Consider the following 136,033-nt stretch of genomic DNA (forward strand, 5'->3'; position numbering starts at 1 on the left):
GCATTAACCCCACCACGGGGCCCCCTCATGAGCTCATCTCATCGGATTCACCTCCTAAAGGCCCCACCTCCTAACACCATCCCCCCTTGAGGGCTGCAGTGGCTACTTTGTGTGGACTTTGTGGGGACAGGCATTCAGCCCATGAGCAGGGAAGTAGCACAGGTTGACCACCACCTGTCACAGGACATTTATTCTATTCAGATTATTAGCTAGGCTCAGGCCTGGTGCAGATCTGAAGACGCTGGATGTATACTGACAGTAGAGCCAGTGGCGCTGGGCTGGGTGTGCGCTGAGAGAGAGAAGGGGAGCCCACCCCAAGAGCCTCAGGGTCTGCATCTGTCCAGTGGGGAAGTCACAGAGCCTTCCTGGCAGGTTTGGGAGGCTCCCCGGGGCAGCAAAGGGCATGGCTCCTGGTGAGTTGCACCACCTGTTGCAATTTATTATAGAGAGAGGGCTGCTAAGGTCCTGGGGGTGCTATTTGTCAGGCGGGCTGCTGAGGGCGTGCATTTGGGCTGGGCCTAGGGCACATTCCTGGTGTTGGGGACCCACCTCTTCCCTCCCTGTATTTTTCTAATTGGATGTGAGCCATTGTAGCTGCTGGGAGATGTACGGGCTTTTGAAGCGTGAAAGGCCCCCTCCGTTTCCAGGGCGTGCTGGACTCCTGCCCTGTCCTGGCCCTGGTGCTGCGGGCTGTCCCCTGATGATGTGCCTCCTTTCATCCTACGCATGGCACTGGGCTGAGCACTAGAAAGTATGCACGGGGCCTTAGGCTCCTTCCCCTTCTATGAATCGGACAGGCTTTACAAACGTGCCCCGTGGATGTTTGCGTACTTGAGATCCTCTGATGTACAAGAGCGCTTCTGAAACGCAAGGTGCCCTCACATGGAGCTTGAGGGATGCTGGAAGCCGCTGGGGTTTGGTGAACCCAGAGATGACCTAATGCCCCAAAGTCACCATGAGTTCAGAAACATCCCTGACTTGGGGGCTCATGGGGGTTATAATTGCCTCTTAGGTGGGAGGTCCAGAAGCCTGGGGTTGGTTTTCCAAGTCTCTATTTTGGGGACCTGGGACCCAGCGCTGTCATACTCTGGCAGTGTGACGCTGGCTGTCGCTGATCTCTGTGAGCCATGGTCTCCTCATCCGAAATGAAGGCTGGGGATACTGTCCTCACGGACTGTGGTGAGGCCCTAACAGGACGAGCGTGAAAGTGTGTATTTAATTGCAGAATTAATGTTGAAACACACTATTTAAGGACATATTAAATGTATTATTTTAAAAACTGTGATTAACACCAATTTTGGAGCATTTTGGAAGACTAATTAAATGATGGAAAACCACGTTATGGCATTGCCATGTTTGCTCAACAAAAGCATTTGTGGAAATTAGGTGTAATTCAACCACCTCTTTCTACGGTTAGTTGCTGAGTCTGTCTCCAGGCATCTGAGGTCACAGTTAGCATGAAGTCGCGGCGTTCAGAGCGTGGCAGGGCCCTAGGCTTCTCCACTCTTTGGAGTGCCGTCTTCTTCTGCCAGCTGTGGCCCCCTCCACCGCTCTCCCGTCACTCTGATCTCCCCCTGAGCCCCTGCACCAGGCTCCTCTCCATCTCCCTGGGTTGGTGCTTTTCTCTGCCTGTGTGGCCATCATTACTGCTGCTCACCAACGTGTTTTGGTTCATCTCACAAGCATGTGGCAGATTGCGCTCCACTCCCCCCACCCCCGGAAGTTAGGCAGCTCTGGTAACTTGCTTTCCCTAAAGAAACGTGGGCAGAGGGACACGCGTTTCTAGGGAGAAGCTTTCAGAACATGCATGGAATTTACCCCCTTTCCTTTCCCTTTGCCATGGCAACTGGAGATTTTCCAGACAGTGGTTTTCTGTCAACTTTGAGTCTTGAAGTGGGAAGGATGCTTCAGCCTCCCTGCTTTCGGACACAGAATAAATCAGAAATAACCATGGTTTGATGCCACCGAGACAGGGGGCTTGTTTTGTTCTGCTGTGTAGTCTTGCTTCTTCTGCAGGTACAGTCGGGGATGCATCTCCTGGGTCCTCCTTTGGCTGATGTCTTCTTTTTCAGACTTTTCCCAAAGAGCCTGTCCTCAGAAAGGTTCTCTTTGTCCATCTCCCTCCAGCTACTCTTGATCCTTTCCACCTGTTTCATTTTCTTCACAGGACTGAAGGCCCCAAGCATTGTTTTGCTCATCTGTCCACTTACTGCATTTCACTATTTCTAAGGTGAACTTTTTTTCACACATCTGTATTTCTCATGTCAGGATCTTGCTGTCCACGGTGTGTTAGGAAGGCTACGACACATTCAAGTGCCTGTGCATGTGTGAATATCACAATGATCAGCATTCAAGCCGGAATTTCCCTTCTGCAGTGAACACGTGTAGCTAACGTGCAACTGGCTGGTGTCTGTCAGCACACAGGGGGACAATCCTGGCTGGGGCAGGAGCCCTCTTTTAACTTCCATGGATGTCGTGATTATGGGGATGAGCCAGAGGGTTGGATTGAATGATACGTATTTAGTGACATTACTGAAGTGGGAACCGAAGCAGAAAAACTGTCTAAGTCTGAAGTCTGCCAGCGAGTCCAGCACCCATGACTTTTAATCCTTGTATGGATTCTTTAAAGCAATGCTCCTCATCAAGGCTCTGGGTGAATGTGCAGAGGACGAGGGAGTGTGGAAAAACCCAGACACTGATGAGTCTGAGTTGAAAAATGATTCAGAAGAGTTGAACTCAGTAGAAAGAAGTTTGAGGGATAACAACCAATTTATTTCATTTGTATTTTCATTTTTATGTATGCACAATAGTAATATGTGATAAAATATATCTAATTAAGTCTCAAAGAACTCTCTCAATAAGTAAAATTAAAAAGCACTAAGCAATAATAAAGCATTGTGTCATGGTTTAATTGGCAGCGTATTTTACTTTCATAATGAAACAAAAATAATGGCGCTTCTTGCAGTTGTGTGCTTAGAGTCAATGAAATGTGGTGTTTCATCACTTAAGAGGCTGCCCTTACCACAGAGACATCTGCTGTGCCTGTTCAGTTTCAGTGAGTTTAAACAAGGCCTCTGGCCATTCAGAAAAGTTGGCCCATTTGGACTCGCCAGTCACTGTGATTTAAAATTTCACCAGCACAGAGCTGGCAAAGAGCCAGAGTCTTGCTTATCACACCCATTGGGTGTCTGAGGCTCAGGTGCTCACAGGTGCCACCCCCAGGTGGGTCAAGGCCCCTCAGCACTAGAGGAACATTCATGCCCAGAGCTCAGGCATGTCTTGTGACAGCATCACAATTTTTCTGCTGAATGCATGTATGACCTGTACTCTTATTTAATTCATATTTTTCTCTTTTGGAAACTTTTATTTTTTCAATACTTATAGACTCAGAAACAGTTCAGAGAAGTGCTGCTGGTCCTTCAATCAGTTTTGTGGTAAGATCTTAATGATGATATAATAGGACTTCCAAAGTGGGAAATCGACATTGGTACAACTAGGTATGCTGCAGACCTTATTCGGATCTCAGCAGTTTTTGCACACACTCATTCATGTGTGTGCGTATGTGTGGGTAGGTCTGTGCAATTTTATCATGTGTGGACACTATCAAAGTGCTGCCCCTTCATGTCCCCAACCCCCACTCTCTGCCCCCAACACTCTGGCACAAACAACCATCTGTTCTCCATCTCCATCATTTTGCCATTTTGACAGTTTTATATAAATTGAATCACACAGTATGATTGTTTCTTTTTCACTCAGCATAATGCCCTTGAGATTCATTCAAGTTGTTGAATGTGTCAAGAGCTTATTTTTAATGGCTTAATAGTTGTTCCATGGTATAGATGCACCACAGTTTTTTAAATCACTTAACCTGTTGAAGGACATTTGGTTGTTTCTAGTTACTGGTTATTGCAAATTAAGTACCTAGAAACATGCATACATGGGTTTGTTGTGAAAATCAATTTTCATTTCTCTGGGAGAAACGCCCCAAAGTGCAATTGTTGAATCATGCCCAATTAGTACATGTATAATTTCATAAGAAACTGCCAAAATGTTTTGCAGACTGATTATCCCATTTCTTGTTCACAGCAGCCAAGTGTGGGTGACCAGTTTATCCACATCTTTGCCAGTATTTGACATTGCTAGTGTTTTTTATTGTAGCCGTTCTGGTAGGTGTGCAGGGATAATTCCTCATGGTTGTAGTCTGCATTCTCCGATGGCTGGTGACACTGGGCATCTTCTCCTGTGCTTCCTGGCCACCTGTTTGTCCTCTTGGTGGGGTGTCTGCTCATGAAGGTTGCCCATTTTCAAATAGTATTTCTTTTTCTGCTTAGTTTTGAGAGTTCTTTATTTGTTTTGGATGCCAGTCTTTTATCAGATATGTGGTTTGTAAATCTTTTTTCAAACCACATATTTTTTAGAGCAGTTAGGGTTCGCATCAAAATCGAGAGGGAAGTTCAGAGCTCCCATGTACCAGCCTCTGTGTCGGTAGAACCTCCCCCACCATCAGTACCCCTGAGAGCTGTACCTTTGTTACAGCTGATGAGCTCACACTGATACATCGTTATTACTCCAAGTGCGCAGCTTTCATTAGGGTCACTCTGGGTGCTGTGCATCCTGTGGGTTTGGACAAGAGTATGATGACACGTGTCTGTCATTGTAATGTACAGACTGTTTTCACTACCCTAACAACCCCCTGTTCTCCAGCTATTCATCTCTCCTTCCCCCTAATTTCTGGCAACCACTGATGTTTTCACAGAGGCATACAGGCTGTAGCCTTTCCAGATGGGCTGCTTTCACTTGGTAATATGCATTTAAGGTTCCTCTGTGTCTTTTCCTGGAGTGGTAGCTTATTTCTTGGTAGCACTGAATAATATTCTGTTGTCTGGATGTACCAAAGGTTATTTATTCATTCACTTAGTGAAGGACATCTTTGGCTGCTTCCAAGTTTTAGCAATGACGAATAAAGCTGCTATATAAACATCCATGTTTTTTTGTGAAGGTTTTCATGTGGGCTTCTGTTTTCAGCTCCTCTGGGTAAATACCAAGGATCGTGGTTGCTGGATCATGTGCTAAGAGAGTGTTTAATTTCATAAGAAATTGTCTTCCACAGTGGCTGGGCCACTTTGCATTCCCGCCAGCAAAGAGCGGGAGCTCCACATCCTCACCGGCAGTTGGTGCTGTCAGGGTTCCACGTTTTGCCATTCTAACAGGTGTGCAGTAGTGTCTCCTTGTCGTTTCAATTCACGATTATCTGGTGCCCTATGACGTGGAGCACCTTGTCACATGCCAGCTTACCGTCTGTATGTCTTCTCTGGTGAGGTGTGTGTGAAGGTCTGTGGCTCATTTTTTCAGCCAGGTTGGTTGTTTTCTTCTTGTTGAGTTTTAAAAATTCTTTTTGTGTTTTGGGTAACACTCCTTGATCAGATGTGTCCTTTGCAAATATTTCCTCCCATTCTGTAGCGTTTCTTCTTATTTTCTTGGCATTGTTTATTGAAGAGCGGAAGTTTTTCATTGTAACAAAATCTGCCTTAGTGGACATTTCTTTCATGGATTGTGCCTTTGGTATCATATTTAAAAAGTCATCTCCATACCTGAGGTCATCTATGCTCTTTTCTAGGAGTTCTTATGATTTTGTATGTTGCATCTAGAGCTATGATCCATGTTGAGTTAATTTTTGTGATGAGTGTAAGGTTTGTCTTTAGATTCTTTTTATTTTTGCATATGAATGTCCAGTTGTTCCAACACCAGTTGTTCAATAAAGCTTCTTTTTTATCCTCTTAACAAGGTCTTTTGAGGAACAAAAGATTTAATTTTAATGAAGTCTAATTTATTGATTTGTTTTTCTCTTATGGATTATAATTTTGGTGTCATGTCTAACACTTTTTGCCTTAACTGTAGGTCTCAAAGTTTTTCCCTATGTTTTCTTCAAAAAGTTTTATGGTTTTGCATTTAAATTTAGAACACCTTGTGAGTTACTTTTTGTATAAGGCATGAGGTTTAGCTTAGGTTTTTCTCCTCTTTTTTGCCCAGGAAGTCCAATTGCTCCAGCACCATTTGTTGGAAAGATTAACCCTCCTCCATTAAACTGCTTTTACGCTGTTGTCAAAAATCAGTGAAGCCCATTTGTGTGTGTTACCTCTGCGTTCTTTATTCTGTTCTATTGATCTACAGTTTATCCATCAATATCATCCTGTCTTGAGAGTGGTAGCTACACAGTAAGTCTTAAAATGAGATAGTGTGATTCCTTCAACTTTATTCTTTTTCTTAAGAATCATTCTAGCTATACTAGTTCCTTTAGATTTCCACATAAGTCTTTGAACAAAATTAATATTTTTAAATTGACTAAAATCTATTTAAAAGGGAAGCACATGAGTTTTATCTTTTAGTTAGAACTGTATTCATTCACATTAAAATAAAAATATAACTACTACAATTTAAAAAATTTATTTACTAAGCATGTGAAATGATCTCATGAACCCCCAGAGTGGTCCAGATGTGTCATCCCCAAGCTCCCGCTGGGATGCTGGCTGTGCCCTTTGGGGAAACTTACATGGCTCTGTCCCTCGTCTAGGGCTGGCTGACTCCATGGCGGCCATCGAGAGGATGGCTTGACCCAGAGGGCAAGCTCTGACCAGCTGCAAGGCCCTATATGCACTAAGCGAACCAATGAGCTCCTCCTTTGGCACTTTTGAGTGTCGGGCAAGAGTCAGGAGTGGCAGTGAGAACAGGCTGGAAGTCCTGGAGAAGCAGAGACACGAGCGAGGCCTGCAGAAGGCAGCAGACACTAGCGCGGAGAGTGAGTGACCGAGTCCCCTGGGCGGGAAACATCTGCAGGTCTCTCTGCCCTGGCAGTGCCCCCAGGAGGGTGGGGATCTAGACAGGAGGCACTCGGGAGCTGTCCTAGGTTCTGAACAGCCTTCCCTCTGTGAGACCTCAAGCCAGCGTCTGGGATGGTTGGGGTCCTCTTCTCAGACAGCTCCTCCGTGTGTTGGGTGATGTTTCCACAGCTTGGGGTTCGCAGCGATTGTGGAGCACAGGACAGCCTTAGGAGGCTCAGAGCTTGGGGGTGAATAATGAGGCCGAATGGGAAGCTACTCCCTTTCCCACTACCTGTGCCTGGATCAGCAGGTCCTTCCCATGGGGCCCCTCTTAGCCCCTTCTAACAAAGAGCGGGGGCCTCAACTTCACAGCTTTTGATGCGATATATTGTCCAGCTAGAGTTTCATAACATTGTTCTGTTTTGATAGTAATTTGCTAACACATTTTTTTTCTCCACGAATAGTGCCTAGTATAAAATAGAAGTTCAAAATCTCAGCCAACGAATGATTGAATGAATTGGATGTGGGTTTTTTTCATTATTCTTTGATTTCTGTCTTTTCACTCCAACCGACTATGAACCCTGTGGAGGCAGGGACTGCTGTTGCCTTTCCATCAGCATTTGGTTCCCGGGGCCAAGCGAAGTGCTGGCGTAGGAAGCTCTCAGATGCTTGTCCCGGTTGGTGGTTGGAAGCGTGGATGGTGAAGCCACAGGGAGGTCAAGACTAACAGGCTGGCCGTGTTCCGTCGGGGCGTCTGGAGGAAGCTGATGCAACTGGCTAGTGTGGGTTACACTAGTGTGACTCCGTGTCCACATCAGGACCCTGGCCGCTCGGCATCTCTTCCTCGAAAGCCTCTGCCAGAGCGTCCGTCTGCCCATGCCCTCGGCCCGCCCTGCCTGCGCCCGTCCTTCCCTTCTGGGGGTCAGTGCAGGCCTGGCCACGCCTTTTCTCCCAACCTGGCCACCCATTTGCGACCTCGCCACCACCAGGGGAAAACCGTTCCCAGGCTCTGGACCCTGAGTCCTGCCCTGGGGTCCTAGGGGAACGGAGGTGCAGAGCGACACATGGCCAAAATTTCTTCTCTGAGGCTGGCAGCCAGCTGGAACATGAGTCTGAAGTTTAGTTTCACTTTCTCTTTGTGTCGGCTTCTCACAATGTGCTGTGTGCTGCGGACCACATTGCCAGCCGGGCTGAAGATTTCTTTAAAAGAAACCCCCCCCACCCAGGCCGGAAGCATTAATGCTGTCAGCATGACTGTTCCCCTCCTTCAGAGGAAAGGTCAACAAATAACTTCAGCTTTGTTTAAAACCTTTAATGGATTCTATAAAATGCTCTAATTACCAATGATTATCTGTCCAAGTGCTTGTAAGCTTTTTAAAGCTTTTCTGCACCATTTTACTTTGTTCATACAGATTTCAAGTTCTATGATGCACTTACCCAAGAGGAGGCATTTCTTTTCTTTCCTTTGCTTATTATTTTTTTTTTAAATCATGGAATTTGGAGTGTTCATAAGGCAGGCGGGCTTTCTGTCTTGGAGTGCAGCACAGGGCTTTTACTCTACTTCCATCTGTTTCCATCTTGTCATCCAACAGGAAATTAAATGCCATCCAGATGACATGGAAGCCTCTGTCTTACCAAAAACATAACATAATCGCCTTCCAGTTTACTCAGAATCCTCACATGCATTGTGTCATTGGAGCCCCCCCCAGGAGCCTGGGGGGTCCACCTGGACAGGGTTCCAGACTTCTGCAACATGCTGATGTTTGGCTGGGGGTGCTCTGCTGCTTCACAGGGCACTTAGCAGCACCCGTGGACCCCAACCGCTCTTTGCAATAACACAGCCCCCTAATTGTGACAACCCAAAATGTCCCCAGATGTTGCCAAGTGCTCCCTGGGGGACAAAGTCACCCTGAGTTGGAAACGGTTTTCAGAGAGGAGGCTGAGGCTCAGAGGCTGGCGTCTGATGGCCCCGATGGCCGCCAGGAGCCCCCGCATCCCGCAGCGTGCACCAGCTCTTCCTGCGCTCTCTTCTGCTCCACCTCCTGCTGCAATCCTTTCCAACATGAACACCTTCTAGTCGGCAGGTTTATCTCTCAGACTTTAGCTGTTTCACGCTTCTGTTCTTCAGCCTCCTAGTATCACGTGACACGTCATCCCATTCTTCTGTCCAGCAGAGGTTTGCGGGCAGGGCCCTGTAACACATTCCTCCAGTGACTCTGCCCCACGGTGGCCCTGTAAGCTTGGGTCAGCTCCCAGCCAAAGGCAGCCCCTCCCTGGGCTGGGGCGTGAGGAGGGGACTAATGGAGTGGGCGAGAAGACACCCTGAGAGCCCCTGTGGCCCCGAGGAATTGTTCACATCCCTCATGGGCCTGTCCAGCCAGAACCACAATCTCAGCTTCTTAGTAACCGTGTGGGGCACCTGTGTGCCAAGTGGAGAGTGTCTTGAGATGGGGAACTCTGACCTGCTTGGTCCCCAGTATCTGCTTTGCCTGCCCTCTTTTGCTCTCTGGCTGGAAGAATGGATCTGGGTCCGGCCACCTCTGTTGGGTGCAGGTATGAATGCGTGGATGTGCGTGTGCGTGCTGCCATTGGGGTGGTGTTGTTCGTGGAGAGGGGCTTCTATGGTCTCAGGTCTTACACATTTTGGACGTGCTGGGTGTCACAAGGCCACGCAGGATTCTTAATTGCAGGACTTTTCAGGGCCTTCCCTGCTGGTGTGCTCTGTGACCATCCCATAGCAGTTTTGCATGCAACATTTCCCAAAATAATTTGACTGTAGGACCCATTTTCTTTTCAGTGGAGTACTTTGTGCCCCTGTTCACAAAGTATGCCTTGGGAAAAGCGTCACCCAGCTATGAGGGTGTCCCTCACACCCCTTGTTGGCCGGTTCTAAGGTACCTTTGAAACTGGCAGGATCGGACGTGGCCTGACACGGAGCCTGAGCTCTCCTTGGGTCTGGTGGCTCCCCGTGGCCGGATTCTGAGCAAGACCCCGGAAAGGAGAAATCTTTTCATCTGCAAGTATCAGGCCATCCCCAAAGCTGTGGGGGAAGTCTTGATGCTCCGACCTGCCTGTCCATGTCAGTGGCCACAGGAATGGGTGGCGGGCGGCAGAGGTGGGGCCAGGCAGCCCACCCTCACCCTTCTCCTCCAAAACCCGGGAGGAGAGGCGAAGGGGACAGAGTGCCGGAAGAGAAAGGAAAGCAGAAGTTTCCATTTGTGCCGGATGGTTTTGTTTTTTTATCTGTTTGCAAATGTTCAGTGTAATGGTTTGAAACCCAGCCGTGGAGCTGCCGCCGCCCACACACAGAGCTGCCGTGGCACCGAGCTTCTGCCGGCGCACCAGAGCCCCGGCGCCGGCCACTAAACCCGAGCCCGCACCGGGGCGGGCAGCACCCCCACCCCCCGGGGCCCCTCTGCCACCCCCAACACCCACCACCCTCCACACACACAATTTTAAAAAAATTTTCCAGCACTCGGTTTTCTCTAGAGAAGGCATAAAAAGAAGCAAAGGCAGAGATGGGACGAGCAGGGAGAAAGCTCCTGCCTCATCGGAGCCACCGGTTGTCGGGAGAGCGCGGCAGCCCCACCTGCCTGTGGACTGGCCACTGAAAGGTGAGAGAGGTCTTTGTGATTTCTTTGTGCACCTGGAGGTCTGGGAGGCAAGGCCAGATGAAGGGACCCTGTCGTTGAGCCTTGTCTGTTGCCTCCCCAGTGATTCTATCAGGCAAGCATGATGGATGCTTCCTTCCAAGCACAAGCAGTTAAATCTCCGACACAAGCCCCCACTCAGGTCCCCGTGAGCGCTTTTGAACCAGTGGGCTTCTAATCCCCCCTCCTCCACCTCTCAGCACAGCCTCTTAAGCCTGAGAGGTGGATTACGCTCAGATCCTGCCTTGGGCTTGACCTGTTGATTTCCAGCCGAGGCTGCTGCCCCCTCCCCCCTGGAGTAAGCACCGGCCCACTCTTCTGGGGCCACATGCAATGGTTCTCCATCCAGGGGCTTTGGGAAACCTATTTCCCCAGTGGCCTGAAGCCCAGTAATCAGAAGCAATCAAACCCAGCTGTCCAGCTAATCTGTATGAAATAGGCTTCCTTCCCAGTCGAAATCAACAAAGTTTAAAATAGAAGGGACTGTAATCGGAAACGAAGCTATAGAGTTCTGTGTGTGATGCAACAGGCAGAAACATCCGCATGGAAAATATTAAGTACAAATGACATAGCTCACAACCATGTGAGCCAGGAAAAGAAATGATTTCCTTGCTTATTAAGCATGTCTGTGGGTCAGAGGGTAGCCAGGTGGGGACATCTCTTCTCGAAGGTTTAAACCTTTCAACAAGAAGGAGAGAAATAAAAGAACAACAACAAACATGGAGGGAAAGAAAAAAGGCCATAATGTAACGTACATGCTGACAAGAAGCAGATTAAAAAGCTCCAGATTCTGTGCAGTCAGGGGATGAATCAGTAGGCATAGGTCTATTTTTAGTTTCCAGGATCTGCTGTTGCATTTGCCTGGCATTAATTAATGTCACAGGCATGTTTCATCCACAGGTTTGGAAGGGCCTTAGCATGTCATTCAAACTAGGGGGTGCCGGCCCTCATGCACTCGCACCCTCCAGTCCTTCAGGTCTGGTCTTCGGCACACACGTGTGTCCAGAATATTCTGCCCTCTGACCCTGCCCTCTCCGGGTGTATCCGTTGATCTCCTGGCTGCAGCTTTCGGATGTCTGGCCACTGGCCAAGGAGAATTGTGATTATCATACTTTGTTTTTCAAAAAGGAAAGGCCATACAAGCTCAAACGGAGGGGGGGCAGGGGGAAAGATTTCGGATCATGGCTTGCAATTTTAAAAAATGGCCTTGGGGTCAACTCTACCACCGCAAAGGACAAGGCCCCCAGTCTCCAAACAAGGCTGATTTTGACCAAGTAGCTCTGACACCCAGAAACACCTGCCCATGTATACTTCCCATGAAGTATAATATTTTTGCAGGAACTAATTATGGGGCTGGGGTTGATGGGATGTGGGATGTTGGCTGAGATTGTGTGTGAGGTTAATTAGCCCCCAAAGCCTGTTCATACTCCAGAGCCAAGGTTGAACTTTGAAGAGCAGTTTAAATGCGGGAGTTACCATGAGCACGGTGCCTTGTTTTCTAAGGTGATAACAGGATAACAGCCGGCTTGAGCAAGAGACAAGAATGACAAACAGAAGGCCAAGTGGTCGTCAACTGTTGGGACAATGGTTTTGGTACATTTGCAACAATTATTAGGTCAATAAGAGCATGTGGAAACATCACGGCCCCTAATTAGAAGAGACACCCTTATACTCTCTTAAATTATTCAGAATATTCCCCTACTATCCTAGAGTCAGACCAAGTCATTGCATACCAACTGTTCAGCACCATTGTCAAGGCCACGTGTAGTCTTCATGCAATTCATGAGTCATTTATGGTTGGATCAGCCAGGACGGGGTGGGGGGGGGGCACGGATCATCTCTTAGAGGGCTCCCGTGGCACACAGCTGGCCTCGCTGTTGAGGGGAGAAATACAAAGAATGTAGATGGTCACTGATGACCACTGGACAATTTTAGGTCCCAAAGAAGCATTACCACCACTGGATTTTTGAAGTTCTTAAGAGGAAGGATCCGAGGGTGTGAGCTAGCGAGGCACTGACCTTGGGTGTCATGCCATAATGCTCCATTCCATCCTTCTACCCAGACAGCTGATTCAGGGATGCCGAGATCTGTAGGTCTCCGTGCTGTGTGTCTGCCCTCCTGACCACATGATGCTCCTTGAACTCTGCTGATCATGTCCTTCACCAGGGCATCTGCAGCCAGGCACAGTTGGATTATTCTGGGCTGAGAATGCCTGCTTTCACCTTGGCAAGAGGCCATAGGTGGGGCCATAGATGGTCTCTCCATTGGTAATAAGAATCTCTGGCCATCTCGGCATGTCAGAAGCAGGGGGCTTTCAGGTTCTTGTCCTGTGTTTAAGACCTTTCCAGAGGATGGCATTAGAAAGTCAAGGGAAATCTTCCTAAAGGACCTATAGAGTCCTTTGGCTGAGTCGTGATTTCTCTGTGCATGGGGAGGTCTGATATGCAAGACCAGGTGAAGGGTCTTGTCACTGAGCCTGGCTTGGAGGTGAGGAAAGTTCCACGTAGAGAGGTCCTTCTTGCCTGGTTCCATGCTGGGGAAGGGCTCCACCTGCATTGATTTTATTCAGTCCTTGCAATGGCCCCGTGAGGCTGGTGGTGTCCCCATCACCACTTTTTGGAAAAGGAAACGAAAACCTTTACATCTCATTTTGTGTTGATCTTAAAAAGATGAAAATTTTGCATTGCACTCCTAGCATATCCACTGACCTTACTATAAAACACTTCCTCTAAAAAAAATCTTGAGGGGAAATTGTCACTCTTGGGTGGTGCACATGTTTATCTGTAGAGTCACTGGGTGGTACTCCTGGGGCACCTCAGCTGGTAGAGGCCGAGTGTAGTGGTGGGGGGATGGACTGCACAGCCTGACAGACAGCCCACAACACGTTTCATGTCTGAACCTCCCGCCTTGATGGTGGCTCCAGGTGAAGGGCAGGCCCCTGAGCTCAGCACACTAGGCCCACCAGCAAAGTAAAGAATGGGGCTCATCACCACCTCCACCCTCTGCAGAGGGCCACTGACTGATGCATGATGGAGAAGCTGGACGAAGGGCTGGAGCGGGGCTCATATCCACACGGGGCTCCTCCAAGACCCTCCAGAGCTAGCGCCTCCCACCCAAGCAGTCCCTGGCCACAGGCCCTCTCTGCCCGCCTCTCCTCTCCTCTCCCTCTGTGACCCGCTGAGGGCCTCACATCCTGAGACGAGCCCTAGAAACGGACCTGTTGATGCAAACACTCGTACCCTTCACCACAGGAAATGTGGCCCCACGTTCTCAGTGATAACCGGTCGGCTCCTCACAGAAACCAAAGAGGAACAGATTTTAGATTTTTAAATAAATTTGTAAACACATGTCCATCCCCCCACACCAAGCAAGCAATTCTTAGTTTACCTCACATGCGACCTCCGCCCTCTCTTCCTAACCTACATCAGGAAGCTGGACTTTTAGGAAGTAAATTCCGCGTTCTCTGGGCTGAGGTAAAAGTGGTGAGAAAACAGGATATTAGTAATAGTAGAGGTCAATGGACCTTGGGTCCCAGGTAGGGTGCTCAGATCAAATACAGGACTTCCAGTTAAAAATCTGAATTCCAGTTATGCAACAGACAGTTTTTAGGATAAGCATATGCCAAATATTGCACAGGACATGCTTATACTCCCATTAAGTCTCATTGTTCTTAGAAATTCAAGTTTAACTAGGCATCCTGTCTGTTTATATCTGCCACAACAAGTAACCGGAGCACAGGGGAGACTGAGACACTTCAAGGGGACACTGCCCCATCCTCGCGTGTCCCAGGCCTGCTGGTAATAACGAGCAGCCTACTGTGCCCCAGCAGGGGGGCCCAGCTCCCAGCACCTGCTCCCACGGTAGGTGCAGGGAGGCCCCCTCTGTCTGCCCAGTGGAGGCGTGCTGTTATTTGTTGTCCAGAGAAGAAACTGTGACCCAGGGGGGCGGGTGGGGCTTGTCTGGTGCTCAGAGGCAGCTCCGGTACTTCCTGGCTGTGGGCGGGAAGCTGAGAGGGCTGAGGAAAACCAGGCTTTGGGGGAGCAGTAATAACAGGTTAGCTTGGAGGTGCTCTTTGCAGAGATGGGAGCGCTGTGTCAACACATGCAAATTATATGCAAATACACTTGGCCTGCCTCGTATGTAGGCTCACCTACCTGGATGCCAGCCCTATGAGCACAGTCCCTCGTCTGCCCTGGGTTTCCGGCAGGTGTGGGCCCCCCGAGAGGTCCACGTTCCTGGGGTGCATGTGGACTGGGGCAGAAGGCTCGTGTGTGCATGAACGAGTGCACACATGTGTTCTCTCGGCACAGATGAGGATGCAAGGGGGCTGGTGTGGAGGAGGACGCGTGAGGCTGGGGGAGCATGTTGACATGTACGTGACTTGCAACCTTGATCTGTGCCCGCCAGCAAGCTACATGGCTCCTGTCTCCCAGGATGACCTCTCCCAAGTTTCTCTGGCATCTCTCTCTGGAGAGGAAGAGGCAGCCCCCTTCCCTGGGCATCCTCCTGCTGAGATGCCCAGGACTGGGGATAGTTGCCAAGAAGAATTTTATAATAATGCTAATGCTGACTTTTACTGCCTGGCGGTGAGCACCTTGCACTTAATTCTCATGAGTGGCTGTGTTACTGATCCTGCTTGACACATGAATGCATGGATGCTTTGAGGTCAAGTACTTGCCCACGAGTAGAGAGGCACTGAGCCAGGGCGTAAGCCCGGGTGCTCTAACGGCCCTTCTGCGATTCAGCCAGGTGAATCACTGCCGGGTGATGAAAGAGAATATTAAAGCCTGGATCCTGGGTATGGACTTTCTCAAGGGGGAACACTGTTTCGAAAAGTACTTTATGGAGATTTGCAAGTTGGAACTGAGATGCTTTGGGATTTGTGCCATTGGAGTTCATTGCGTTGGCCTCAAACATCGGGGACAGCTGAACCCCGTGTGCTGGGAGGTGTTCCCCAAGACAGGAGCACAGGCCAGGGAACACTGATGGGCGCAGGCTGCCCCTGCCCCTCTCTCCTCTCTTCTGAGGGAAGCAGCTTGGCTTAAGGGCTGAGGGGCTGGCGGGGCACTGGTAGCCTGGGTCCACACGGCGCCTTTGCCAGTTCCTGGCTGAGTGGTCACGGGCAGGCGGCCTCCTTCTCTGTAAAGTGGTCCATGTAGGGACCCCCTCCCTCACATCACAGCTCAGAGGTTTGGCTGGCCTCCTGCCCAGTGCGTTTGGCTGTCATTGGTCATTGCTGTGTCACAGAAGCTTCAGTGATACGGAAGGCGTGATCTCACCTTTGAAGATCTTGCAATCCAGGAAGCCGGGCTAAGTCCATTGCAGTGTGAGGGCCCAGAAGCGCCACAGAGAGTGTGCTCTGATGTTCAGGACGGGCGTTCGCTTCTAGCTGGGGAGACCCCAGAAGCCGTTGCTGAGGAGGCAAGGTGGAGACCTACCTAGGGACGGTAGGCTTTGGGGGTGTGAACCTCAAGCAGGAAAGGAGCTTGGGGCTGAGGGGACAGTGTGAGCACGTAGAGGGCATCTGGGAGCAGCTCCGTTTGGGCAGAGGGCTTGTCTGTGCTGGGCTGTGAGCTCTGAGCCCGTGACAAGGCTTATGGGGTCTGCACCGTGAAGCAAGTAAGGATACATTTAATTGCTCCATTATGACTGTGGTGAGTACAGGTGGATCTGGCTGGCCAGGGAGTGGGCATCCAACCAGGCTTCCTGGGGGGTCAGAGCACCAAGCTGGGCTGTGGAGGGTTAGTGGGGGGCAGTGGAGAGGAGTGGGCAGAAAGAGGACTTTAGGCCATGGGGGCCCCACGTGGGCAGGAGTGGGAGGACACAGCAGTGGGTGTGAGGCTGGGACACACAAATGAAACATGGGGCCTGGGAGGGGGCTGAGGAGGTGACAGAGGCCAGGCCCACAGGGTCTAGCCGGCAGATATCACTTCATCGTAAGAGAAACGGGGCCTCCGGGGGGTTGTAGCTAGAGTAAGAGTGTGTGGGTGTAATTCTGGGTTTGAAAAACATCTCTCTCGTTACAGTATGGGGAATGGATTTGGGCGGTGCCAGGGGGAAGGTGGGTACCTGGCCTTTTGCCAGCTGTGGCCCGTAAAGTTCAATCCAAATCCCACCTGGCTGAGTGGCTCACGTTCAGCACCTGGAACAGTGTCTGTGCAACCCCGGTTCCTGAGTTCACCCCTCAATTGGCGTCCCCACCACTTCCTTCAGAGAACACGCCCTTTGGGCTCCCAGCCCTCAGGCCTGAGCTCTTCCCCTCTGAGCCAAATTCTGTGCAACTGGACCCAAAGAGAACAGAAAAGAGTCAACAAGATATGCAGCCTGCTTACGACCCACTGTCTGACTTTGGAGGTCAGCGCTGGTCTCTGTGGGGTCGTCCTCCCTGGGTTGGGTGCATCTTCACGGGCATCCCAGGGGGCCCGGAGGCTTGGCAGGAGGAGCAGGTCGCTTCCCCGGGAAGGAGCCAAGGCCCAGGAGGTGAGGTGCTTGATGGTGCTGCTGAGACCTGGTTCTCAAAGGCCCCCAGCACACCCTGTGCAGGGCGAGTCCGAGGTGGAGGGCACCGCCATACTGAGGCACAGAGAAAAGGCGCTTGAGCAGCATGGCCTTGGGAGGGAATTACTTCCCGGCTGCTTTGTGCTGTAGTGAACTCTTTCTTCAAAAAAGCCACAAGCACCTTTTGCTCCCCCAACATAGCACTTCCAACATAGCTTGTTCAACAGCCGCTTCCCAAGGACCCACCTGGAGCTAGGCTAAAGAAATTAAATTTGCCCATATTTTCAAGGAGTGCATAGTCTAGTGAGAAACTGATGTAGAAACCAGTCACCCTCTGTTGCATGAGGAAGGATGTGCAGGCTGCTGCTGGGCCCTGGAGGTGCGGGAGGCCCCTCTGGGCCCTGCCTCAGAGCAGGTGGAACATTCCAACTGCAGCAGCTTTTCCCACTTAGGGAAAAGGAACCAGCACCCAGAGCAGTGGTTTCTCCAAGGATACACACAGGCACATGCACGCGTCGGGCAGTCCTACAGAACACACCTCTGACCCTTCAGAACAGGGACCCACGTAGCTCAGTCTCAGAGTAGCTTTACGAGCCCAAGATTCAGGGCAGCAAGCAGGCGATTTGACGACGCATGCTCTCCGCTCGGAGTTCTCCGGCCCTGGGAAGCAGAAGCATGATCCACAGCAATTCCTGTGAAATTTCCTCTCTTTTTCCATCCACATTCTCTCATCCAGAGTTCCTCTTCTTCACACTGTGCAAAATTCCTTCCTCTGTTCTTATCCTGACATGTCTGTCCACTGTCTTCCCACATCTGTGCCTCATCTTAGGCTATTTAGAATAAACATCTCCTGTGGCTAAAAAAGCTCTGCCTGGTCTGTCCCTGCGCCCCCGGGCCCTGGCCTCCGGCTCTCTCCTCTCTGCCACCGCTCCGCACACCCTGCCTTCCGCTGGCTTTCACTAGCCGAGGGAGTGCTCACCCCAGGGCCTTTGCACTCTGCGCTCCCTCTGTCCGGAACCCCTAGCCCTCGGCTTCCTCAGGGCTGAATCTTTGTCATATTTCAGCCCCTCCTCTGGGCTGCCTCTCCGTCCCTCTCCCTTCTCACTTGCCATACCCTGCCATTTTTCTTTCTTCAAGTCACTCATCTCTGTCCGAAATTACCTCCCTCATTCATGTGTTTCTGGTTTCTGATTCTCTCTCCCACTAGACTGTCAGCCCCGTCAGGACAAGAACTCATCTGTCTTATGATCCTTTGACCTAAAACAGAGTTTGGTTGGTACTCACGAAATATTTGATGAATGAGTGAGTTAGTGTTGAACACAGTTTTCCAGACACCTGGAAGGGATAAAGCCATCTTCTTTCAACGCTTTTTTTTGGTTAGTATCTGTTTGTTTGGATTTTGTCCTTATTTTCTCCTCAATTATCCTGATTATGTATCACATGAAAGAGGAACAGGCAGTCTGGTGAAGACAAAACCCTGTCGAGCTGTGGGAAGCAAAGGAAGAGATTTGCATAATAAAGCCAGAACACCTTCCAGTGGGCAGGAGGACAGGCGCAGCGGGCACTCAGTTGCATGTACGTGCATGTAACACCGCGACGCAAACAGTGGCAGCCGGAGTTTGGTGTGGGCTCTGGTCCTCCCTCTGTGATTTCTACAGCGAGGGGCCGGCAAGCTGGCTTTAGCTCAGGTGCTTGACCTCTCTGGCAATGATTTTTCTGGAGGCCCAGGGAAGCTGCTGCTGAGCAGAAGTCTTCCTCCGCAGGGAGGGTCACTCACCTAGGATGTCGGAAGGGGAGAGACACGGGCACCTACATTTGATGTTGCTGGTTAGGTGATCCCTGAAGAGCCTCTAGCTCTAAATTCCAGGAGCCCTTGTCCTCCTGGAGCACTAAGAGAGGAGCTGGGGACCCTGAGCAGAGGCGAATTCTCCCACGTTAGGAAGACGTCATCTTCAGTGTCTGAAGTCACACTGCCGGGAGAGTGACACCCAGTGGTGCCAGCTCTCCCCTCTGGGTGCTGATGGGATGCCGGACTCTGGCTTTGGAGGAAAATCGGATGGCTTACAAGTGGAGCTCTGTTTCCTTCCAACAGGGATTTGGGGGAACTTACAGTAAGAACACACCCAGGGGACAGGACAGCGAGAAAAGAAGCTGGAACATGAGGCCAGAGGCCGCTAAGAGGAAGAGAAAACCCCATCTTTGGGAGGGGCCTGGGTCTCTCAGGCCAGGACTTGGATTCGAGGAACAATCATCATTTGGTTTCACAAGGACAAAAGTATTCTTGGCTTGGAGAACCAGCTGGCAGAGACTAACATACAAATCTGTGTTTTAATCTGTTTATTGAAATGTTTAAACACATTGTTTTGGTAAATACATCCGAAAGACGCTAAGTAGCCAGCCTCCCCAAGTGGTGGGGTGGGGTGGGGTCTTGGCCCTGCCACCCGGTTCCCCATCTGGACCACTGAACTCTTCCCCTTAAAGAAAATAAGAAAACAAACTCCTTACATAAGAAACTTTTTGGAGTTGGTTGGGGGTGGGGTGGGGGTTAGGGGTGTGTGTTTTTCTTGTTAGAGCTGAAATGTAAGGCTTTTTTCTTTCTGGCCTAAAAACTTAATCTACCAAAACAGTGGGAGGCACCAACGAAACCAGTTCAGGTGCTGGAAATGGTTTCATTTTCACACTCTGTGATTAAAATCTGATATCCCGGTGCTCAGGAGCCACGTCATGCCTTCCTGAAGAGGGGTACAATTTGTAGGGAAGCAGAGCGCCCTGCCTTCCCCTCGCCTCTCGGCCGTCACTCAGGCGCTTTCATTATGCGCGACTCCACGGGTGCAGCCAGGGCCGGTGGTTGGGGGAAATGAACTGCGGAGGCAATTACTGCCGGAGAACACGGGCTAATGGGCCCTGGGAGGCTCTGTCCCTTCCCGCCGGCTTGATGGAGCCGTTTCCACCACGTGCTGTGTGCTGCTGTCGACAGGCTCGGGCACGGGGCATGTATCCCCAGACAGCCTTCGCTGAGCAGGGAGAGGGGCCAGCACACGTGGGGGACACTTTCTTGTGACTCAGCAGGATGTCATCTTGGCCAGATTCTGTCCTGTGCCCCTGCTGAGCCACTGGCTCTAGGACGCTTTCTGGCTCCTCACTCAGCCCTTCCTGGAGGGCATTTGGGCCTCAGAAAGCACCCCTCGCCTGGCCCATCCCAGGTATCAGAAAATGCGGAGACGGAAGGGCCAGTGAAGTACCTGGCCCCATGTTTCCCAAAGACCCCTTGGGGTGCTTCAATGTTTTAACTTCAACTTTGAGTGGATCCATTTGTTGTTGTTATTAATAAGCTTTTCATTTGGAATCATTTTAGGTTTACAGAAAAGCTGCCAAGTTAGCACAAAGTTTGTCTCTTGCCCCAACCCTCATGGCGAGCATCTGACGTGAGTGTGGGGCGTTTGTCACTACGTGGCCGGTAACTCGGTTCCAGCCTGCGCATGGACGGCACCAGGCTTTCCGTGACTGTCCTCTTCCTGCTCTAGGATCCAAGCCAGGGCCAGGCGGTCTCTTTTGACACAGCCTTTAAAAAACTGTAATACTTAGGGAGTTATCTTAATGGATATTATAAAAATATATTATGGCCACATCAATTATTATTACAAAGGTAATAACAGTACTTGGGACAAATTATATGATAAAAGCAAGTCCATTGGAAGAAATAGGTTATGAATATCAATGAAGCTGATATGCAGCCTTGGGAGGAGGAGCAGGGCACGCCACGGTCCGGCCCCTCCCATCACAGCCCCGTGGAAGGGAAGGGCGCTGTGCCCCCGAAAGCCAGGCACAATCTAGGCATGGCTGGAACAGAGCTTCCAGCCCAGGGCCCCTTCCGTGATGGGACAGCGCCTCTCTCCTCGCGGAAGGAAGGAGGTGGGGGACGGAAACCCTCGATGGGAATAAAGTTTCCATTTCAATTATTCAGCTGATCCTTGACCCCCATTACCATGGATAATCAGAAACTGGCTGGATGCAACATGTTTTAAATAAAAGTATTGTTTAAGTGGCCCTGAGGACGCGCAGACAGATAATTGCGAGGGCACTCATGCAATCACACGGCAGGGGGAGGCACTTTGCTCTCTGCACAGAAATGCCAATGGCAGCCGTCAGCACAATGGCACACACCTGTGGAGGGCTCCTTTCTAAAGGCACTCGACAGGCATACCTCGTTTCTCATCACACACAGATGATGATTACAAACCTCTTTTGACACTAAGGAGAGCGTACGGGGGACGCTAAGGGCAGTGGAACCCAAATTGGGATCAAGCTTAAATGACAATCCGAGAGTGTGTGTCCCCAAGGCACAGCTCTGCAGAGACCCAGAGTGGCTGGGATCCGTGGGCTCCCTTGAATGACAGCCCTCTGCCTTTGATTAGAGGCCACCGTTGGGAGCTTCTGAGATTTTCCAGGTCAGGCAGGTCCCACCTGGTTTATGAGTTGGTAGGTCTTTCAATGCACGGTCTGGGTGTGGCTCAGGGAGTGAGGGATTTGATAGAGTGTGTCATTCAGCAGATGTTGACCGAGGACAGACTCTGTGCCCAGCACCGTGCCAGGTGTGCAGTAGAGTGTGTACGATGGCCTGGCAGGGGAACAGAGAGGAGTGCCCAATCACTATGACACGTGGGACAGATGACCTGGAAGGGTGGACAGTGTCCAGAGAAGAGGGGATGGCAGTCCGTCCTGACTGGTCTTGTCTGGGACACATATAGTGTTCCACAGTATGCACAGTGTTGAAACAAACACATCCATCCATTCTCACTCATTCATCTAACACATACTTTCGGGATGCTGCTCCTGTGTTAGGCACTGTTTTTGGCCTGGTTCAGGGCTTTGAAGGGGGCCCTGGAGGCGGGGTAGAGAGAGGCAGGCGGCAGGATGTGGGAAGGGACAGCACCTGGGGATGAGCGCCAACCGGCTGTCTTGTGGTCACTACCGATCTGACTCACACAGGCACTGAAATGCTGCTTTATCTCTGCCTGCCGGGGAGGCTGGGCCGGGTCCCCTGCCCCAGCTCCTGCTCAGACTTATCCACATGCTTCACCCTGGGGGAGCCAGGCAGCCGTGCTCGAAGTTGCAAGGGGCCCGCTGTGGGACTCCCCCTTTCACTTTCTGGAGGCTGGGGACATTCCAGGACCAAACCCCGAAGGCCGGGGTAGTTCTGCTCTCCTGACCACGGCTTCTGGACACGCACGTGTGTCGGTGGGGCTGAGGTGCCACATGGCATCATCCCTGTGCATGCGACTCTGCCTGGTCTGGTCTCTCTCCTGGACACCTGACATCCTCTCCGGCTGTGCTGTTTCCTTTTAGCTGAACCAGCCAGCTTTGTTTTGAAGAACAGCCATCACTGAAGACGGCAATTTTGCCAAATGAGCCTTGTTCTTGGCAAGGGAGTGATAGATCTTCTTTGTTTGTTTCCTTGGGAAAAACAGACTTGAGAAAGCAAGTTCACCGTTCTGTGGAATTATTTTTCCTTTTCTTTGGTGGCTATCACCACGTGCTTAGCTCACTGGGTATCTCTTGCACTGTCTGGAGGGTTAAATTATATCATGGGGTTGAGAAAAATTGGAAAGGGAGTGATTGTTTATTATATTGAGAGAGAACTCATGTGCCGCAAAATTCACCCTCCTAAAGTGTACCATTTAGCGGTTTTTAGTATATTTGCTAAGGTGCACAGCCATCACTCTTATCTCATTCCAGAACATTCTCAACACCCCAAAACAAACTCTGTACCCATTAGCAGTCACTCCCTCCCTCCCTCCCTCCTCCTCCAGCCCTGTGCAGCCGCGGATCCATTTCCTGTCTCTATGGGTTTACTTATTCTGGTGGATGTTTCATATGAACAGAATCATACACTGTGTGGCCTTCGTGTTTGGCTTCTTTCACTCAGTGTAACGTTTTCAAGGTCCACCCACATGGGAGCAGGTGTTGGGACTCGGTTCCTTTTTCATCACCTAATACTATTCTATCACGTGGATGTGTCAAATTTTGTTTATCTTTTCATCTGTTGCTATATTTATTTTCAATCAACTCCAAAAGTTTTTTTTTTTAAAGTACCTCCTGTACAGGAAAGCTTTACATTAATTATCTTCATGAAGTGCATTCAAATGGTAACTTAGGAGAAAAAAGACCAATCGAAGTCCTTTTAGGATATAGAGACAAAGTTGTCCCCAAGGACTCCCTCCGCTAAGGCTGGGGGACATCTGGCCCCAGGCCCCCGAGGGAGGAGCTGGGGATGCCCAGCGGGCCACCTTGACCCTCTGCTCCAGCCTCTCTTCTTTTTCTTTTTTCTTTTTTATTAAGGTATGATTGATATACACTCTTATGAAGGTTTCACATGAAAAAACAATGTGGTTCCTACATTTACCTGTATTATCAAGTCCCCACCCTACCCCACTGCAGTCACTGTCCATCAGTGCAGCAAGTTGCCAGAGATCCACTATGTCCCTTCTCTCTGCTACCCTGTTCTCCCCGTGACCCCCCTCACCATGTGTCCTAAACATAACACCCCTCAGTCCCCTTCTCCCTCCCTCCCCACCCACCCTCCCACACCCCTCCCCTTTGGTAACCACCAGTCCCTTCTTGGAGTCTGTGAGTCTGCTGCCATTTTGTTCCTTCAGTTTTGCCTCATTGTTTTACTCCCCAAATGAGGGAAATCATTTGGCACTTGTCTTTCTCTGCCTGTCTAGCCTCTCCTTTTCTTTCCTGCCCTCTGGCTTGTGGGGCTCTCTCTTGCTCCGAGGGGGGACCCAGCTCTTCAGCAGAAGAGGTGGGTGTTTGGTTGGCTGGCATCAGCTCACGTTTCCAATTTCTTCCTCTTGCTGCCACATCTGTGGCTGCCCCCAGGCCCTCTCTCCTTTGGAGCAGGTTGTGCTCACAAATCTCGGACCTTCATGCATTTTCAGGCCTTCCCAGCTTGTCTCTTGCTGCCCCTTCTTGTGCATCAAACTACATACCCTACAGTGTCCACTCGTCTGCCACTTCCTCCAGGAAGCCTCCCCGATCCTCTTCCCCAGAAGGCCTCATTTATGTCTGTTGTAGCCAGGGGTGGTTCTTACCATATTTAACAACAGGGAAGGTGCAAGTACCAATAAATCAGAACAGCTGCTGCTGGTGTCAGTGCTGGGCAGGGATTTGCTCCTCGGTTGCTGGGTTCCCAGGATGTCAGGGGCCTGGGGGAGGGCATGGGCCGCTGGAGTTGTGGCCGTGCCTCACTCACCAGCTGCACAGAGTTACAGCTGGCTCTGCATCCGCCTTTTTCCCATTCTCAGCTCCATCCTCCCTGCGGCCTCTTGCACACGTGGTGCTCACATGGCCAGTGAGGTGCCCACTGATGCTGGAGGTATGGGGAGTGGAAGCCACGTGATTTTGTAGGATTTGGTTCTTCAAAGCCCAGCTCCCACAACCATGACCAGAAATTCCCCCTGAAACCCAATCTGGCTACACATGAGGCTTAGGTATGTGACCAACTGGGCATCATTGATGGCAAAGTGGGGCAAGGAGCATCCCTCTCCCTAGTGGAAATATGGCCCATTTCAAAGCAGCAGGAGCCACCTGCGGGAGGTGACACCACCACTCTGCAGGCCGCTCTTGCATCTGGTCTGCTCCGCTTACCCCCTACGGTCTTGCCATTAGCTTGTTTTCTGGCCTAGACGCCCATTTGCTCTCAGCCTCCACTATTTGGAGTCATTGTATTCTTCACTGTCCCTCACTCCCGAGCCTGCTCCTTCCAAAGTCAAAGAGAGCAGGGCAGGGGGTAGGGTGGGGAGAGAGAAGAGCTCACTGGGGGTGCAAAATTTAAGGGGCACTCAAAACTCAGTTATCAGGGTAATATTTTAGTGCAATAGCTTAAAAATAAAAATGAATGCGAACAATCCCATATTGAGCAAAACAGCACAGTTTTGAACAAGGGAGCCCCACAGAGACCCTGTGAGTCTCCCGGCCATGGTCACCTGCTGTGGAAATGCTCGTTCTGGGCCCTCGGGGGCCTCCAGGCTTACACACCAGGGCTCTGCAGATGCTTCCTCCAAACCCACGTCAGGAAGATGACCACATGGGCTCTTCTCTCCAGCCTGTGTGGAATCACCCCATCTTCAGTGTGGCGGGGAGCACACCTCTGCTTCGAATCAGGGTCTCTGTTATGGGTAGTTAGGTCAATAGTCACAGTTAGTAAAGACGTGAGCTGTCGCTCTGTTTTTTCCCTCTCTGTGTCTATCTCTTCCTGTTTTCTAAGGGTTGCTAGTGTGACATTAAGTAATATATAGAAAATAGCTTACTTCCTATTTCTGAGCCAAACCAAGTTTCATCTCCATTTGAGTCCCTTCCAGGTGGCTCAAAATGGGGCTTTTCTCAGTTAATCATGGAGTCAACTCAAAGGCCAAGCCATGGGAGGTCATTCTCTTTTATTTTATTTTCTAAGGGGCAGGGAGCATCTCTCTGTCCCCTGAGATGCTGCCTGCAGAGAGGGGACCAGTGGAGGACTCCATGACGTTTTCTCAACAAAGTCCAAACTCTGTCTGCAGAGGGGATGGAGGCGCAGGGGGCTCCTCTGCCCTCTGGTTGGCCAATTGGAATGACGGGCATCTTCTCAGTTTCAGGCCAGGTCATTTGTGTTTGAATTGGAGCGTCATTGCCTGAAAATAGATCATTCTTCGCAAAGGTATGTAACATGCTCCATAAGATAAGCATATAGAGGATGTCTGCTTTTTTTTTTTTTTAAACAGCTCTTTTTTACCCTGTGTTTTTAATGATATAGTTATCTTCAAGCATGCAGTTAAAAAGAAAATGCTATGTAAAACTGGGTTTGACCCAGTTTAGGAATTCTCTAGTGTGCTTAACACCACTGTTGCTTTTGTCAAAATATTTACTGTGATTCATAATGGCTGTCAGAAACCAGGTCCACATTCCATGTTCTACTAAACATAAAAACAGCCTCTAAGGAAAGTTGTTGCTTTGTAAGCAGGTTTTTTTTTTCCTCCAGCGACAGACCTAATTAAACCAAAGGTGTGAATTGGTTAGAAATATCAGTTCCATTAGCCCAAGAGTTTGAAAAACAAAATGTACAGTATAATCTAAATATCAAGGTATTTGATAGAGATACTATTTATAGCAGTTCTACTGATCAGCCACCCAAGGGTAACATTTTTCAATGAGATTTATAAGGGACCCTGGACCCTGGACTATGTATTTATACATTTATTTGGCTTCCCAATATCCAAAATAGCTAAGAGCTGGAGGGGGTGTCAGATAAGTCACAGAGCCCACGTTCTGAGATGTAAGATGCTTCTCCATTCCCGCAGCAAATCTTTCTGTAAGAATTAAACCAGAGATGTTATCTGCCAAAAATGCAACAGGGGACAGGATGCAATTTAAGAAAAATGATAACATCAGCTGACTGGGAAAAGCAGAATAAACGTCAGAGCCAGTTTAAAATAACAGGCCTTTTAACCACCTTTATTCTGCTGCCTGAGGGAGCAGCCAGTGTCTAGGGTCATGAGCTAACGATGATTAGAGCAAGTGTTCAGGCCTGCAGCAATCTTGGGGGTCGTGGGGACATTCTGAGAAGCCAAGGGGTGAAGATTTGCTTCCGTAGTTGCACTTCGACTGGGAAGCTGGGAGAGCAGGGTGGACATGGGGCTCTGCTAAATGATGTCTGAGTAGCTGCTTGGGGGAAATGAGGCCACCACCAGGGGCGAGCGGGTACCAGCCAGAGACCTTTCTCCGGGTAGAGACCATAAACATGTATGCAGAGAACCAAGGCTGTAGAAGGGAGGGGGAGAGGTCTATGCTTGACTGAGGGGGAAAAGCAAACCCTTGGAGTCTGTCCTGTGCCCACACAAAGCGCATCTGCTGTGGTACCCAGTCCTTTGAACAAGTGGACACGAGCCCCACTTTGTAGGTTAGGAACACGTGACTTGGAGAGGGTAGGTGACGCATTCAGAGTTACAGCGCTCATAGGTAGCAGGGCAAAGGTTGTAAAGAGAAGACCTCTTGTCTCCGAGGTCTCCGGGCTGAGCTGCCCTTCCGGGGTGGCACAGCTGAGCTACCCTGGCCCGTCGTGTTCAGGGTTTCTGCAGGCCCATCTGGGCGTCTGTGGGAGACTTCTCTCTGCATTGGTGTGCAGCCAAGATGTCTTTACAGGGATGTGCAGTTTCATCACGATCACCTTGCATTCACAGCACTGGGGCTTTTCCATTACGGTAGGGGTGTCAAATGTCCTTTGGCTACAAAGGTGCAGAAGGAAAAGTGAGTTGACACAAAGAAAACTCTGTCAAGGAAAATGATGGGTGCTGAGTTGATGCCTCTCTGAGTGGAGCTTTGCAGCCCTCGGGCCTGTAGCTCAGGGCCACATTCAGGTAAACTATAGGTGCCACATTAAAAAGTGTGGGCTCGTGTGCTGGGAAGGTTGTTCCTGCCTCAATTCTCTTCTTCTTTATTTTCTATTTATCATTTTAAATGAACCTTTTTTGGCTTGAGATAATTGTAGATTTGCACACAGTTGTAAGAAATAATACAAAGAGATTCATGCACCATTTACCCAGTTTCCCCCAAGATAATGATGTTGAGACAGTCATGATACAGACCACATTCCTCACCCAGGGATCCCTCGTGGCTATACTCACTTCCCTCCCACCCCCCTCTGAACCCCTAATAACCACCGATCTATTCTCCAGTTCCCTAATTTGTCATTTCAAGAACGTTACATAAAAGGAATCACATGGAGTGTGGCCGCTGGGGACTGACTTTTCTCACTCAGCATAATTCTCTGGAGATTCATCCAAATTATTCCACATGTTGGTAGTTCACTCCTTTTTATTGCTGAGTAATATTTTATGACATGGAAGTATGACCACTGGAGGGCATCTGGGTTGATGCCAGTGGTTGGCTCTTACAAATACAGCTGCTATGAACATTTGTGTATCAGCTGGTGTGAACATAAGTTTTCATTTCTCTGGGAGAAATACCCAGGAGTGCAATTCCTGGGTTGCATTTTTTTTTTTAAAGAAACTGTCAAACTCTTTTCCAGAATGACTGCCCCCTTCACGTTCACACCACGTCCATATCCTCTCCAGCTTTGGTGCTGCGTGACTTTTTTATTCTTGCCGTTCTGGTGGGTGTGCAGTGACACCTCACTGTGGTTGAAGGTGCATTTCTCTGATGGCTAATGACATTGAGCATCTTTCTGTGTGTTTGTTCCCATCTGTATATTTTCTTTGGCAACATGTCTCTTAACGTCTTTTGCCCATTTTCTTATTGGATTGTTCTTGTTTTTTTGCGTTTTTTACTGTTATGTTTTCATAGTTCTTTATATAGTCTAGATAGAAGTCCTTTGTCAGATGAGTGGTTTTCAAGTGTTTTTCTCCTGGTGTCTAGGTATTGTTTTTATCCTCTTACAAGCAGGGGCTTTCATAGAGCAAATATTTTTAATGTTGATGAGATCCCATTGATCCATTTTCCCTTTTAGGGTGCACACTTCTGGTGTCAAGTCTAAGAGCCCTTTCCTGCACCCTAGACCCCGAAGAAAAATCTTCTATTTTTTTTCCCTATAGTTTTACATTTTTAGTTAAATTTTGTATAAGGTGTGAGGTGTAGGTCAAGGTTTATTTTCTTGCCTATGTATATCAATTGCTCCAGCCTCATTTGTTGAAAAAGTTATACTCCTTGCACTAAACTGTTTTTTGAACCTTTGCTGAGCACCAGTTTTTTTATTATTCTGTTCTGTTGATCTGTGTATCTCTTTCCCCATAAATGCAATGGTCTTGTTCCTGGAGCTGTATAATAAGTTTTCAAATCAGGTAGACAAATTCTTCCCATTTTATTATTCTTTTTCAAAATTGAGTTATTCTAGCTCCTTACCTTTCTATATAAATTTTAGAATAAACTCCTCTGTGCCCACAAAAAAACTTACTGAGGTTTTGGTAGGAATTAAGCCCATATATCAATTTGGGGAGAGCAGCTATCTCCACTATGTTCAGTCTTCCAGTCCCTGCACACGATATGTTGCTTTATTTAGATTTTTTTCAAGTTCTTTCATAAGTGATTTATAGTTTTCAGCATAGAAGTCCTGCACAGGTTTTGTTAGATATACACCTAAGTATTTCCATTTCTTGAGTGGCTATAAATAGGATTGTATTTCATATTTTGGTTTCCAATTGTTCATTGCTAGTCTATACAAGAAAAATTGATTTTTGTATGTTGACCTTATACCCTGTGACTTTGCTGAACTGATGTATTAGTTCTAGGAAGTTTTTTTGGTAGATTTCTTGGCATTTTCTACAGAGACAATCAGTTTGATTTCTTCCTTTCCTGCTTCCTGAAGCTAACGTTGCAGAGGGGTGCGTTGGGGCCTCAGTAGCCGAGGCTCGGGCAGACGACCTCACCGCGGACCTGCTCCTGGCCCCTGAGGGCAGTGGCAGGACCCTCCTTCCTCAGCATTGTGCCTACTTGACAGGACAAAGACATAGAGGGATCGCCTTGTTCATCATACAGCACATGTTGAAGCCTGCATTCAGAGGTGAAAGGCAATAAATCAGTAACTGGCTCATTGTATCCCTTTGTCTGCTCAGCTGTCACATGCACCATTTATACACATTGGAATTTCCTTAAAACAACAAAGCAACTCTGTATTTCTCCCCAGCAAGATACAATGACCCTTCTTACAAGTGAAGAAGTGCTCACTCTCCTTCAGCATGAGCAGACCCAGGCATTGTATCCATCACGGGCTCTGTGAATTAACTCTTCAGATTCAGTCAAGGGCTCACTGAATAGTCTGTTCCCTAAAGGCTAACTTGGAAAGTTAACCTCCAATTACTCATGCATACAATTTAAAAATGTGGAGGAAGAACTAGAGGATTATAATTTTATGTAAAGAAGCTCTTTCACATTCTATGCACAGAGATCATACACAAAAGTACTCTATCTGCATTTCTGTAACAGGTCCTGCAGTTGTGGTTCATATGTATGACTTTCTCCTCCAACTGTTCACTCCATATTTCCCTTGCCCTCTGGGTAGGACCTTAGCTGCTGTAAGTTCTTTACCTCTTGGACTACCAGTAATCCCTGAAAAGTCTGAGGATGGACTTTCTTCCCACATCATAGTCACTCTTGGTCGTGGCCACTGGTGCCTTGGGGTAAGGTGAGGAGGAAAATCGACAGCGTACCTTTCTGGCAATGGTACAGGGTCCTCTTTTAAGGGAACCTGGGCTCCCCTTCAATCCAGGGCCCCTGGGCCTGTGAACTGTTTCTTGCCACAGAGATCCCTCAGTATACTCACAGGCTGACCACGTATTTCACTCTTAGGGCCCCTATGCTCGATCAGCCACTGCTCAAGGTCTCTGTGACCCAAAGAATCCTGAGCACGGACACACCCCTGCTGCTCCACGGCTTTGCCTTTGACAACTAAGTGCTTCTTCTTGGCCTCTGCTATTCTGGGATTCTGTCATCCCATGGAAAACAGAGAGCCCATCTCAAGGGTGGCATTCCTATAATAGTCAGACTTGGACTGAAAAAAAAGTAACCATGGAGATTTTCAGGGATGCAAGTGCCCCTCATCTATGTGTTTCTGAAGCTCCCTAGTGTAGAGAGAGACTTGTGGGTCTTTCTGAGGGCCAGTTGGCAGGGGGATGGGGATGGGGATGGGAGGGAGGGTTTGAAGGTTGTACATGACATACCCGTTCCAGTGTTCCTAGTTACATAGCCTTCAGATTCCCATCACATTATGCCAGGAAGCGCCGGCATCGCAGCCTCACGTGTGGGCCACTGTGGTGTCTAGGCTTTGGTCAGCCGACCAAGCAAGCCGCTAAAGCCACATGGGTGTGGCTTCACAATGAGTTCATTCAGTTGAGAATTTCTAGTAAGTATTCCAGTGTCAATGAATTTGGCCCAATTGCTGGTGTTACTTTTCTGCCCTTCTTGGTACAACGCTCTTAGAATCCAATCCCATACACGTGTCGCCCAGGTTTCTGCTGATGTGTGTTAGCAAGGCCTCGAACGCTTTTGGCGTATAAGGTATTTCCTTCTGAGTCATGGGGTAACCTGCCCCCCGGATCATGCTGAGACTCGACTCTGGTTAAGGGTCTACTGGCAACAGGGGCGGCGGCGATGGGTTCTGAGAAGAACTGAGCATTGACCCCACGTAAGGGTGTCACAGGGTTTTCTACCTGAGAAAGACTAGCCTTCTTGGACACTGGAGGGAAAGCTAGTGTTACTGGGAAGAGAAGCTCAGAATGACCCGAGGTTAGCATTGTTAGCTTTCCAGCTCCAATAAGATGTCCTTATTCCAGGCTTCAGGATCTCATTATTTCCTGATTAATGCCCTGATTTTCACAGGAGAAACTTGGTGAGACTGTGAATTCAGTTGCCATTTTAATTCAGCAACTTGCACCATTAAATTTTGATTTTCAGCAGTGACAGCCCCGGGGCTGCAAGAAATCAGAGATCCTTTTAGGGCCATCATGGCAGTGGTCTGATCCTCAGACCATGACTCGAGGTAGGAGTTCATGGACCGGAGCTTGGCATTTTCTCTCTGTAAGCACTCGAGGGCACTCAACAATACTCATCCCACACCTCGGCCCTCATAGCCGCAATGACTGCCATGTGCCAAGAGCGGAAGCCACTTGAGCTCCCAAGGCACACGCTCCAATTGGCACTTTGGTGCCATCAACCACAGGTGGCAACTTGATCAACCAATGCCACTGTGTGTCAGGGGTTATGGGCATCACACTGCTCTTTGGCAAGGAGCTCAGCATCACACTCCAGTCCAAGGCACGGCCACATCGATTCCCAGACCGCATCTTTAGGGCCCTGTCTCTTGGGACACTCCCAGTACCAACTCTGCAGTATTCTGTGTGTTATCAGGAGAGGTAGACACCACAGTAGGTTCCACCGGGGAAGTTTAACGTAGGAGTGATGAACTACAATAAAAGAGTAACTCTAAGATATCAGGAAACCACATGGCTCCCCAGGATTGAGAGAGAGTGCCCAGGAAAGAGCAGACCTGGAAGTGGCTCAGACCTCACTGGGGAAGCTGTGGTTTCACCATCAAATGGCAGAGAAGTTGGCTGGTTTAGCCAAACTGGAGTTTGCCTGGAGTTGCTGGGCAGACAATAGGTGACACTCTGGACAGCAGGCAGGACAGCAGGAGGTAGGCGATGGATGACAGGAGATGTGGGTGTCACTGGGAGTCTGGTCAGAGGAAACAGGGGCCTTTGGAGCTCATGGGCTGCATGGAGCAGCCACGCTGTGTGACCCCCTGGCCACCACCAGTGAGCTGTGCTCTGGCCACATAGGGCCCTAGTTTTGCTGTCAAGAAGGCTGTGGACACATTTTCTCTAATCAGAGGCTGTATAGTGGCAGAGGGATCACATTTGTGGCCTGTGGTTCAGGCAGACCCCATTGGTTACCCTCATATTGATTACGTGGTTGCTCTAAATAGTACATTTTAGATACATAATTCACCACGGTCTGAGGGGATTTCTACTTTACCAGCTGAAGTGAAGTGTAGAAACTTTACCTCCCTTTACTGACTTTACCCTCTTCCACTTATAATTGTTGCTTATATTTCCTACATATATTCAGAACCATATCAGACACTGTTATTTTTGTTTCAACCATCAAACAGCACTTAGAAAATCCAAAAGGAAATGTGGCGTTTATCTATATTTTTACTCTGTCCATTGTTCTTTTTCCTCGATGTTCCACATTTCCTTCTTTTATTGTTTCCTTTCTGTTTAGAGAATTTCCCTTAGCTATTTCTTTAGGGTAGGGCTGCGGGTGACAAATTCTCTTGGTTTTCCTTTATTTGAGAATGTCTTGCTTTCCCCTTCATTCAAGGATTTTTTTTTTGCTGGATATAGAATTTTGGGTTGACAGTTCTTTTATTTCAGCCCTTGAGAAATGGCGTGCCACTTCCTCTGGCCTCCTAGTTTCTGATGAGAGACCTGCTGTCATTAGAATTATTTTTCCCCTATAGGCACGGTGTCACTTCTCTCTCATTGTTTTCAAGACTTTTTTCTCTGTCTTTAGAGTTCAGAAGTTTGACTATGATGTGTTTTGGTGAGGAATTCTTTGGCTTTATCCTGTTTGTGGTTTACTAGCTTCCTGCATATGTAGTGTTATGCTTTTCGCCAAAAGGAAGTTTTCAGCCATTATTTCTTTAAGTATGGTTTTGGCCCAGTCTCCTTCCAGGACTCTGCTGACATGAACGCTGGGTCTTTTGTTAGTCCCACAAGATCCTGAAGCCCCATTCATTTTTTTCAGCCTCTTCTCTCTCTGTTTTCCAGTTGGGAAACTTTTGTTGTCCTGTCTCCAAGTTCACCAACCCCTTTTCTGTCCGCCATTCTCCCGTTGAGCCCATCCACTGGGTTTTTTTAAGTTTTCGTATTTTTCAGTTCTAAAATGTCCATTTGGTTGTTCTTTTGTTTTCTATTTCTTTGCTGAGACTTTCTGTTTTTTATTTGTTTCAAGCATGTTTGTAAGTGTTCACCGAGACCTTTTTACGATGGCTGCTCTAAAATCTGTGTCAGATCACTCCCAAGTCACCTGCATCCTGGTGAGGCCCCTCTGGCTTGTTTTTCATTCGGTTTGAGATCTTCCTGTTCCTTCATATGACAGGGAGTTTGGGTTGAAACTCGAACATTATGAGAGTCTGAACTGGTGAAACCCTCTGTTTTAGCTTGCCTGATTGGATACTGCTTGGCAGGGGAAGAGGGTGGACGGACGTTCGCGCTGCCTGCCTCGGAGGGCGAGCTCCTCTTCACTGCCTGGAGAGGGTGGTAGTCCGGGCTCCCCACGAGGCCACCACAGATACCTCCCTGGGAGGCCTTGTTGTCATTCCCTCTGTGGCCTCCACTGACACCATAGGCAAGGCCGGCCTCTTTGCTGTCGGGTGGTGGTGCGCATCCTAAATCTCTGTGCAGGCCTCCTCAAACACCACCCAGCAGGGAGGGGACGTGGATAAACAAACTGTCGCACACCCACATACCAGAATACTACTCAGCGATAAAATGGATGAAACAGGCAAAAACTTGGATGGATCTCAAAGGAATTATGCTAAGAACAGAAACCAAACTGAAGAAGCCACATAGTCCATGAGTCCATTTACATGACATCCTGGAAAGGAAAAACTATAGGGGCAGAAATAGATCTGCGGTTGCCAGGGGCTGGGGGTGGAGGAAGGGCCAGACCAAATGAGGCATGCGGCAATTTGAGGCGGGGGGAAAGGTGTCTTTCTGTATCTCTATTCTGTTGGTGGTTCTATGACTGTATCTGTTTATCAAAATTCATAGAACTATACTCTAAGAAAGGGTGCCTAGCACTGTACGTAAATCGCACCTTAATTAACAAAACAAAATTCAGTGCAGGATGGTGCTGCTGAAGCCAAACAATCATCTTTGCATCCTAATCGACATACCTTTTATGAGTAAAACCCACAGGCGCCCAGTACTGCATATCTGTGCATTGCATTTAGTGTGCACTTGGTATATATTTACAGAGCATGCCTATTTATACAGTGTCTTTTCAAAGGGGGCAGTTTAATACATACAGGTTCACTCCCATAATCCTCTGAATCCCATCAATATTTAGGATCCTTTGTCTTATCCTGCCTTGGATTCAGCATTGCATCTGTTTGTTATTTTCCTGGCTGCATCACATAATTATATAAAACAATAACCACCACCAATACAATATTCTAACTCATGTTATTTCACACCATAGGCAAACAAATCTCTTTACAGCATGCCTGGCAATCCCAAATTGCAGTGTTATGCGCCATTTTATTGTATGTGTTCTAAGCTGCAAGGGTTCATGATAAACCTCCAGTGTGGACAGGCCTGGAGCAGAGAAGCTGCTCTTGGGGTGCATGTCAGCTAGCAAAGGTTATCTTCAAAGTTGTGTTCTGCAGAGGAAGGGGGGTGTGGTCCTAGATGATGGTTCCCACCTTTGTGTTACCCTATCAGTCAGCCAACAATAAAGCTTTAAGCTGTGCTTTCTCCATCTGCTATCAAGGAAAGGAGTAGTCACAACAATAATGAAGACAGGCCTGTTACTTGCCACTTAACGTAGAGCTGTGCCTCTATATCTATGATAACAGGTCTTGTACTCAGACAATTTTCTCCCATTTTGCAGCTGAAACAAAGCAGTTGTTTCCCAGGGAAATGAAAAATTTGCCTAAAAGGATTGCAAAAATATTGCTGGGCAGCTGACATCTATGAGCTGGCATTTCCTTTACATTTAGTACGTCGTGTCTCAGGCCTGCCAAGCACATCCCCACCTTGGGGTCTTTGCACTGGCTATTCCCTCTACCAGAAACACTCTTCCCCAAGGCAGCAGCATGGCTCACTCCATCACTAGCTTCATAGGCTTGTTCAGACCTCACGTTCCAGGCGAGGCTCACCTGACCTATCCCATTTAAAGTGGCAGCCCACCCTTCCTTCCTAGTCCATCCCACTCCCTTTCCACACTCCTATCCATCCTTACTATCCTCCATTTTATCCCATAACACTTACCATTTTTTGATACATTATGTAATTTATTTAAAAAATTTCTTACCTCTCTCCCTAAGTGGATTGTAAGATCCATTATACAGGCTGTTCACTGGTCTACCCTGCTGGGCACAGGCGTGCATACGAGCACATGGTGCAGAGGGGATGTTGCGTGAACACGGAATGGAGGAAAGGATGAGTTTGCAACCAGAGGCCACCAGGCCGGAATGGTCACATCCTTCCTTTAATGCAGGGGACTGCAGAGTGCGGCTCCATTCTGCTGCTCTTGGTTTGCAATATTTCACTAAGCGAATGTAGTGCTTTGTTAACTCGAGCGTTGCTATCATTCTTGTGTGGCTCCTGGTGGATGACCCGGTGCAGCAGACGGTACCGTGTTCTCCAGGCTAGGGGAGTGGAGTGGGGCCGGGCTCGTGGACCATCCAGTTAGTGCTCATGCTTCTCTATGGCGGAGGTGTTACTATTTCCCCATTTCCCAGATAAGGAACTGAGTCACAGGGATCTCGCGAGGCCATCTGAGGTCATAGCACTTGTAAGGACGGGGTGGGATTCGGATCTGCCACAGAACCCTCTGCAGAGCAAGTTAAATAAACGCCCAGGCCCCTTAGAATTCCCTTCTTTCATGTCCTTCTGCCTGCCCACCCCCAGTGTGTTCAAGAGGGCATCTAGCAGTCACTGGGCCCCCCTTGGGGGCTCCCACTGCAGGGCTGTTCTTCCTAGTGAATGCCTCCTTCCCAGTGCTCTCTGAGCTCCAAGCTGACCCCGAGCCGCCCACGGGAGCCCAGTGCGGCTCAGGGCAGCTCAGGCCCGGGGGGCCTCCCCCAGCGCGGCCTTGCCTGCTTCGGCCACCTCCTCACGGGGTCCTCTAGTGGGGAGATGGGGCTCGCCTGCTGTCTCCCTGGCTTACACCTCCGCTCTGGGCTGAAACCTGACTCTTGGCTGCCTTCCTCATCTGGCCCCCGCCTCACCGGCGTCCAGGGCCGGGAAAATGGCAGCATTTTCTTCTGTTTCCAGGTAGTGTCCTGCGGGTGCTGTAACAAAGGCCGCACATCAGAAGGCTTAAAACAACAAAACGTGTCCTTCCTCCCCCAGTCTGGAGGCTGGACACCCAAATCAAGGTGTGGGCAGGGCTGAGCGCCCTCTGCAGGCTCTGGGGAGGCCCTTCCTGCCTCTCCCGGCTCCGGAGGGCTCTGCGGTTCCCAGGCTCGCGCCGCGTCCCTTACCCTGCCGCTGTGGTCACAAGGGTCCTTCTCCTGGCCTTTTCTGTTGTACCCCTGCACCCTCGCTCTTCTTGTAAGGCCACCAGTCATTGCAGTTAGGGCCACCCCAGCTTCGGGCGCGGGGCCTCTCACTCTGGAGGCTGAAACGTCAACGAGAGTTTCACTTTTAAGAGCATCGGCTCAAGATGACTGTCTCACCAGAAGTCCGACGTGCACGCCGAAGGCCGAAGCTTACCTTGCTGTTTCTGTCTGTCTGTCTCCTTTAGGAAGGAACAGACCCCCCAACCGCTTGTCCTTGCGCAGTTCTGTCCTCTCCCCTCTCCTGTCTTTGCCTCCTTGCCCTCGCTGGGACAGCCATGCTGGAATAATCCTGGGGGACTGCCTGCCACGTGACTGGACAACTTCGTACATGTAAAGCCCTGGGGCCAGCGGCTGGCACACGGTCGGCAGGTGGGCTGAGCTACACCTGCTTCAGGTCTGCGCAGATTCTCAGCCATCTCCAGGCAGACAGGTGCCTCAGGCCCATCAAGGTGAGGCCAACTGACTTGGAAAAGGAAAACGGGAGAAATATGTTAACAATTGTCAGCAGACAGCCCTCATTCTGCACTTAGGGTGCGATGAGAGCTTGTAGACACTATCTGTTTAAACCTCTCTGTTTCTGCCCACCTTACAAACAAGAATCTTGACATTAGAGGAATTTGCTGAAGCCACACGGTGGGTAAATGGCAAAACTGGAACCTGCACCTAGGAGGGGGGTTCCTTCTTCAAGCGAGGCACACCAGGCCCCGGGGAGCAGCTGGCCAGAGATGCCACCTGGCAAGAGTGTGGCCTTCAGGTGAAGGACAGGGCAACCTCGGAACCAGCCCTGGTTGACTCTCCGCCCTCCTGGCTCTGACCTGGACACCTGAGGGCCGGGGAGCAGCGACTGCAACGCCATGGCACAGGCCGAGGGCAGATGGGATCTATCCGTAGCGTCTAGCCTGAGGGTGTGCCAGGCCATGATGCTAAATTAGAGACACGTTCCCCAAAGTAGGGACCACACCTCTAGAGTGTGCAAGATCATATTAGCGGCCCACAGATACACATTTTAAAAGATTAATAGTATGTATTTATTTTAGTCGTTCTTAGAAAATATAATCAAAGTCCCTTTTTGGTACTGAGGCAGTCCTCTCCCCTTTTTCCTCCAGCTATTAAAAGTATTTATTTGTTGGCCTTTTTTTAAAAACTCCTTTAGGCAAAATATGGCATGCTGGTATACACCTTGCTTGCATTCCTTGGCTGGTTAGGATAAGCCTCTTTTTTAATTATTTAGATTTTCTTAGTTTTTGAAATTAATAGCTTGCATTTTTTTAGAGCAGTTTTAGGTTTATAGGCCAATGAGGGGAGAGGCCCATATCCTGCTTCACCCCCACCCCGTGCAGGGTCCTCTGTTATCACTGTGGGGCATTAGCATGGTGCGTATAGCACAGCTGATGAGCCACCATGAAACGTTATTAGTAAGTCCATAGCTGACCCTCAGGTTCACTCTGGGCGCTGTGCACTCTATGGGTCTGCACCGGTGTATGATGACATGCATCGATTGGAATAGGACCACACAGAATAGTTTCGCTGCCCTAAAACTCCTCTGTGCTCCACTTGTTCATCCCTCTACTCTCAAACCCCTGCAACCACTGATCTTTTTACTGGCTCCATAGTTTTGCCTTTTCCAGGATGTCATGTGCTTGGAATTGTACAGTAGGTAGCCTTTCAGATGGGCTTTTTGACCTAGTTGTATGCATTGACGGTTCCCCCATGTCTTTTCATGGGCTGACAGTTCATTTCTTTTTAATGCTGAGTAATATTCCCCTGTCTGGATGGACTGCAGCTGATTTATCCATTACCTGCTGAAGAACATCTTGGTTGCTACCAAGTTAGAGCAATTATAATAAAGCTGCTGTAAACATCCTGGGCTGGATTTTGTGTAAGTTTTTGGCTCTTTGGTAATGAGGTAGTTTTCTTCTCTTCTCCTGGTGCCTTTTTATTTTACTTCTTAAAAATTGTAAAATATACATAACATAAGATTTAGCATTTTAGCCATTTTTAAGTGTGTAGATCAGTGGCACTAAGCACATTCACATGATTGTGCACATGGCTCCTTTCAAAGCAGTGCTGTTCTAGCCAAACAGCCCCCGGGTACCCAGGGATGGGAGGCAGTGTGACCTAAGGGGTCTCTACTCATGACACAGCAGGTGATAGACTAGAGTCTGGGACACTTGTCCCAAAAAGACAGGCTGGGCACCCAGGTTCCTCTGGAAAAGTTAAACTTGTTCAGCACATTTAGGGTGTGTCTCCAAGGCTTTCTCTTTCAGGGCCCCAAAAGAGAATTCTTTAGACTTTAGAATTTCTGGAATGTCCATGCTTTTTCTTTGCCCAGGACCCTCATTTCTGAGAAAGGGGGCTTTGGAAACAGTGACTTCTTTCTCTTGAGACTCTCCCGTATCTCTGCTCACCTCCCCATAAGGCCGCACACCTGCATCACAGAATGTCACCAGCTTGGGGGCCTCCAGGGAGGTGGGCAGCCACACACGTGGCGGGCCTTTGGGATGGCAAGAGGGCCAGCAATGGACAGTGAGTCCAGCTGACCGGGTGGCCTTCCGGAGCCTCCTCTGTCACACCTGCCTTCCAACCCCATCCCCCGTCAGTCCAGTGGGGATGACATGGCCTGCCACCTCCTTGATCCAGAATGAGAAAAATAAGCAGCGGCCCTTCGAAGTTTTCCTGAGAAAAGTTTCCCCCGAGGAAGGTGTTAGCTGGCTCATTATCGGGCCAGCAGGGATCAGCTGCTACTAAAAGGTGCCGGTTTTGCTGTGATCACAGGACAGGCTGCAGGGAGAGCAAGGAATAACCGTGGCAGGTGTGTCAGAGACGTAGCACTCTTTTTCTGGAATTTCTATCTTAAAGCCCCGTGCCTCCCACCCCGAGGTAGTCAGCTCTGGGCTGCTTTTCCCTTCCCCCCAGGCAGGGCCTGTTTTGGGGGGCATGTGGCACTCATCCCATGCAGGCCCCCACTGGGGCCCCTTGGAGCACACCGCCCTCCATCTGACCCATTTTCCTGGGCCCCTCTTAGGTGCTCTGGAATTCACGCTGGGGCCGCACAGCTGCAGGCACAGCAGCCGTGGGCTTCCTCCGCCCTTCCTGCCTAGGGGAGGGCCACGGGCGCTTGCTGCTGTTCTGGGGCCTTCCCTGATTGCTCCACAAAGGCAGGCCAGGTCACCCCGCCACCCAAGTCCCCACTGAAGCCAAAGCTGGAGGGTCTCCTCCCCACTGTCCTGGCTCCCCTCTCTTGCACCCCCTCCCAGGGGCGCTACCCTAACCTGAGGATTGGGAAAAATGGATTTCTGGGGCCACTAGGGCCAGCCTTGTGTGTGCACTGAGCCAGCTGGCCGTGCAAGCGTGTCACTGCTCCCTGACCAATGCTCGATGGGCAACAGCCCCTTGCCCCAGTGGGGGTAACTGAGGTGCGTATTCTGTATGATCTCAGGGCTCCCCAGCTGGATTGGGTCCCAGCTGCCCAGGGTGGGGACTTGCCCAGTGACACACTTTATAGAGTCTCCTTCACCCTGGCTTTTCCCTCCCCTCCATGTGTTTTCTGGGTCACCTCCTAAATAAAATCCTTGTAATGACATCCCTCTTTTGGGAAGCCACCTGAGACAACACTCCTTCCCAGAGGCATGAATAGAGCCCACCAAGATGACTGACGGGGAAGAGACAAGAGTAGGAGAGAGGGTGGGGGAGGAATCACAGCCTAGTAGCTCAAAACAGGACGGTGTGGCACTGTGAGCGCCTACCCCACGCCTGGTGCCACGTACACTATTCCACCTGATCGCCCAGGAGCTCTGCCCCAGTGACCCGTTCTCAGCCGAGGGATCTGGGTCTCGGAGATCTTGGTCAGCAAACCAGTTCTCAGGGACAGGAACTCAGGTCTGATGGTTCCCCAGCAAGCACCTTGACATTCCTCAGCTAGTAGAGAGAATGCAGGGCCTACGAGGAGGATTTCCAGTAGCCTCTTCTAAGCACTAAAGATGTCTGTCTTTAAATCTTCCCTTAAAAAAGCATAAGATCTCAACTATTTTGAGGCAGATGGCATGGTGCATGCAGTGAGATCCACATCAGATAGGTTAGAAGGAACAGAGAATAGAAGAGTAGGATTAAAAAAACAAAAGTCTGACTTGTAACATTTGCCAGCCAGTTCCAAACCATGAACATGACGTGACTGAACCCAGAGCTGGGAAGAGATGAGATGTGGAGTCTCACGCTGTTACGTAGCATTTCCACTACCCGGGTGCAATTAACATAAATAACCTCAAGATCATTGATAACGGTAACATAATAAAACCATTAGTAAGTGGTGAGATTTGACTATTTGAGTACCTTTTTTATGGAGGTGAAATTCACATTAAACTAAACTCACCATTTTAACTATTTTTAAGTGTACGATTCAGTGGCATTTATTACATTCCTAATGTTGGACGACCACCTCTATCGAGTTCCAGCACAATTTTCCTCACTGCCAAAGGAAACCTAATCAATCAGTCATTCCTCATTCTCCCTCTCCACCCCTGGCAACCACTCTTGTCTGTTTTCTGTGTCTATGAATTTGCCTATTCTGAGCTTTTCATATAAATGGCGTCATTCAATATGTGACCTTTTGCTTCTGGCTTCTTTTACTTAACATAATGTTTTCAAGGTTCATTCATGTTGTGGCATGTGTCGGTGCTTCATTCCTTCTTATGGCTGCATATAATCCCACTGTGTGGAGACTGCATCTTGTCTATCCATTTATCAGTTGATAGACATTTGCGTTGTTTCCACAGTTCTGCTATTCTGAATTGCGCTGCTACAAACATTCATACATAAGTTTTTATTTGAATATTTTCAGTTCTTTTGAGTATATACCTAGAAGTGGAATTGCTGATTGACACGGTAGTTCTATGTCTAACTTTTTGAGGAACTGCCAAACTGTTTTCCACAGTGGCTGCATCATTTTAAATCCCCACCATCAGTGATTAAGTGTTGCAACGTCTCTACATCCTCACACTTGTTATTTCCAGTTTATTATTATTACAGTTATGCTAGTTCATGTGAAATTATATCTCATTATGTGGTTAATTTACCTTTTCTAATGACTAATAATAGAGCATCTTTATATCTGCATTTGGCCATTTGTATATCTTGGAGAAATATCTGTTCAAGTCTTTTGCTCATTTTTGAATTGTATTGTTTGTATTTTTGTCATTGAGTTGTAAGAATTCTTTATATATTCTGGGTATATCAGACACATGATTTGCAAATATTTTCTCCCATTCTGTGGAATGTCCTTGCACTTTCTTGATGCACAGAAGTTTTTACTTTTGAAGAAGTCCAATTAGTCTTTTTGAAAATTGCTTGTGCTTCTGGTGTCATATGTTCTAAGAATTCATTGCCAAATCCATGGTCGTAAGGATTTACTCTTATATCTGCTTCTAAGACTTTTGTAGTTTTAGCTCTTTCATTTATGACTTTGATCAAGTTTAAGTTAATTTTTGTATATAGTGTGCAGTAGGGGCTCAACTTCATTCTTTTGCATGTGATTATCAGTTGTAGTACCTTTGTTTTTAATACAATGTCAGTTTCAAGTTTATATAATTTTACTTTTAATTGTGGGCATGTTTGACAACTGGCATACAAAACTCCTTAAAACTTAACTCTCAGCTCTCATAAGCCAGTGTGAGTTGGTATGAGCCCATATGAGCCCGTGTGAGCTGGCTCTAGCATGCCACTGCTTTCACCTTACCCTGCTTGAACAATCTTGCTGCTGAAAGTTGGAATTTGGATTTCTTTTTCGTAAGCAGCTGAATTGTGAGATGCTTATGGAGCTCCTGGGGGATAGGTGCTTGAAGAAGGATCTAGGGACCCCAGTTCCATAGCCATGATCCTGTCTGACATTTTCCCGTTGCATCTGGCTTTCTCTCCCATGGTTTAAAAAGCATAGGTCCATCTCTCTGAAGAGCATATCTCGGTCTCTCTAGCTTCATTTCCTAACTAAAGAGCATACTGTGTCCGGCTGGATCTGGAGGGGCTTTGGAAGCCCCACGTTTGAGCAAAGACCCAAGCCTAATCCTGAGGTTGAGGAAGCACCCCTTTTCCTGGTGGGGTGGCCAGATGAAAAACAGGATGCTGAGTTACATTTAGATTTCAGATCAATTATGAACAATTGTGTACTATAAGCATGACCCATGCAAGATACTTATACTAAGTAATTATGCTTTATTGTCTGAAATTCAAATTAAGCTGAGGTGCCTGTATTTTCATTTGTTAAATTTGGTAAGATTCCCCTCAGGTCAGTTTTCATCTATTGCCCTCATCCAACAGCACAGATTCAAAATTCCAGAGTGGGAGGGGTCTTAAGGAGATACTGATTCTCTGCCCATTTTACAGATCTGGAAGGTGAGTCCCAGATGAGGAAAGGGACTTGCCCCACTACATGGGATCACAGTGGATTTTGAGGATCTTGTTGAGCTACACAACCTTTCTTTTTCACGAAGTCAGAGTATTTGCTGAGTGTCTCTTCTGCAAGTGGCATTGTGCTGGGTGTGGGGGTAGGACAGTGACAAGCCTGCCACAGACCTGTGTAGAGGGTAGGGATCAAGAGTTCCCCTTGGACATGTTAAATAAGGGACAGGATTCAGACAGACCTGGGTCCAAATACTGCTTTGCCATGTTTCAGCTGCACAGGTCTCTTCTGCCCCGTGAGTCTCAGGTTCCCCTTTCCTAACCTGAGGCTAAGAGTACTTTCCTTGCGGGGCTGCCCTCAGGCTTCAGGGGGGTGATGAAATGCCTGGTGGGGGCAGGAAGGATGAGAGAAGGGAGGCTCCCCTGGTAAATTTCGGCTGTTGCCCACAGGTTACCTGGCTTCTTGGGCCACCCAGATGATGTGGGATGGAGGTGCCAGAACTCATGTGCCCTGCCTCACCTGCCAGGGACCAGCCAGCTCCTGCTCAGGGAGCCCCAGGGGTCCCCGGACGTCAGGCCTCCCCTCACCTGACCCTGGGCCCCGTCATTCTGCCGCGGGAGCAGGGCCTAGCCCCAGCCCTGTTCCTGAAGGCCCTGCCCATCTCTCTGTGCCACACAGTGCCTCCTGGGGTCCTCCGGCCACACGCCCCCCTGGTGACTGGCAGCCTGGACAGGGGCGGTGTGCCCTTCATCCTCAGCCCCCTGCTGCAGCCTGAAGGACCAGGCCCGACCCAGGTGGGGAAGCCAGCGGCCCCCACACTCACCGTGAACATCGTGGGTGCTCTGCCCGTCCTGTCGCCGGGCCTGGGGCCCGCGCTGGGCAGCCCGGGCAAGGTGCGGAGCGCCGGCAAGCACCTGTGCCCGCACTGTGGCCGCGACTGCCTGAAGCCCAGCGTGCTGGAGAAGCACATCCGCTCGCACACCGGCGAGAGGCCCTTCCCGTGCGCCACGTGCGGCATCGCCTTCAAGACGCAGAGCAACCTGTACAAGCACAGGCGCACCCAGACCCACCGCAGCAACTCGCGGCTGTCCGCGGGGGGCGACGGCGCGGGCGGCCTCCCGGCGGAGGGCGACGCGGCCGCGGGGCTCGCCTCTCACGGGCCCCCCTCGCCGGGGAGCCCCGCCCCCAGCACGAGTCGGGCTCCCTCCGCCGGCGACCTGGGCCTGAGCGCCGAGGCCGGACCTCCGCCTGCCGACGGCGCGGCCCCTGCGGCCGCGGGCCCCGGGCTGCCCCTGGCCGGCGCGCAGCCCCCGCGCAGGCCGCTCGAGCAGAGGTCCCCGGGCGGCAGGCCCGGCCCCCCGCCGCAGCCCGCGACGCCCTCGGAGAAGCCGTGGGCCGCCCGCGCCGCGGAGGGCCGGCTGCGGCAGTGCGAGAGCACCGACTCGGGCTACCTGTCCCGCTCGGACAGCGCCGAGCCGCCGCCGGCGCCCGCCAGCCCCCTGCACGGCCCGTCCGAGCACGGCGCCGGGTCCGAGGGCGAGGCGGCGCCGGGGCCGCGCCTGGAGCTGGAGAAGCAGCGGCTGGAGGAGCGCATCTCGCGGCTCATCTCCCACAACCAGGCCGTGGTGAACGACCCGCAGCTGGACAACGTGCGGCCGCGCAAGACGGTCCTGTCCAAGCAGGGCAGCATCGACCTGCCCATGCCCTACACCTACAAGGACTCCTTCCACTTCGACCTCCGGGCGCTGGAGCCGGGCCGCAGGAGGCCTGCCGCCCTCTGCCCTGCCCGCTCCACCCTCCTGGACAGGGCGCGGCCCCGCTTCTGCCACTCCGTGCCCACGCAGCTCTCCTCCACCGTGGGGTGCATCCCCGTCACCAGGAGCAACTCGCTGCCCGTCGTCGAGGGCACCAGGACGTGGCAGGGGCCGCCCGAGCCCTGGGACGCCTGGCCCAGGAGGCAGAAGCCGCCGAGCCCCAGGCCCATGCCCACCCGGCTGTCGAACGTCCCCAGCGGCCACCCCCGGGCCCTGGTCAGACAAGCGGCAGTGGAAGATCTGCCGTGTCTCCCCAGTGGAGATACCCCGGCCCCTGCAGAGGACGCGGCTGGAGGGAGGCCTGCTGCCGGGGAGCGGGCGGCTGGCAAGGGCAGAGGGGCCGGGAAAAAAGGCAGCCAGAGGAAGCTGAAGATGTTTTCCCAGGAGAAGTGGCAAATGTACGGGAATGAGACGTTCCAGAGAATCTACCAGAAAATGAACACCAGCCACCATGGGGCCAAGAAGGTGAGGGAGGTGAGAGCAGGCAGTGGGACAGAGCTGGACCCTGCCCTCCAGGAAGAGGCAGCAGGGGGCAAGGCCGCAGTCCCCTCCCAGGATGGGGGGAGCCCTGACTGTGGGGACATCTCTGTAGGGGCCAAGCTGGGGCCTTGGGGAAGTTCACCAGCCCCCGAGCAGAGGGAGACGGTGGCCAGAGCAGGAGGCGGCAACCAGCCCAGGGCACACAGCGCCACCTCCCCTGCCACCCTCAGCTGCACAGAATCCACCTGTTTGGACAGCCTGGAGCTGGAGGGACAGCTGCTCCCAGCACCTGATTCCTTGAAAGGAAGTGACCTACGTGCCCCCAGGATGGTTTCCACAGACCCCAAGCCGGAAAGCAGCACGTGCACAGGGGGCGGCGCAAAGGAGGCCTGTGAGCGAGCCCACACTGTCCCCAGGTGGCCCAGCAGTTGCTCTGGGGAGCCTCAGCCTGCAGAGGGCAAGCTCCCCTCTGAGAGGAAGAAGCTGAAGGTGCAGGAGCTGAGCTCCCAGGAGCAGTCGGAGCCTCCGGGGACGGTAGGAGAGACCCCAGAGGGCCCCACGCAAGCCACCTCCCTGCCATCTCAGAACCAGGACAGTGAACCCAGGACTACGCCAGGGGGTCTGCACACGAGTGCCCACTGCACCGTGAGTGGAAGGGCTAGGCAGCCGGGCGAGCCCCCGGAGGCCACCTGTGCCTGCTCCGTTGCTTCTTCTGCAGCCCTGAGGCAGGTGGGGCTGAGGGACCAGGAGCCTCTGCCGTGTCCTGCAGCTGCAGCCCCCGGGTGCCCCTCCCAGCTGGCTGCCCAGCTTCAGGCTCCCGGCGTCCTCACTGCTGTGGCAGACACTACCTTCCCCCCCAAGTACCTCCTCAGGTCCCCTCAGGGAGTGACCCACTCATCACCACCACCACCGTCTGTTGCCCAGGGGCCGGGACACAGCCAGGACGCTGTCTGCAGGACAGGGTGGCCTGAGGATCAGGCTTCCTTCACGGCGTCTGGGCTGCAGACGTTCCTGCCTCCTGGCCCAGCCTCAGGCCTGGCCCCAGGTGACACAGAGGGCTGCAAGGAGGACCCCAGCTGGTCCAAGCAAGGAGTGGGGGAAGACTTGGACACTAGCACCTCAGCCCCCAGGAAGTCTCACGGCCTGGCCTCCGGGGCCCCCAGGGAAATGGCCTCTTTCCCACCCACCTCAACACATGCCTCCCAGAGGAGTGAGACCCACGGCACCCAGCACTGCGGCACGGGCAGCACTCTGGAGAGGATCAGGCTTTCTGGGAGTGTCCTAAACCCCTGTGCACCTGACAGGAAGTTGGGGGTGCCTCCTGAGAATGCCCCGGAAGGCCCTCCATCAGGGCCCCTGACCAGGCTCAGTTCCTGCTGCTCCTGCCAGTACAGCTCCTTCCTTACAACCCTCACACCCTCCAGCTGGTCTGAGCCGACCACGTGTGTCCACTCACAGTCTCCCGGGAGCTGTGGGACCCAGGGCCCTTTCCCCTCACTGACGGCTGAGCCCCGGCTCACATGGTGTTGCTTGAGCCGCAGCCTGCCTCTGCCCAGGGAGCAGGAGAAGGCTGCCTCTGTGCGCCTTGCACTGCACTTCCCCCGTGGCAGTCCCCCGGATGAGGGTCTAGACGCCTGGCTGGTGAGCAGGACAGTGTCGGGTGGATGCACCAGGACAAGCCCAGGAGAAGGGCAGGCGCAGACATCCAAGGTAACAGCCGGCTTTGCTCCAGGGCCCCAAGGGTGGGGAGAGCACCCTGATGAGGCAGGACTAGTCATGATGAAGAGAAAGCATGAAGCCACCCTTGTAGCATCTGCTGTCTACCATAATGCTTCTCATCCTGCTCCCCAGGGAAGCTGGGGCAACCACATATAGGGCAGGAGAGAATAAAGGCCAAAAATGCAAGACAAAACAAAAGAAAATCATGAAAAAAAAATTTCAAAGGAAAGAATTAATGTACCCAAGATTGTGGGTCAGATATTTTTCATAACTAGGCATAAAATTTAACTCTGAGCCTCCTGGTAACAGAGACAAAAAGGGAAAGAAATGCTGCCTGGGAGAGTTCTCTGGGTAATCTAAGATTACAACACAAAAACTCTTATGGCAAGATAGACTCCAGGCAAAACACCATCTCTTAAAAGGAGAGAGTTATGGTACCAGGGACTCTGGAGGAATAATTATTGTGATCCAATTCAATTTACCTCCGAGCTTCCTGGGAGCAGTGATGAAAAGGGAAAGTTGCCAGGTACTCTGCAGAGTTCTCACTTGGTAATTAAATGATAAGTTTATGGTCCCACTGTGAGAGCGAGTCCATGCATCTAGGTTTCATAATTGAGGGCAATGCCCTGCTATGGGATGTCTTGACCCAGGGCAAGTAAAGGGGGTCCTGGAGCCTCTGTTCTAATTTAACATGGAACCATGACAGGGCCTGGACTCTTGAGCCTGGCAGGCTTTCCTCTTAGATGGAGCCTGAGGGGGTGGTGGCATCCTTTATCCTGAGAGTAGTGGGTTAGTAAAGAATGTGTTAGGCATGGGGGTTCCTGGACAGGCAGAGTTGGGGGAGGAACACAAGCTGGCTGTGGCATTCCCTAAGCCATCAGCACTGAGGGTCTGGGCTTTTCTCTGTGGATCCAGCCGGGTAGGTTTCTGGCCAGGAATGCTCTGACCATTTGGTGATGTGGCATTTCTGTACCTTGATTTCCTCAGACAGGTATTCTGTCTGCAAAAAGAGAACCTTTCTGTGTATTCCCACTATGACGCTTTGAACAATGTGATGCCAACATGCCTGGTATTTTCAGCTCTCCTACCCAATAGCTCCAAGGATGGTGTCCTGGGACCAGGTGTCTGAGCCAGAATGGAAGAAAGGAGTGCCTTGTAGGAAGGTGAAGATGCCACGTGGCAGCAGCAAGCAGAGAAAGCTGAGCATCAACTCCAAAAGGTAGGGTGTGGGGCCACCTCTGTCACTTCCACATGTGCCCATAGTGTCAGGAATTGCAGGTTGCAATTTCTCTGAACCCCAGGGAAAACCTCATATGGGATTCCAAAGGCACCTCTGTGAACCCCAGGGAAAACCTCATATGGGATTCCAAAGGCACCTCTGTGCTCCAGAAAAAGAGCTCCTGTCTAGAGTCTAGAGTTCCATGGTTAAAGGATTTGGGCTGTTCCGCACCTCTCTACCACTCTGACCCACTGACTGTGTACTTTTCAATGGTGCCTTTCTAAGGCCAGGAATCCAGCAAATATTTGAAATAACAGTTGAAAACACATCCTTCTGGTTTAAGTCCTGAAGATAGAGCGTGTTAATTATTTACAGCTTTTATTGCTTTTTTAATTATGCAAGCGATGCGTGTCCTTTGCAGAAAAGTTAGAAAATGCGCAAAGAGAAAACAGTGAAACATCCTAGGAATCCCATCGCGCAGAGAGAATTGCCCTTAGCTCTCAGGTGTATGCCCCTCCTGGCTTTTCTCTGTGATATGTGCCCGCGCATAATCTGCTGATGATGCATGCAGGGGACGTGGATTTTAACACCACTCCTTCTACATGTCATTCTTTGATTTTCTTGCTCCTTTGCTCAAACCCTTCAGGCAATCCAATGTGTACAAGTTAAAAAGAAAATTCTTCAACCAACCCCCACCTCTCCTGCCCTGAAGGAAGCTTCTCAATCTCATTTTCCCACGGTCTCCTCCACTCCTGCTCTGTGACCTCATACTGTCCTATCCTTTCCCATCCTCTGGCACTCCAAACCTAGACCCCTGATGCGGTCCTGCACCTGACTCCACCCCCAACATCCTGCCCTTCCTGGAATGCTCTAGCCTTCCCCTGCTACTGTCAATATTTAATCCAAAGCCTGGGTATTCTTCAACAGGTAATGCAAAGTCTCAGTTCTTCCCTACGGCTGCTCAGACCCTCAGTGGCTGGCGGTGACATGCCCTCTGGCTGTGTCTGTGGGTGAGGCCCCTGCTTCCATTTCAGTTGTCTGCCAGGACCATGTGTCCATGGCGAACATTGCTGGGGGCCCCGCACAGTGACTCCTCAGTTTTCTCCTCATGAGGAAACTGCGACCCAGAGAGACCAGGTGAACACCTCCAGGACCCCGACTGAACCAGCAGGTCCCACTCCAGAGCCTGCGGGCCCAGCTGCCTGCCCCAGTGCTCCGCGGTGTGCAGCAAGCCCGAGAATCACCCGGAGTTTTCTCGTGAGGCTCGGTTGAATTCAGAGGATCTGGGCAGGGCCCCAGATTCTGCATTTCTAATGTGCTCCCAGGTGAGGCTGACGATGGCCCCTGCCCCAAGGGAAAGTTTGGGTGCTGTTCTCAGAGCGGGGGAAGGAATGCCAGGCAGAGCAAAGAGCAGCTGCCCATGCCTGCTGGGAGCACAGGAATGTTGGCATGTGGCCTTGCCCTCTTTCTTAGTGTCTCACACGTGGATTGACATGGAGGAGGCACTAAATTACATCTGAATGGCAGCTGACATGCCTGTGGTTTTCAGGCATCATCAGGGTCCCAGGAGATGTGGGGAGAGGGGGAAGGGTGGCGTGCCCCGTGAGCAGCAACCATCTTCAATTTAATGAAGTCAGCTCTCTCTAACTATCCATCCATCTATCATCTATCTATCCATTTTTCTATTCATCTATCATCATCTATCCATCTTTCTATCATGTATCATCTATCAATTATCATCTGTCTATATGGTTTTCTGCTGTTGCTATAAAAAATTACCAACTTGGTATGCTGTTTTACAGAACGTAAGTGTATTATTTTATAATTCCGTAGGTTAGAAATCAGTACAGGTCTTCCCGGACTAAAGTCATCCCAGTGTTGCAGGCTGTGATCCCTTGAGGAGGCTCCAGGGGAGAATCAGTTTCCTGCTCACGTGGGTTGTTGGCAGAACCTCTGCTCCCGCTCTTGGCCTCCTTCCTTCATCTCCTGAAACAGCAAGGATGGGTTGAGCTCTTCCTATACTTCAAACCTCTCCTCCTTCTCAGTCTCATGTCTCCGACCCAGTCCTCTGCTGCTTCTTTCACTCTGAGGGGCTCATGTGGTTAGACTGGGCTCATCCAGGTGCTCTCATCATTTTGAGGTCTGTACCCGTAGGTGCATTTGCAAAGTCCCTTTTGCCGTGGAAGATGACATATCCACAGGTTCTGGGGATTAGCGTGTGGACATCTTTGGGGGCCATTATTCTGGTGCCACACTGCCTATCTACCTGTCTATCCACAATGTACGCATGACTATATGCATGCATGTGTGTATCAAGGTACATGGCTGCTTGCCCACTCACATGTGCATGTGGGCACAGATCTCTAGCTGTCTATGATTTTATCAGCTCGTGTGTTCTCTCCTCAAGAATGAAACTTATTTTTTAATTCACATCCCCATTTTCACTTCAGTTGTCTTAATGTTCTGCAGAAAATTAAATACTGTAGTGGTGATTCCCCTGTAGGCCTTAGCTCACAGAGGGTGGTGAAATTCATGTCTCAGACTATCTATTCTCTTTCTCTTCTTTTTTGAAAAAGAAAATTTAGAAGTACAGGGAAGTTCAGAAAATATATAAGCAGATTCCTTGGTAATGAGCCAGAATTAACAGACATTAACATTTTGTCATATTTCTTTCTGAGCCTTAAAAAAAACAAATAAAATACTACTTTATATGTCATATAAAATTAAATATAAGTAAAACAAGAAAGGTAATTATGGCAGTTTTATGTATTTGGTACTGATGGTTTCAATCCATGTTTTTATACTTAGAAATCAGTATCTCCACTAATAATGTTGTTTTGTTTTTAAAATATGTGTATAAATATTATACTGAATGTGTCATTCTTCAGTTTGATTTTTAAACTCCGTACCGTGGCTTTGAAGCTCTAGCCATGTTGGTACTTACAGATCAAATTCATTCATCTTAATTGCTGTAGAATGTTATCATGAGTTCAACACATTTCATTTTTCATTCTCCTATTTATGGACATTTAAATTGTTTCCAGAATTTTTTGGCTGACTTTGCAATGAACATGCATGTACATGCTTGCTTAAACACAATGCAAGAGGTTTTCTAAGAAATCTACGTAGCAGGGGAGTTGCAGGTTATAAGACAATCACATTTTCAACCTTACAAGTTACTGCCAAGTCACTTGCCAGCACGGTGATTGTTTTACATTTTCTCCAGTTGTGAGTGAGAGTTTGTCCCATTCCCATGGTCTTGCTGTTTGTTATTAGCAAATTTTTAATATTTTGTCCACCTAGAATTTGTAGAATTCAGTAGATATTCTAGATTTGTATATGTTCTTTGCCTGTTATATATACCTCCAGTATTTTTCCAAGTCTGTTTTTTTTTGTCTTTTCATGTCCATTCATTTCTATTTACGTGCTAATTGCAAATATCTTTCTTGTCTTTTCCTTCTTTTCGGCATACCAGGTTTTTCTTCTAGGGCTGTTTTCTTCAGGTCTGAAGCACATTCTTTAGAAATGCCTTCAGGGAAGAAAAATCTGTTTTTATTAGTCTGAAAGTAAACTTATTTCATCCTTGTTAAAAATTAGTTTTGCTGGGTATACAGTGTTAGGTTGGCGGTGTTCCCTCTCAGCAGGTCACAATTATTACTGCATTGCCATTTGGCTTCCATTCTTCGGTGGGGAAGTCAGCTATTGGTCTGCTCATCCGTCTTTGGAAGGTCTTTTAACTCTTGCTACCTTTAAAATCTTCTTTTCATTTTTAGTGTTCTGTAGTTTTGCTTTGACATATATGGGCATATATTACTTTCATTTATTCCATTAGGAATCCATTGGTCTTTTATGATTTGTGGATCGATGTCTACCGAGAAAATCCCCAGCCATTATTCTTCAAATGTGACCTCTGCCCCATTTGCTGTTCATTCTTTCTGCAGCAGGGAAATAATGTGTCGTAGATCTTTTTGTCTCTTAACTTCTATTTTCAATAACTGTCTCTCTGTGCTACAATTTAGGTACTTTGTTCAGATTTATCTTTAACATTTTATTGATTTTTCTTCAGCCACTGAGTTATTTTTCTGAAAAGCTCTATTGAGATATCTTTAATTTTAGTATATGCATATTTTAGTGTATAATTTAATGTTTTGATATATGTACACACCTGTGAAACCAATAGCACAATTAAGATAATGAAAATATACATAATCTCCCAAGTTTCCATGTGTCCCTTTGTAATCCCTCCCTCCTACCCACCCTGATGCCCTTCCATCCCCAGGTAACCACTGATGTGTTTTCTGTCATGGTGGAGTAGTTCACTTTTTCTATAAGTTTATAGAAATAGAATAGCACAATATATACTCTTTTTGGGGGTCCTGGCTTTTTTTCACTCAGCATGATTATTTTGAGATTTGTCTATGTTGTTATGTGTATCAATAATTTATTCATTTTTATTGCTAAGTAGTAAGACATTGAGTAGATATGTCACAATTTGTTTATTCATTCACTTGTTGGTTTCAGTTTTGGGGTGTTACAAATAAAAACTATAAATATTCATATGCAAGCCTTTGTATAGATATATAATCTAAATTCTCTTGGATAAATACCCAAGAGTGGAATGTTTACATCATATCATAGATGCACGATTAATTTTTAAGAAGCTGCCCAACTATTTTCTAAAGTGGTTGTATCATTTTACATCTCCACTAGCAGTGTATGAGAGTTCCAGTTTCTCTACATCTTCTCCAACACTTAGTATGGCCATTCTTTTTAATTTTAGTCATTCTAATGTATGTGGAATAGAATATTATTACTGAGAATTTGTATTTCCCTAATGATATTGAGCATCTTTTCATATACTTCCTTGTCATGTATCTTGTTTGGGGAACTGTCTGTTAAAATTTTTTGCCCATTATAAAAATGGGTTGTTTGCTTTCTTCTTACTGAGTTTTGAGAGTTCTTTATATATTCTGGTAATAAGGCTTTTATCAGATATGTGAATTGTAAACATCTTCTTCCAATCTGTGTCTTGGGGTTTTATTCTTCTAAACAGTGTCTTTCAAAGAGCAGACATAAAATTTTGATGAAGTCCAATTATCATTCTTTTCTTTGTATTGTGCTCTTGCTATCATAACTAAAAATTCTTTGCCTAACTCATTGCCACAGAAACGGTCTTCTAAATTTTTGTACTTTTAGGTTTAACATTCATGTTGTTGATTTTCACTTGATTTTTGTATGTGATATGGTACATAGATCAAAGTCCTTATTTGTGCCTGCGGATATATAATTGTTCCAGCACTATTCATTCACCTATTTGTCCATTTTGATGCAAACACCACAGCCTGTTTTGATTATACTATCTGAGTTTAAGACTATAAAGCAAACATATTCAAGGCAGTGTGGTATTTGCATCAAAACAGACAAATAGATCAATGGAAGAGAACAGAGAGTACAGAAACAGAACACCTAAATATGGCCAATTGACATTTGATGAGGCTTCCAAGGAAATTCAGTGGACAAAATAGTCTTTTCAACAAATGGGACTGGATCTGGAAAATTGCTCTACCAGTCCGTGGAGGCAATCATAAAGTTTACCTCATTTGTTTCTCTTCTCTCAGGGATCACTGCTTTCAGAAATTTCTAGATGTCCAATGTCCTGAAAAACCATCATTTTGTACACTTGTCCAGTCTTAGGTTTTTATTTGGGAGGATAAATCCAGAACACCATGTTGGTCAGAAGAAGTCCCTGGATTATTTCACTGGCCTCTGAATTGGTCCCCCTGCTTTTATTGATCTGTTGAGTTTTAAATTTAATCATTAATGTGTATTACATTTTATTTCCAAAAAGTTCCATTTAATTATTTTTCAAATCTTCTTGATCATTTTTATAATGTCTTGCTCTTTGTTTTTTTTAACTGAGGTATGATTGACATACATAAAAGCTATACATATTTAATGTATATATCTTGATGAGCATACACTTGTGAAACCATCACCACAATGTCCTAAACTTACCTATTATCTCTAAAAGTTTCTTACCTTCCTTTTTTTTTCATAAGAACATTTGACATAACATCTACCTGCTTACAATGTTAAGTATGTAATATGGTATTGCTAACCATGTGCACCGTGGTGTATAGTAGATCTCTAGGATTTATTCACTTTGCAGAAGTGAAACTGTACCCTTTAAGCAATACCTCCTTGGTTCCCCCTCCCTCCAGCCCCTGGTAACCACCATCTACTCTGTCAGGTTTATTCCTGATATAAGTGGGATTGTGAATTTGTTCTTCTGCATCTGGCTTATTTCACTTAGCATAATGTCTTCCAAGTTCATCCATATTGTAGCCCATGGAAGATGTCCTTCTTTTTTAAGGCTAAGTAATATTGTGTTGTGTATTTACCACATTCTCTTTGTCCATTCATCTGTGGGTAAACATTAGGATTGTTTCTGTATCTGGGCTATTGTAAATAATCCTGCAGTGAACATAGGTGTGCAGATAACTCTTCGAGAACCTGATTTCAGTTTATTTGATGTTTACCCAGAAGTGGGATTATTGGATCAAATGCTAGTTCTAGCTTTTTGAAGACCTTTCATACTCTAAAGTGGATATACCAATTTACATTCCCACCAACAGAGTATAGGACTCCCTTTTCTTTACATCCTTGCCAACACTTGTCTTTTTTGTGTGTGTGTCTGTGATGACAACCGTCCTAACAGGTGTGAGGTGATATCTCACTGTGATTTTGATCTGCATTTCTCTGATTATTAGTGACGTTGAGCACCTTTTCACATACCTTTTGGTCAGTTGTATATCACATATGGAGAAATGTACATTAAAAAAAATTGGGTTATTTGTATTGTTGCTGTTGAGTTGTATGAGCTCCTTATGTATTTTGGGTATTAACCTCTTATTGGATATATTGTTTGCAAATATTTTCTGCCATTCTCTATGTTGCCTTTTCATGTTGCTGATTGTTTCCTTTGCTGTGCAGAAGCTTTTTAGTTTGAAGTAGTCCCATTGTTTATTTTTGTTTTTGTTGCCTGTGTTTTGGTGTCATATCCAAGAAAACATTGCCAAGGCCGCCATCAAGAAGGTTTTCCTCTATGTTTTCTTCTAAGAGTTATACAGTTTCAGGTCTTATGTTTAAGTCTTTAGTCCATTCTGAGTTAGATTTTTGTGCATGGTGTTAAGCAAGGGTCCAATTTCATTGTTTTGCATGTAGAAATCCAGTTTTCCCAGCACGATTTATTGAAGTTACTATTGTGTATTCTTGCCCCCCTTGTTGAAGCTCAGTTTACTATAAATGTGCGGGTTATTTCTGGGCTTTCTATTCTGTTCTATTGGTTGATGGGTCTGTTTTTATTACTGTAGCTTTGCAAAGTACTTTAAAATCTGTTTTGTTCTTGCTCAAGATTACTTTGGCTATTCAGAGTCTTTTCTGGTTCCATATGAATTTTAGGATTGTTTTTTCTATTTCTGTAATATTTGCTCTAACTTTCAATCTTTAAAAATAACACACTTAATTTTGCATCTGATAATGCCAGCATAGGAGTCTTGGCATGTTGGACTCTGTTTTATGTGTTAGCTCTTACTTACGGTAACTTGTTTCCTTGTTTTTGGTGAGCTGAGATTTTTTTAGAGCTTTGAGACTTGGGTTGGAGGTGGGTTTCTCGGTAATGATTTGATTTTTTTTCCGCTAGGTGCCTGGAGGCTTCCACTGGACACTACTTTAAATAAAAATCTTGGTTTTAGGTGTTTTCATGTCACTGGGTAGTGTGAATTCAGATGGCAAACCCATGAGAAGACTGTCTTGTTGTTATGAAATTAGCAAGAGAAAACTGCCCCCTTCAGCCATTGGCAAGATTGGAGTTTTTTAATTCCTCTAGGCAGGTAGCCGTGGTGTGGGTAGGGTGTAATATTTGTAATTCACCCGTATATTGAAGGCATGATCCTCTAAGGTCTCAGCTTCTGCAGGAGTAGAGGCTGGGTCTTCCACTTGACTCTCACCTAGGGTAGATTCTGGGTTTGAATCCTGATCCTTCCAGACCATAGAAACAGAAGATCAAGTTCACCTGGTTTGGCAAATGCCCTCAAAATGAAAGTTCTCTTACCTTTTTAGCTTTCAGTTTTTGCTTGGTTTTTGACTTTTAAATATATCTTACATTCTAGTCAGAACACTAATACATTCAAATATAAGTTTTAAACATTTTTACATTTCAATCTGCATTTTAGTTTTCTCAATATAAAAGTGAATATAGTGGTAGTCAGAGTAGCTAGCCCTCTGTACTGTTGGAAATGGACATCTTATTTTTTTAACTTAGGATTCTTTTATCATCAAGAAGTATATTTTGATGTAGTCAAATGAAGCTATCTTTTCCTTTCTGATTATTACTTTCTGTTCTTGTCTGAGAAATCTTTCCTTACTCTCAATCTTCCAATGTCACACATAGAAAAAATATATACTCTTTCTACATGGTAGAAAATGTAAGGGAGGATTTATTTTTATTTTTGTTCATGTAGAAAACTATGGGCCATGGATTACATTTGACTTTTGTTTTTGCATGCCTTCATGGGCTAGGCATGGTTTTTGCATTTTTAAAACGTTACTTAGCATATATTTAAAAACACTATGTATAAAAATAATGTAATAGTGTATGTGAATAAATATATGTATCATATATATGTAACCTTCGAAATTGGAAGAAACATATGTAGTAGAGATTGTATGTGGCCTGCAAAATCTAAAATGTTTATCCTCTGAACCTTTACATAAAAAGCTTGCAGACCCCTGGAATAATCCACTTTTTTTCTCACCTATCTGCTACATTTTAACATCCCGTTTATACCTGGCGTTCATTTCAGGGCCCTCCATTCTGTTTCATTCGTCTCTTTGTTGCCTGTCCCAAATACCACACTGTAACGAAAATGGCTGTTTTAGTTAATGAAAGTACATGAGTTAGTTAATGAAAGTACATGAGTTAAAGGACAGGGATTAGAAAACGTAGGATCCATTTTCAGAGTGGAAATGGGAAGATGGTGAAAATTCATACTTGGATGCCTGATTGCCCTGACATTAAGTAGAGGCACAGAGAGTCAGAGAGCTGGCAGAATACGTTTCTGCTGAGCCCAACACAAGCGCTGGGCCGTGGAATTGGGTTTTACTGATCAATCTGTAACTGTGTGCAGTGCCGCACGAAGCGTGAAACACTCAGAGACGTGTGCTGGGAAGCTTCTGCCAGATGGAACGATGGGTTGTGAGGTCCCAAGTGCATCAGCTGAGCCAGCAGGAGGTTTGGGGTCATGCAGAGGAAGGGCTTGCTATGAACCCTAAAATATACATCCGTGGTGGGGGACGTGAGCAAAAGAGAGAAAATGGACACTGGAGAGTGAAATCCCAGTAATCGGTGGTGTTTTTCCTGGCGAAGCAGATGGTTCTCTGTCTGCGGCGTGTGCTCGCTCACTGGAGGCATGACACCACTTACTTATTCAGCGTGACGGCACTCTCGGTAACGAGAGCGCAATGTCGGAAGGGAGATGGAGACACAAGCCCAGTGGCGTGGTGGCTACCCATGGCTGAGATCCTTTGTCACATTCACTAGGATGCCGGAAGCTTTGGCCACAGCCCCAAGTCCTGCTTAACGGGGTACTGAGGGTCTGCCATACTTCAGTCCCACTTCTCTTTGCTTTGTTACCCTCTTGGGCTCGATGAGAGGAGTAATATGACAGAACTTATCCTTTTAGCAGGCCGAGCGTGCGTGAGTGGGGCTGTGTGTACCTCCTCGGGTCTACCCTCATTGACAAAAGGGGTAGTGGGTGTCGAGAGGGTGCAGTTGGAGTAGGCAGGGTGTCAGTGGCCGTCAGCCAGCACCATGATACATGACAGTCACCCTGACTACTTTCAGGAGCTTCCCATTGGTCTCCAGTGAAGACTGGTGTCGCCTGAGCCCTCAGCATTGGCCAACCAGCTGTCAATGTCTCTGCTGGAGCTGACACGGGGTAACAAGGCTATTCTCTGATTCGTCTTCCAAGACACTGTGTTGATCTTATGTAAATATCTATAACGTAGGCTCTTGAAGGAAGACCCACAGAGAGAGACCAAGAGAGCAAAGAGTGTGCTGAATGTAAGAGCTGGATTCGAAATCTGGACCTTAAATGGCAGGTTAAAAGAAAAAAAAAGTAAACCACTGTCCAGGTCAGCTAAAAGCAACTTAGACATGACCATGGGGGTCTAGATGAATCTTAAAAACATAGCCTTGAGTCTAAATAAAGCGAGAAAAAGCATGGCTCCGTGGTACAGCGTCATGCACAAAAGCGACACTTTATAGGATTCATGCATATTTAAGGATGTTTGTCAAACATCCCGAGTGAGTATCTCTGAGGGAAGTAGTTGAATGGGAACAGGGAGAGGGGAAGAAGGGAAAACACTTGAATCCTGTGTCTGAAGTTGGGCTTCAGGGGAGAGACAGGGATTCTTGTAGTAGTGATTTAGGGAGGAGGGCTCTAAGGAGTTAGACAAGCAGTTCAGGGCAAGGGGAGAACCGAACAAGGGTGTCGTAGTGAGTGCAGGCTCCTGCAGGCTTTGCAGCCAAAAAGGCTCCCAGCAGCAAGGGCTGCCCTCCTGAGAAGGGGTAAGTGGGGGTCATTACCAGCCAGCACTGCATCAGAGGGACACGTATGTGCAGCTGGGCGAAGGCGCCCAAGACCAGCCTTGCTAAACTGGCATCTGCTGAGCTGTGAGAGGCCTCGCGTTACTGGGGATGGTGCCGAGCTCCAGCCCCTGCCTCACCTGGTGCTCCTTCCCAGGATGATGCTGGTACAGGAGTGGCTGCCTGCAGAATGTTCTGGGAGAGCCCAGGAGAGAAACAGACCCTGCCCATGACTAAACAAAACACTGCTTTAAAGTCAATGTCACTATCCACTTGGGCTTCCCCAGTGGCGAAAGAGTCCAAATTCCACCTTCGTGAGACCCAGATTCAGGGGCGGGACTCCTTCCGCCTTCTCCTGGTATTTCCACCCATTCTCCAGAGCACAGCCTGTCTGCAGTTCAAACTGTGCCATTCTAAACACCTGCGAGCTTGTGGCAGTCACCCACTGACTGGGGCCAAAGGTGACCTGCAGCCCAAAGAAGAATAATTCTCCCCGTGTTCCTCTACTTCCTCTCTTCCTTTGTCTCTGCACTTTGAAACCACTCTGCCTGGGGCCCAGCAGGAGCTGCACCAGTTTAGGACTGTGATTAGCAAAACGCAGCCCTGTGGCTCACCAGCCCAGCTCAGATAGCTCTTCTGGGAACCCATGGTCTTGACAAGCAGGGATGGACTGTTTCAAAGCACAAAGCAGGCGCCCCTGGAGAAAGACAGCTTCTGCCTGAGGCCAGGAGGCAACAGAGCCCTGTAAGAGGGGCCTCTCCCAAACACGGACGCCAGACAAGATGAAGCAAAGTCACTTTCTTATTGTTGCTGCCATAAAAGTCAGTGCCCAAGAGGCTGCTGCATTCAGCAGATCTTATTTAACATTCTGGCAACAGCTCTGGTGATGGGGGACTGTGGCTGGATCACTGCGGTGGCTCAGAAAATGAGAAAGGAAAACGGCCAAGCAGGTTGCTTACCTTCCTTCCCCAGCCAGGTGGTTGTGAAGAGCATCGTGGGAGTAGAATTCTTGTAAACTGAGGCTTAGAAAGGGAAAGAGGCCTTGTGGCTTGACCAGGCCGCTGGACACAGTAGAAAGATCTTTTAAAATTGCTGGCCATTGATGGTGGCCTGTAGCAAAAGGGTGCCGAGCACTGGGTCAAGAGTTTCATTCCCACATGGCCACCAGGTTTGCATGTCTCAGGGCTCAGTGTAGCTGCTCCACATTATAGTTGCTTCACCTGATGGCGAATGGGGGTGCTAGACTAGGTTATGGTCTGTTTTTGACTGCACATCCTTATCAGTAAAAAATTTTGAGCTTGCACCCTAATAAATGCATCAGTGTTCACTTACAAATTATACATATGTTCTACTTTACTAATACATTATGTATATTCTAAAGGGCATGCAACAATAGACATAAAGTCTTGATGAAAATATAAATGAAAGCTGCATTATTTTTTTCTTTACCCTTGTTCTGCCTTCCCACTGGGCTGTGAATACTCCGTTTTGAAGATTAGACCAGATGATCTGGTCTCCAGATGGATAGTCTACAATGCCCAGTTTTTCAAAAGAGCCCCAGTAGATCTACACTATCCAATACAGTAGCCACTAGTCACAGGTGGCTATTTAAATCATTAAAATGAAATAAAACTTAAGACTCAGTTCCTCAGACATACTAACTACATTTCAAATGCTCGGTAGCTGCCTGTGGTCAGTGGCTCCCATATTAGTTGATTCCAGTTACAGAACAACTCAGGCATTGCAGGAAGCTCTACTGGACATCTGCATTTATTAAGTAGTCAGGTGAGTATCATTCAGTATTTAACTTCAGCAGCTGACCTTTGTTAAGCACTTGCAAGGTGCTAAACAGCATGATTATCTCCGTGTCCTGGAGGGGAAATGGGGAGGGGAGGGGGGAATACGGAGTTTCTGAAGGCTGGCAAACCGCTTAGTAGGTGAGCTCCTTGTTCTTCTAGGTACCCCGCCGGGACTTGCCTTTTTTTGGATTTTCATGTGAGTAAGCTCCTGGGGACACACTTTCAAGGCTGGTCACTGCACCTGTGCCTCTCTGTTCCACAGGCACAAAGGGACTTTCTTGCCGAGCCGTGTTCAGCTGAGAGGCAGCAGACCGCGCAAGCCACTCTGGGTGCTGAGGAGAGACTGTCACCCTCCCCCTCTTGAAGGGGCAGGCCCACGCAGGACCAGGCTGGCTTCTTCAGAAACGGCAGGTAACGGTCTCCTTGGAGGTGAATCCAAACTGGCCCTTCAAAGGCGTCTGGCCCCTCAGGGGGCCAGCAGGGGGACAGATGCATGAGGGGTGATGACAGAGGTGTGACTCCCGTGGCACAGGCGATATGACCCTAAACTGGTGGAGAGAATACGGGGCAAGGAAGCTGAGCATCCAGTGTTGAGAGGTCAGCAGCCGTGCCTGTGTGCTGGCCACGTGTGCTGGGCCCCGGCCTAGGTGCAGCTCCCCCTGAGCCTACAGGGCATAACTGAGAGCCCTTGGTGCCCACCTTCCACCATCTTTAAAAAGGAAGCTCAGTCGCCTCTTCCCACGGGGCCGTTGTGCGGCCTGCCTGTCGCTGTGAAGTGGAGCCCGTGGTGATGGCGTGCGGGAGCTGCAGGGCACACCACTCACGTGTGAAGCGGTCAGAGGCACATGCTTCCTCACGCTGGGAAATAAGTAAAGGGTGCACTCATGGAGACTGCTTCCTGGAAAAAGGGCCATTTTAAGCCATGATTGCTGGGCAACCAGAGCAACTCGCTTAACTTCTCTGGGCCTCAGTTTCCCCTCCCGCTTCCCTCTCCCACAGTAAGGAACCCAGCCTTAGCCTTGCTTGCAGGGTGTTAGCTACAAAAAATGAAGGCCATCTGTGGAAGGGCTGCAGGGTCCCATGTGGCCCACGTGACTGAATTACCATCCTTTGTGGCTGATTGCTGTCTGTCTGTCTCCAGGGCCCACCCGGGCCCTGATGGCGGAGGTTTTGGTCCCTGGGGACAGGTGGCTGGTGGGGGCCCCCTTGTGTACCTCCAGTGCCCCCTGCAGGCAGATGGCACCTTTGCTCTCCCCTCTGTCCCTGCCCCCAAAGCCCTCCTGTAGGCAAGGACAGGGTTAGGCTCTTGTTTCTCAGGGAGATTAAATCAAGGTAGGAATTTGCTCAACCAGATGGCCAGTTGTGGAAGGAAAAGCATTGTGTTTGCTGTGGAACATCAAGGGTTAAGATGGTGTGGGAGAGGCCGCCTGAGGCAGGGTGGGGTGGGCAGAGGTGCTGTCAGGGAAGCCGGCTTTACCCTTCTTCATTTTCTGTGGCCCGCATCCTCAGCTCCATTGCTTTCCTCCTTCTCAAGTAGATACAGCCAGCGGATTGTGTGTTGGGGCGATGCCACCCCCACAGAGCCACCCAGAGCTCTGCCAGTTGTTTTAGCCGAATCAGGCTGCCCCCAGAAAGCCCCATCAGGCTCCGAGCTTATGTACCTAAGCTCTGTGCTATGCGCTGAAGGAGAGAAAAAAGTCCTCTTCTCCGTGAACAGTAAAGGGTCAGGACAGACAGGCTGACTAGCTGCTCACCCTTTGCTCAGGTCACATTGGGAATGACGCTGGCGGTCACTTAGCCCCCTGCTCAGGATCTTCTGTCCGTGCCACTGGGCTGCTGCTGTGGGTCTTTCCCACCCAGGGGCTCAGCATGCGGCTCAAGGCACTGCTGTGTGTGGCAAGCTTTGCAGATGCTGAAGCACATGCTGAATGTCGACTGTCGTTGTCTACTAGGACTAGAAGCCTCCATAAAACTGAGCATATGCCCAGCTCCAAATAAGCGTGGAACACAGGACAGAAAGTGTTTTGTTGTTTAGTGGAGAACACGGTCAGTGTTGGGGGAGGAAACTGAACGGGGAGTTTTCTTGGGAGAGAGAGGGCTTCGTTTAGACATTCAGAGGCAGGGAGAACAGGACAGAAGCTTTGTGGACGGGGGTGTGGTGAGCAAAGGGTCAGGAGCAGGAACAGGGCATCTGGACAGGGCATATGGGTGGGGTGGGCCGGCGTGCGCAGTCGCTGAAGGCAGAGCCCCCTGGGCCTCCCCTGGGCCAGCTTCCCAGAGCTGCTGAAGAAATCACAGCAGATCCAGTGTCTGTATTTTCTCACGGCCCGGGGCCAGCAATGCTGCTCTCAGTCCAGAGCTCCGCGCAGGAGCCTTCCTGCTTCTTCGGCACCTGTGGCTCGCGGCGGTCCTCGGCCTGTGCCTGCATCACCCCCAAGTCTCCCTCTGCTTTCACACGGCCTCTCCCCTGTATTGCTGTGGATCACATCTCCCTGTCTTTCTCTAACAAGGCCACCTGCTATCAGATTAGGATGACACTCACCCCAAGATGATCTTATCTTGAGATCCTTAATGATATCTGCAAAAAATCTCCTTTTCCAAGGAAGGTCCCAGTCACTGATTCTGTGGCTTAGGATGTGGACATACCCTTTCGGGGGTCACAACTCAACCGCTACACCACTTGCACAGTTGTCCTTCTCTCTTGCCAGCAATAGAAGTGACCTTTTAACATGTGTTTCTCGGTGGAAAAGGCAGCAGCGCACACAGACGCCCTAGTGAGGTGGCGCACCTCGTCTGGGCAGGAAAGTTCTGTTATAAACCTAAACCCACACATGATCATGAAAACCCAGTCACCCAGCCCCCCCTCCAGCCGGGCATGTTCCACACATGGGGAAAGCTGTCCAAGTGGCTGCAGGTGGTTTCTGTACCAAGTTGGCTGTGTTGGGCGTGGGACCCATTAGCTTCTCTTCAGGAAAAGGCCCGGGGACAGGCTGCACAGTGGGTGGGCAGGGTCTCTGTGGGTGGCTGTGTGGATCATGTCAATAGGGGCTGAAATCCGGCCACTGTGTGCTGTGTCTGGCCTTACACCCCGACTATGGGCTGTCAGCCCCAAGCCAGGAGCCCTGCCCCTCTCTTCTCTTCCCCCAGGGGGCACCTTTCCACACGTCCTCCCCTGGAAGTGGGTGCCTCTTCTTTCTTCGCACATGTACCCAGAACACTCGTGGTGACCCAGGGGCACCAGTGCCAGCAGAGAGACCCGCGGAAAGCCCCTGACCTGTCATTGTCCCTTCCACATCTCTTCTTTCTAAGGGCTTCTCTCGGCCTCGGGGAGGGGCCCTGCTCCCACCCACATGGACTAACAGAGGCCATCTTGAGACTGCCACACAGGCAGAAATCTCACCTCTATGCACTTTGTATCTCAGCATCAGCTTTTCACACCGAAATCCTGACAGCAAACTGGGGCTGCCAATGAATGGTGGATAAAACCAGACCCAAACAGAACATAAAAATCAGAAACAAACTCTGAATGTAGAGCTAAGAGATGGGAGGCCATGTATAGTTCAAAATCCCCCAGGAATGCTGCCCCTCACATAGGTAATAATGTCCCAACAATGGCCCAGAGTGACGGATGTCTGTGCTTTCATGTTTATTATCTGAGCACCAAGTTGAGCTAGAGGCCTGGGTCACTGGGGCCCTTTTTGAAAGGACACCTTCTCCCACAATCAGGAAGAACATGAAAGATGTCCACAAAGGGCAGGTGTGGCCTGCGGGATGTGGCCTAACCATTGGCCCAGGGGCTATTAATCACCCCCTGTTCCCTATTGAAGTGTCAGAGTGGGACAGGGATGGCTGGCTGGGTAAACCAGCAAGCCCAGGGTGGATTTTATCATGATGGACACCATCGAGTTGCAGGGTGGTGGAATGCATTCAAATAAATACCTCCTGGAAGTCAAAGGGGCTTGGGGATGTCACTGCCACAGCTTGCCCACACCAATATTTCACAGTGAAGTGACAGGCACTCCGAGATTGTTGGATGTTTGAAGACAAAGTGCTGTAACTTCAAAGAAACCTTAAGATGGGCCTTGGTGGTCTGTCATCCACAAACAGCTTTCTCGACTCCTTTGACCTGGCAGGTCCTGGCTGGGAGATCAGAGCTGGCTGCTCAGTGAGGGAGCTGACCTCACCATGTCTGTGTGTGTGTGTGTGCATGTGCATGCATGTGCATGTGTGTGCTTGTGAGTGCAAACAAGTGTCTAAGTATATATTTTTTAGGGATAAGGGAATCTGTCTTCCATGCCAGGACAATGATAGCGTGATCTGTTTGGGGTGATCTGAAGGGCTGTAAGTTGGGGGAATTTGATGAAATTGAACAAAGAAATTTAGAATGACCTTTGGGGAGAATACCTCAGTCAAAAAGTAAGGGAAACATTTGGTCTTGATCCTTGGAGGCCAACTAGAACCAGTAAAACCTTTTAAAATGAGTAGTCAAGAATACTCCAGGGGTAAAATAGAATGGTATAACTGATTCCTTAACCTCTTTATTTTTGAAGACAATCTGTCAATAATTTATGAAGATCAGAGAGAGGATATTTTCGAAAAATATTTTTTAAAAGGATGCTTTATTTCTCTCTCCTTTAAACTATTCTGATAGCTTGGTACTAATCATTCAGATTAACAGATGGCTTGGCAGTGAAGTCATCTTCAAGCAGAAGGCCAGGGGGGTGATGAGGAACAGAGACCTAATTCATAAGATGCTGTAGTGATGGGAGTCTTGGAGGCTGTCCTGAGAAGTGAGTCTCTTTTTTAAACCTCAATTCAATGGTGCGTCCCATCTGACTTTCAACAAGGGGGTGAGGGAAGCTGGACATTTCTTTTTAGATGTTAAGTAGCGTCCAGATACACAGCTTAAATGTGACCACAAATGGGCAGGAGAGAATGGCTGTTTCAAAGAACGTCCTTCCTCACCCATGCGCACCTCAGGGTCAGGGCTGAGGTAGGGTGTTAGGTGCTTTAATCTCTGAAACCCAAGCTGCCTCACTGAAGGGATTGGTAAAAAGATGATCCTTAGACATCAAGTCTTTGACTCTCCCAAGGAAAGCCAACAACTACTTGAGAGAAGACCTTGTAATGCAGACATTCTTTACAGGACAGCCCAGCCAGCAGCTGGCTGGGGAGACAATGACCATCACAGGATCAGAACGGTCCCTAATAAATGGACTGCTGATGGATTTAGACCCCGTTCAAACACCTGTCTCTTTATTTCTCTTTCTCTCCTTACCATTAACATCGATCCCTGCCCTTCAGATTAATTTTCACAATATAATATAAATTAATTGCCAAGTGAAACCACAAATCATGCACAAAACAGAGAATTTCATGAAGTCGATGGGAGTGCTCATCAGGTTAATTCATATTCACTGGCAGGATCAAAGGGACAAATGAGGAAGAAAGAATGGATAAAGGTAACTCCAAAGACCGATGTGAGCGTCACATACTTAAGAGAAGCTCTTGGCAAATGTGAGCAAGTCCTATAATATTTTTCTTGTTTTGGTGGGGGAGTCCCTCTTGATGAGTTTCTTAGGCTTTTCATATCTTCTTATGATGTAAAGCGAAGAATAACCCATTGATCTACCTGCAATTTTGTGTAAATGTGTGCTCTACCCTCCTTGACACTTGAATAACCTTTGTTGATTTTAACAGTTAGTTCATAGTTTGCTATTATAACCCACACATTGAAAGTTTATTTTTATTTTATCTTTGTAGGTGTATCAGCTTATTTTCACATGTTTTGGTTTCAAGATAAATTCTCTAAGTCCTTTATTCTCTATCATTTTCTGCGAAATTTTGGTGCCTGTTGTGAATGAGTTCATTTGAGTGGCTTTTTTTCCAGTGGCAACGAGCTCAGTTAATAAGGACCCTGTTTTACTAAGCTAGTAGGTCATCCTCACCTTTGCATCTGGCGTCTAGCCTGGTAACAGGTCCTTCATGAGTGTTTGTTAATGAACTAAACAAGCAGAACAATGAAGCGCCTTACCTTGAGCGTCCCTGAAGCTCAGCCTCAGCTGAAGGAACATGAAAACCAGTCCCCGGATCTTTGAGAAGGAAGGAAGGGCATGCAACCTGGAGATTTCATTTCTGATTGCATTTTGGAGATGTGTCAGTCACAGAAGAGTCCAGTGGGCATCTAGTTTGGATGGCGGTGGGCTAACCAGCATAAAAGAAACTTCACCTTTCTTTTCTTTATGAAAGAAATGTTTTCATTTAAAAAAATTCAAGAAACCTTCCAGCTTCCCCTGCCCCCTTGCAGGATTCAATTTTGCAGAATCGCTATTTTCTTTAGGGATCACCTATCGAATACCACCTCAGTTTTACAGATAAAAGCTCTGCAGAGATAAAAATGGTGACTTTGAGCCTGAAGATGTCCACTCAGATGTCTTTAACCTGGGCTCCTCTCTTCCACTGTAGTGGCACCAAATCTTAACTGGTTTCCAAAGCCAACACTTTAGTCAAAACCACCCATAGTCAAAACTATCTTGAAAAATTATACAAGTCAATCATCAGAGTATGATAGTATGTCCACAACTCTGAACAAAATTCTCACACACAGTATGGTTGGGGACCACTGAGGTAAAGGAAGGGAAGAAAAAAGGCAATCTGTTCATCCAAGCTGCTTTGAAGACCAACAGCGAATCTTCCCACAAAGAAATGAGGAATTCTCAAGTGCCCCCTCTTTGCCTCGTGGTGTACGCCATTTGATTTTAGCGTTAAGCCTCTAAGACTGTTAGGAAATCTTAATGGATCAGTTTGTTGTGTGGGGATTAGCCAAGACACTGGAGTTGTGTCTTGTGGGCAGTGTGAAAGGCAGTGAGTTTCAGAAGCCAGAGTTTAGGTTATGTGTGTGATGGGTCACTGCAGTTTCTCATCTCACCTGAAGACCTGTCTTTCTGCTGCTAGTTTAGGAATTTGGGGGGGGGCAGTTCTCTGCTTGGCAATTACTCTGTGCCAGGTTGAGCAGCTGGTATAGGTCCGCAACACCATCTCTTTAAGCTAAGGGGAAGTTCAACACCAAACCTTGTCATGAAAGTGTCTCCACTGTTTACTTCCCAAGTGAGGGTCACACTTAACAGAAGCTTTGCATGTGTATGTGTGTGCGTGCGCACTCACATGTGAGCATGTGCCTTCACTGAGTGTTATTTTTCCATTAGAGAAAGGAATTGAGAAAACCACATGTCCATACAAGGTGGGTGACAGACACCGTCCGACAAAAACTGCTACTGATTCTCTTTTGTTGTGGCTGCCCGATTCCTGGTTCACTTTACTGATAAGGTCACCACCCCAAAATGAATACTTTTCTTCTCAGAATGTGGGGCGCAGTGGGGATGAGCGCAACATTGTTGAATTCTGTTTGCATTTCAAGTGGGACCTTCTAGTCTCTGGGAGCTTAAAACCCATCCGCACACAGCCTTATTAGAGTTCTTCTAACATCCCAGTTATTGACCCTGGGCTGCGAAAAAGAATCTCATAATTAGGTTTGCCCTGTTTTTTTTGTGTTCATATGCACATCTCTTTCTCTCTAACTGATGACATATCAGCTTTTATTTTTTTATTATTGAAATCCTTTGTGTTAAAAGGACCTGCTCCATTAACTGAGACCCATTCCATGTACTCTGATGCTGGGATACATTAAAACATTCCATGGTATAAAGAGTGCTCTTATATATTTCCTTAGAAACACATTTTACGGAACTGGATGGAGAACACTGATGTGGTTGAGGTTAATCCTTTGGGCTTTTGTGGGCATGTTGGCAGTCATGCCATTTCTGCTGGTACACAGACTAAAATTGAAACACTGAGGAGGAGCTGAGCGTGGCCCTGTGCCCGGATGACACGTCTGAAGTCATATTGATTGAGGGAGATGTTTTATTGAACCATAAGAACTACACCGAGTTTATGGTTTTGCAATTTCCTGCAGCTGGCATGGCCTATAGCAGTAAACACACTGAAATTTGGGACTGCATTTCAAAGTGAGATTTTAGAAAACTTTCTCAATAACTAAACTTGGAAGGCACTTTCCGTGTAGGCAGCTCACCCACATTTAATCTCCCTAAGAACTTGTAATGAGTGACTCTTACTCTCATTTTGTAGATGGAGAAGCAGAGACTGAGAGAAGCATTCAGTGACTCACCCAGGGCCACTCCGGTGGTAAATCTGGTGGCTGGCAACATTCCCTAAATTCAAATAATTTGTGTACCACCTTCAGAATGTTGTTGCATGTGCATGTCACCTATATGATTATTCATAAGTTCTCCTTTAAGCTCACTTATAGAAAACATACATTTATTTTAAAGAGAAACCATCTATTGCCACAGAAAATGGAAAGCCAATACCACATGTCATTAAGACAATGTTGCAGAATAAAAACATGATGAACAGAGCTTTTTGGTAAATAGACTCTAGCTGGACTGTCTTGTGGGCAGAAGGCCATGGGCCCTAGATATAGTCCCTTTGCTAAAAAGAGGTCTGGGCATGTTAGGGAGGGCTAGAGAGGTATTAGCACCCAGTAGAGACTTCATTTTTTAATCAGGGGGATTACAGAAGAGTAACTTTCCTACTGTATAATTCAGTTTTATTTAACTCTCGGCTGGTGAATCATGCCCGTTGGGGGTGTCTGAGCCCTTCCCAGGGGTGCCATTGAGCTGCCATAGCCCCCTTTCTCTGTCAGTGGGATGCCCATTGGCTCATACTGTTGAATCTGGCATTTCTTCACCTTCTGTAAGGCCTTAACCCAAGTAGATTTAAACCATGTTCCACAGAGTTGGCTGCAGAGGCCCTGGGATGACTCTCTGCAAAGACCCTCCTTAAGACCCTAGCCCCTCCGTGTCACTGGGGTTGGGGGCTGAGGGTTGCAGGGCCTCCTTGGCAGCTTCAAAGTCCGCACTTCTAAGATCCTTAGAGCCCGCTGTGGGTGCGCCGTCTGCAGCAGAAGGGTGGGGAGAAATGCCCACTGAGCTCAGGGGCAGTGATGGGGGGGGACCCGGCGCCACAGCAGGGCTGTGTAGACGTTAGTGAGGGGTGGTCTTCCCTCAGGGAAAAATGGTGAGCCCCTGAAGGACATGGGTGCAGGGGAGGAGGGCAGTGGGGAGGCCATCCGATGTATGTTTAAAAAGATCACTCCAGGCGCAGAGTGGACAAAGACTGGGGGGCAGAGAGTGGACGCTGCGAGGCTCCCGAGAAAGGCCAGGCGCAGTCGTGTTTAAAAAGAACCTGGACAAAGTGATGCTCCACCTTGAGGAATAAACAAGTTAATTATTCATTCTTATTTACATGGGTAATCTTGAACCATACTTCTTTTAACACATTAAAATTAGGCAGATGAAGCAAACATTCACTTTGACCGACCCCCACCCCGTTCCCAGTGCTCCCCCTCAGATAAAAGCACCTGTTCCCAGTGCCCTCCTGGGGTAATACCAGAGCTCGGAGCTCCGAGTGCCGCTGTGTGTGAGGGTCACACGAGCGGCACCACACTGCGTATCTCATTGTGCACCTTGCTGTGTTCGACGCAACAGCGTTTCCTAGTTCTCCACTCTGTTAATACATGTAGACCTGTCTCAACCTTGTAAAAACGGACAGGCTCTCTCTGGACAGGAATATCCTAACACCTGTAGCCATTCTCCCAATAATGGACCGTGTGGCCATCACTAGTATTTCCTGTTGCGTCACGCTTCTTGGACGCACTGTTTCTAACTTCTTGGCCCAAGCAGAGGGTTCCTCCAGGCAAGACCTGAGAGGAGGGATTTCCAGGCCTTTGCCTGTTTACCTGGCACGTTTGCAGCAGGCATTTCCACGTTGTCCTCCAATTGACACCCCCACTAGTAACACACTAGAAAACCTCTCCTTTCCTTGATCTTACCAAATGTAAAAAAAATAAAATCCCTAAGATGGGTAAAGATATTACATTTAATGCCTGTGGACAAGAGGCCCTTTCTGCCCAACTTGCATGCCACTGGGGGGGACCCACTGCTCGGATGGATCGTGCTGAAGGCTGGCACCATCCAGTGGAAAAAAACATGGAGGGGTGATAACTGTTTTGTTTTGTTTTTTTAATCACAGAGAAGTGAGTATCTCTGGACCAAACTTTAAGTCCACTGGGTACAATTTGATGTTCTTCCCAAATATTAGTAGATGTGTTCCTCGGCCGAGGCGCGATGTCTCAGCCTGCTCCGAGAGAGCTCTGTCACTGCTAAGGACACAAAGCCACACAGGACTTCCTCTGTGCCTAGCCAATTCATTAGAGCCAGTTAGCAACTTACAGAAGAGATTAATTGATTTGCAGGCCGCTGAGCCCTCAGTGTTAGTCAGCTTCCTCCCAGAAAGCTCAGGCCGCCCGGGAGCTCCACAGAACAAGCAGTCATATGTGAGGCTTTTCAAAGACGGAGCGGTGTCTTCAATCCTCATTATAAACAGAAGCCAGAGAGATGAATTTCTCAGCCCTTTCTGGTTTAGTGTGGGATTTGGGGCCACAGTCCAGACTCCCAGGATAAAATAAGAAGGCTTATAGAGCTGCGGCTGCCAATATGATAGCAGTGTTTCTCTTTGCAAGATTTTATTATCCCCAAGCAGACATCCTGGCTGTCTTATTCGGAAATGCTGCTCCTGGAGGTGGAAATCGAAACTGCACAACTGTATTAGGAAGATATCTTTTGGGTTGTGAAGAAAAGAGACCTCATTCATATTAGCCTAGACAAAAAAGTTCATTGTCTTGTGAAACAGAGACAATGGCTTCAGGCTTGGCTGGATCTAGAGGCATCCGTGATGTCATCAGGACTTAGTTTCTCTCCATGTCTTGGCTCCTCTTTCTACTAGCTCATCATCACCAGTTCCTCTGGTACCTACCCAGCCTGCCCACACTCATGTTGGCTTGACTCCTTTTCATAACCTGAGCCCCCAGACTGAATCTCATCAGCCTGGCTGGAGCTGTGTGTTTTTCCTGGACCAGTCACTGGGGATTTGAGTGGCCAGGTCTGGGACATGCACCTGTCCTTGTACAGAGGGATGGGTTGGGGTCACCTCTACTATAACATTTGAGAGCAAAGGAGAGACGTTTCCCAAAAGAACAGGGGGCCAGGCAGGTACAAATGTTCTACCCAGCTCTTAGTTTAATGTAACTCAGTGTGTGTTTGTGAACAACTGAGCCCCTGTATGCCCCCTGAGAGGCAAGCAGCGGGAGGTGGCATAAGGCTTCTTCTCAAGGAGCTTGGGGACTGGCTGGTGGACTGAGACACCTTTATGCAATGGATTAGAGCACACAGCCTGAGGTTGCTATGCAATTCCTGGGGCCTCCTCTGTGCCAGGCAGTGTGTGGGAGCAGGAAGAGAGGCAAAAAAGAACATGACACGGCCCTTGTCCTTAGGGAGAGCCCAGTCTGGCAGAGGGAGCCGGCACAGACTGGTAAACAAGTCATTACAAATGCAATGCGGTGAGCTTGCTGATATGATTAAGCTTCCAAATGAGGGATCCTGACAGGGCCGGCTGGAGCCGGAGAAGGGAGAGTGGGCCAGCATAGACAGGGACATAACAAGGGGCGGGGGGCTACCGAGCTTCCCATGCACCCCCCCTCCGGGCCCCATCAGCAGGGAGCAATGCCAGCATGCAGGAGACCCAAAGGCTGTCACTACCATCCCCTTTTCCCTCCTTGGATCATAAAGAATTTTTGCCATACACACTAAACTGTTGGAAGTGGAGGCACACACACTTAACTACTATTTACTTACTATCTAAAATGCTAAGTGTTTCCCTTGGCAATCACTAATAGATTCCTGTGGAAACGGAGAGACATGTTCTGAATTCTGATTTCAGCGCCCACAGAAGGTGGGAAGGCCGAAACGGCTAGTGCACTAATGGCTGCTTGAGTTGGAGAGGTGAGAGGACAGGTCAGGAGAGTCATTTAAAGAGAACTTGAAATGTGGGTATTTGAAAGATGAATGCGTGTTTATGTTGAGTTAAAATTAAAAAAAAAAAAAAAGGAGGTACCTACCTTCCATCCTAAACCTGAAATGGAGACGATTCTGCTTCTGAAGGACTTTCTGAAAACCATCCTTGCCTTTGAGGTGGGAGAGCCCCTTCTCAGCAGAGAGCGCAAAAGGAGCCCAAATCTTTTCTTTTCTTTTTTTTTTTTAATTAATTAATTAATTAATTTTTTTTTCCCAAATCTTGTTCTAGAATTTTACACATGAAGTTCTGGTGCCAGAGGCCAAGTGGTTTCGGAGGATGAGGCAGGATGAGAAATGATAGTCTCAGGCATAGTGCTCGGGAGACGTGCAGATCTACAGAACCACAAAGGGGTCAGGGCTTCCCCCCACCTCCCCCTGGCACCTGGTCCTTGGGAGGGACAAGGCCTCTTCGTCTTTGGAGATAGGTGAGCCATTCGGATTAATTCTAACGGAGGTGTTAGTGGCAAAGTGAGGCCGAATGGTGCCCCCAGTGGTGAGCCCAGAGGAGATAGAACTGTAAGTGGTACACAGACGGATGTTAAGGTACATTGAATCGTAAGGAGAACGTGATTCTCTTCTCAAGCTTCTTTTTAGCTTCTTGATTACATCATGGAGAAAGTCTCATTTTGATGCCGATATGTCTTTAACACCTGCCTAACTAATTCTTTACTAATCTCTTTTTTAAACAGAGAGGTTAAGCCAACGTCTAGCTAGAATCTGAGAACAGAGTTCTGCTTTTATGATGTTTATTTTTACAGTATCTTCTTGTGCCAGACCCCTCATCTTACCCAGCTGCCTTACAATAGGCCTCAGAGAGCCGGCCCTCTGCCCCCAGCCTCCTTTAGGCCGAGAGTGGTCCAAGGGAGGGAATTTTGTTTTTGGATCTAGAAGCATTTGTCTGAGCCCCGCCTTTTCCTCTTGCTGCTTCCTTGGACAAGGGTCTTCCCTTCTCTTTGCCTCAGATACTCACCTACAAAATGGGGGTGCAGTTTCTGAGTCCTTGGTTTTCAGAGACCTTCACCAGCGCTGATTCATTTAACTTGGCCCTTGAAAACCCCAGGAAGCCAGTCTAGGAATCTGCCCGTGGGGCTGTTGAGAGGCCCAAGCCACATGAGGTGGCGAGTGGCAAGGTGCCGAGTCACCTGTAAAGGACTTTGTAGGTGTGGCTGCTGTCATGACTGACAGTGGGGGACTGTGTGCTAACTTTCCACCCCACTTCTGGAGAACCCATCTTTGAGCCAAAGGGGTGAGTCAATGACTGCTGAATTTCAGATGGGGAGCTACTTGGTACTGGCAGGCTAATTGGTGTTACATGGATGGATATGGGGCTCTCCCTGCCCGGGTGAGATGGCCCTGAAGGTAGAGAACACAACAGGAGCTGCTAAGCCTCCGTGCCCCACGCCATCTCTGGCCTCCCTTGCCAACCGGGAGCTCTGCTTAGGCACACTGCCTTCCTCTAAGTGCATTCACACTGGCCTTCACCCCACATTGGATGCTGGCAGGGAGCCTGGAGAATCTGCTCCAAACAACAAACACTGCTTCCTGCTTGAGCATTTGGAGAGTTTCCTCCAAACATTCTTCCTCCTCTGATTTTCAATGTGGCCCTGTGGGGTCAGCAGGGGGACGCTGTGGCCATTCTCCATCCTAATGAGGACTCTTGCCCAAGTTTGTATATTTAAAAAAAGAAAAGAAAGTTCAATTCCAAGGTTTGTCCTTTGCTGAAACTTTGTAATTTTGGCTTATTTCCTTAACTTACAGAGACACGAGAAAGTAAATTTTGTACCCCTCCACATAGACATTAGTGATCATTTTCAGTCATTTTCAGCCTCCCTTTTTGCTACGAGGTACCTGGGGTGTGGGGAATGGACAAAAACCATTTTTCTAAGTATGAGCATTTGAAATTATTAAGTGTTCATTAAGCATCCCTGGGTGCAAAACACTTTCAGAGATGTTTGTTTCTCAATTTTCTATAATTTCCTTATTTTTTTCTTCTAGCTAAAGGCAGACTGAAAAATGAACCCAGTGCATTTGAGTCTCTGAATCATAGTTAATGTGCGACGCCCCCTCTTAGCCACGCTGTTTCCCTCCTGTCTCCTCTTGTCTTTTTTCTTATCAATCCGATAAAGTTCTTACTCTTTTTAACCCCTCTTCGGGGACGGCAACTTCTGCCCTATTCCTGACTACCTGCCAAGAAGAAAGGCGTGCCAGACAGAGCCTCGGACAGCCCTCGCCGGGGCTGCGGGTGAGAGCCAGGGACAGGTCGGGGGGCGGGGGGCAGCTCCGGGGCAGAGCCGGGCACCGGGTCTCCGCCCCCGCCCCTGGCCGCTCCGGGGGCTGCAGGAGCCCGTGGCTGCGTGGACGCCCCCCGCCCCCAGCCCGCCTCCCATCCGCCCTCAACGCCCCGAGATTCTGGCTCTCCCAAGAGCAGAGAGAAAGCCTCGGCTTTTTCCTCTTTTTTTTTTTTTTTTTTGACAGCCACCTCACATAACCTCAAAAGTTAGCCATGAATTTACCAAAACTTTTATGAAACAATTTTAACCTCTGGTGGCGGTTAAAAAACAAGCCTGTGAATTTATTACCCGGAAAAAGCAAAGCACGACTTGGATCCGCTGTGAAATCGCCTTGCAAACTTCAAGGGGGCCCCCTAGCGCTGGCCGACCAGACGCAGGCGCCCCCGGCTCCGCCAGCCTTCCGCAGCCCGGGCCCTGCGGGGGCTCTGCCTGGGCGGACCTGGCCCCCGCCGGTCTGCACCGGGGCGCCCCGGATCCCCTCGGGGGATCCCCTGCCCTGCGGGGAGCCTGCTCTCAGTACCCCTCAGCACACATTCATTTTCTGCTCCTAGGAGGTCAGGGGTCTGAGCTAACCCGCAGGGCTGCAGCCAAAGACAGGGGTCGGGGGTCGGGGCTGATGCCGGGGCCTGGGTTTTTGTTGGGATAGGCTGGACCCAGCTGACCAAGGGACCCTTGCCATTGTCTCAGCTTGCCAGTGACCCTGGCTTTTTTATGTCGTTTCATTGCACTCCCATAAACGCCGCCCAGATGTGCAAGAATAACAATGATGATGAGAAAGGAGGCAGCAGCCCCAGCTGAGAATAGGAGGGAGGGAGTGGGGAAGAGAGAAGAGGACAAGATGGGGACAAGAGGAAGCAGGACAGAGCGGGGTGCCGCAGAGCCTTCTCGGGCCCCTCTCCAGGGCATGGCACTCAGAAGCCAGGCTCTGCTGCAGACACAGGCTGCCAGCTTTTGCACACAAACAGGACCGCTCCGTCCTTCCATGCCGACCATGGGAGATGCTTCTATCCTCCCCAACTTGGAAACACACTGGGTCCCTTTCAGAACAAGCCGTGTTCATGAAAAGCACGTGTGAACACATTAAAAAGCAAATGAGCTGGAATGGAGATGCCGGAGAGCCGAGAGCCCGCAGCAGCCTGCCCAGCAGGGGCGACCGTGGCCTCCCGATCACCAGGACAGGCTCCAAGGGGAGACACCCCAGCTCAAGTCTGAGTGCTTGGGGGTGGCTTAGCTCCTCCATACCTCAGTTTCCCCATCCATGGTGTCAAGGTGTAAGGAGGGATGGGGAGACGAGGCAGGAAGGAAGGAGCTGACGGCCACCTCTGCCCCCAGCGTCCAGGGCAGCTGAGCCAAATGCTGAAGCCAGTGTCTCACAGTTCTTTTGGGCTGGAAGGATTTGGGGAAAGCCAACTCATCTGCTCTCCTCTCTATGGGAGGGGACCACCTGCCTTGAGAATAGGAATGCCAGGTAGTCTTCAGAAGCCACAGTGGAATTGTGGTGGCACATGGGCAACCACACAGGGGACTTCCTCTCCTGGTTCCTGGCGACTCTTCTCTCTCCTCCTGACAAGCGTGTGCTTTTCACCAGATTATCTTTCAACCTTGGTCCTCCTAGGCTCATCCTGGCTTCCATCCGCGGTTTGGTGGCATCTTCTACCAGGCTGGCTTCTTATGTGTTCCTGGGGACCAACACTCTCCTGTACCAGGAGAGGAGATTATGTGGGGGGTGGGGGGGCTGCTACTTCTGCCTAGTCCCCTCCTGCGCGCCTCTGTCCCCCTGATCAGTATGCCTTCTGCCCTCTGCCCTGATGCCCTGAGGACAGAACCTTCTGCCTATCTACTCTTGAGTGTCCATCACTTTGATAGATCTGACTGCTGTTTGCACACCACCCTGGCTAAGGTGGCTTCTCTCCCTCCACCATCCAAGCACTTGGCGGCTGTTTACTGAGCATCTACTGTGCATTTGACATTGTTTCTTGAGGGACAAAGCCAGCCCATTTCACTGAGCTCCCATTGTCTCCTGAAACATTGAGACTTTAAAGCTTCTCCAAGTTTAATAGAGAAAACAACAGAAATTACATGTTATGGTGATCCAGCATTAGAGTGGACACCACTGAGAACCAAAGACATGTATTCACATTTATCTTTTATCAAATGGATTAAATATATTATTGATTTTTAAAAATCTGCACATTAGTGGTTCAAAAGAAACTGGCTTTGTCTGTTTTAATATGAAAGCAATTATTTTCCTTTTAAAGCTACTTCCTGTAGAGGCGTGTAGAGGTTTTCTCCCCCCTTTCACTCTGTAGGGCAGAATACACGTGCTGTGAATCGCCTTATTATTAATTTCTATCTACTTTACCTTTTAAATTCTATGTTGTGTTCCTTTATGCTTAATTGCAATTAATTTGGATTCATTTAAGTCACATTTCATTATAGTCAATGCATAAATATTGTTTGTCTTTTAATTAAGAAATGGGGAACAGTTTTAGTGAGTTTTAAGTAATTCTGCATGAAAGCTTAGATAAACCCACTTAACCTGGTTTACTCTAGAAGTCTCCTCGAGGAGGAAGGGGTTCTTTTTGATCTTGTGTTTACCCAGCCCCACCCCTGCCTGGATTTTCCACAGCTGGTTTAGCAAGACTTGCTTTGGTCCTGACAGCTTGAGTTTTGGGATGCTTCTGAGGACACAGAACATATTTCTTCTTTGCTTCCAGTTTGCCACTCAATAAATTTGAGGAGTCACGAAGCAGTCATCTGTGTAGTTAGATAAGGAAGAAAATGATGATTTCTCTATTATTTTGCTTAGAAGAATGGGAAACTAGATTAATCAATGTCTGCTGGAAACGTATCTTTACAGAAATGACTGGCTTTTTTCATCAAAGTCATGATTGCGTCTCATATGCAAACAAATCAGATGGCTTTCCAGGGGCTGGGAGCAGACAATCAATGCTTGAATGTTAAGTCTGTCATTAGGTGATGTTATGAAAATCCGTAATCCCCACTTTAATTTGCTTGGGAGGGTGGTTGGGCCAATGATACACACCCGCCTGATTCTCTGGGGTATAAGGAGAGAAAGTAATGCCTATATGTCAGGAGAATGTTTTGGTATGGGTCACGATTCCTGGTGGTAAGGGACTCAAATCCAACTCAAAAAGGTTTAAGCACAAAAGGGAATGTGTCGGCTCATGTAGTGAGAAGCCCAGAGTGGCCCAGGCTGGACCCACAGACTCAAACAGCGTCACCAGGACTCTCTCCCTCTTCCAACTGAGTTGGCTTCCCTCTGGGCTGCCTTCATCCCTGGGCCTGTGCTGGCCCCAGGTGGCCCCGGTTTAGACACTACCCAGAGCCTTCTAATCGCAACCCCAGCACTGACTCTGCTTTAGTGAGGTCGGGTCATAGGCCCAGACCTGTACCCTCTTTTTGGGTAGAGCAGTAGAATATGCCCTCTCCTGGAGATAGGAGGCAGTGATGATAAGCCAGCTAACTTACATTGAGAAGGGATGCTCCCTGAAGGAGAATCAAGGTGGAGGGATGGCTGCTGAGCCCACAGCCCAGTAGACGTTTATCACAACCTACTCTTGCTTCTCCCTCAGGAGAGGTCAGACCTCTGTGCAGTCTGTCAGCTACATGTGTGTGCTATGAGTGAACGGTCACCATAGATGCTGCAGTGCCCTGACCAGACCCCTTTCCAAGCCAGGCACCGTCCCCACGTCCTAGCTGCGGTGGGTGTCAGCTGCTTATGGGTTTTACTTGTACCCTCCTCCAAAGGGTTGGCCTTGGCTGACGGGAACCACTTGGGGGTGACCCATAGCCACTGACCAACTGAGGCGGGGAATAAGCACCCAGCCCTTTTGCCTCTTGATGGGACAAATTTCATGATGCAAATCACCCATCAGAGCGCCCAGTGAGCGCAGGCACAGACTAGACTTCTCCAGAAATTACATTTTTGTCTAATTCTCACTTCTCTGACTCCCTGACAGTTGCTCTCAGAAGCACCCCCTCAAAAAATCACTGAAATAAATCACAGGAACCCAATATACCAGTTATCTACAAGTGGTGAACTTCAGCTACTCACCCCATACACCCTGATATAAGGCCACCCCCATTTTCTCAGCACAAAAATCAAAAGGACTCTTGGGACCATCCTGAAATATGACATATTCATTTGTGGATGAAGCAGTCACGTTTCTCCTGACAGTATTTCATTTGTTAATCTAGCTGCCAATACCCCTTTACATCTCACATTCCGTAAAGTACTGGTTTAGTGATACTGTGTTCTCTCTGCTCACATTTCACGCCGCCCTTGGAGCTGAACTTGCAGCGTGCGTCTCTGACGCGGGCTTTGTCATCACCAGAGCCCCTTGCTAGTGTCATCTGATAGAGTGTTCAGAGCACATCTTCACTTTCATCCCAGATCTCTGAGATTTAGTACTTCTAGAATCTGAGTGCAGTGCCACCGGAGAGATTTACCCAGAGCCATTAGCACCATGTACAAAGCGCTAGGACTGTCACTTTTATTTCTCCCGGTAGCTGCCTATCGGCAGTTTCCGTCAAATAAGCATGTCCTACTTTGCTTTTTAAAGCAGCCTTCAAGAGACTTGTTCACAACATCCAGTGCCTATAATTGTGTCCCAAGTGCCCACGAATAATGACTAAATTTGGGTTAAAGATCCCTACTCCATCACCTTTTTAAAAACCAGTTTTATTAGGTGATCTTGGGACTGAGCCAGTCCTGCAGAGACTGGCATCATTCAGGCTGTTAGCATCCCAAACAGTATTTTGTAATTCACAATGAAGTGATTAGGAGCATGCCCTATACACAGGGGGGACTGTAAGGATTTGACTCTAAGGGGACTTCTTTCCTGAAGGATAAATTCTGGGAGGAAATAACCTCTCTTAGACTCAGGTGTATATAATCTCTGGCATAACACGCCCTCTGAGTGATCAGCAAGGAGCTGAAATGGGCCCAAGTGGTCTTGGTTGACTCAGATGGGACATTCCGAAAGTTAAAATGAAATTTGGGAGGACGTGGAGAAGGTGTGCTTGCTTTATTATAGTACAAACAGGTATAGAAAAAAAACCAATACCTACGTGATGATCTAGTCATACAGGGATATTTGGGAGCAATTATGTTTCCCGTACATTATTTTAAATAGTCATTTATTTTAACCTCCTTTGCTCTGAACCTCTTTATTCTCAAACTTCAGTTCTACTAATTGCTCAGCCATGTTACAACTTGTGTTCAATGTCTTATATTATCTAATAAAAATAATAATAGGAATAATCTTCGCTAATATCAATGGGGTACTTACCATGAACTAGTCACTATGCTGAGCCGTTTATCATCTACTTTTAAGTTTCTGACAGAAATATAAGTGATATAATTATACTTAATTTAACAATGAGGAAATAGGCACAGAGAGGTTAACTGACTGAGTGCAGGTTTTACAACAGACAAGTGCCAGGAATCTTGGCAGTCTGATTCCAAGTTATTAAATGCGATGCTTCTCATTCCAAACCTCACTTGTTATCATTGGAAGCCTCCAAAGGTAGTATGCTTACCTCTAGGACTTACAGACAAATATTCTAAAATAATTTTGACTATAAAAATATATATCACTAATCGTAAACAGATATACATGTCCTATATCAAAGGTAACATACATATATTTGTTACATAGCAGTAGCTAACTCTTATCAAACATATGTTTACCTGTGATATAAGTTAGCTGCAGCTGTGTAACAAAATGTTCCCCCAAATCAGTGGTTTGTAACAGTGTCTTTATTGTTGTCTATGAGTCTGTGTCAGCTGGGCATCCTTCTGACTTGAGCCAGGCTCGGCTGGTCTTGTTGGGTCTGCTCGTGCATCTGTGAGGCCAGCAGATTGGAGGGGTGCTGGCTGGTCAGGATGACTTCACCCACATGCCTGGGAGTTGGGTGACTATCAGCAAGGGAGATGACGGTGGAGGAAGAGTATGTGTCCCAGCCTGCCACAGGTGCAGAGAGAGCAGATTCACACAGACCTAGGATTAGAACTGGCATGACACCACTTGCAGCATTCTACTGGCCAAGCAGGGTCACTAAGACCAGCCCAGATTCAAGGGTGGGGAAATGACTCTACCTCCCAAAGGTAGACCTTAAAAACCCTGCAAAAGAATTGAGGATGTTTTGCTTGTTTGTTTTTGTAATCAGTCAAGCATACCTTCTAGTTAGGGCATTCATAACAATGAGAACAAATATGCCAGGAATTGTAAAAACCAGGGGTTTGTCTTTTCAAGTGACAAGTAGGCGGGGTGGGGGGGGTGGCCAGTCTGGGCCAGAGCCGCTGGTCACGGAGTTCCCCAGTGCCTCAGGATCCTTGAATTCTCCTGCCTCGCCATCCCTACCCTGGGCCTTTTGGTGAGTAGCACTGTCACTGTGGCACCTCCAGCCGTCGTGGTTGTATTTCAGCTGGAGAAAAGACACTAAGGGGTATGCCTTACAAAGCCTTCTGGAAGACGTTCTGCAATCCCTACTTACATGCCGTGGTCTAGGGCTGGGTCACCAGAACACCTCTGGCTGCAGGGAGTCTGGGGAAAGGGTGTTCTAGAGGCTCACTGAGCATCTTTGGGGTTCTATGGATAATAGAAGGGGAGGTAATGGCAGATAGGCAGCTCACAGTGTCTGCCCCAGAGTCCCATCTGATGCAGTAATATAAAGTTTATATTTAAAAATAATCTTATTTAAGTGAAAAGGGAAGTTAATTAAATATTTAATGCAATTAATAATGTATATCGGAAGCCAGCAAACTTTCTCTGTAAAAGAACAGATAGATTTTTTTGTAATCTTTGGACTGTAAATTTTTAAAACTTTCCTAGCCATCTAGTCCCTGTTGCAACCACTCAGTTCTGACATTGTAGGGAGAAAACAGCCATAGACAATAGATAAACGGGCATGGGTGTGTTCTGATAAAACTCTATAAAAATAGGCAGAGGGCCAGATTGGCCTGCTCGTTGTAGTTTCTTGATCCCTGGTCCAGATCACTTGCAGATGTGACAAAGTGGTGAAGACTAATACTTGGTGGTCAGCAGAGATGGTTGGCGCATTAAGGTTGTACAGGGATAACCAGAGTTTAGGAAATAGGCTAAAGTTGGACTCTTGTACTCTAATATTTCTCATACTATGGTGTTAAATGCAGTAAATCTTTGGCTTCTCTAATGAATCCTGAAAGTAACAATGATTTATAAAGATACTTAAAGCTTGTTTCTCTCACAAGTAACCACTGCGAGTGAGTAGCACGGTCTAAATACGGTGGCTCTGTGGTGTGGTGAGGGCCCAGGTTCCTTCTGTCTTGTTGCTCTGCTCTCTCCACTGTAGGTTTTCTGTTTTTTGTGGCTAAGATAACTGGTAGCTCCTGCCGTTGGTCTGCCTTCCAGCCAATAGAGAGGGGTAAAGAGGACGCACAGGTAACCACCCTCCCTTTAAGGTCCTTGGAAATTGCATAGATCAGGTCTTCTCACATCTCCTTGGTCAGAACTTAGTTCCCTGGTCACACTTGGCTGCAAGAAAAACTTGGAAATACAGTTTTTAGCAGAATGGCAATATGCCCCAGCTAGAAAGTGGGTTCTTCTTACTAAGAAAAAGGATCGGAAATAGGGGCACAGCTCACATGCTCTGCTACACAGCCTAGAGATACAGAGAGGGCTCAAGTCCAAAACTGTGCTCCTCATAAAAATTTCAGTTAATATTTATGCGCTAATGCCATTTTCCTGGTACCAGTTATGTGCTTAGATTTCCCTGTGTGCCTTTACCATTTTTCTCCCTAGGCAGTAGTAAAATCTTATTCAAAGTAAGAAGTCAAGTGAAAAAAAATTACAAGTAGGACTCTGAAATTCCAGTTAGAGAAAACCATGTTTTTATTTGTTTATCTGCAGAAAGCAAGTGCTACCACATCGAGAGTCTGTTTCTGAACGCCCATGTGCGTGTGCATGAGCTTGGGGACGTGCATTTTCTTCCTCACTTTCAAAGGCTTCTGTTCCGACCCCCTTTGGCTTGCTGCCCCCAGAAGCTGTAAAACAAAAACAGGTTTTCCCCTGTTCTTGCATCCCAGGTGCTGTGCCCGAAGGTAGCTGGTTTCATCCTTGTCATTTCTATTCAGTCACTGTTGCTTTTCCACAGTCGCCCACTGAAGGAACCTCAAATTATATGGTGAGCTGCGGTAATAACAGTAGTGAAAACACCTTGCTATTATTTACACAGAATAAAGTGGGCGACTGTCATAACTGCATTATGCGTATAGGTTCCACTGTTCCTCCCTGGTACCCCCACTGATCACTGGGAGGGTGCATGGCTATACCCATACGCCCCCAAAAGAAAACTCCTATCGTGTGTAACCGAGAAGAGACTCTACAGAGCACGCGCACAGGAGCTGGTGGTAACGTGGGCTGCTATGCCTTCCTTCGTGGGGAGGATTCTGCAGAAATGGGGCTGAACATTTTGGACACCTTTAATCTTCTTCTTCAAATTACCTTCAGACATAGGGCCTGTTACCATCAAAATTCATATTTAATCTCTAAGGAGAGCTACCCCTTTAAAGAAAAAAACGCAAGCCCTTGCTGAATGCAAATTGACATTAAATGGAGTTCAAAAAAACCACCAGGGTTTTTAAACATGATTATAATCAGTGAGAATAGTGGAGCAGAGTCAAATCATTATCGATCTCACTCGTGGGGGTGGGGGGAGGAACTGCTGTGAATTAATCAGAAAAGGAGATTTTCTGTCGGGCCTGTCCAGCTGCGGCTCCCCGCTGGGGTCCGCCTCCTAAGGGGCTGCAGCCGCCTGCGGGGCTTTGGGAGCCCGGCACCCACGCTCCCCGCGAGGGGCAGTGTCTGCGCAGGGATGGCATTGCAATTTTGAGGAATGACGTTAAAAAGTAACGGTGGGGCGTGAGTTTTGGAGTCAGACTGGCGTTGACTCAGTAAGTTTACTCAACACACGTTTATCGAGCACTTGTCACGTGCTCCTCACAGAGTTTCAGGTGCTGGAAAAATAGCGATGGTCAGAACAGACCCGCTTCCCTGGCTGCTGGAGCGGACCCCTGGCGGGAGGGAGCCGGGCCTCCATCCACAGTGCAGTGGGTGAGAGCAGGGCCGGGTGACGATGACACAGAGGTCACGCTCGCAGGAGGACAGCCTGTGTGTCTGGCACGCAGGATCCCAGTCCTGAGCCTGGGGGTGGGCTCATTTCCTTTGCCGCCGCCCTTCGGAGATGCCAGGACTCCCCTCCTCCCCTGGCGGGTGAGCACGGAGGGGACACGGGACATTCTCTTCTGAGGCCACCGTCTTTCACTTTCCTGTCCACTGGGCACGGGGCTCCCCCTGACAACGGGCTGCAGGCCCCACAAAGCTGCCACTTAGGCCATGAGTGTCCCCAGCAATAGGTGCCTCTGAGCCCCTCTTGGTATAGTGGAGGCATCTGGGCAGCAAGGACAAGAATTAGGGGGACTCAGCAGCGTCCGTTGCACACGGGACAATAGGAGAGTACAGAACCAGAACCAGAACCAGAACCAGAACCAGAACCAGAGCCAGGCAAATAAAAAACCTGATCAGGAAATAGCCAAGGATGGAAGTTCTACCGAAGCCCAGGCGATGGCTTCAGAGGAAGAGGGGCAGCCCGCCCCCTCTGCCCTGCAGGCCTGGGAAGCCATGGGGCCCTGAGCACGCCTTTGGGGAGGCGAAGCCACTCCTCTGCTTCACCCCAAGCACGCGGCAGGAACCCGGGAGAGACCTTGAGGAATTCTCGCAAGCTCTCTCCCATTTTCCTCAGGATAAAAGCAACAGGGGCTCCCTGTGTGCCCCCTGCTGGGGAGATCCTCCCGCTCTCTGGGAGTGTGTGTGCATGTGTGGGTGCACACACGTGCGTGCAAGTGGGCCCAGCACCCCCCATCCCACCCTCTGAAAAAGAATAAGAAAACCGCGCAGAGGCCCATCCCACTCCCCCTGCTCTCCCTGCCTCTGGTCGCGAGCATCTTGTGCCACTGTGGTCTTTGGGGTTCTTTCAGGAGGGAAGGGGTCAGCGGGGGCCTCGGGGTACCCAGGGGAGCTACAGGGCACAGAGGCGGCTGGGCGATGCACGTCTCAAGTGGGAATCCTCAAGCTGTCCCGCATGCACGTTTACAAGGACTCCATTCTTCTGCTCTTTCTGTCCTGTTGTTTTGTTGATGACTTGCTGACATTAAGAGCAGCTTTGAGACAAGCAGTGAGATACCCGCTAACGGGACCCCTGTGGGTGTGTGCCCCCTGCAGGCGTGAAGCAGGCCCCACCCTCGGCCTGACAGGCTGTGTGTCAACTTGACATCCCGTATTATTCTGAAAAGAGCCCACATCTTCCTTTGTACTAGGTCCTGAAAATTTGGTAGCTTGCCCTGGCCGTGCACTCCCCGAACTCTCTTAAAGGAAGTGGCCTTGAAGTGGGAGAACTGGGGAAAACATAGATGTTTCTTCAAGGCCCGTCATGGAAAGAAAGACTCTCCTGATCACATCTCGGAGGAAGAGCTGGGCTGCTTTGTGTAAGTCCCAGAGAGTAAGGGAGGAAGTGTGGACTTCCAGAAAGTTCCTGGATTTCGTCTAGGTCTGGAGACCCTCAGAACCACGGAGGTGGAGACCAGCCCTCCCCCACCAAGCTCGCCCCAGGACAAAGATGTTCGCAGTCCTTCAAAGAGCACCTAGTGCGTTCGTTTTTTTTATTCTCTTAATAAATTTCGTACTTGAGAACAGTTTTAGGCTTGCAGGAAAATGGCAAAGAAGCTTCAGAGACCTCCCATATACCCCCAGCTCAGTGCCCCCTGCTAGCAACATGTCACATTAGCATAGCATATTTGTCACAGGTAATGATATAATCATGATGGATACGTTACTATTAACAGAACCCCCCAGTTTGTTCAGATGTCCCTAGATTTTCCCTCATGTCCTTTGCCCAGCCCGCGACCCCACCTGAGACACCACATGACCTGTCGTTGGCATGTGACAGCTCCTCAGCCTCTGCTTGTTTCTGCTGAGACAAACCTTGTCAGTCTGGGGGAGGGCTGCTCAGGTGTATCATAGGGCCCCCCTCTACTCGGGTTTGTCTCATGTTTGTCTCATGGTCCTACCGGGATGATGCATTTGGGGGATGAAGACCCCTGAGGGGACGTGGGCTTCTCACCCCACCACATCCGGGGTCCCACTCTCCATGTGACTCATTGCCCCGGCGTTGACCCTGGTCACCCGGCTGAGCCCTGTCGGGTTCTGCACCTGTCCTTGCTCCCATTCGCCTTTTCCCCACAGGAATTCTGGGCCTTTCTACCCAAAGTGTTGGGTGCCTGCCTCCATTTCCCTGCTTTTCCTGGGTTTCTCTCAGCTGCAGACTTGGCCCTCTGCCCTGAGGAGAGCCCCCACTCGCCCCTTCTGTCTCCCGTGGTGCACGGTGTGTTTAGTATTTCCGGAGCAAATATAACCAGCTGCTACATGACACCAAATTCACTGTGGTCTTTTACCTGAACCAAGATGTTATTGGACAGGCAAATTACTTTTATTTTCCTTGAAAATATTTGATACGAACTGCATTAGAATCTTCCCTGAGAAAATATACCCAGGACCTATAATCAGAGGAGAGGTGTTACCTATAAAAAAACAAAGAACCACGGGGTACACTTCCACACTGAGGCCTGTTTTAAATCTTATTGTTTACTCCATCCCATTTCATACATGGCCCCGTCCTCTCCCCGAATATATTAGCAGGTGGGCCAGGCAAACACCCAGAGGACCTTCAGGATAATGGGGCACACCCGGTTCTCTCTCAGCGGGGTGTCGGTGAGAAAGAATGGATAGCCCTGGGTCCTCCTGGATGGGGAGAAATATTTCTGGGGTAAATAGACTAATAATTTTTTAAAATAGAATTTTTGAAGTCCATTTTGCATAGGGAGGTTAAAAATGGGTTGAACTGATGGGATGGATAGAGAATACTGATCGTTCAGCCTGGCCTTCTGTCAGTCCCTTATTTTCTGTCTGTGTTGTGGCCTCCGGGTCCCTTTGCAGTCCTCATAAATTCATTCCTCCTCCTGGCCTGTTGGAGACCCTCAAAGCCACTGTCTCCATGAAGAGGCCCCCCTTCTTCTTCCTGGAGGTGGATCTAAGTTGGTGTGTCAGTGGTCCAGCCGCCAGCTGCAGGCAGACCAGGTGCCTCGTTTTGACCTGTGCTTCGTCTCTGCCCCCAGTAGGTGCACAGGGGACGTGAACTCACAAACACCCAGTGTCTCCCAGGGTTGCTTGATTCCACCCTTCAGGGAGCCCTGCCCTGGAGAGCTGAGTCCCCCCTTCTGGAGGCAGACTCATTTTCTTATGAGCCCCTTGCCCTCTGGGAAATGAGAGATAGAAAGAGAGAGAGATGTTTCTGGCGGAAAACAGCCATCTTGTCCTTTTCTGAAATACATGCCATTGGCAAGTTTACCAACAAAAGCCCAAGTTTGCGCTCTTATTTTCTCTCCCTGCTCAAAAAGAGAAGGTGAAGCGGGTTAGTCTTTTTCTCCCCCCACCCACCCTCTGCTCCCCACTGCTTTAAAATTCTTGCAGGAGGAGTTATGAACATCACAAAAGTCATCTAGAAAATGTTCCCCAGCCTGCAATCACTGGAGTATGGCCGCCTTGTTCAGAGCTCCAAAATGCATTTCTACATAATGCTGCTTTTAAATGTCATTACGTACATCATGCTATTTCTGAGCTCCTCATCCTTCCCCTCACATTTATTAGAGGATAGCTAAGGCTTTGCACCCCGAGAAAACCTTCATAATAATGAACTCTACTTGATGGCCTTTCCTAGCGGATATGGGCTTGGAAGCCATTTGGAGGAAAATGGATAAATAGCCTTGGGTCCTTGTGCACAGGGGAGTGGGAGAAATAATTATGAGATCATAGAGACTCATCATTTCTCAAAACAGACTTTTTGATGGCTGTTTTCTCATCATGGTGTCAGAAAATTCTAAAAAATGGTGGGAGGGCTTTAGGAAGCCCCTGTCTCTCCACACCTGTCCCTGCTCTCTACCTTTTGGCCGTGGGCTTAGCTCTTGAGTGTTTGGAGCCTCCCTGCATTACTCTGCTGAGAGAAGCTGGAGCTGTCTCCCCCCTTGGGTGTTTGTGAGGGGCCCCCCCTCACGACAGGTCTTGATTGATAGGAATGGCTCACCCCATCAGTCAGGACCCCACTGCCAACCCCGCGTTACCAGCGTACAGCGCCTGGAGCTGCTTGGGGCGGCGGAGGTGGCCTGGCCAGCATCTTCAGTCAGACCTTCCTTAGCGCAGCCAGCCCCCAGCCAGCTCCCTTTTCCCTCCACCCCAAGGCAGCGTGGCTAGAGGTAGCAAACGAAAATACAGGGCACCCAGTGGAAGCTGAATTTGGATGAACAGTGAGTACATTTTCTTAGCATAAGTATACCCCAATCATTGCATGAGACAAATTTATGCTAAAAACAATCGTCAACTTGAGGTGAAAATTTGGGCATCCCCATTTTATCTGGCAACCTTCTGTAAGGCCCTCAGACCACCCTCTCTGGTCTGGTTTAGACCTTCCTGGCGACTCCATATGCTTGAAAATTTATTCTGAACTTTCTTTCAAATCTGATTTCACTTCTGTATCCTTATCGGTCTGGGGTTTCTGCTCTTTCCTGCCCAGACTGCATGGGGCCTTTTCATGGCTGGATATATTTCTGGGCTCTCAAACTCTTAACCAGTCAGCATTTAAGAGGGTTGGAAGGCTGGATGCACTCACCTGGCTCCCCAGACTCCCTGATTCCCCTGTAACCCGTCTATTTTGATCTGTTTCGCTCTCTCTGTCCCTACCTCCCTGTGTCTCTCTGCCAGTCTCATCCTTCTGGGCTGCTTGGCTCAAATATGGGGTTCCCTTCCCAGGGCCCAAGGCTGCTCAGCCCTGCCACCAACCGGGGAGAGACAGTTGGAGGGGTGAGAGCCCCCCAGAGCCACCACACATTCCTTCACCCACAAAGAAAGGCCATCTTCACTTCCCTCTTAGAGCTAAACCATGGAAGAAGGGGGGTTAGTTTTCTCTTCTCTAAAATTCATGAGGAATTATCAAAGCCACATCATTCTGGCCCAGAAAATACCCGCAGCCGCCGTCATCCACGGTGAGCTCTCTTCCACACGGGGGACGTGTCCACACTAAAACCCACTTTAAGTGGTGTTGTCTCCCTCATGCTATTTCATCTCCTCCTGTCCTCTCCCCCTTGTATTTATTAGAAGCTGGGTATGGATTTCTTTCTTTTCCCATAATAATGAAGTGTGTTGGGCAGGAGCTTGCAGTGAGTACAGGACCGAGGATGTTCTGTGAGGACAGTGGAGAGCCCGGCTTTCCTCTTGAGAGAGAAACAGCCGAGGTAAAACAGATGAGGACATGTCTCAAAGTGGAAGTTTGGAAGGTCGCTTTTGCATAGGGAGGTTGCGAGGTCCTGGAGGGGACGGAAGCCCGTGGGATGGTGATGGGGCCATCTCTCCCGCCCCCCTCGGGTGCCGGCCTCCTCCAGGGCCCCAGCCACGCTGCACTCTCCCCCTGCTCTCTGCATGGTGGCTCTGGTGCCGTTCTCACGAGGGCCTGAGTGAGGAAGCCTCCCAGAGCCGCTCCTGGTGCCGCCAGCCCTCGTCCTTTGATGGATGTTTATGTAATTTCCTTAGTAGTTTTCTGCAGGATTCACAGAAACAGTGTAAGCTGCTTTGTTTCAGACCATTCCTTTGGTTTATTTCATGATAATTTAAGCTGTGTGACCTTCTTTCTGATTCAAATTTAGTGATAACATATTTTAAAAGGTAAGTCAAGCTTCCCTGAATGAATTTTCCGGGACAACTGTGTGAAGTTCAGTTGTTTTCCTCCTCGTTTCATCTCCTTGCCTTGGACCTTCGTGTTACACACTTCATGTAGTTGGCATTTCCTCTGTAAGCACATGAGACAGACTCTGCGCCTTCTCTTGGGGGGAAATTCTAGGGAGGTAATCTTACCAGCCCAGCTGTGAGCCCAGTGGACAGCCATGTGGCAGGGGCACCAGTGCCCCCGCCCCACGCTGCCCGAGGCCACCAGGGCAGGTTCCGGGTGTGCCCAGACACTGTCTTCTTCCCTCCAGCAAGTTGTGCGGACCTCAAACTCTGCTCGCTCCACAGACCCCGAAGCTTCTGTACGTCATTTGTGCAGAATCGTGTCTCTGCCTCAGAACTCATGCCATCTCCACCCTCCCCCAACCCCAGGTGTAGCCTCCTGGCTGCATGACGTCGTTCACACTCTTTTCCAAACAAGAGTGAAAGGCCACCTGCCATTTTCTGTCAGATGGTAGGTTTCCTTTCCTGCATTACTTTCAATTTGCAAAACAGACTCCGTTTGTGGGTGGCGGAGTAGGAATCTCCAGGAAAGGTGTAAAGATTTTTGAAATGCCTCAAAGCATAGAATTTCTAGATACTTCTAACATGTCAACTGTTCTTAAAAAAAAAAAAATCTACAAATAGATATTGATGAGTGTGGATGAAAAGTTATTTTGGGGGCTGTATTCTCCTTTTTTAATTCTCTTTCCTTACTGTTGTGTTGGTTGTCCTCCTTGTCTTTCAGGTGAAATACGATTATATGTGTAGCCAAGTTTTAAAATTTCCAGTGTGTTTTAACCAGATTGATGAAATTTAGAAGAAGATACTCTGAGTCTAGGAGAAAATTTCTGAAGGAAAAAAAAAAACCAGTCCTATATTTCAAGTTTCACATCATAAAAAAAATTTCTGAAGTTGATGTGAGGACAGAAGAATGGCTTCTTAGAATTCTGCACGAACTTGGTGCATCTCTTCTTATGAATCCCCTTCCCCTTTGTTACCGCATCTCGGCCCCCGAGTTACATGCAACCTTGAAGCAGGTCCTCTGGTTTCCTCACAGACAGGCAGAGCCAGCTCTTGGTATTTTATTCCCCGCTTTGGTCTGAAAAGAACTCATGACTGTCCCCCTTTATTTTTTATCAGGATCCATAGAAACCACCTAGAGGCTCTTGCTCAAAAAACACTACTTGAGTCACAGTGCTACAGGACTGGAGTCCCAGAAGTGCCCTTTCTTTAGAAGAGGAGATCTTGAGAGAAGATGAAGCCAATTTAAAGTATTTCAATAATGGCCTAGCATCCACCTGGTCCAATTTCTTTCATTATTAAGAAAACCACACTTATAAAGTCAACCAGAAAGCATACATTCTTGAGCAAATTTTAGTATGAAAGTTTTGAAAGGCTATTTTGGGGCCACTTTTTCCCTTTATCTTGGTCCTCTCGCTCTTAAATAGTATTTAAGAAATGCTATTGAATTCTGGACATGTATAAGATTTCACATTACTGAAATATTTTCAACTGGCTCTTCCACTAATGTTGTGTAGAAGAAGAAATATCTGAGTGGAGGAGAGTTTTCAGCTCTCCAAACACTTGCCTTTACTCAAGAAAGCAAAGATATCTGCAATGGCAGGTGTTCCGAAGTAAGAAAAAGAAATTACTCAAGTACTACACAAGATAGACTATCCGAACATGTTATGAAAACAGAAGTGTTCCTTCACCCTCTCTTCCCAGTTTTCTTGTCAAAAAGTTTTACTAGTCTGAAATTGAGCTTTTTTTCTTCCCAAACATGTATCTTTTTGCAGAGACTGGACTTAGAATGTTTTCTTTCCTAAGGTGACAGGAAAACCAAAACTGATGAGGTTGACTCCAATATTTTCTTTCTGGCCTTTGTTTCTAGTTTGAAATTAGTCCATTTTTCCCTCTTAACAGGGCTAGTGAAGGAGAAAAGGGAAGTTCTTTCTTCCCAGCTATTATTATCAACATGGATCATTTTCTTCTTTTTAAGGAGGCAAATCTTGAGGAAGAACGAACTCTCTCTCAAATACCTCAATTATATTTCGAGAACTGAACTGTCTTTTACAGACTAATTTAGAAATGAGAGACATGGAAAATAATAGTTCAAAGAGCAGATAGTTTTGATTTCAATCTTGGCATTTTAGGGATCCAGTGGTATTGTCAATAACCGTTTTCCCCTTCACCTCCTGAACACAATGTGCTCTCTCGATCTTAGGTACATGCTTATAGTCAGGCCTCCAACTTCTAACTCAAGGATGAATTTTAAACATCAGTTTTCCACTAAACATCTTTCAGGGAAAGAAAAAAAATATTCTCTGAGAAGGAAATCTTAAATTGATTGCTTTTCATCAAAGAAATAGAAATGAGTATCAGAAAAGTGGTTTCTGATTACTTAGAAGAGACAAACTTCCAGAAAATTGCATTAGAAAAGAGAAATACTCTGGCATGTGGTGAGATTTTGGTAAATGTACTGTTCTGTCCCTCTGAGGGGCCCTGCAGTTATGTTCTCTCAGGAGAACTGACGTGAGGCTTCTCTGTTGTGTCGGTTCTCCCGGGGAGTTTTGTGAGGTGACGTTTCGGTGACTCTTCAGGCAGGTCACTTCCGACTCTTGAGGTGAGATGTCCCTGCGGTGTGACTCAGTGACTCACAGCCCATCTCCCTGGTGGCATTTACCTCAGTACTGATCACTGTGCAATTATGTCCTGATTTTCTTCTCTTCACCTATGTGTACACTAGGTATACTGAGCTTCTTAAATTATTAACAATACACCTCGGTTTATAAAATTCTAGGCTGAGGGAGGCACTTCTGTTCTTCCTTTTTGTCTCATTTACTTTCTCTTTCGCTGGAATCTCTTCTTTTGAATTCTGTATATATCTAAGCTTTTAAGTGACTGAAATATTTTAACTGGATTTTTTTTTCCCACTGACATAGTGTAGGGAAAACGCCTCTGAGGCTAACGGTATCAAGGCAGCTGTCTTTCATTGAAAAAAAAACAGGAAGGGAGAGAGAATTTCTCTGACAGGTGCTTTCTGAGATAAAAAGTTCACCTAATCGTGTTGAAGAGGTAGAAGAGCTACATAGTCTGTGAGGATGGTGATGTAATTCTCTGAAATTAAGTGGATTGGGAATTTTCTTTTTTTTCTTTTTAGCCTTTAAACCTCCATTCGTCCCCTGTGAGCGGCCTGGGAGGGGTGGGAGGGGGCCCTCTTGGTGTGGTTCACGCCCTGCTCTCTGTCACAGGCCACCTCAAAATATTTTTCTAAGAGAAACAAATGGCAGCCTGAACCCCAGGGTTCCTCACCCACAAACTCCCACCCGGCTCCCCTGACTAGAGTTAATGGTTCCGCACCATTATTTTTCCTGTCAGAATTAATGGTGAGATATTCTTTTCCTAAAGCCATTAGTTAAGGAATATTGCTTACAGAATTGCTGAAACAGGGTAACACCTCCTTCTCCAGGGTGTAAATCTTAAGAAATGATGAGACAATTGCTTAAACACATCAATTATATTCCAAAGCCTGAATTTTTTTTTCTCTACAGTTTTCATGTGTAGTTAAGAAACTTTGAAAGTAAATGGTCCATAAAGTAGATTCCCTTGGCTCAATTTTGGCACTAAATAATTCAAATTGTGCTAGCAATTTTTTTTGTTCTCCATTTAGTTTTCTTTCTTTCCTACAATAGGTCCTCTCTTTATTTTAGGGCATTTTCTCATTGTCTGAGGATTATTAAAGTTTGAACTTACCGAAAGATTTTAAGCGTACTTTCCCATTAAGTATGTTTTTTTTGGAAGAAATGGTAAGTGAAGTGTCCTCACACTGATTGCCTTTCATCAGGGAAAGAGAAGAGAAACTTGAACCATCGAGAAAAGTGGTTTTTGAAAAAAAGAGATTGGAAAATGATTACTCGGAAGAGGCGAAATCTCAAAAAAAAAAAAAATAGGATAGTACAGAAATACTCAGATTTGGTTAGAGATGGAAAATATATTTTTTTCTCTGCCTTTTGTGAGTCTCTCAACTTTTCTCTGCCTGAGAAAGTAAATGACGGGTCACCAGGCTGCGAGGATTCATCGCCCCTCCTTCGGCATTGGGCTCTGACGGGACTGACCTGACCCTTAGCTTGGTCTGAGGATGCTCGGCACGTCTGGGGCTTTTCCTCATTGTTTGCAGGCTGACTTTTAGAGCCAGTGTCATTATTTGTCTCTTCTTTTTCTTTCACACTAATAAGGCAACATCCCGCTTGTTGCAATGAAGAAAGCACCATTGGCATATCCACGAGTTAAGTAAGTTGCTGTCCCTTCCACACAGTTCTCCGCGTACCTTCAGAAGTGGGCAGACACTTCATGTTATTGTTGTTTTACACAAATCGATCATACCATATGTAGAAATCTGCAACTCTTTTCTTCTTTATCTTGTATATCATTCTAGGTCTGTATTACATATGACCGATAGCTAGCTAGCTAGATGATTGATAGATAGATAGTTTTACCATTGGCTTAAAAGCCCAGAGTGTGGCTGCACCATAATTTGTTTATTCAGCCCTTCCCTTATTGGTGGGTGCTCTTGATTGCTACTCTTCTTCCTGCAACCTTTGCTGCAGGAAACATTCTTGCTCAGTTTCCCAAAACATGATTGGAGTTTCATGATTACATATTTCATTTTATGATGCTACCAAACTACTTTTCAAAAACAGGTTTACCCCCCTCTAAGTAGTTTTTAACAGCATTTTAAAAAAGAAACTTTGCTTTTGCAAAAAAGCAAAGGCTGGGTGAAGCCTAGTCTCACCATCACTGTTGGTGCTCTTGAGTTTATCTAACGAGATGTCACAAACGGCCCTTCTTGGTCAGATTGAGACCACAGATGTTTGGTTAGCACAGGGTCGCTGTTTGAAGATTAATTCGTTATCAGTGTTTAAAGACACATGGAGTCCAGCTTTCTGGTTCTCTTGGAAAATGGACAGATGCGGCCACCTGGGCCCTGGATCCTTCATGGTCTCTGTCAGCAGGAGCTGAGGGTCACGTGCCCTGGAGCCCGGCTGTGCCCTCCATGCCCCACAGCCCCCTGTCCCGGGCAACTTCCTTCATCTGTTACTTGGCCCCTTTAGCACTTGAGTTTGTGGTTTGAGCTTGTGGTTTAAGCCAGTGTTTTCCAGTTCCACACTGCTGACCTTGGTCCCTGTTCTCTGGGCCCTGGCACTGGCTGGGTGCCAGGAGTACCTCCCTATGTCAGGGCAGCTGAAGAGCCCCCGGATGTCACCCCTGGTGGAGGCCCACTGGTTCAAACAGATCCATGAAACCCATTTTCCTCAGCAAACTTGAGACAAACTTTTCAAAGCATTTCTGAGCCACTTCCATTGTTTTTCTTTGTTCCGTAGGCCTCCGTTTCACTTTATGAAGGAATGTTGTTGAATTCTGTACACGACCCAGCTTTAAAGTCACTGAAATGTTTCAAACCAGCCCCCTCCACTGAGTCTGGAGAAAATATCTGAGAGGAGAAAGTGATCAAAACCCTTTCCTTTCATCTCAGGAACAGAAATGTAGAGATGGCCACGATTACAGGTGGTTTCTGAAGTAAAAGCTTTACCTAATTATACACACATAAAAGGTACAATTTCTAAATACCATACTAAGAGGCTTGAATAACCCCTGGGATCGGTGTGCGGCCGCCTTTGTTCACGCGTGTTCCTGGGGAGCTTTCCTCGGTTAGGTCTTAGGCCAGGGCAAGCTGACCTCCCCTCTGTGCTCCCTGGCCCCTGGGAAGCGCTGCCCCCGAGGCTGGGGAGGGGTCTCTCCAGGCTCCCCTCCCTCTTTGCCTTCCCCCTTCCTTCTGTGACAGCAGAGAATGACTTTCCTACATCTTTTCTCATTAGAATTAATGGAGAGGTATTAATTCTTTCCCTAAAGCTATTAGTTAAGTCAGAGTGCTCTGAAATTGCTGAAACAGAATCATTTCTCCTCCATCCCAGGGTGTAAATCTTGAGGAAGGATGAGAAACTGTGGCGAGTATATCAACTATGACCCAGGGAAGAGACCCACATAGACAATTTTCATTTAGTAACAAGGAACTTCTAAAATAATGATACATGAAAGTAGATGGGCTAGGCTCAGTCTTGGCATTTAACACTCCAGATGGCATTTCCTTTATCGTCTTCTTTCTTCCTGACACAAATTCATAATCCTGTTTTTACTCTGCATTTTAAAGTCACGCTCTTGGCTGGACATGATAAAACTTTTAACTGAAAGCATAATTTTACATACGATGTCACACGAAACATAGTTTAGGTGAAGAATTTCTGTGCAGGACGAGTTCTTGTCCTGATTGCCTTTTGCCAGAGAAATAGAAAGAAGATGAAAACCGCTAGGAAAAGCAGTTTCTGAAATAAAAGATTCAGTTGTGATTACTCAGAGACAAACTTTCAAAAGATTGCATTAGGATAGTACAGAAATAGCCAAGGCCGGACTTAATAAGTGTATTTGTCTGATTCCTCTCGAGTCTCTCTCGGCACTACTCACTGCCCACTGGCTTCTGACCATTTTCTGGTTGGAATCCGTGTCCCCAGTTGCTGCCTAAGAAAAGTAAAGCTCCTCACTTCTATGACTTTCAGCCAGAATTTTTCCTTCCACAGGAGCCTTATAAACAAAACCTGTAATAGGATTGTGGAAACATACGAATTTACTTGCAAAAATGTAAGTACAATGTCTGGCATGCAAGAGAGACTTAAAAAATATTGGTTGAATAATTCTCGATGAATGAATGTTTCAGACTGAGTAGAGAAAAAAAAACAGCCACACAGGTATGATGTCAGAACGATTTTACAGGACATGTGGTTTTGCTCTTTCTCCACAGGTATAGGTGGGGTCAGGGCCCCCTTTTCACGACCCCATAGTGCTGCTGCTTTTTCCTTCATAGTATTTACTCAGTGGTTTGGTGAATTTTTTGTGCAATTATTTGCTGACTGAATTTCTCCCCCATTAAACTATAATTTCCATGAGGGTGTGTGCCTCGTTTACCACTGAATAAATTGCCTGTCTAGTGTATTCCTGGCTCAAAGCATTGGCCATGCTCAATATTCAATATTCATGGGTTTAGTCAATATTTAGGCTCATTAATACAGGCTTGTCCTTGGGCTCCACAGGTATGGATCCCCAAAATGGGCTCCACAAATATTTTAATGAATGAGCAAATAACAGCTCACATAGTGATTACTTTTAGAGTTCCACCCAGCTTTCCTTAAGTAATTGCCAATCTTAATTGCTAGCACATTGTGCATCCTTCCACGGCAGGGACACTTCTAAACAATTTAATCTCAGATCAATTTGTTGGCTAGGATATTACTCCAGTGTTCTTGTTTACCCTTATCGCTTGCTTAGAAGGCCAACAGAGCAGACTTATTTTTACCCCTTCCTTATAAAGCAGAGTCTTTGGACTCCAAGTTACTGGAGATTTTGGTGTGTTGGGTCAACTGAAGAAAATGTACCAAATTAGTTACATTTTTCAGATAACTATAGTTGAGTAATACTCTTACTAGCATTTTAATAAGGCCTAGCAATTAGCTGGGAGAAGGTTTGGCACTAAAGTTTGTCTGCAGATATGTTGTATGTTTCATCGTGTCGTTTCTTCATTCCATTTTCTTCCTAATGATGTTACAGTTTCCGAGAGCCTTTTCAGGATGGTTAAATTTAAATTTGCTACATTTTAAGCAGTCTCTTCTTCTAAACGTAGCTTGGCAGCTATTTCCAAGGGAAATTATTAAAAACGCAGCCTTTAATCAGGGGGAGAGCAGAACGTCACACAGAGCTGTAATAAGAGATGATTTCTCCAAGAAGATTCACATAATCGGGTAAGAGCGGTCGAATCTCCAAAGATGGCATTAAGACGGTGGGTCCGTAATTTCTAAAGATGTATGAAGTCATTCATAGAGTCATGCTGAAATGTAACCAGGACCACATTCTGTGCTTTAACAGTGGACAGGGTGCTCCCTGCTTTTTTGAAAATAGCCATTCATTTAAAAGCAAGTTAGCATCCTTCCTCAATAATCCAAATTCATTTAACACACTTCAGTGACATTCTTTGGGCATTTTTCACAATTATTAAAGATAACTCACTTTTCTCTGTAGACTGTAGGTCAAAAGCAAATTAAATCAATGGGTTTTCTTCTTTTAGTTCCTCAGATGAGTCAGAAGTTATTGGTCAAATGCGCACATGGCCTTTCGGTTCAGCTTAAGAACCCCAACAACCTGCTGAGAACACATTTGGCCAATCTGATTATTTTCTCTATACTAATTGGTTTTACCTCCTCGTTGAATTGAATGAATTGCCTGGTTGCTTTGTCACTGTGGGGACACAGCTTAATCCACTTAGAGTGGGGTGCTTGTGTTTGGCAAACTATGGGGCTGCATAAAGCGTTATCATCATTATTTTTGGTGATTTTTCATGAGTGAGAATGAAAATATATTTGAGTCCATCCATTTCCTCCACTTCGACTTCTGCTGCCCTGGCTAAGCCGTCTCCTCTGGCCACCAGACTGCCTGGCGACCTCGGACCTGGTTTTCCCGCCTCTACATTCCTTTCCCCCCAGTTTAGTCTCTGGATCATAGCAACACGCATCTTTAAAAGGTGTGGACCCCATGTGGAAAACACTGGTTTCTTCACAATGAATACAGCATAAAATCTCAGCCCCTTCCCAAGGCTGCCAGCACCCTACAAGGGCTGAGCCTCTATTGGCTTCCTCACCTTCATTTTGCCCCCAACCCTCTGCACCCTCTTTCCCCACATGCTGGCCTCCCATTGGTTACTGAATCCCCAAGCCCCTTCCCACCTCGGGGTCCCTGCCTCTGTTCCTCCTTCGTCCGATGGCCTTTGTGGGCAGGTTCTTTCTCATCCGGAAGGTCTCATTTCAGACATCACTTTCTCACAGAGGCCTTCCTCAATTGTACAAAAACGTCATCCCCCTTTGCCCTCTGTAACATGTTCCCCATCTACTGTTACTTTCTGGAATATTCTGCTCCCCATGCTCATTTTTTTTTGTGACCCATCACAAAACTGAACTGATCTTTTCTATCCCCGTACTTATTTTATTTCTCTTTCATGGTGGAGCAGATGCTCTTGAGGGCCAGAGAGCCTCGTCTTGTTCTTCTCTGATCCTTGAGCTGAGCAGGGTGCCTGGTGCATTGAAGGGGCCGGCACATGTTTCTTGAGCAAATGAATGGAGGATCAAAACCTGCTTCTGTGTCATTAGAAGGTGATGCTCAAGTGAAAACTGTGTTAAAGGAAAAATCATTGCTTCCTTTCCCAAACTGTTGCATTTTTCTTGGATTTTCAAAGTTGATTTAAGATTAGTGTGCTTAACAATCTAGTAACCTGCCTCTTGAGATAGAAGAAGTAGGTGTGTAATTCCCAGGCAGGAGTTGGCAACTCCTCACGGAGAAGCTGACCAGTCTGTGTGCAAGACCCAAAGAGACTTGTGTCAGGGTTTCCCACACACACAGGGCAACCAGCTAGCCCTACAGGGTGGCCATGAGTGACAAATTGCACTTGTAAAGAGCTTCCAGTCAGCTTTTTAGTGCCCACTTCTTAAATATAGGCAGATATATAAGATTTCTGGGTATCCCATTTAAGCCTTTAAAATGAAAGAGAGAGATAAAAGCAAACAGAATCAAAGGAACTTAGGAGACAGACCCTGTAGGAAGGGGCAAGCCAGCGATAACAGTGAAAACAAATCATTATGGACATTGCCAGAGGTAGAAGGGAAGGTGTTGGAGCCTGAGATGATAAGAGGTTGCGTTAAGGATGAATAAATAGTAAAAGGAAGCTCTTAGAAATTAAAAACAGAAGAAATAGAAACTTATGAGTTGGACTGTAACATGGAAGGAATTCCCTCAAAAGTAAAATAAAAGAAGACAAAGGAACAGAAAATAGGAGAGAAAACATAAGAAAAATAGAGGATTAGACCAGGGGGTCCATAACCTAATAAGAGCAGTTCTAGGACGAAAGACAAAACATAAGGGGAAAAAAATCAAAGAAATAACAACATGTTTTTTCAAAACTGAAAGACATGATTCAGATTCAAAGGGCCTATTGCATGCCCAGACAATGAATAAAAATACACCCAGGGTCCTGGTGATGTGGGAACAAAGGAGAGTCTAGCAGCTTCCAGAGAGAGAAAAACAAGAAGACTTCACCCAAAGGATCATGAATCATAGACCAGGTTGGCTCCAGACTTCTCAACAGTTAGGACTCAGTGCAGCCATGTCTTTGATTCTGAAGGAACATGAATTCCAGTTCAGAATGTTATATCCAGACAAGCAGCAAATTAAAGTCCAAAGAATTTTATTTCACACACCCTTTCTCAAGAAGCTAATGCATGTCTTCATTAAGAAAGCAAGAAAGCCAACCAAGAAAAAAGAAGTGTGGTGGTCCAGGAAGCAGGAGGTGAGGACAGGGTGACAGAGACCTGGGAGCTGCTCGGTGGTGCAGGGGTCCACTCAGACAGGGCAGGAAGTTTCCAGGTGCATCTTTCTTAGGAAAGAAATGAAAGCTTAGACAATTGGGAAGGAATTTGGAGATGATCTTAGACACAGGCCTATTGGAAACTAAGTAGAAGAAAAAAAAAGTAATCATGCACCTCAGAACAGCGGTGGCCAGGAAGGCGGTGCAGCCGTGGTACATTCCACGGTTCAGTGGCATGAGGCATGGCCTGGTCACAGCAACGTAAACACCGAATCTTCTCCTAAACAAGATTGTGACATGGTTATGTAAGTACTGAGAGGAGACGGGGCTGGGAAGGGAGCATGTGCACAGGGGCAATGAGGGCCGTGGATACAGAGAGCTGGGTAGAGCGGTCCTCCTCACCTCCTGAGAAGTCACAGGCTTACCTCCAAACTGAAAAAAAAAAAAAACAGTCAAGAATAGAGCTATCAGCACATGATTAAAGTGAAGGAAATAAATATCAAAAGAATCCAACATGGGAAAAGATGAGTGGGTGGCCAGAGGTTGCTATTTTTCTTAATAAGCATGAAGATTTGACTTTTAAACACTGTGCATCTATAACTTTAATCAAAATAAAATCTAATTTAAAAGTCGGTCTCTAATGCTTTTCTCTGGTGACACAGCCATTCTAGAATGTTTTTCTGATCTCTTCTCATGATGTAATCTCCTGTCCTGAGATTCTGTGGTCCTTTGGACCTGTGGCCCACGCCAGTACGGGAAAGTGGAGGCCGGCAAAAGTAAGGGTGAAGAGAAGGGGGAAGGCCACTCCCCATGAAAGGGAGATGCCACTTCGTGGATATTATCAAGGGCACGAATTTGCCGCCCTCGTCTCCCTGCAAATCATAATAATGAGCACCACTAAACAACAGCAACACAAAACCAGCCCCGCTGCCCACTGCGCAGTGCCGTGAAGGGGACCAAGACATCGTATATGACAGACAGGGAAATTCCTGCTCTTGACCTGGGTTGCATGGCCAGAGAATTCAAGCCAGTCTAAAGTGAACCTACACAAAAGTAGCCAGGAAGGTGGCTCTGATGAAAAACAAACCCGTGAAAAATTTTAAAAAGATTTTCTGCCTTGGGAATTGGTTTTGCCACTTCCCTCCTTAGCAGAAGTGGAGACATTTTATTTGATTGTGTGAACTGGCTCTGGGGAAAACTGGATTCCGGAACACGGTGTGACCTGAGGCTTAGTGAGCTCAGAGCTGGTCCCGAAGATGGAGATAAACTAGGAAATTACTATTGGCTGACTGTAATTTCAGGTGTGTATAAATGTGCCTCACCCTTTTAGGTCTACGTCTGCAAGGGGAGCCATCCGGTGACCCCTCAAAATCGTCTGTTTGTTGTGGGAACAGAGAGAAGGAAGATGGTGGTCGACAAGCCTCACCAAGCTTCCCTCTGAGCACAAGTTCGAGGACTGTCAGTGCAGCAGCCAAAGACATGGTGAAGGTGGGAATGACGCCACTGAGCCGTTTCTACCTGTCAGTTATGCTCCCCTTCCTTGTCGTTGGTGTCCAGGATAGTGGAACCTGCAGGGACCACTTACTGACATTTCCCGACGCAGAAAGCCTGTTAGGCAAACACACACTTCAAGCATTGCCTTTGGGATGATCTGATGGTTTGTTAAAAATCCCAACTATGTTGTTAATTCACCCCTGAATAGAACAGAGATGTTGTCACAGTGCAGACGTCCCTGTCACGTGGCCTCACTGCCTGGCAGACTGTGAAAAACACAAAAATCCTAATCTAGACCACATTTTGAAAAATCCTAATCTGGAAAAATTTAAATGCATCGTGCTATGAAACAGCACGTCCGCCTCACGCACAGTGGGGACTAGAAATTGGGTGCTCAGAATGGGTTGGATAATTGAGCGGTTTGGTTTTTCACAAAACCGGATTAAAAACACATAGTAATCCCAGCAGCCTATTTTGTGGCCACAAGGAGTTTTATTAGAGTGAATGCACCAATTCGTTATTAATGGGAACTGACTGAGAACATCAGATTGAAGTGCAGGCTCGGTAAAGAATCATTAAGAACGCAAGGCCTGGTTTTCATTGAGGACCACGTTTCTGACCACAGGTTTCTTTGTACCAATGAACCTTTCTTTACCCCATTTTAATTTCCTTTGCCCTCTGTTGCAGGATATTTCTCCATCTGCCAGTGAGCATGGTGACTGTCGTCCTCAGAACTCTGCTGTCAGGCCAGGACTATCTCTGCAGTCTGACTCCCGTGTGACGATGGTCGATGACGGACTTCTACCCCAGGGCGAAGGCCTTGACGTGGGGTCACTGGACACTCAGCTGCCACCGTCCCAGGAGCAAGTCTCACCAGATCGCACACCGTGCATTTTCCCGGATGTTCGAGAGCCTCCTGCCTTTGAGTGCAAGGGAGCCTCTCTCCACCACGACGATACTGTCTCTGCAGCTGCCCTTTGTGCTTCGGGGGAGAGAGCAGGTCACACAGCCCTGGGAATTTGCAGGGCAGAGGCACAAGGCCATGGCTGGGTTGCAGGGGGGACTCTGACACAGAGATCCCGAGACAGAAAAGTTACAGCAGAGGGCATGTTAGCATCTGTCCTGCCAGGGAAATCTTCACCTGGGCAAAGGGTTTCAGGTTCGGTTTCATTGTTGTCAACTGGAAAAACTTATCTCGATATATCAGGTTCAGGACCAGGTTCAACTAGTTCACACCAGGAGGAAGACAGACATAAGACATTTTTTCTATCTGGGGGGCAGTATGGGTGTGGGGAGATGGCTGTCCCCTGCCTTCCTTTAGGAAATGATAGTGAGAAGTGTCATGGATCTGGACTAAATGCTCTAAAGGACTGTATGGTTCCTTCTACAGGGCAGACCACAGAATTTCCTGAGGCCCCTTCAAAAACCATCAAGAAGAGGAGTTTGGAAGGGATGAGAAAGCAGACGCGCGTGGAGCTCAGTGACTCCAGCAGCGATGATGAGGACCGGCTAGTGATAGAAATATGAAGCTTCCAGAGAAATATGGCGCCTGCCATTGGACTCTTGCTGCCTTGCAGCCAATGACAGCAAGCTGACAGGAGAACTGAGCTCTATTCTCAAAGCACCTATGGGTTAGGAAAGCCATTGTAGGGTTTTTCCAAGACGTCCCCAGGTCCTCCCCCAACCCAAGTTAGCCTCGCCATTCCCGAGGTTCCCTGGGTCATGTCCTCTGGTGTTCACCTGGCACCAGGTAGGGCAAAGGTGGCCAGGGAGCAAGTCCGGGAACTCGATACAGGGTGACTGTGGCTTGACTCCCAGCGTCATCCTCCGCCTGGTCCCCCGCTGCCTCATCCAGTAAAATAGCATTCACCGAGAAAGCCACACGTTTGTGAACAAGAGAACCCCACAGTGTCAAGGTGACGACTTCTTCCATTAGCAAGCTGAGTGCTTGCCTCAAAGGTGGTAAGATTACTGGGGTGACTGGGGTGGCCTGCAAAGGAGATGGGGTGTGAATTGGGCACCAAGATCCTTCTGTTCATTCTGGAGACAAAATCCAGATTCATTCAAAAACTGAAGCTTGGTTGTAAATATACTTCCAAATGCCTATGATTTGGTGAAATGTTGATTATCCTTAAACGTGACACAAATGGTCAATGCATATGTATGACCCAATGACACAAGCATGTACTGATCTTACCCCTGGTCACTTTTCTGTTGAGACCTCTGAAACCTTTGGCTTTTCCAGCTCTTGCAAAGGAACATTGTGTTAAAAGTTAATAGAACAGTCTCTGTAATGAGTCATTTTTTTTGAGGGGGAAAAAATTCACTTATTTTTCTCTGATTCTTTCTGTCATATTGTGCTCTGAGCAATTTCAATGAGAGGGTTACATTTTAGTAATCTCTACAGTTTAAATTGATGCCTGCTCACCGTGACGGGAACCTTTCAGATTTCCTCCAGAAGCTTCAAGGATACAAAACTAATTGGAGTTTTGACGCTGCTTTACATCTCAGTAATTTTATTTTGGGGGCTTGGTATTACTTTGCTGTCAAATTAAATCAGCCTCTGTCTTGTGCAAGGCAGAACAGCACAGATAAGATTCCCCAGTATTCCAAGCCCGTGTGCTCCTGTGCAGAAGAAAATAGCTGATCTACATCAGCCAACTCAGTGTGCAAAGGCTTGGATTCACTGCGTTCTTCTCCTTCTCCTTAAATACGAAAGGAAAAACCTAAAGAGATTCACACTGCTGCGTTTCAATGCAATTTTATACTTGTTTTTGGAATGATTTTGTACAGTTAGAAATGTATAGAGAGCTCTTTTGGCTAACGTTTGATGTTAATGATGCTCATATGACATCTTGTACTTCAAAGGCGAGGTGGCGATGCAAAACATCTCACACGTGTGGACACGCTTTCACATGCCCTTGCCTGTGACTAGGGATGGTCCAGTTTCAGGTATCTTCACATGAATTTTCCCATCTGAGGGTTGTTCATAGAAAACTTCAATATGAGACCACTTCCCCTGGTGACTTAGCCTATGCCTGTGGTCATTTCAGATGTGCTGGAAAATATCCAAGTGATTTCAAGTCCAGCCATGAAAAAACCCAAGAAGGGGGTCAAGGGACTGTAGGCATACCCTTGGTATACTTTATTATTATCATTATGTTTTTTGTCATGTACTTTTTAAACCAAACAAAACTGATGTGGTGATTATTTGACTTTGACTTATTCATGCCACTGTCAGGAAAGATGAGGTCTAGGAAAGTAGAGTCCTGGAGGGGATAAGAGTGAAGACCCAAACTGGTCCTTTGCTAGCTGGGAAATGGGCTGAGACACATGCCCTCTCTGTGCCTCAGTTTCTCTGACTGAGAATGAGAGGTGGACAAGCTGAGCCCTGATTCCCTCCAATCTTCCTCAAGAGTGGTTGAGCTGCCTGCCCTCTTCTTTCTATACAAGGGCTCAGTGGCTTGGCGCTCCCAGGGGAGGCTCCTGCCCACAGAAGTCTGGCTGGGACTGTGGGGACCTGAAGCATAAACACCTTCAGCCAATTATTGCCGTGAAGAATGTGAACTCAGAGAAGCTCCATCTAATGTTTTCCCATAGTTCCAGATTTTGATGGGGAAGGGGGTGCAGTCATCCAGTCTATAAATGTTGGCTCCTAACGCAAAAATTAAAAGCAAAACCAGATCACTTACGGGGTGAGTGGAACACAGCATGTCTGTAGGGCAGGCAAATGGGCTGCTTTGTTTTGGGCGGCACTGGTCGGGGGAGAAAACTAGATTCCAGATCTTTCGCTCCTGGGTGGCCGCTGGACTGTCAAGTGGATGGCTGTGCCTGAATCAGTGAGCCGCAGCTCCAGCGAGCACAGGCCTCGGGACGGCGGAAGAACCACCCCCGCCAGCTGCCGTATCGCCCTGGCAGAGCACGATTCCCTGTGTCTCTCTTACAGATGTGAGCAGATCGCCAGACCATCCTGTCTCAGCTGGTCGTTCAGCTAGTAGGTGGCAGTGTTTAGAAGTGCAACTTCCTTTATATCAACATGAATTCCTGAAAAGCTGTATTTCAGTGGATTAAAAAAAATAAAAATAAAAATGTATTTGGAATGAGCCTAGGGGAATTGGCTATTGAAAATCATCCTAAGGTAAAGATTTGTTTTTTTTTTAATGAAGACACTTTTTATAAAACAGCAATCTCTGATTTTATAAATCTTAATTTTCCTACGGGTTTTCTGAAAGCGGAATGTAATTATAGGGATACATTGTAAGGATAACATCAGCCACCTATAACCCAGTTTGGGTTACTGAAAATGAAATTTCTGTACTATCAATTCACAATTGCTGCAGTTTTCACTCTACAAGTATGTACTGTAAAATGATTACAGGAAAACAAATTTATTTTAGAGCTGGGAAAACTAGAGTTTAAAGATCAAGGATTTCCCTTCCTCCCTAGTGTTGTTAATTTTATTATAACTTCAGGTAAGGGTCTTAACCAACTGGTGCCTCAGCTTCTCCCACAGAGAATAACTTCAGAGATGCTGGCATGGACGAAGGTCAAGGGCATTTTGAATTCTTTGCTATCCTCTCAGGGCAAGGTGTACAGGGTGCCATGAACCATAGTGTTTTACTTCCCCCCTTGGCAACATATACTGTTAAGTGACTTTTAAAGTCACATGGTTTCTAAATCCTGAATCCTCCTGATTGGAAAGCATGATGGAGAATAACTCATCTGTCCTGTTAGGTTTAACTTGGAGGTTCTGGACAAAGCTAATATCCCTTTAACTCATAACCCAGAACCCAGTGGTTCATTGGTCAAGAGATTAAAAACAAAACAAAACAGGGGAAGGGTGCCCCTGGATTCTAATCAAAACTAGATCTAGTCTAATTCTAATCAAAATCCTGCCAATAACATGGTAGGTAACCAAGGGCAAGTTAAACATTTCCTTCCTAAAATCCCTCCTCTTGAGCTCACATGGGAAGAGTAGCCTTACGACTATGCACTGTGACCACAGTTCTTGGCATGAAAGATGAATGATTTGCAGCCTTATGCCAAAAAGTGTTTCCTTGCATTTACATTCATTACTTAGAATGATCACATTATTCATTTTTTTCCCAGCATAGAAATTTGCATTTTGCACAAAATTTGCCTGGTACAGCAGATTTTTATAGTTATAGAGACTGTCGTCAATACCAGAATGTGCTGCTGCTCAACTCCCTGGACATAATTTAATATGATGAGGAGAAAATGATCTGCCTGGATGTATGGTGATCATATTTCTACAACTGCAGCAAACAGAGCTTGTGCATTTTTCCTCGCTTCAGTTGTGATTCCCATAGTTCTTGTGAAGGAGACACTGGCTTTTGAAACAACACTACATTTCTCAGTACTTAGGTACAATTTCTTATCCTTATCTTTTAGAACTCATTAAATATAAGTGTCAGGATCCAAAAAATCTAGATTTGTACCCTGCACATTTCTTTTCACCCATGCTTTGTACTTATTTGAGAATATATATAATCCACTCTGAAGGAGTATTGGAAGATTTGAGCATATTGCTTTACCATTGTAAGAAGAAGAGCCAAGAAAAAGTGTCAAATTTGGTCACTTAGAGCCCTCAAGAGTGACTCACTATCTTTGAAATGCAGTCAACTGTTCAGAACTTACTACTCTATCAATTGTTCATAACCAGGGAAGCAATTGGCTTCCCGGTTGTTGGTTGACGTTTCTTTCCTCTTTATATGGTTAAATTATTTTGTTTGATAAAAATAAAACTGAAAATGGAAATGTCTTGTGTACTTTGTTCACTTTTAACCAAAACTACCACAAGTGATAGCCTGTACGTATTGGGTATCTAATTATTCCCAAGTATTGATCAGACGTCCTGTCCGCCATTTTAGTATCCCATTCCGCTCAACAAAAGGATTAGGTAACAGCAAATCACATTTTTTTTGGTGCTGTTTCCTTTTCCCATGTGTCTCACTTGTCATTGTCCACCAAACACTTAGAAATGTGTTTTTAAATTCTTAAATGTTGCTACACTTTGAAGCCACCTAGGGCATTACCATAGTGCAATAATCAAAAACTTTTCCCCTTAGAATTCTTGGATACTTAATGTAATTCATTAATAGAGAAAACATTCTGAGTCAAAATAATACCTCCTTATGAAGAAAATTCATATATTCTTTGCAATAATAAGTAGGCTTATTGTACATAAAACACAATATTATTCTTCCATGTCTGTACCTCTTGAAGCTACTTGATATCGATGGAGGCATGAGGCACTGGGAGAAAAAGTGAGAATGGGAATATGGAAGGAGTAGATATGCTTACTGATGGATCTTAATAGCTTTTTTGCTAAATTAATCCACTAATCCCAAACTTGCCATTTGAGAACCGTCTTAATACTTTTTGCTGTATGTGTCCACATGTGGGTATATTGCTTACTTAATAATTTTAGTTAAATAATCTCTGCCTTCCAGAAGCAAGTACGTTCATGAGTAATAATGTCTGTGGAATCTCAGCTGTAATTTGGTAGTTACGCATATTTTCTGACATGCGTTAAACTACAACTACTAAAAATGACCTATCCGTGTACCAGTTGCATACCATGTTCATACCCCTCTTGTACTTCCCCAACCCTGGGGAAACCCTGAGTGGGTCTAACAGGTACACGCATTATGAGTTCCTCTCATTATTCTTGTTCCTGTTAAGCATAGCTCTCTCCCCATTTTGTGTCCAAGCCAATAGAACTTGTGACCACAAGTAGAATTGTAGGTTTATCAAATACATTTCTTCGGTCACACTTGACAGTTGAGTAATTAATGTTCCAAGTCAAAAGATGACCCCATCTTTTGACTCAAAGGAATAATCATATAATGTCCTCGTATAAGTGTGTACTTTTGCTCTGGTGTTTTGTTGGCTGGTTGGAGAGTGCGAAGTGATACAGAGGAAAGCATAGCTAGGGATTCACTCCGTTACCACATCAGTTTGCTGAAAGACCTGCTTTCATGTTTTAGGGTTTGAAGCAAATGGATGTGGCTGCGCTGGCAACCATGGGGGGAGCAACTTCCCGGTCTCCTTGGCAACAGCCTGTTGATTTTTGAGCTGCAAATGCAGAAGGCCTTGCTCTCTGGCATCTGGGACCTGTCTCCAGCTGTGACAGACATTTGCTGTCAGTCTCCCTCAGCTTCTGCCAGAGACAAATTTGACCCCCTTTACTACTGAGTATCAGTATCTGGGATTAGTCTGTATGATTTTTGCCCGGAAGTAGGCGAATTGTTTTTCTGCATCAGTGACTGAGTAAACGAGTTCCTGCAGGGAATTGGTGGCTCTGCATGTGGGACGTTTTGGGCAGAGTGGTGCAGCCTTGTCTCTGGAAAGAGCAGAGATCTGGTTGTCTTCTACCAGTACATTGTGTGAAACACGGAATCATGCGGCAGAAAGGAGGCCTTTTGACTTCATTACAGAGGGAAGGCCAGATGTCCAGGCTGGCTTTTCCTATAAGCTGGTGTTCCAGCCAATGTGTTTGCCCTGAGCACCACCCCCAACACACACACACACACACACACACACACACACACACGCCATACAATGACCTACTCAAAAAGTCCTCTTTTTAAAGAACTGAGGGCCGTGGGGCCAGTGAACTAGGAAATGAGACAGCCGTACATAGGGCCCAAGAGGAATCTCCCTGGAGTAGGGCCTGTGGTGACTTCAACCCAGTGTTCCTAGCAGCTGGAGCAGTACCTACCTCATAGCGGGTTTAACGCACATCTGTTAGTAAGCCAATGGAAATGCCTTACTGGGAATCAGGAAGAGCAAAGAAAGATTCTAAGATGCAATTCATAGTAACCTCTTTGCTCATGAAGATCTACCATGTGACCAGAGATGAACAAAGACACCCGGACAAGGTTCTGTCTGCCAGTGGGAAGATTTAGCAACAATTTCCCATTACTCACTCCATCCACTTCATTCAGCCAATATTTACTGAGGGCTTGAGTATATAGAAGGCTCATAAGGATAAAGGAATAAAAAATGCATCTAGGATCCACGGAACTTTTATTTGGGGGAGGGAATCCCAATTCATGAACCAACCAGGCAAACAAATACATAAACACTGTAATATCAGATGTTGCTAAGAACTGACAACGCTAAGAGGAAAAGCTTAGGAAGTTGATCTAACCCTACATCAAAACACTTAATGAAAATAATCATTTTTATTTTATTGTCCTCAGTAGAGACGAAGAAATCATTCTGTGCATTAAGACCCATCTTTTCTGCTTCATGCCAACAACTCCAATTCTTCTCACGTGGAGCAAAGAACGTTGCAGGAGGAGAGAGTGTGCTTACCATTTTTCTCATTGTCTCAGTAGCTTCCATTCCCATCAGCAAACCTTCCCTCCACCTGAGCAGGCCAACGTGGGTCTACCTGCACTAACACATTCGTTTCCAGGTAGCTCAGCTTGCGGGGAATGAGTGCCTCTGGGATCCCACAGTGGCGCTCTGTAGACCCGATTTCCCTGAGAGAAACAATCAGATATGTGATATTGATATTCTCAACTTGGGGTTTTCTCAGGAAAAGTTAAGAGATGACCCTTAAAGGCAGTAGTCCTCAAAAGGGGTGGTTTTACCTCCCAGGGGACACTGGACAATGTCTAAAGACAGTTTCGATTTCACACCTTGGGTGAGAGGTGCTACTGGTGTCAATATGCAGAGGTCAGGGATGCTCTTATAACACACAGGACGGGGGGTGTCCAGTCCGCAACGCAAGCAGTGCTGAGGCTGAGAAACGCCGGGCAGAGGAGCTGAGCTCACGGTGCAGAGAGAGCACAGACCTGCCCAGTCCTCCCACTGACGGCGCAGGGGGAAGACTTGCTGTGGCAGGACCAGAAGCAGAGCCCAGGCTCCATATTCCCGGCCAGGGTGCTTTCCACAGCATCAGGCCTGAACTTCCACAGTTGCATTAAGACATGCTTCCAGACTCAACACACAGTAGACCATATACTGGTTATGGGTCAGTTGACCCCAAATCTCTCTTTTTTTTTTTTCACTTGTCATCCCACCTTGAGGAGAAAGAACCAGGACATGGGAAGGTAAGTGCATGTGAACAGATGTGTGAATTTCGAGTGGACATTCAGGAAATACATACAGATCAAAAGACAGGTCAGTGCAACCCAAATCCCCAGAGATACCATGGACCCCCCCCTCCCCTCCAGAGTCAAATGGAATGACAGAGAATGAAGGCTGACACGAGGCACCAGAAGCTTCTGGGTTTGACTGGATGCCTCAGTTGGCTGGTTTGCGGCTTCTTCCTTGTTCGGGGACACCGAGGACTGGAGGATTTTGTCCCTGCCTGAATCAGAGGCAAAGCAGAGAATGACACCAGGGCTTCAGCCCTGACATCCAACCTTCTTGCTGCGCCATGACCGTGCTCTGCCTCCAAAAATCCCCGCTGTGCTCCACTCTCCTCGCTAAGAGTACAAAGAACAATTTTATAGAGATTTTCCGCATCAGGGTTTGAAAATATCAATGGATTTCTGGTTAACGGAATTGCCCAGAAAATTAAATTATCTAGACCATCCCCTTCCCAAAATGTGCTAGTTAATCAAGGTTTGATTGTGTTTGTTTTGCAAAAAGAAAAAAAATAAAATAAAACTTCTCTCTTAAGACATTTAGACTCAAATAGAGGTGAGCAATGCCTATGTGGTCTCATAATTCATGCACTTGAGTTGCTGTTGTGTGAGCAATTTGGCAGCGATCAGAAGAGTAGACAAAGAAGATGTTAACAGCAAAAAAGACATCACCAGAAAGCCTTGGGAAGACAAACACTTCACATCTTCAATTATAAGACAACCTGATGCAGAAAGAGAATAAATTAATTTAAAAACCTCCTGCACAAAGAAAAATAATGGAAAAATACATCACAAGTAGTTATCCCTTTTGTGCTAAAACAAGTGATTTGAAGGAAATAACTGCATGGGGCTGAATGTGTTAGTCTTATTATCTTTTTCTGGTTTTAAATTCTTAAGGGAGAAACAGAGAACAAGAAAAAAAAGCAGCTTTCATTGTTTCAACAAACATTTATTGGGTATTTAGTATGTTGCCAGGCACCAGGCTACACTTTCTGTGACTTTTTTTCTACTTTGAAAATTACTTTCAATCATGTGAAAGAAACTTGAAGATGCCTCATTGCTGATTCCAACAGTGGTTCCAGAAAGGCCATTTCTTCTACGGTTTTTGCCAAAGCGGTTGTGGTTCAACTTAGAGGAGCTGCCAGGAATAGCACTTGGTCTTTTCCCTCCTGGGAACCTGAGTGTCAGAGGCTGGGTCCTCCCAGGCGCTGGGGGAGGTTTGCAGGGAGGTTTATGGGCCACTGAGGTTGGCTCTTCTTGGCAGCCAGGCCGAAACGGAGCTTGGTGAGCCAGAGGCGTTTTTGGGAGGGCTTTTGGGCTGATCCACACCTGCGCAAAGGAGACTTGGGAAGCAGGGGAGGCGGAGGGAGAGCCTGAGCCCTAATACAAGCCGTGGTGACAGCCTTGGCCAACCCATAGGGTGTGCTGGGCAAGCGGGATGACCTTGGGGGAGGTGGCTTTCTGCAGCTGAGAAAATCCCTGAAGGAAGCAACCCCTAAAGGCTGCCTGTTACGGCACTCCCAGCAGCGCCTGCCGACCCCCACTAGGGGCGCCTGGGGGCACATCGCAGAAGCTGCTAAGTGAGGCCCCACTCCGGCCCCCTCCCTCCCTTCCCAACAGATATGTATCGAGCATCTGCCATCTGCCAAGGAACAAGTCTGGTAGAGAAGATGTCATTAAACAAAATACTTACTTACAGGCTGACAAATGCTAAGAAGGGACCATACCAGGTGAGAAAAGAGAAAATTATTTGAGGGTATCAACAGAATTGGAGACCCTTTAAGCTGAACTCTGAGGGCTGGATTAGGGCAGAGAGGGGGACAATGTTCTAGGGGGAATTGGAGGACCTGGAAGGACAACGGTGTGGCCTGGGCACGGTGTGGGACAGTGGCCGGAGAGGCTGGGACGAGACTGCAGGGGGCTGGATCTGGAGAATTTTATAGGCAGAGTGAACGTATGCTTTTATCCTAAGCACCATGACCAAAATGTCCACAGCATGCTTGGCGACCTAGGAAAAAGGCTCTGGGACTGGAAAACTGGAAATTGGCTTAAAACACAAATATGCACTCCTGCCTGCAAGATTTGTATTGTTCTTGAGAATGGGAGGTACCAAAAATTAAAATAGCTTCTTTCAATGTGGCTCAAGGGGGAGTGTGCAGAGTTGCATGCAATTCCATACTGACCCATTTGGGTTTTTTCATCCCATTTAACCTGACCATTGTGATTTTTATAATGGCTCATCTAAATGGAATAACTAAGCTATAAAACAAAATACTTAAAGGCCCAGTCAACCGCAATATTAGAGAATGCAGCCCGTAAACCCTCTAATGAAGGAGTGGATGGCTTGAACTGCCTTGCAACTTTTGCAGTCATCTGGATGCAACAACGAAGGGAACAAGTCACTGTAACGTCCAGAAGATTCCAAATATGTGCCATCCAGTTTGGCTTTTACGGGGCTCAAGGGGGAAGCAGTTTGTCTTCTGACTTACACAGGCACAGAGTTTGAAGGAACTGGAATCTAATAACATTCCAGGAGCTTAGATTCATATTCAGAGTCTCTTTCTTTCTCTCCCTCATTCTCTCTTCACTCAGAGAGAATGGTGGAGAAGCATTTGAAAAACAAACCTATTTTTGGCTTGAGGAAGAACGGGCTGTAATGATTTGTGGCCCTCGCTCAGGATTCACTCAGGACGCCTCCCCACGGGGACTGCTTTGTTCAGCTCAGCAGTCTTAGTCCTTATTTAACATAGATTTAAAGTTTGAAAAGCTTAACCTTTTCAATTAGTAGCTGAGCTCTCCCCCATAGAGCTCATCCAATTAAAAAACCAATTCCTGGGTCAGTGTAGATGAGTCATCTTCTATTTGGTACTTACAAAAACGGTTCACATCCGACTAGGAGCACATCGGGGATAAAGCCCTTCAAAATGTGCTGGTTTCAAAGTGTCAGAAGAGAACACTTCAGGGCTGGGGGCCTGGGAACAGAAGGTGCATATTGGTCTTTAATTAAGAAAACTGTTAATAATGAAGAACATTTAACATCTGAAACCACCGGTGGCTTAAAGGCGGCATGGAGCCCTTGGGTAACAAAGATGGACTTTTCCCAGCTGTCCTGGGACCTGTCTTGGCCTGTGCAGCTGACCCAAAGCTAAATGCTCCCCAGCAGGGGGGATTAAAAACGTTCGTTGACTCCCGGTACTGTGACAACTCAATTTTTGCAAGTGGCAAAGAAAATAAAGCTGGGGTCCCCTCCCATGGGACACATCTGCCACAGAACATTAACAGAGCTAAAGAAGTAATGGTTTTCTGAGAAACCTGAAAACATGGCTCCGTGTGCAAGGGGGATGTCCGCTGGAGCCTCAGACCCCTCATTGTGTGGATTTCATCACCATTTCATCAGGGCGAGAAAGAGCCTATAGGAGGATGAATGGAGAAAAAAAAAAACCCTACAGAGTGTCCTTTGATTTTATAATGAGATTGTTGGAAATTACTGACAGATTGGATAAAATAATATTCTTTGGAACAGCAGGGACCATAAAGGTGGAAATCGAGTTAACTTCGACCCTAAACCTAGGAGCTGGCGGGAGGGGAGACCACTGCAGTCACTACTTGGTGGCTTCGTGTGTGGCGGGAGGAAACAGAGCTTTCAATTCCCTAAACATGAATTTCAAATGACTGCCTGGTGTACAAGAGAGGGGAATTCGTGGGGACGGGGAGCAGCAGCCCCCGTGTGCGCACTTGAGTAGAACCACCCCACCCCCATAAAGCCATGCAATTGTAGGGGACCGGGGTGGGCGTGGAGGGGGAGGAAGGTCCCCACCTGTGAGGGCCCCACCCTGTCTTCTCTCTGTGGGAGCACCTGTGATTTTTCCTTCCCGCGTAGCCCTTGCAATAGCCTGGTCTGAATAGAGTTCATCTCTGCCTTGAATATGAAATACCTCTGGACGCATTCAGCCATTTTCTACCTTGAAAGTAAGAGAGACAAAAGACAGTGTCTGACTTTAAATGGTGTTTCAGGAGTTCACTGAATGTCGAGGTGAGACACGGTTGAGTATGGGAAAGCTTTTCGGAATTCCTAGGACTCTTCAGCATCCAAGTTTGGAAGATCCTCTTCTATATATAAGCCTCCAGAGGGCTTCCTCTGGTTCTCATCAAGACACAGTTTTTGTGATGGGGCTGATTATAAGGACAGATGATGGTTTCCTCCAACAAGAACCTTTGCTTTCGTGAAGAAGAGACCCCGACCTTCCCGGGCTTGCTGATGCATATTGAACAGCTACTGTGAGTCCAGCCTGTGCTGAGACCCCCAAGGTCAAGACAGATGGGTTCCTGCCCTCGGGCGGTGTGGTTCAGCCCTTGGAGGCCCACAGGGTGTGTTCGATTATATTGTATAAGAGGGAATGCTCCCGCTCCTTTGCTCATTCATTCATTCATTCACTCAACCAGCCTTGCTGAGCGCCTAACATATGCAGTCGTACTCAGCACATCACTAGATAAAACAAGGATTGAATGGGGTAAGTTCAGTGTCCACCAGACGCACAGGCTTCGGGTCCAGACAAGCCTGGTTCTGAGACTGCCTCTGTTCTGATCTCTGTCTGGCTTGGCGTCTTCACTGTGCCTCAGTGTCTCCTTCTGTGAAATGGAGGCTGTGCACAGCTGGGGCTTCCTGCATCAGGCGAGTGCTTCACATCCCTGACTGAGGTTTGGCCTTGGGACCCCTTGGCACCCTTAAAAATGACTGAGAACCCTAAAGAGTTTTTGTAACCAAATCCCTACTACAAATAGAAATCGATATTTATTGCATTATAAATTAACACTGAGAGGCTTTACAATTATTTATTAACTCATTTAAAAATAGTAATCGTCAACCCATTACATATGTTTTTTATGGGAATAGGTGCTATTTTCCAAACTAAGAATTTAGTGAAAAGAGGGGCATCATTTTCCATTTTTGCACATCTCTGTAACTTCTGTTGCAATATCACATTCCGTGTAGTGTCTGGAAAACTCCCTGGTGTGCTCCTAAAAGAATGTGAGCTTAAAAGGCCAAGAACATCTCAGTGTTATTGGGGAAATGATGTCAAACCCTTTGGAAGGACCTGGAGAAACCCAGATCACATCTCGAGCACCACAGTGCTAAGTCAGCTGATATGACCCTCCAGGTGAATTACTATTTCCATTCCCATTTTACAGATAAGGAAATTGAGGCACAGAAATTTTAGGGAACTTGCCCAAGGCCACGCAATTAAGAGCACCAGAGCTGGCATTTAATTCTGGCCATCTACCTCTGGTGTCTTCCCACTACCACCTCCCAGGTAGAGAACCCAGAATAGCACCAGGCATAGGATGCCCTGGGCACATGTGAGCCCCTGTGACAGCCGTGAAGCAGTGTGGCATGTTCTGTGGCATAGATGATCGCACTGCATCCTCCAAGAGCCATTTCATCTCAGTGCTCAGAGAGATGGATGGGGGTGTGGACCGAGAGAGCCCATAGGCAACCAGATAGGAAGCTTTGGAAAGCGCTCATTAAGATTCCGGACATTCCTTAATCCTCATTCCAGAACACCTCCAGGGACTAGAGGTCTCTCACAGAGGGAGAATCTGTCTGATCACCTGGAAAGCTTTAGAAACCCCTTAACCACCAGAGCAGCCCTCTCCCACCTTGGTTTACCTTGGGATGAGGTCAGCCCAGCTTGCATGTTTGTGGAGAACAAAGCAGGCTTATTTAGGGGAGGGGCAAAATTGTCAAATCAGTGCAAGTCTCTCATGCTTTGACCAGAAAGGTGGGTAGTTGATTCAAGTGGCTTGTACCTGGGGATATGCTCTGAGGCTAAGCAAAAGCAGAGGAATATTTCTTACTCTTTTTTTTTTTAGTCCATGACCATTTACTCTTTATGACTCAAATAGTCCACAGGCTTTGCAACTCACCTGTTCCCATATGAAACTTGAAAAGAAGAGTGGGGAAAATACAGCCACATTAGAATTCATATGAAGAAGTTGTTTTTGAGACACTGGCAACTGGATTTCTTTGTTGTATTAGCATAAGTGAATTATTAATTCAGCACAGAAAAAGCATAGAGCTTTGTCATATAAAAAATCATCAATACCTCAAGGGACTTTCACAAACCAGGATGATAACAATATCTTACTTATATTTGCATAATGCTTTCCAATTTACAGGGCCCTGTCATATACTCCATGGATTTATCTTTCATAGCTGTGCAGAATGAGTTTTTGTCCTGGGTGGAGCTAGCAGGGTAGCATAGCGATTCTACCTCATTACCATCATGCCCCAAATAATGGATAAACACTCTAGATTCAATCAGAAGTTCCTGGGGAAAAAGAGTCATTAATACTTACCTTCTTTTTATTGCATTCCCAAACTCAATCAAACTTTTTCAGAACTTGCCTTCAAGAATCAAGAGGCCCAGGCCCAGCTTTGGGGAGGGATGGAGTCTGAGCCTTCTGAGAGCTCCCTTCTCCCATCCCTTCCTGGATGGGGCCAAGTGACCACCTTGCTTGGCTTAGCCTGGGACCTTCCCAGTACTGACACAGAAAGCCCAGCATCCCACGAACCCCCTTAGTCCTGGGCAAACCACCACAGTTGGTCTCCCTGCGATGGACAATCCCTGATAACATCACATACTCTCAGCTGATTACTGACCTTTTCTGCATCTCTGCAGTTTTGCTCCTGGCTGCTGCTTGCTTGGGGCTTAATGTTTCAAAGTGCGTCTGGTTTAGCTGGCCAGGACTGGCCCCACAGCCTGAACCCGAGACCGGCTCTCCTCTCCTCTCCCCACCTCTGCTGGGTCAGAGCTGTGAGGCAGGAATGGATGCTCAGCCTGGGAACGCCCCTTCTCTTTAGGGGAAGTCCCTTTAGTGTCGCCTTTGTCCATCACTTTAGGAGCCAAAGGGCAATGGAGATGCTCTTCCCTTCTCCACAACCCCTGTGGCTCTGGGTCGGCCATGTGTCTTCGCTTGTCCAACTGTATGCTCTCACTCGGGACTTTGAGTCTCGAGGGAGACACAGAGAGTCTTCAAGACCAGGAGAGTCTGCCTGCTCAGGGTCCAGCAGTGGAGCTCCACGTGCAGGGGGCAGGGCCAGGGGCTCTGCTGCATCTTGGCTCCCTTGGGGGCAGCCTGCTTTCCGGGCCTGATTCCTCCGCACTGCTGCTGGTTCTGTGAGCTGACCAATGTCCTTCTGATCAATTCTTTCAATGCTGAAGCTAACTGGTTTCAGCTTCTGATGTCTTCAACTGGAAACGTGCCTACTATGGTGGGTCAAGAATGGTAGCATTATACCTCCTCATCAATTAGCTTTATTTATTAGTCCATCCATCTATCCAACCATCCATTCATCCACCCCTTTATCTCTCTAAATCCACCTATCCTTCCTGCTATCCACCCATCATCCACCCACCCATCCATCCATCCATCCATCTACCCATCTATCCACCCATCCTTTTACCACCCCACTCCATTCCCTTTACCCTCAACCCCACTGACCACCATACAGGTGTGTTAACTTTTCTTTTCTGTGGTACTTTTGCAAAATAGGTATTATTGTTTTGTATGCATACACACACATACACACAAATCTTAAGTGTACCGCCCAGCGGCCCTCACACATGTCTATACTCAAAGCCACCACCAGCTAAAGATGCAGAAGACCTCCAGTACTCAGACGGCTCTCTTATGTTCCTCTCAGTTGATCACTGGCCCCACCCCAAGATAACCACTATTCTAACTTCTATTACCATAGATAAATTTTGTGCATGTATTTTCAACTGACATAATGGTCTTGTTATATCTTTTGTCCTGTCCCTTAAGTTTTAAATGAAGTCCTATGTTGTTGAGATCCAGCCATGTTGCTAGGGGGTTATCCTGCCCGTCACTGATAACTCCTGTGTAATACTTAACTGGGTGGCCCTGCGGCTTCTGCCTGCCCACCCTCCAGGTCGCCTCGACTCTGCTGACGGCGTCGCGAACGTCTTCAGTGTATTTTGCACAGGAATCTGCTGGGTTTCTCAGTTTTCTCATCCTAAGCTTTGTCTCTAGAGGAAGCCACAGGGGGAGAGGAGAGGAAAGCTGAGCTTGTCCACAGAGCCTCTCACTATCCCCGTTGCGTGTGTTAGTGTCAGACTGGCGGCCGGGCAGCATGGAGGCCACAGGCCTGGAAGACGCAGCTTGCTTTTATTTGGCTTCAGATGCTCTGTTTGTGAAAGAATTCACATAGGCTTGTAGAGAGGGGTGTTGAAGGAATGTGTTTTCCCTGCAGAAGCCAGAAGTTTATGGACAAAAGAGCCCCAAAGGCAAGGGCCCCGGCAGCGCCCTTCTGCCTGTGAGGCCGTCTGCCCCACCGGCGGAGCCACCCGCTCAGGCCCAGGCAAGGCTCTTCATCCTGTGGGATGCTGGGAGGGCCTGGAAGGTTGCACCGAGGAGGATTTAGTAGCTGGAGCTGATAGAAAAAGAAAATAAATGAATGAAAGAACATAATCGCCGTTTTCCCGGATGTAGCATGAAAAATATCAACATAATCCTCATTTCATAATAATTCAAACCAGATGAAGAGAGCTTGGTGGCCCGGGCCCGCCGCGATTGCTCTGATTTCTAATTGATCACTGTGGAAATGGCTTTACCAGGAGGCAGAATGGACTGCGAAAAGGTGTGCAGCCTCCAGGCACACGGCCCCTGGGGGAGGCGGTGGGTGTGAGCAATGCGTGCAGGCTCTGAGTTAGGCAGGGTTGGAGCCACATCCGTGTTTTTTCATGTATCAGTTATGATTTTGGTCAAATTACATTTATTTCCTGAATGTCCTTTTTCTCGTCTGTAAAGTAGGGGGGTGAATTTTTCATGCTTCACAGGTTTAAATGCCAGTTAAGTTTTTCATGCTAAGAGCACATCAGAGGCCGGTGCACAGAAAGCTCTCACTGAATGGGAGCTCTCTGCTCAGTTTTCACGGAACAAGCCGTGCAGTCCCATCAGGCGGGGCCACTGAGAGCAGAAGGCCCGGGGAGCTATGGTGCAGCTGCTGAGGTCTCTCCACAGTGTGACCACCACACACGTTCCCTTTCGGATAATGTGTCCACTTCTGACGTGTGTCCTCCATAAACTCATTTACAGGGTTACAGGCACATTTTCTGAGAACGCGGCCCCGTTTGTAACTGTGATGTAAAGGGAACAGCCTGAAGGTCCATCAACAGGTCGATGATAAACTACAGGATATCCACTCAGTGGATACTCTGCAGGGACAAAATGGATGCACAAAGGGAGGAGTATGATAAGGAAGGGAGACCAAATCCTAGAAGAAATTGTGCAAGAGTATTTATAGCACGCCTGCATTTTGGTAAGAGTATGAAAGAAGCATGGAAGAAAAGGGTGAGGAAAGGTTGATGGCACCTTTTTTGGGAAAGTGGTGCCATAAGCCATGTGCTCATATAATTGCTCCTTCAGCGGGGCCATTTCCAGAGTAAAGGAGGCAGGACACTTGGTTAAACCTGCACAGCAGGTCCCTGCCGGAAGCCGTGCACGCCGTCTGGGGCACAGCACAGGGTCTTTCCTTCTTGTCAAAGAGCACTCACGGCTCCCCGTTGCTAGTGACAAAATCTAGGTCAAACCGACTTGGCTAGCATTCCCTTCCCTGAAGCCCACCATCTGCTGCCCTGTGATTCAGCCAGGCCTGGGCAGGGGAGTGGGACCTTTTGTATCGGACCTCGGCATCCAGCCAGCCCTCGGGCTTGGAGTCTGCCCGAGTGCTTATGGGAGGACGGGGCACGGGTGCCTGGAGGGCAGAGCCAGCAGGCCCCATGGGGTCCACCGCGGGTCGGCGCAGCATGCAAGTTCGCAGCCCCGAGTGTTACGGGAAATTCAGTGGGCAGGTGCAAGTACCCGAGCAAAGGGCACCTTCTGAGAAATCCCTGGGGGTCAGGGTGGGCCACAGGACTCAGAAAAAGCAAGAGTGCCCGTGAGGACAGGAGGAGGAGGGGGACGCCAGGCACTGGATCTTAAAAGAGTGTGTTTCCTTCTGCACTGGGGCAGGGGAGCTGTGCTTTGAAGAGCCGCAGGGGGGATGCGCGAGGGTGGCCGCGCGGAAAGGTTGCTCTCGCCCTGATTGGAAGCGGCTGCTTTGCCTCCGCAGAGATGCGGAAAGCTGGGGGCCTTAGTGGGTGAGAGGTCACTCTGGGTGACTTCCTGTCACCCAGGCCCTGCTGCATTGGAACCGTTTCTCAGCCCACTCAGACATCCGAGGCTTACGGGGGTTCTGAGGAGGTCTCTCGACGTCCCTCTAAATCGATCTTGCCCCGTGTTTCCCGTGCGGGGCCCAAACGATGCCATCCTTGTGTGGGCTCCGGGCACCCAGGCCTCGCAGGCTCTTACTCTGCCTTCCCCTTGGAGCATGTGGGCCGCTCATGCTTCCGAGCAGAGAAACTGTCCCTTCAAGATCTTGTCCCATGATTGAACTCTCAGGAGCCCCAAGAGGGCGCCCACAGTGTGTCCAGAAGCCGTAGCGCAGGGCCTGACCAGCTGCTCGAGTGACCATCAGGTTAGGAGGCAATGATTTTGAACACCTCTGGCCGGTCCCCTCAACCATCAAGCTGGGGTAATTAATAGTGCCTGCCTTAAAGGGTTATACTTTTTAGCAAGTGTTACATTTAAATACATGTTTGAATTTTAAAATTCTTTTAGACTGACAGAAAAGTTGCAAAGACAGTACTGAGTGTTCTGTGTACCTTCCCCCAGCTCCCCCCTATTTATAACATCCTACGTTCCTACGGACAAAGAGCCAGCATTGGTGCCTGACTCCTGGCTGAACCCCACAGCTCATTTGGATGTTGTAAGTTTTCTCCTTAACACCCCTTTAGGGCCCAGGACCCACCCAGGACACCACACTGCCCTTAGTCGCCGTGTCCCAGGAGGCTCCTCTGGGCTGTGACAGTCTCTCTGACCTGTCCTTGCATTTAATGACCCTGGCAGTGTGTTGGAGGCCTGAGCAGCTGTCCTGTGGAATGGGCCTCCGTGTGGGATTGTTGGGCGCTGTCCTCATGGTTAGGCTGGGGTCATGGGTTTTGAGGAGGAAGACCCCCAGGTGAAGTGGCCTGCTCGCCCCATCATGTCCATCACCCCATCCTTTACCTTGATCGCAGAGGGTCATTTTGAGGATTCAATGATATCATGCTTCCATCATGTGTAGGCAAGTTCCTGGACCATAGCAGGTCCGTGACGGTCAGACAGGTGGATCAGTGGGGCCAGTGGTGGCTGTGGATTTGTACTTAGTCAGGCTGTGTGTCCATTTCAGCCCCTATTCCTGCCACCCAGGACCCTGAAGTCCAGGGCGTAGACAGCTGTCCCACCTCCATCCACACTGCTTCCGAGTTAGGAGGTGGCTGCTGGCACCTGGGGTATGTGGGAAACCGGAATATGAATCAACACAGTGATTTCTGGCCAGGGACGAACAGCTCAGTAGGCAAAGGGCACACACTGTCCCCACTCAGCACACAGGGGGGACAGCAGCCCAAGAAGGGAGGAGATCCCCCCTAAGAGGCTCTCAGGAGAGCTGTGCTCCCAAAGGAGCGTGAGCAGTGGCGCTCTCACCAACTTCCCCTGCAACCTCAGGAGAATCCCTCCAAAGTGGCCTGTGGTTTCCTAGCATGTAAAATGGGGACAACAACAGGTGACAAGTCTTTCTCACCAGAGGCTCTTTGATTTGGGTTGATCTGCCTCGGATGCAAAGACAGAAAGGCCCCCATACTCAAGAAGCTCTACTAGAATATTCTGAGACTCAAAGGACACAGAACACGTAAAAAGTGCTTTAAAAAAGGAAGTGCCATACAAATGTTAGGTTTTTGAATAAAACGCTGGAAGGGCCTCACCCATCTTTCCAGTGGCTTTTCCCTCTGGTCTGGTGACACTGTCATCATCTTTGAATATGGAAAGCATTGTTGCAGAAGTTTTGCTGGCCACACAAAATGAGGAAAAACTCCAGTATTTTACAAGAAATAGGCAATTTTTAAAGGAGAACAAACACACTGCAATTAAACATGAGCACTACAATAATGGTATTTTCCAAAATTCCTTAGAATTATTGTAGGGAACACTTTCCTTCACGTGTACACAGATAATAGCAGCTTGTTTCCACAGATCTCATGTTTGTTGTATCCTGTTACTTTTTTCTATGCTTATTTTGATCAAATGTAGACTCCATACTCTGCAACAAAGGAAGGAAAAAGGGGGTTTTCAACCAAGACACAACACGGTGAGTGTGGCTTCTGAAATGCAAATCAATCAATTCCTCCCTGTTGAAAATCTTTAGGAAATAATTCAGCAGTTTCATTTCAATTTAGCAAACTTTATGGTTTTAAGAGGAGCATCTAAAACATCCCCAGCACTGGGTTCTGGGTTTCTTCAGCTGCAGTGAATGTCCAGTTGAAGCCATACGGGTTTTTTATTTTTCAGTTGGGGAAGCACTAGTGATATGCTTGTGATATGCCTTTTGATGTTTGCCAATTATCAGAACATTTTAATTGTATTGTCCTAATCATCCTAAGAACTCAAAGCCCATTTAAGATCATGGGTGAAAAAGTGGATACAAGGGAAAACCAGTTATTTTGTATTTTTGAGAGCAAGGGGAAGATGCTAGATTAGCACTCTGCTTGGCCCAGTCTCTTAGGATATATAAATGCTCCCAAGCTCACCAGAGACCCTCTCAGTATGGCGCTGATGGTCAAGGCTACACAGAATATCTCAAAGCAGCATTATATTGCACAGTGTGTGTGCTTCAGCTCCAGGAGTTTTTGATTTATGCTGTGTGTAAATTGCATTTATTTCCACCGCTATTTTCCAGGGAAAAGTTCAAACTCTAGAGGAATATCAACCAGTCCTAGAGGAAGGTTGGACAACAACAGAAAATCAAATGTCCCCAGGTCCTTTTTCCTCCCATCATCCACGGACGAGAAACAGAAGTCCTGCCTGGGTCAGGCAGGTGACCGCAGGAGGGCAAAGCACATACGAGAAATGCATACCTGGGGTTTTGTTTGCAGACACGTCGGTCGGTCTGAGCAGAGTCTGTGCTAGGGCACCAGCTGTACTCAACTCCTGAAAGGCTCCAGCCGTAGATGATCATCCTGGGGTCTGTTTTGACTGAGCTCTTTTGAGTTGGGTTTTTTCTCTTGGAATCGAAAGAGTCCTCTCTGATTTCTAAACACTGAGGCTGGTGCACAAACGGGTGCTCCGTAGGCTTTGTGTCCTACTGACCTAGGGCTTTAAACGGTATAGTCCACAGGGATCAAGGTTTCCCACCCTTGGCACGTTGAGATGCGGGCCAGATGCTTCTTCGCAGGGACTGTCCTGTGAACTATAGGATGTTAGCAGCATCCCTGGGGTCTACCCACCAGACGCCAGTAACCCACATTCCACCCCCACCCCCAGCCATCCCCCGGGCTATGATCACCAGAAATATCTCCAGAAAGTGCCAAGTGTCCCCTGGGGGCAAATCACCTCCGATTTAGAAGCACTGATGTAAACCAACCTGCAATCCCTCATTTTGAGGAATTTATTGAACACCTATAAAATACCACGTGAATTGGATGAGAACACAACAGAAGGGAATAGAATAAGGTGAAATGAACTGAAATGAGAGTCAAGATCTTGCTTCTCATGTTACTTATGGGTTAGAAGAGGTTTGCCATCTTCAAATGCAGATACTGAAGCTGATCCAAGCCATTTACATTCCAGGAGCTTCGGGTGACAACTTGGTTTCCCTCCTCCAAGGCCGCCAGTCACCATTCACCTGCTGGGCTGTTTTGGGAGCCACTTTATTTCTTGTTGAATGTTTCCCATCTTGCTCAGATTTGTACCCCGTCTCTGTCTTTCTCTCTCAGTAATGAAGGGGTTTCAAGTAGGTAGAAGTTTGCTTATCACCTTAATTGCACTTATTTACTTAGACGTCGAATTCCTCTCGAGATGACAAATTTACTTTCTGCCAAAGTTATGTAGCTGACTGTTTATAACGGATCCTGTAATTAATTGGATTCTGTCACTAGAATGTGTGCTTTCCTCTGCCCTTGGTTTGCAGGCGTGAAAAAAATCTCAGAAACAGCCTTGCAAGGTGAAGCTCCCACTCCTGTGAGCCTGAGGCCACGGGACCTCGCAGGCCAGCCCTTCAACACCTCCATTTTTTCATCAGCTTTTGGAGCTTCTCAGATTTCCCTGACTGCACGGTCATCTCCTCTGTTGAATCTGGACAGATTGGAACATTCATTGCATCACCGAATTGGTCTCAGCGTATTTCAGAGTTATTACTTCTCAAAGCTTATTTAGACAACCTCTGGCCTCCCCTTTGTTTTATGTAAGTATTTTCTCATGAGGCCCAGGCCTTGATTCCTCGGGTGTCCAGGGCTACTTCCAAGCATGAAATCTTATTCATAACTCCATTGTGAGCCAGAACAAAAGCGCCACGTCTACATAACCTCAAAGGAGGTAAAACACAGCACCCCCTTGCCAGACCTTTCTCCGCAACGCTTTTCTGTTTCCCAGAAAAATTGTCACAGTTCCTGACTCTGTTGTGGAAATGTACCCATAGCAAAAACCAGCTTGAAAAACTGTATTGCTGGCTGTGTTCTTGCTCAGCTTAGACTTTAATTTCATTAGCCCTGCTTTGCCCAGAATTTTTGTGTAATCCCCAGAGACAATTTCCCAGTGATTTTCCCCACCTCTTTCCCATCCCAAATGCACAAACTTCAGGGAAGGAGGAGGGCAGGGGTCAGGAACATGTCAGGAAACAGGAGACGACCGTCATCCATTTCTCAGTGACACAGAGAAAGGCTGAATTTAAATTAATTAGTCAATGTGAGAAAACACAAAAAACACAGCAATTGCCCAATATGCTAGGTTTTTAAACTGAGTTGAGGTCCTACCTGGATGAACCAGTGTAAATACACATCTAAAGACTGATTCTTTTCAAGAAAATCTAAGAGACCAATATAGAATATTGAAAGCAATCAAAAACCCAGGCAAATAGCAAATAATCTTGCTTCCTGTCACTGTCAGCTCCAGAGCAATTTACCCTTTAATCTGTCTGAATATGAAAAGAATCCCTGAATTTGAAATATTTTCCAAAATGTCATTAAATAAAACATATCTCTTCTAAACAAAGCCCAAGCTGGAATGGAAGCCTTCGTGTGTATACCTGTTGGTATCTCACTTAAAGTTCCCCTCAAGAGAGAGAAATTGGTCCAAGGCAGCTGGGTTCTGTCCAAAGGCCAGGCAAATTTAAAAAGAATCATTCGGGTGACCCCAAAACAAAGGAGGGGAAACCTGCCAAGGGCATCTCAGTCACACCTGGGCAGAGATGCCCTTTCTCCTCCTGAAGGCTGGCATGGGACGGGGGAGTTCCCTGCCCCAGGAAACCAGCCTCCATGCAGCTGTGGAAACATGACCCAGGTTTTCAATGTTCTGCCCAGAGAAAGAAGGAATTTATTCTAGAGCAAAATTGTGTAGTTTGATCGTCCGGGCTGTTTATCATCGGCCGAGAGTGCCAGCCAGCCGGTCCTGATTGTCAGCGCCTGGAAGCCATGCTGGGGCTGCTGCCTTCCCATCTCATTACCCATGGCCTTTCTTCTCTTTCTTTTCTCCCATTTTTTAAAATAAGAGATTCGGAGCCTCTCTTTCACCTGAAACTTTCGTTGTCTTTAGCAGTCTCGCATCCACCCTCCGTAAAACTGCCTTTGGAAGCACGGAAGCTGACCCGACACGTTGCTCACACGGCTCGGACGGATCACAGTCCAAGCGCCTCGCTTGGTGCCCGGTGACTCGCGGTTCCGTTATGGTAGCATTAGGACGGGGATCACGTTTCAGGGGCCCTCCTGGGGTCACATGCTTGGCTTCACCTCCCCTTTCAAGAGCTGGTGGGAGAAAGGTTCTGAGCCAGTCACTGCAGACCTGCTAAGCTTTGCAGGGAGCTGAGGAAGGAAGACATGATTTGCTTAAATTACTTTTTCAAAGACTCCCAGGATTTCTCTCTGTGCTCTTCTGGCCTTGGACTAAAGGGTTCTGGAAAACCAACTCTCGTGGCCACTGTTGCCATTGGTAATATTTTATGGGGGGGGTGGGGTTAAATTTTTTTTTTTTAAGTTATTTTTTAAACTGTGGTAAAATGTGTTTAACAAAATGTACCCATTATAACCATTTCTAAGTGTACACAGCTCATTGATGTGAAGCACGTTCCCATTGCTGTGAATCACCAGCAGCACCCCATCCATCTCTGAAACACTTTGCACCTTGCAAAACTGGGACTCTGTCCCCATTAAACGCTAACCCCCTGTTCCTCTCGCCTCCCCTGCAGTATCCTAGCCTTGGCACCCACCATTCTACTTTCAATCTCTAGGAATCTGACTACGTAAGCATCCCATATGGACAGAACCATACAGTATTGTCCTTTAGTAGCTGGTTTATTGCACTCAGCATAATGTCTTCAAGGTTCACCCATGCTATTGGCATATGTCAGGATCTCCCTCCTTGTTAAGGCCCCATGATAGCTCATGGTACGTACACTCCACATGTGGTTTGTCCATTCAACCATCAAAAGACATTTGGCCACCTCCACTTTCTGGCTGTTGTGAATAGCGCTGCTGTGAACATGGGTGTGCAAGTATCTGTTTGTGTCCTTGCTTTCAATTCTTGTTTTCTGTTTCTTTTTCTTTTAAGTAGCCATCCTAATGGGTGAGAATTGATAGCTCATGGCCTTGAGTTGTATTTCCTTAGTGATTAGTGATGCTGAGCATCTTCTCATGTGTTTATTGATCATTTGCATACTTTTTTTGGAGAAACGTCTATTCAAGTCCTTTGCCATTTTTTAATCTGTTTGGTTTCAGTGTTGTTGAGTTTTGGATTCTCTACTTACTTTGGATATTAGTCCCTGATCAGATATGTGATTTGCAGATGATTTTTTCTATTACCTGTGTTGACTTTTAACTGTTTATAATATTCTCTGGTGCACAAAGATTTTTAATTTTGATGAAGTACATTGTCTGTTTTTCTGTTGTTGCTTGTACCTTTGGTGTCATGTTTAAGAAATCATTGCCAAATCCAATGTCATGAAGTTTTTTCCTGATGATTTTCTTCTAAGAGTTTTATAGTTTTAGCTCATACATTTAGGTAAGAGCTCTTTGAACTGTTTTGAGTTAATATTTGAATATGTATAAGGTTAGGGTCCAACTTTATTCTTTTGCATGTGAATATCCAGTTTTCCCAGTACCATTTGCTGAAAAAACTGTCTTTTCCCCATTAAGTGGTCTTGGCTCCCTTGTTGAGACCATTTGAATGTATATATGAAGGCTATCCCCTGGGTTTGCCATTAGTAATATTTACTGTATTTATGCATTACTGAATTTGCCATGTTCTCATAGCATCTGTGTAGTCTGGGTTCCTTCTAGCTATTCCAGTAGATTATAAACTTTTTGATAATGGTACCCACATTTTCTCACTACTTTGTATCTTGGTGTTGCCAGGTGGTGTCCTTTGTTATCTATTGGGGTATTCTGATCAGTATCACCAGGTGTGGCATTGACCTAAGTTATTCAGTGGGTGGGTCTACTTTGATCCCTATTTGACACCTGCTCTGCTTGGGCATATGGGGCTAGACTATGCTGTGTTCTAGTGATTTTGTGCGGCCAGCCTCCTCCTGCCTCTCCTGCCCATTGCTCACTTCTCAAGAAGTGTTGTGCAAATAGATAAGCTAGTGCATAAATGGCTGTTGGGAATCTGGGAGTGACCACTGGCTTCTGGATCGCCCTCCCTCCCTTCCCCAGTAAGGGACAGTAGCCCATGGGGATGAATCACAGTTAGACTCTCTTTTCAGATCCCTTCTCTGGATCTTCTTCCTCTTTTTAGCTCTAAACTTTGGATCACCCCAGGTCTCAGTCTCCAGATGTCTTCTTGATCCACATATATTTCCAAGGTAAGCTTATCCTGAAAACTACAAATGCAATCCATCTCCCGACAACTCCCAAGTGCACCTGACAACTCCCCAGTGCAAATCTTCAGACCCAACCTCTCCCTTGTAAGAAGGTCAGTAAGACCCTGAGCCTCTCTGAACCTCAATTTCCTTATCTGTAAAACAGGGATAAGATGAACTTCCTTGCTGCTGTGTGTTGTGGACATTGTATGTCAATGTCTGGAATCCAGCAGGGGCCCAGGAAATGGTAAGCATTATTTTCAGTTTATTTTATAAAGGTTCAGTTTATAACCTAGGGAGCCCCTGAGATTACTTACATTATAAGACATTTCTTAATAAAAAACATTTGGGAAAAAAATGAAAGCAAGAATTAAAATGTGGTAGATCTTGGCATCTCCTGGGTGTTCTTGAAATCTGAATGCAGGACATACAGCTCAGAGCCACCCCTGGTCTCCTTAAAATGTGAAGCGTGTGCTTTGTTTGTATTTTTTCTCATTAATTTGTATTCCAAAGGATTTTCATGTGTCACTTTCTTTTGTTTTCAACCAGTTCAAAGCAGTGATGTTAACAGATACCAAGACTATTTCAAGCAGCAGATGGCTGTGGTGTGGAGAGGTGGCTGGCTTGGTGAAGATGAGTGGGTCACGTGGCCATGACCTGGGATCCATGTGCTAGACTGACAGAGGCAGATGGGTGGTCCCACAAGAAGAGTGTCTGCAGGAGTGGGGGTGAGAGGGGGTCAGGAGCCCCAGAGCTGGAGGGGTCTCCCTCAGGACTCTGGGCTATGGGGTCAGCCTCCAAGAAGAACTACTGCTTTTCATCCCAGTGCTCTTCAATAGGAAATGTGCTTTGAGTTTGAAGTAAGGATGAGGGTTGGAAGGAAAGAGAGAAACTAGTGGGCACTAAAGAAAAGGCTTTGGGATACAACCCTGGGGTACAAAGGCCAACCCCCTTCTACTGCCAGTTACTGAAAGGGTGCTTGTGAAGAATTCCCTTTACTTAGAATTTCTGGCATTCCCACATCCATTCCTGCTTGTCAGTTCAGGCCAAATGCCTAGGAGGCATTTGGGGACCTTTCCACCGCTCTGCTCCTGCCTTGCAAGTTCTGTATCACAAAATCCAGCTGGCTTGGCCCTCAAAACATTTTTTGAACTGGTTTGATCACAATTATTTATTCCTGCCACGATGATCCCAATTACGCCACCAGCATCTCCTGTTTGGTCTATACAAGCATCTCAGCTGGGCTCCCGGCTTCTGTTCCTGAACCTTAAGTCCCTTCTCGATAATGCTACAGGGTTGAGGGGTGGGGCCAAGGTCCCCAGAGGGTGGAGCCTGGGCCCAGAGGGTGGAGCTGAGAACCACAGAGGATTATTCTCAGGCCTTGAAACCTACTGGAATTTGCCCAGCTGGAATTCTAACTTGCTTGGGGCCAGCTACACCTTTATCTCTTACAATTTCTCCCTTTTGGAATGACATTGTCTATCCCATGCCTGTCGCACCACTGTATCCTGGAAGCAGATAACTGGTTTCTTGGTGCCCAAGTCCACAAATGGGAAGTAATTTTGTCCCAGGAAAGATTATACCCAAGGTCTCTGTGGTATCTGGTTTAGACCATTCAGAAGATGAGATTGGGAACTTTTGAGCTGATCATAATTAGATGAGATTTTGGACATACAGTTGGTGCTGTAGTGGCTTGAGACTTTTTGGAATTTAGGTTGGGGTGCCCTTTGCACACAGGATAGGCATTAATGTGGGGGAGCCAGACTGTAGTGGGATGAATGGTGACCCTCCTCAAAAGATATGCCTACATGGAACCTGTGAATGTTACCTTATTTGGAAAAAGGATCTTTACAGATATAATTAAATTAGGATATGAGACCATTCTGGGTTAGGCTGGGCCTTAAATCCAATGACAAGTGTCCCTATTAGAAAAGAGCAGAGGAGAGGCAGGAGGAGGAGGCCGTGTAATGAGGTAGAGGTTGGAGTGAGTCGTACTCCGTCGGAAAGGACATGCCAGGATAACAGAGCAGGAAGCATGAGAATGTGGCAAAAAGCCTGGGTTTGGCATTAGACAGACCTAAATTCTGGCCCCAATGCCTCTATTTTGTTAACATTTTATGACCTGCAGCCAGTTACTTAATCTCTGTGTGCCTCAGTTTCCCAGGTGGTGGAAAAGGATCATAAAGACACCTACTCCATGGCTGACATGAAGATGGGATGAGATAAGATACGGAAAAATCTAAGCATGGTACCTGGCACAGCAGAGGCTCAATAAATGATCGTTTTTAATTGCAATGATTTGTATACAGTTTGCAGAAGCCCACCTCCTGGCGTCCATGCCTGGCTCCGTGAAGGGTAAACTACATCACCCTCCCATGTTTGCATTGTACTCAGTATCACCAGGGAGGCTGCTGCAAAGATGCATTTTGGGTGGAAGGGGAATTCTTGGTTTTGAGAAGGACTGTCTTCTGGAATTGTCTCCAGACTGTCCCCTGCAGTGCCCCTAGGTCTCCTTGAAGCAGACATGATACCAAGTTCTCATCTTTATAAATAATTTCTACACTTTGCCAAAGGAGTGTCTCTGGGTTGCTTCGGAGCCCAGTCTGCAGCGCCTGACCCTGTTACTGTGCCGTTAGTGAGGTGCTCCTGTGGGGGGAGTCAAGGCCCACTGGGTGATGGGAATGGAGGGGTGGTGGCAGCCCACCACCAGGGCAATGTCTAGGCAACACCCAGGCAGCCCTTTGGAATGAATGCAGGGCAGGCCTCTCTGGCCACACCCTCACCGATGATCAGCCGGTGCCCTGTGGGGCCACCTGGCCTTCGCCCAGAGGAACACTGGCTGGAAATCCCCAGAAGCAACCTGGACACCTGCCTCCGCAGGCTGCTCGGAGCTGCTGTCCACTGGCTGCCAGATCCGCTCATTTGCACAGCAGGAATGTTCCCACTGAACTGTCCTCCTCACCAGCACCAGGGGCCTTCTCAGGGGCCTTCTCGGAGTCCCCAGAATTGGACTGCCCTGTCCTGACACTCTGGGCTTACCAGTGCAGCCATTGTCACAACTGTCATCATTGTTAGGGCGAGGCTGCCTCCCCTGCTGAAGTATGAGCTCCGGGACAGAATGGACAATTCTTTGCACTCTGTGCCTGAGACCGAGAAAGCGCCACAGTGTGTGCCAGATAAGCAAACCTTGAGTGAGGGCGTACGGGGGGCCGTGCGCTTCCACTGTCCTTGTCATCATCATCACAGCCATTGCAGCAAAAATAACAACAGCTCATAGTTGTTGAATTTGATGCGCCTATCATTGCACATAAGTCATTTCACTCACGGGCCTCCCAGGGACACTGTGAGCCAGCGTGTTGGGGGGCATGTGGACCCGAGCAGTAGTGCGGATGTCCCTGCACACAACCGCGCTGCAGGCTTGCTCAAGTGAGGTGTGCAAGGTGGTGGAAGGACAGGCCATTGACACGCATTGCACAATGGCAAGGCCACTCCCTAGGTCTCCTTCAGTCCTGGTTGTCCCCAGCACGGCCTTTCTCTAGAGATAACATATCTTGCACACTTCCCTAACACTGGCTTACCTCCGGTTTTGAATAAAGAGAGGCCAGCCAGGAGCTGGGAGTCTTTGGCACACAGTCATATCTGATTAGACATTTGATGATGGTGTTCTGTGCTTTCATTATATTTAATTTTATAGATACTTTCTCTTTATGGCATGTGAGACTGGTTTCCATTTGTATAACTGATGTCTCTTTCTAGAGCAAAAAGTTTGAGGAAAAGAAGTTATAGGGTGAAAGGAAGATATTAAGGAATCACGGTAGGGGACTAAGTGTCCAGCTGTGGCAAGAATCACGGCAGCAGAATGCGTGGGACGGCTCTGCTGCGTGGGTGCAGGACCATCGCTGAGAACTGGCCCTGTCTCTCTCAGTGCCCATCACCCGTGGAGACTGCAGGGCATAGCTGGGACCCTGGCTGCTTCGGTCTTGCACTGGGCACTAACAACTGCCTGCCTTTGCCTTTATCTCCCTAGCAAATCACAGGCTTTCAAAGTGCAAAGACTGTGTCCCACTTACGCGTGCCCTGGGCACCAAGCACAATGCTCCCAGTCGCTGGTGACTGATGGATTCATCTCTCGTGGGCTTGCTACGATCACATGACAGTACCTGACTGACTTTAGCATTTGGCACAAATTAATAATTTATTCATGGTATTGAGAAAAGATGGGTGCGGCTCAGAATTTTCTTATTACAAGCATCTCTAGGCATGTCACTCCTTCTGGAGCTGTGGTGGCTACAGCAGGGAGAGGGGACAGCTGGTCTATCATGGGGAACTTTGACGTGCTGAAAAGGTTGGAGAACATGGGAAGGGATGCAACTGGTAGTGACCTTTCTAGAAAACTTGATGTGTAACATGCTTTAGTAAAATATGTACATCTTTCTATCTTAGTTTCTTCTATGAGACAATAACCCCAACAACGATGGTGATGACTACAGCCAGCACGTCGTCTCCATTAGAAAATATTGATGTTGCAAGTGAAAGACAGATTCCAGTTGCCTTGGAACATAAAGACTTTCCTGTCCAGAAGCGGATCTGCTTCGGGTGAGGCTTGATCCAAAGGCCTCAGAAGACGGACGTCACTGCAGACCTGATGCTCAGTCTCTCCATTTTGCCTTCCAAGGTGTTGCCTTCAACTTGAGGCTCCACATGGGGAGATGGCTTCTCTTTCCAGAAGCCAAGGCAATGTTGCCTGGCCTGTCAACACCGACTGGGTCATGTGTCTGTCCCTGGACAAATCACCTCTCCATAAGGTGGGCTATGCTCCTTGGGTTTTAGAGTCAAACAGGCCTGCATAAAACCCTGATACCACCCTGCCCCCAGGCTGTGTGACCTTTGATAAGTCGCTTCCCTTCTCTGCGTCTCAGTTTCCTCACTTGTGAAATGATCATAATGGCAGTACCCACTGGAAAGGCTGGTGTGAGGATTAGACGAGAGAATGAGGAAGGGCATGAGTATATTTTCAGAGCACCTACTAAGTGTCAGGTCCTGGTGTGATTATTGGGGCCACAGTGGTGAACAGGGAGATGTGTGATCAATGCCTTCTTGCCTATCATGGTTGCGGACTGGGGTGCAACAGACACCCCTTGAGTCATCACAGAAACAGGCATTTTGTCACAACTCTAAAGAACACTGTAGGGGAGAAGTCCTGGGTCTTCCTGGGAGCATCAGCAATAGAGACCCAGCCTGGCCTGAGGTGCAGGGAGTGAAGGGGTGAGATGATACTGTGAAGAGCAGCTAATAGATGGTCTTATTGCTCTTCCCAGTACATGCCACACCCATTCCTGCCACACAGTCCCTCTGTCCAGAACACTCGCCGTCTTTGAATGGCTCCGCTTTCTCCTCAGCTCTCAGCCTCTGCTCACACGGTGAGTCCCCAGAGCAACTCCCCTCTCCACTCCATTCCAAATGGGGCTCTCTTCCACCCTCTTGGTCTCTCTCTACCCCTCCATTCATGCATTTTTCTTCATTGCACTTACCCCAACTCCAAACCATATTAGCGAACCATTTGTAATTTTGCTGTTTACTGCCTTCCTTGCCAATAGCATGGAGGACACGGAGGCATCCATGCTGTTCACCATCTTGATGTCAGCATCTGGGATAGTGTCTGGTTCCGACAGGTGCTTACAAATAGTTGTTGAATAAATAAAGGAACGTTTAGAGCCCTTTCGAATGTATTTTCACTGTGATACCAGTTGACATCTCTGGAAACTAAGAGTTTAAAGCCACATTATGTCCACTTCCTCCTCCAGTCCATCGCCGTGGCCGGCAGGAGAGTTGGCTGCGTCCCAGAGCTCCGCGTCTCTGAGAAGGTATCAGGTCAGCTCCTGCCTGTCAGGGATTCTGGACCTGAGTTACGACTTCCAGGCTCCGGTGCTTTGCTTTTTTGTCTAACCGGGGTCCTGCTGAGGCAGCTTCTTTTGTCTTTTAGAGGGAAATCTTTTTTTACATGAGAAAATGTGGAGTTTATTAAAAACACCATTGTGAAATTTCTTTCAGACGAAAATGTGTCTGGGCCATCACTTGAGTTCCGTGGAGACCCGTCTTTAACTTTTGAAAGCCCTAGGATCAGGCGGCCCCTCAGAACCCCAACCTACCCCTGCCACTCCCCACTCCCTTGGGCTCTGCTCCTGAAGGAGTGGCCTCCCTCCATCCCTCCATGTCCTCATGTCCCTTCCAAGGATAGTTCCCTGGGTATGAGGGGGACCGAGAACGGGAGAAAAAGTGGACAACGCATCAGAGAATGTAGGCAAAACCAATCAATCTTTTTCTCTGACCCTGGGAATGAAGGTTTACATATTACCACGTAAGAAAATGAAGCTAGCTCCTCTAGGGGGCAACCCCCACCCCTGCCAAACCTCAGTGAGAGTGAATCACTTGTACTCCATAAATGCTTCTATTTTTAATTTCTGATTCCGATGTTTGGCAATATTGGCAACTTAGATTTGCAGCCTAACTCCACGTTCAAGTCAGCCAACATTTACAAACATTTCCCAGGATCGAGATACCCTCTTAGGCATGTTGTAGGATTTAAGTTCCTGCCTATGGCAGATTGGAAATGGGGCTAGTGCTTCACACCTCCCTTACCATGCCCTTGGCCACGTGATCTTGCTGTGTCTTCCTAAGTCACAAGGGCTTGGCCATGGGTGTTGTTTTGGCCAATCGGATGCTCACCGATGTGACATCAGCAGAGGCTTGAAAAGGGTCTGCGCATTGGATTTTCTCTCTCTGGAGCCCTTTCCGCTCCCATGGGAAGGGCCTGCCTGGGCTGGATTGCCGGAGGATGAGATGTGAATGAAGCACAGCTGAGTTCCTTTTGTTGTCCCAGCCAAGGACAACATGGATCCCCCAGCAGCCAGCTGATCACTAGATACATGCATGAGCTCAGCAAGGTCAGAGCTGTCTAGCCAACAGATGCTCTGTTGCCCATCA

The 136,033-nt window shown here is 47.6% G+C and overlaps 1 protein-coding gene across 3 annotated transcripts; it reads left to right on the forward strand.

The window, feature by feature from the left end:
* The first annotated feature begins 8,946 nt into the window (after nucleotides 1-8,946).
* On the forward strand, nucleotides 8,947-107,755 carry ZNF831 (zinc finger protein 831). Of its 3 annotated transcripts, none has more exons than XR_008998042.1 (7): nucleotides 8,947-10,432; nucleotides 43,644-47,198; nucleotides 48,287-48,426; nucleotides 61,136-61,284; nucleotides 101,814-101,971; nucleotides 102,665-105,925; nucleotides 107,501-107,755. XR_008998042.1 is itself a non-coding variant. In XM_057503121.1 (7 exons), exons 2-7 carry the CDS (start codon nucleotides 43,680-43,682, stop codon nucleotides 103,502-103,504), a joined length of 4,416 nt encoding a protein of 1,471 aa, XP_057359104.1. In that variant the 5' UTR covers nucleotides 8,947-10,432; nucleotides 43,644-43,679; the 3' UTR covers nucleotides 103,505-106,588. The 3 variants fall into 3 exon arrangements, 2 of the variants coding, with proteins under 2 accessions (XP_057359104.1, XP_057359103.1); XM_057503121.1 differs by lacking the exon at nucleotides 107,501-107,755 and having other exon boundaries at nucleotides 102,665-102,977; nucleotides 103,368-106,588; XM_057503120.1 differs by lacking the exon at nucleotides 107,501-107,755 and having other exon boundaries at nucleotides 102,665-106,588.
* Nucleotides 107,756-136,033: the final 28,278 nt, after the last annotated feature.

Source organism: Manis pentadactyla, chromosome 5, assembly GCF_030020395.1.
Source record: "Manis pentadactyla isolate mManPen7 chromosome 5, mManPen7.hap1, whole genome shotgun sequence".
NCBI classification, from domain to species: Eukaryota; Metazoa; Chordata; class Mammalia; order Pholidota; family Manidae; genus Manis; species Manis pentadactyla.

Excerpts from the sequence above, each read along its gene's own strand:
- ZNF831 (XM_057503120.1), top strand. The coding sequence starts at position 43,680 with ATGGAGGTGCCAGAACTCATGTGCCCTGCCTCACCTGCCAGGGACCAG. Across the intron at positions 48,427-61,135 it reads CTGAGCATCAACTCCAAAAG|GCACAAAGGGACTTTCTTGC; the intron begins GTAGGGTGTGGG and ends TCTGTTCCACAG. Across the intron at positions 61,285-101,813 it reads GGCTTCTTCAGAAACGGCAG|GTCTACGTCTGCAAGGGGAG; the intron begins GTAACGGTCTCC and ends TCACCCTTTTAG.